The sequence below is a fragment of the Vanacampus margaritifer genome, chromosome 4, assembly GCF_051991255.1.
Source record: "Vanacampus margaritifer isolate UIUO_Vmar chromosome 4, RoL_Vmar_1.0, whole genome shotgun sequence".
Taxonomy (NCBI): domain Eukaryota; kingdom Metazoa; phylum Chordata; class Actinopteri; order Syngnathiformes; family Syngnathidae; genus Vanacampus; species Vanacampus margaritifer.
Genome location: NC_135435.1, coordinates 7,254,162 through 7,355,625, shown reverse-complemented (window position 1 = coordinate 7,355,625; position 101,464 = coordinate 7,254,162). Strand labels below are relative to the sequence as shown.

General features: G+C 39.6%; 9 protein-coding genes and 1 long non-coding RNA gene across 27 annotated transcripts; 8 read left to right on the top strand and 2 right to left on the bottom strand.

The window, feature by feature from the left end:
• The first annotated feature begins 14,274 nt into the window (after positions 1-14,274).
• bdnf (brain-derived neurotrophic factor) lies at positions 14,275-30,180 on the top strand. Of its 7 annotated transcripts, none has more exons than XM_077564701.1 (2): positions 14,275-14,452; positions 28,743-30,180. In XM_077564701.1, exons 1-2 carry the CDS (start codon positions 14,306-14,308, stop codon positions 29,580-29,582), a joined length of 987 nt encoding a protein of 328 aa, XP_077420827.1. In that variant the 5' UTR covers positions 14,275-14,305; the 3' UTR covers positions 29,583-30,180. The 7 variants fall into 7 exon arrangements, with proteins under 7 accessions (XP_077420827.1, XP_077420830.1, XP_077420828.1 ...); XM_077564704.1 differs by lacking the exon at positions 14,275-14,452 and adding an exon at positions 14,707-15,010; XM_077564702.1 differs by lacking the exon at positions 14,275-14,452 and adding an exon at positions 15,060-15,220.
• A 1,857-nt stretch (positions 30,181-32,037) lies between these two features.
• On the top strand, positions 32,038-37,865 carry lin7c (lin-7 homolog C (C. elegans)). 3 transcript variants are annotated; one of them, XM_077564405.1, is made up of 5 exons: positions 32,038-32,176; positions 34,450-34,568; positions 34,994-35,065; positions 35,133-35,342; positions 35,464-37,865. In XM_077564405.1, exons 1-5 carry the CDS (start codon positions 32,068-32,070, stop codon positions 35,629-35,631), a joined length of 678 nt encoding a protein of 225 aa, XP_077420531.1. In that variant the 5' UTR covers positions 32,038-32,067; the 3' UTR covers positions 35,632-37,865. The 3 variants fall into 3 exon arrangements, with proteins under 3 accessions (XP_077420531.1, XP_077420533.1, XP_077420532.1); XM_077564407.1 differs by lacking the exon at positions 32,038-32,176 and adding an exon at positions 33,035-33,241; XM_077564406.1 differs by lacking the exon at positions 32,038-32,176 and adding an exon at positions 33,255-33,377.
• Positions 37,866-38,912: 1,047 nt separating this feature from the next.
• Positions 38,913-42,492, top strand: LOC144050451 (large ribosomal subunit protein P2-like). Its single transcript, XM_077563695.1, has 5 exons — positions 38,913-39,046; positions 39,547-39,670; positions 41,180-41,228; positions 41,926-42,024; positions 42,221-42,492. The coding sequence occupies exons 2-5, from the start codon at positions 39,548-39,550 to the stop codon at positions 42,298-42,300; spliced, it is 351 nt and encodes a 116-aa protein (XP_077419821.1). The 5' UTR covers positions 38,913-39,046; position 39,547; the 3' UTR covers positions 42,301-42,492.
• Positions 42,493-47,040: 4,548 nt separating this feature from the next.
• fth1a (ferritin, heavy polypeptide 1a) lies at positions 47,041-49,315 on the top strand. Its single transcript, XM_077563503.1, has 5 exons — positions 47,041-47,317; positions 47,642-47,747; positions 48,205-48,351; positions 48,670-48,795; positions 48,903-49,315. The coding sequence occupies exons 2-5, from the start codon at positions 47,646-47,648 to the stop codon at positions 49,059-49,061; spliced, it is 534 nt and encodes a 177-aa protein (XP_077419629.1). The 5' UTR covers positions 47,041-47,317; positions 47,642-47,645; the 3' UTR covers positions 49,062-49,315.
• Positions 49,316-49,632: 317 nt separating this feature from the next.
• mcee (methylmalonyl CoA epimerase) lies at positions 49,633-52,637 on the bottom strand. Its single transcript, XM_077563504.1, has 3 exons — positions 52,542-52,637; positions 51,615-51,955; positions 49,633-51,034 (listed from the first exon to the last, which is right to left on the bottom strand). The coding sequence occupies exons 1-3, from the start codon at positions 52,567-52,569 to the stop codon at positions 50,882-50,884; spliced, it is 522 nt and encodes a 173-aa protein (XP_077419630.1). The 5' UTR covers positions 52,570-52,637; the 3' UTR covers positions 49,633-50,881.
• On the top strand, positions 52,600-58,874 carry mphosph10 (M-phase phosphoprotein 10 (U3 small nucleolar ribonucleoprotein)). Its single transcript, XM_077563502.1, has 11 exons — positions 52,600-52,761; positions 53,356-54,025; positions 54,109-54,290; positions 54,376-54,541; positions 54,926-55,067; positions 56,372-56,439; positions 56,544-56,681; positions 56,771-56,881; positions 57,949-58,056; positions 58,137-58,367; positions 58,612-58,874. The coding sequence occupies exons 1-11, from the start codon at positions 52,676-52,678 to the stop codon at positions 58,756-58,758; spliced, it is 2,049 nt and encodes a 682-aa protein (XP_077419628.1). The 5' UTR covers positions 52,600-52,675; the 3' UTR covers positions 58,759-58,874.
• A 3,165-nt stretch (positions 58,875-62,039) lies between these two features.
• On the top strand, positions 62,040-68,730 carry ist1 (IST1 factor associated with ESCRT-III). Of its 4 annotated transcripts, none has more exons than XM_077563817.1 (10): positions 62,040-62,176; positions 64,647-64,750; positions 64,831-65,011; positions 65,091-65,178; positions 65,258-65,341; positions 65,442-65,552; positions 65,633-65,824; positions 66,479-66,580; positions 67,031-67,070; positions 67,245-68,730. In XM_077563817.1, the coding sequence occupies exons 2-10, from the start codon at positions 64,663-64,665 to the stop codon at positions 67,403-67,405; spliced, it is 1,047 nt and encodes a 348-aa protein (XP_077419943.1). In that variant the 5' UTR covers positions 62,040-62,176; positions 64,647-64,662; the 3' UTR covers positions 67,406-68,730. The 4 variants fall into 4 exon arrangements, with proteins under 4 accessions (XP_077419943.1, XP_077419947.1, XP_077419946.1 ...); XM_077563820.1 differs by having other exon boundaries at positions 62,118-62,176; positions 64,661-64,750; XM_077563818.1 differs by lacking the exon at positions 62,040-62,176 and adding an exon at positions 62,188-62,644.
• An 85-nt stretch (positions 68,731-68,815) lies between these two features.
• Positions 68,816-88,818, bottom strand: pkd1l3 (polycystic kidney disease 1-like 3). Of its 3 annotated transcripts, none has more exons than XM_077564796.1 (23): positions 88,501-88,818; positions 88,337-88,429; positions 88,009-88,034; positions 87,910-87,931; positions 87,767-87,828; positions 87,627-87,689; positions 84,166-84,324; positions 83,777-83,889; positions 83,575-83,698; positions 83,366-83,485; positions 81,776-81,995; positions 78,809-78,990; positions 78,324-78,554; positions 78,087-78,188; positions 76,183-76,361; positions 75,019-75,165; positions 74,736-74,938; positions 72,365-72,552; positions 72,141-72,273; positions 71,873-72,068; positions 71,558-71,774; positions 70,598-70,682; positions 68,816-69,820 (listed from the first exon to the last, which is right to left on the bottom strand). In XM_077564796.1, the coding sequence occupies exons 1-23, from the start codon at positions 88,814-88,816 to the stop codon at positions 69,768-69,770; spliced, it is 3,234 nt and encodes a 1,077-aa protein (XP_077420922.1). In that variant the 5' UTR covers positions 88,817-88,818; the 3' UTR covers positions 68,816-69,767. The 3 variants fall into 3 exon arrangements, with proteins under 3 accessions (XP_077420922.1, XP_077420924.1, XP_077420923.1); XM_077564798.1 differs by having other exon boundaries at positions 88,337-88,388; positions 88,501-88,599; XM_077564797.1 differs by lacking the exons at positions 83,575-83,698; positions 83,777-83,889.
• An 880-nt stretch (positions 88,819-89,698) lies between these two features.
• On the top strand, positions 89,699-95,000 carry hp (haptoglobin). 5 transcript variants are annotated; one of them, XM_077564804.1, is made up of 6 exons: positions 89,807-89,821; positions 90,019-90,107; positions 91,867-91,986; positions 92,553-92,668; positions 92,774-93,057; positions 94,305-95,000. In XM_077564804.1, exons 5-6 carry the CDS (start codon positions 92,806-92,808, stop codon positions 94,929-94,931), a joined length of 879 nt encoding a protein of 292 aa, XP_077420930.1. In that variant the 5' UTR covers positions 89,807-89,821; positions 90,019-90,107; positions 91,867-91,986; positions 92,553-92,668; positions 92,774-92,805; the 3' UTR covers positions 94,932-95,000. The 5 variants fall into 5 exon arrangements, with proteins under 5 accessions (XP_077420925.1, XP_077420926.1, XP_077420930.1 ...); XM_077564802.1 differs by having other exon boundaries at positions 91,867-92,668; XM_077564803.1 differs by lacking the exon at positions 89,807-89,821 and having other exon boundaries at positions 92,553-92,619; positions 92,738-93,057.
• On the top strand, positions 90,114-90,983 carry LOC144051045 (uncharacterized). Its single transcript, XR_013293985.1, has 2 exons — positions 90,114-90,316; positions 90,604-90,983. It is a non-coding gene; the product is annotated as an uncharacterized LOC144051045 (long non-coding RNA).
• Positions 95,001-101,464: the final 6,464 nt, after the last annotated feature.

Below are 101,464 nucleotides of genomic sequence, written 5' to 3'. Positions count from 1 at the left end.
AAAGTGTGAGCCATCAGGCCCACTCACCTTGTCTTCCCCCACTTTGGAGTGACGCTCCCACGGAGGCATGTGTAATGAGATACACGGACTGAAGAGCACAGACCTTATATAGCAGGGGTTACATACATACAAAATGAACATTGAATATTTTGACGTTTTGCCCCATTTCAGGCTTCAAACATATAAAGTTGTATTTATTTATTTTGCAAAGAATCAACACCAAGTTGTGACAATCGAGAAGTGGACTGAAATATATACAATATTTTAAACTTTTTTTTTTTACACATAACTGAAAAGTGGGAGACACGGTGGCTGACCGGTTAGCACGTCCGCCTCCCACTGCAGAGGATGTGAGATCGAGTCCGGGCTTCGGCCTTTCTGGGTGGAGTTTGCATGTTCTCCCCTTCCTTACGTGGGTTTTCTCCGGGTACTCAGTTCTCCTCCCACAATCCAAAGACATGCATAGCAGGTTAATTGAACACTCCAAATTGTCCATAGGTGTGGATGGTTGTTTGTCTCTGTGTGCCCTGTGATTGGCTGGCAACCAGTCTGTGGTGTACCCCGCCTACTGCCCAAAACCAGCTGGGATAGGCTCCAGCGCCCCCCACGACCCTTGTGAGTACAAGTGGTTAAGAAAATGGATGGCTGGATAAGTGAAAAGTAGGGCGTGCAAAAAGATTCACCTCCTTTTCTCTCAATCCACCCAACTGACTTCATAAGTTTCCTTTTAAATGACTGATGATTTTTATTAATAGAGTCTAAGAATATGTAATCTAATCTCAGTAAAAATAAAATCGGCTCTGTGATGGTCTCAGAGGTCTGTTAAAAGAATATTGGGGAGCAAACAGCATCATGAAGACTAAGGAACACGCCAGCCAGGTCCAGGATAAAGTTGTGGAGAATTTTAAAGCATGATTAAGATACTAAATATTTCACAAGCTTTAAACATTTTACAGAGCAGTGTTCGATCAATCTTATTGAAATGTAGAGCGTATAAAATCACTGCAAACCCACCAAAATCCGGCCATCCCTCTAAAGTTCAGATACAGAAAACTTGAAGGATGCAAGTGTCACTTTGACATTGTCTGATTTTATTAAACACACTAAAACCACACAATCAAGCAATTATTAATTAATTATTTTAGCAATGATTTATTTTTTCTTTTAATTATTATTAACATCTGTTAAAGGTGAAAAGGCAAACCGTTTGGGATTTTTCATGATTTTGGGGTGGTACGCAGCCCTACAACGTACTAGCTTCACACCTGCCCCACATTCAGAACCAAAGCAAGAGTAATTGGTAATAATGACAAATTTTCAAGCAGTGTTGGTCTTAGTCAATCATTATTATATGATCACGTATTTGACCTTAACAGACAGTGGAAAGTGAAGTAAATAATTTGTGCTTCTGAAACTGAAATAGGTCACAAATGGCCCCCATGCCATAATTTGGACACCAATTTTTCAAACCGAGCGATGAGAGCTTATGAAGGGCACTCGCAACCCTGGCCATGTTGGGGTACTTGAACGTTGGGGTACTGGCACATTGGGAAACCTCATAGAAATGTTTTTGGAAGGCCTTATGTGTGTGCATGAAAATAAGATCTCTATAAAAAGCCAAAAATGGTGTGCAATTCCTAAACTAAATTCAAAATAGCGAACTTCCTGTTAGGGTTAGCATATCGGCCTCTATGAAAGAAGACTGGCAAGAAGAAAGCCCATTTCTCAAAGAAAACCATAGAAATAACTGTTTGAGGTTTGCCACAAACTAACTAGGCCCTAGGGACAACAAGCATGTGGAAAAAGGTGCTCTGGTCAGATGAGACCCAAATTGAACTTTTTGTGCGAAATGCAAAAAGTGATGTTTGGCATAAAAGTAACACTGAAAACACCATTTCCACTGTCTAGCATGGTGGCGTCAACATCATTGTCTGGGGTAGGGATAAACAGATAATCGGCCAGGTTGATAATTGGCCAGGATTGGCATCAATATTGGGCAATTTGACAAATGTCGGTATCGGCCTTTAAAAAAATAAAGTCTGACGACAATAAAAGGTCAGTCTAAAACCATTTTAATGTCAGAGAACTATTTATTTACATTTCAGTTAACTTTATAACATATTAATGCTGCTGACTTTGTGAACCTTTTGTTTTTGTTTGACATTAAAACAAAGAAATGTGAACGTTTAAGATTTCAGGTATTTTAAAGGTGCATTGTGCCGTTTAACCCCTGGGCGTTATTATAGTTTGATTAAATTATTGTAATTTTTGCCAAAATCTGGTGTGATAACTTAGTCATTTATGAATATTTTTTTCACTTTCAACCGCTCAAAATGTTCACTGGCATCAGACCTATCTATTCATATATAGTTTTAAAAAAAAAAGATTTTTTTAATGCCCTTTATGGACAATAATAGCAGTATTATGCTAACAGCAAAATTAACTATGCTGTATAAAGGAAAAAATAAAGGTCTAATTTGAATATTTCATATGACATATTTAGAGGCTTGAATAAGTCCATAAGTCATAAGAATATAATTTTTTATGCCCAGTTTTTCACAATGGCATTTTTCTGAATAGCACAAAACTCTTGTAATTTTGATTAAATTCTTGTAATTTTTGCCAAAATCTGGTGAGATAACTTAGTCATTTATGAATAATTTTTTTCACTTTCAACCGCTCAAAATGTTCAGTGGCATCAGACCTATCTATACATATATAGTTTTTATTTTATTTTATTTTTTTAATGCCCCCTATGGACAATAATAGCAGTATTATGCTAATAGCAAGACTAACTATGCTGTATATATATATATATATATATATAAAATAAAATACTAATTTGAATATTTCATATGACATAGTTAGAGGCTCAAACAAGGTCATAAGTCATAACAATAGAATTTTTTTATGCATGCCCAGTTTTTCACAATGGCATTTTTCTGAATAGCACAAAACTCTTGTAATTTTGCCAAAATCAGGCATTTCCTTTGAAGTGAGATAACTTAGTCATTTATGAATAGTTTTTTTTTCACTTTCAACCGCTCAAAATGTTCAGTGGCATCAGACCTATCTATACATATATAGTTTTTATTTTATTTTATTTTTTTAATGCCCCCTATGGACAACAATAGCAGTATTATGCTAATAGCAAGACTAACTATGGTGTATATATATATAAAATAAAATAATAATTTATATATTTCATATGACATAGTTAGAGGCTCAAACAAGTCCATAAGTCATAACAATAGAATTTTTTTATGCATGCATTTTGTATTCCTTTATTAGCCTTTGGCGCCACCTAGTGGATTTTTGTGTTAACACTCTAAACACACAAATTCCTCTATTTTCATGTTTATGACTCGTCAAAGAAGCGATTGCATCAGTAATCACGGAAAATGCAATTTAACACATCAGGTTTACAGCATATCAAAAACTGTGATTTATAATGGGAGTCAATGAGCCAAAATCAGGCATTATTACAACAACTTCGTGTGAATCTCTCCCTCCTGTTTGGTAATAATTATAAATTACAGCATGGCGCCATTTTGAACTTCTACTTTTTTAAACAATCCTGGTAAAATGTCAGGTCCCTAGTGTATTTTTTTCAAATGCTTTTTCTTTGATGAAAAACAGAAAAAAGCCAGAAAATGGACAAATAACGCCCAGGGGTTAAAAAGGTAATGTGTGAGTGAGTGTGCGGACCCACGCACACCACAGTTTCTTTGGGGAGGGGCGGAGTTTTTCTTACCTCATATTATAAAGTCATGCCTTCCTTTGTCAACTGTGGCTGTCGTTTTAAGACCGTGTACGTACTCGCACGTGAACCATTACCAAGTCTGACACAGATGCTGCAGTTGCGCTTTGGGCCAGAGGTGGCAGTTGCGAGTAAAAAAAGTGACAAACTACACAGAGAAATTTTGGGAAAAAAATATTTACTAAGAACTATCGAGAGCTATGGTATTTACTTGTTTAAGTTTTCCATTTAAACTTTTAAAGACGTACTGATAACTTTGGGAGCTCCCTGAACATTTTGCTAGAATTTTAAACAGATGTCTATTGTCTAAGATAAAAAAATAATACTAATTTTTTTAAAAATCTACATTTTGAAAAGTCTGGAAAAATGTTCAATAAACATGCTTTAAGACATTACAACAAGTTCAAGATTGGCATTTGTATTTGAAGAAATTTTGGCGCCAATATTACCCAAACCCTCCACTTTTCACTGAAAATGAATATGGTATCCAAATATCGGTTATCTGCCTCTTTGACTGCTAATAATTGGTATCGGCCCTGAAAAGAACATATTGCTCTATCTCTAGTCTGGGGCTGTTTTGTTTTTTTTCAACAGGAATACTATGGACGATGATTAGAGTTGATATGAATATAGATGGCGCCAAATACAGGACTATTTTGGATGAAAATCTGTTGGAGTCTGCAAAGGGCTTGAGACTGGGATGGATGGATGGATGGATGGATGGATGGAAATCGTGTAAAAGATCGTGTTCAACCTTTCATGTTCTGTGGACACGGGTGTCCTCTCAGTACTTTACGTAGAAATGTAAAAGCTTGTCAGACTAGATGAAAGGCAGATGACCTCAGTTGAAGAGTGATGAGATTCACTCAGAATTTCTTTGCTCATCGCGTCTTCAGTCAGTTCAGTCAGAAGTTGACTTTAATGTTATAGTGAGTGTTTGTGTTATTGTGTTTGACCGATAGCCTAGTTAGGACCGGCGTAACGAATAAATGTGCATTAGTTCTTCTTGTTCTTCTTTTTTCTTTTAGCTTTCGGCAAGGGCGATGTGTCTTGTTCATTAAACATCTTGTGTGCACCGAGCGTGCAACAGGTTCTTCTGAAAGTGTGAACACTGTCTGCTTCCCTCAAGAAAAAAAAACTGTTGTGAAACTGCAGCCAGTCCTAAAAATGTTGTATGTGTTTATGAGGCTGTATAAATAATTGATGACTCACGTTATACCCACAGTAATGCAGAAATTTAAGCTGTTATCTGGATCGGGGTGTGTCGGGTGCCTTGTGTGACCCGTGTTTATGTTTTCTGGTGATTTATTTCACCCGCGTGTTAGCGATGCAGGTGACACTTGTTGGAAGTGTGCGCAACACGCTTAACAGCCTGAAGCGACAGTGAACTGCGTTCTGCCTGTCTGACCGCCCATTTGACAGGGCTCTTAGCTTAAAAAGATGGAAGGAACTTGAGACTCATTTTGGGGCATAAGGCCCGGGGGCAGCGTTATCTGCTTGCATCAAGTTTATTTTGTTTAAGAAAAGAAAGAATAGCGCTGTGTAAGGAGGAGGGGGTGTAACAGGAGTCATTTAACAGTGTGTAAAAAGGCCTGAAAGGATTTTGATCCGGCGATATTCTCTGTCCTGGTCAGGGCAGACAAAAGCAGGCAGCAAACCACCGGAGAGCAAAGCATGTCGTCTGAATGGTGTCTTCTTTGCCGTGTTGGACATCCAACGGCTTTGTGCGCATGAATTTGGCTGCCTGACGCCACAAAGGAGGCAGTTTGTTCACTTCTGCTTTTATTCGCGGCCGCCCTTTGATGTATAGAAAAACTTTGGCCGGGATATCCCTCGCACAAGAAATCCCACTCCTTTGTATTTGCCTTAACAGTCCCCGCCCCATTTACTTGAAAGCTTTCATTTCCTTTATTTCAACTGTGTCCCTCCTATCTGTCTGTCAACTGTAGCTGGCAATGTCATTTTGACTTTTGTTTTTTGTAGTGGAGGGCTGGGGTTATTGTTGATGTGTAAAGTTTGCAGCTTCTTGACACTGCAGGCTAAACTTGAACTCTTTCAGTTAAAAAAAATGTTTTTGTGACTTTTAGGACTAAACGAATCAACACTTTAACTTGTTTTTCAAGAACAGAAGTACTTTTGATTGCATTTTTGCATTATCAATGACCAAATATAACTAAACTACCCGATACTAAAATGCAGACTTCAGCCAATGCTGAATTGTTAAACAAAGCGACACCACCTTTGTAAACACAATATTCTGATTAACTCGTTCTCTCCCAGCCATTTTCACTGAAGCAACCACCTTCGCTCACGTTTTACTGGATTTTGACTGTTTTTGCAAGTCCCACTGAGTATTGTGTTCTATTGCTATCAAAACATGAAACATACCAAAAGAAAGATTAGAGTCTCTTCTTTCACCAGGTAAAAAAAAAGTACATTTGTATCTGTTTCTGTTTTATAGCATTTATCATTAGAATGTAGTTAAGTTTCATCATTATTCACATTCCTGTCAAAAACACTGGGAAAAAAGAGCTTGTTGCAGCATGGCCCTGGTTGATCTCGTATACTCTGCTGATGCCTGCTGGCCATTTTTTGTAATAACTACTATTGCTTTAAGACTTCTTTATGTCAGAAGATGCATCAAAGCCTTCTGTATTCTCTAGCTTAAACAACTTTTTTTTTTAAACATACTGTATAAATAAGTTTTTGGGAGTGAAGGACAAAGTATTAAAAAACGCATTTACACGTTTTTGGGTTTAAATGAGTTTTAATATTGCGTTTGTGGATTATGAAATAAGCGTCAAAATCCACTCATTTTTATCCATTTCAGGGGGCGGCCATTTTGCCACTTGCTGTCGACTGAAAATGACATCAGTTGCTCAGGGCTCAGGTAAAGACCATTCATAGTTCAGCATGCAAACATCACATGACCAAACTCAGGAAACAGGTGAGCCTTGATTTGTCGTGCCAGTCAAGCTCTGGGTAACTTTGTTATTTTCAGTCAACAGCAAGTGACAAAATGGCTGCCCCCTGAGATGGATTATAATGGCTGGATTTTACTGCTTTATTCATATTACACAAACACAATATTAATTAGAAGTCCGTGTTTAGACTAGTGGGGGAACATACAACATATTTTTTTAAAGAAAATTCTTGAGTTGACATCCTGTTTAAACATTCAAAGAGCCATGTCAGCTGTCTACCACAGAAACAAACCCAAAAAAATAACAAAGGGAGCTAGAACGGTAATGCTTTTGACATGATGGCACTGCATATATTGTTTTATTATTTCACCTGTATGTATATAAAAAAAAATCTAGTGTGTTACATTTATAAAATCAATGAACACTATTGTGCATGTAACAAAAGCATGTTGAACATGTGGTTGAAGCATCTTACTTTCAAATGACATGACATTAAAGACAAACTTAAATCATCCACCTCCACTAAAATGTTATTTTATTCAGTTTTTTCCGCCATCATCTTGTCAAATGTGCGTGGACATGCGTAGACATCACTTTCACACACGACTGTAAGCAGTCATCCGGAAGGTGTTAGCGATGTTTGTTTTTATTGTAGTTCATGTAGCACGTACAGTAGCTTTAAACATTATTTATTCTGATTCTTCTTTTTCTAGTTCCTCTTCTTCTTGGATTGATCCATGGTTTGATTGAATTTCCTCACAAATTGACTTTTTGGGGCCTGTTTAGCTGAGCTCAAAGCTGATACAGGGAGTTACGTTGTACACGACCTATGTCGTTTCAACTTCTTTTTCATTAATTTCCCACAGTAATCACGCCATTTTAAATTGTGTTGTTGTTACCTCCAGCAACGGGTGTCCATCTAGCAGGTCAGCTCGCCATCAGGCGCGTCACATTTGCGTGTTTAAGTTTCCATTAGCTCCGCTTTGCCAGCCGTCAGCAATGAACGTCCAGGCGGAAACACGAAATATTGGTTCCGGTATCTTCTGGATCGCGCTAATTAATGTTTTGGGAAATTACTGTACAAAGTATTTTGACGTAAATATCGGCTCTAACGATGAAATCCGGCTTAAGTTGAAATTCGCGTTACAGCGTTAGCGTAGGAACGGAACTTGTCCGTAACTCGAGTACTTACAGGAAGTCATGAATTTGTTGTAAGAAAGGCAAAAGGTGGATACACGTTCCTTGTCCCTTCAACCATCACATGGAAGAGCATTTAACTGTTCTGCCTGTGATAGATAGATATGCTACTGCAAATTACACATAAATAAACAAATAAACACATTGAATTAATACCTATGTGACAGTATGTGTAAACATTTAACATTATACCTAGTATTTTATATTTTAGCCTCATCATATTTCTCCAATCACATGAAGATATCATTCAATAGCTTCCATACCTGTATTTTCAGTTACATTCAATTGTATCTGGCTATTTGCGTGTCTGTATGCAATTTAACATACTAACAGGATAGTAATGAAACTAGGAAGGGCCGAATCATGGAAAGTGGACATCTTTGTCAACAGATGTTCCACGTATGTGCTGCATTAAAGGTCAATGAATCACACTTGCAACATGTAATATTTTGCTCTTTATAAAGAGGATGCCGTGTATGCAAAATTTCAAGTCTCTTCCACTGGCACCCAGCAGTGGCTTTGACCATGCAACATGCAAATACCCGTATTCAAATTTCCACGTCAATATGCGTTCAAGAAAAAAAGAAAAAACTAGTCTAGGAGCACCATGCTACACGATGAATACATCCATTCACATGCGCCATTAAAGTGTCACCATCCTGAGCTGAGTTATGGTTTAAGGTGGATTCGGATTGGTCTTTCTGAGTCTGTCGTCACCTGCAAAATCAGTCCGGGCAAAGACAATCTTGGGATCTCGTCGTGTTTGGCAGCCCTTCATTCTGGTGACAGGCTGGGATTACTTATGTGAGCAGGGCAGCCATAAAGCAACTGGCAGACAAGCAGCATCTTCCACTTCAGCAGAAGCGGCGGGTTAGACTGAGGTCAAAGCAGCCTCCACTTGAAAAAAACAAACCCAAGCAAGCCCATTTTCGTTCCGAGTGCCCCTTTATAATTACCATGACGTAAAAGGTTATGTTTTTTGTCTTTCCTAATGTCTCTTAGTGGCCTCTGATTTCAAATATTTTGAAATGATGCCTAACATTCCACTGCCACACATAATCAACACACAATGTTACCCTGGAATTTCAAAATGAAAACCCTCCCAAATCTGCATAAATGCCACAGAATCTGCTTCAGGTTCTATTCCACTTTGCTTACACAGCAAAAGTGGTTTTCATTCATTCCGATTTAAGAGCTCAGTGCACTAATATGGCACACCCAAAGCTCCAGATTTCCCTCTGAAGGTGGTAAATACAGTTTACATACTCTCCTGGTGTTCCGCTGGCAGCCGAAAGATAGATGATAACGCCGCAAATCCATGTGGAAACCGTCTCTTTGGTTCTATTTCAGCCTGCGGAGACGCCGGGGCAAGCCAAACAAGCATCTATCCTGACACCGTCCGTCACACTGTACACAGAAGCGCCAAATTAGCACAAATGCAGCACTTGGCACCAGCTTGAAGTATGGTGGCAGCAGGGCGATCATTTACAGGCTGCATTACTTCCACACGACCTGAGCTCTGAGTCACTGGCCGAGCCTGGTAATTAATTTCCACCCTTTTCAGAGATACTTTACAGCAATGTGAAGCACATTAGCAACAGGCTTTCACTGTGATTTGGGCCCAACGACTTTGAAAGCAATTAAGACCTCGTATTTGTTTTCTATTAGAGGCTTGGGTAGTTTGTTAATCAGAGCGTTTGGTGTTTTCTTCTTCCTCTTTGTGGGTCCCAGACTTCAAACTCCTAGAGCGCAAGTGTCAAACTAAAGGCCCGGGGGCCAAATCCGGCCCACCACATCAATTTTAAAGCAACTAAAGTGTGTCTATAGGTAGTTTTACTTTTATATTAGTTGTATGTCTTTGGCACTCAAGTTCCCTCCACGGGGCCTTGCAAATCAACCCCTCTGAAATGAACTAAACCTGGAAGCGAAAAGATCTGAGAATTGTTTCTATGAGAAAAAAGCTGAGTCCATGTTGATCATTTTGGATAAGTGGTTCACATAATGGATGGATGTTGTAGATGTTGGATGATGGTTGTGAACAGTTGTATTTTACTGCAGCCCCAACCTGCGCTAGTTACTTACGCCGTCATTGTGTGGTACGGCACAAATCTCCGACGTTAGTGGCTAGTAGCTAGCTAGCTGTTAGCATTAGCAACTACAGTAATTTCTGGACTACAAGGTGCACCTGACTGTAAACCGCGCTAGCTAAATTTGGGGAATACTCGAGTTTGTTACACATATAAGGCGCAACCGACTGTTAGCCGCAAGTGTTTTAATGTTACCACACCGGTTCCCGCTACTTTTATTTCCGTAATGAGGGCGCAAATTGGCTCACTTGGTTTGTTTTGCTCTGCCTGACGCTTTTGTGCTTCCTTTATAGTGCGCCCCCTTATGATCTGATGGATAAGCCGCACCTTTGTATTAGCCGAAGGGTCGAATGCAAGTGAAAAAAATTACGGATTTTAGTCCAGAAATTACTGTAGTGCCTGGCTGGTACCTGTAAATGAGTTTGACAGCTGGTACCTGGCTTGCTCTCTTTACTTCTTTTTAAATATTCTGGACCAAGGTTACTTTGTAATTAACTCTCCATGTTTAAAAGAAGGGAATGTACCTTAAATTGCACTTTGATGTCTTTTCATTAATAAAAAAAAAAAATAGAACTTTGTCTTCATTTATCTTATTAAACACTTTTGTCCATTAAATAAATAAATAAACTCAAAATCTCAATATTTGATTTTAGGAACACAACTTTAAGCCATTAATACCTTGTTATTTTACGCAATAAGAGTGTATCTGCCTCATATTGTATTTAAAGTTATGTTCCTACATCCTAAACAGCCATATTAGACATTTTGAGTTGATTTTGTTGTTTTGTAATTTAATAGGGGAAAAGCGTTTTACAAATTTAATGAAGACAAAGTACTATTTATCTTTTTTTTTTTTTTTTGATGATCCGAAAAATGATCCCATCCATGACTCAAATCCGTGATCTGATCCGAACCGTGATTTTTGTGATCCGTTGCACCACTAATGCATTCATCTATTAGTCCGGTGTTTTGTTTTTTTTTGAGCGGGGGGGCTATATTTGGTTTGCCCCGGGGCAGTAGGTAAAGGTGGCCCTGGCAGAAGTTTTCTATTCAAGGAAAAAATAAAGCTATTAAATTAGCTAAATATATGTTACAAGCTTTGATGAAGAAAGTAGAAGCAAAAGTAGACAAATGTCCTTCATCACAATTAACTATGGAAAATTCTGCAAATGTTTTTGGTTTTGTTTTTCAAACGACCTCTACTTCACGAAAATTCACCTATCGCGGGTAGGGCGTGGAACGTATCGCACGTGAAAAGTGAGGGAATGCAATAAACACACACATATAGATAAATCGCTGCCATTTATAACAGAATGCCCTAAAATAAGAGCACATAAGATGCACTTGTTCTCAATACTCAAAACATTATAGCAGTCGTTACACGTGCAGCCGAAACGTAAACGTTGTCACTGTGGCGAAGGATAAAAAAGTGCTGATTAACACAAAATTTTAGGCTTGCACTCGACATTTTCGTAATGATTCTGGAGACCAGAAGAGGTCCAAAAGCAATTAGTAGATGAAACCAAGTAAGTTTGATGACTTGCCGTGTTAATGTGGTGCTTCAACAATACCTTTCTGACGATTAATTTCGTAACATTCATGGGAGGCGGAGCTGGGATTGCTTCTCAAGTGTGAAGTGGTAAAATGAGCCCACTATTAAATAGTGATAATACTTGAAGATCTGAAACACAGTACCTTTCTTTAGAGAGTACAAAAATATACAGTTGCACACATTAATCTCCATATCTATCCAAGTGCACTGATAGTTTGTCTTCAAGTATATAAGCAGCAAATTCTATTTCACATCAACACTTCAAAGTTGAAAGAGCGAGCATCTCGGCTGGCCACAGAGCAACGGAACACTAGGCAGGGCGTGTGAGTGTTTAATCCGTGACCTCAGGCCAAGCCATAAGATATATGGTGGTGAAGAGCGGCGGCGAAGGCTCAGCTAGTGGGAAAAGGGACGAGCATGAGTCAGGCGGCGAGCCTGCGAGGAGCTGTGGGAGCAGAGGAAGTGTTAACAACATCACAAGTAGGAGCCATTCAAGTTACCACGTCAGGAAGCAGAGAGGACTGAGAGGAGGAGGAGGGGGAAGAGGAGGAGGGTGGGGGTGATGGTGGGAGCGCTCGGAGGTGATGGGACACATACATCCTTATCATTAAATCATGTGCGGCCAACAAGGTGAATTGTTCATCCTCAGCATGCAGTCTCCAGCGACTTGATGTGTTACCTCTCCCACTCTTTACGTCACTAGTTTAATAACCTGTTGCCAGCCGTGTGTACAGCATCTACATTTAGCGCACTGTAGTAAAGAATAAACTTTAAATGAGCAATGCGCTTAATCGACTTGTTGCTTGTCTCAACTCAAACTTTATTCAAATGTGCAAACCTTTCCATACTTAGTGGCAAAAAGGTGCATAGGTCGATTTTGAGCATAAATGTTGTTAAAGGATGATTATGTGACTGTTTGTTGTGATAGCTGGCCAGGATTGGACTAATACAAAAAAATCGGCCCTGGCATTTTGACTTAGGCCCACCGGCCCGACTCCTGCCTAACATGTAGTTCTGCCACTGATAATGTTTCAGTTTGCTATCCATATTCGAACTGGACTAACGGACTGCTCCCTCTAATTTTTGGGCCAGGATCTTGAGGTAAAAAGTAGGAAAATAATAGTTTAAAAGCACTGGTTCAGCCCACTGGGCATGTGCCCGGAATGACAGATGGCCAGTCCAGCCCTGTAGCTGGCCTTATTTCAAGGTATAGGTACTGGTATCAAACAAAATCTGATTTCCTCACTAGTCAGACTCGTCATACAAAGGGAAATTCTAGCATACATAAACCAAGTTGCCAGAAATGCATTTTTCCTTGGCCCATTCTTTGCATATGTGACAACAAACCCCAAAATGTCTGAGACATGTTGCCCTAAACTACCATGTTAGCTAATACTAGCTCTACTTGATGCCTGAATCTCTCCTCTAACGAGTCCACATGAATTGCTGCTAGAATTTGTTTATGGACAATGCTTGTTTCAAAATATATATAGTTAAAGTACTTGACTTTGGGTTGTGCAAAATAGTTAAGAGGCGCTCATTTCAACTCACAATGTGTTATTCTCTTCTCAGACAGGACACAATCCCTGACCATATATAGGAAGAAAACTAGAAATAGAAAACGTTTTAGTTGCACCCTCTTGTGGGGAAGATAATAATTGCAATGTGACAACCAGCCTCTCGATCAGGATCGGACGATGTTTTGCATTTTATGCATAATCGGCTGTAATACTTAATTTGTCCGATCGGTCAATTATGTCATTGATCAACTCTGCAAAATAAGGCATTAAATCTAATAATTAATGTTTATCAGTGTTTAATGAAAAATTTGTATGTTTTTTTTTTTCCATGTATTTCCAATTGCCGTCAATTGTACGTTGTTTTTTGCTATTCGTGGACCGGACCCTATCCTCCGCAAATGGCAACAGTGGAGTCAAAGTAAAAGTATAAAAAGATTTTAAAATAGAATTTAAAATATTGCTCCATCTTCTGATCTAATCGGTGAGCGGTTATTTTTTTTATTTTATTTTTTAAGTCTGTGATCGATGATAAAACTGAAAATCCTGATCGTTTAAAGCCTATAGTACTTGGTATCGGTATTGGTGAGTACTCAATAATTGAGTATCAGTGTGGAAAAAAAGTGGTATCAAACATGTATAAAAATGAATAAGACTACCATTTAGTTTTACTTGAATCCCTTGTTAATTTTGAATCATCATCTTTTAAATAACGCCACATCAATATAATGTACTTTCCTTTTTTTTATTTAATGATACATTTGTGCTTACGTTCCTTAATTGGTTGCCCAAAAATTATGCAGAGAAAAACGAGTTTCTCATCATATCCTGAGCATCATCTTCATCACATGATGATTTGAAGATGTGTGTGGTCCTCGTCAAAGCAGCTATGCTCGGTAATGACATCCTGCTTTGATTCACAGCTTTCTTGTTTGTGACACAAGTGTCCAATGAGTTGTCACATTGCCGCTATTGTCTCTTCCAGACGCCTACAGATTCCAGTATACAGCCGTCCACCACCCATGCATTGTCCACCACCCATGCATTGTGATTTCCTCCGACTAGGATGCCCCCCACCCCCGAAAAAGAAAAGTCATTTAAACCACACAAATGACACAGACACTTTAAGAAAGTTTTGCATGCTGGCATCGACTCAGGCGAATCTCACCTATTACTCATGTTGCTTAGTACATTTGGGGCATGGCTTGCAAGCACATCGCCTCGTCACTGCATAACAATCAGATGGCTCGGTGTTGGCACCGCAACTGATGGAATTTTACTCAAAACAGATTTCGCCTTTGAACTTACCCATAATCCTCATCCAAAAGTATCGTTCCGGGGTTTCAAACTCTCAGAGTGGAACTCTTCTGCAGGGGAATTGGGGGAAATTCGATCATATCTGTGTGAGAGGCAACGTAAGTATGATTTGACTGTGAGCAAGCAACAAGTTATTTGCGGGAATGTTGACGTTAATTGTGAAAGCGCAATAGGCCTATAGGGGCATTTGTCCGACAAGTCGAGCTCACTGCTCGATTGCGTTTGACAGCTGCGAGCCAGCCAAGAAGCCCCCCAGTCAATAACTAGTCCCCGTCATAAAGTTGCCTGCTTGCTGGGGCTTATTTCAATCACGTAAGAGCCCCTATGATGGCGTTGTCCGGGCGAGTGTGTTACGTCTGTGTGTGCAAGCTTCTCTCTGACAAGTCGCTCTTGTTGATTATTTGTCTTTTCCCGTAGAGCCACCAAGGTTGTTGTGTGTGTGTTTTTTTTTTTTTTTTTGCCTATGAGAGTTTAAGCACGGCGATATTGCGAAGGGTTATTAGATTCATAAGTCAGCGAAGTGGTGGGCGATCTACTGAGCACAGCAGAACTTCTCATATGATGACTTCAAACAAGACACATTACCTACCAGCATCTGTTGGAGTGAGTGGATATTAAGACACTTCTATCTCCAGGACAGCGTAGGGGGGAAAATGGTAAGTAAGCGTTTGGAAACACAGCATTCGAAGGGTAAATAGTCGCGTTTGGTGTTTCACGCTGCATTGCCGCCAGGGCTTGGATGACTTGGACTTGACAAAGTCGCTACAGTACAGCGAGACTCGATTGTGTGTTGAAGACTCATGTTGACAAAGCTTGTGTGGGGGGAAAAAAAGATTGTGTGGCGTTTTGGGGCTACGCCGAGGCAGGTAAGGCAACCATGGAATACATGGCAACGGCTGTGTGCGCGCGCGCGTATACTGAGACTTCCAGGAGGGTCGTGCATGCTGCCAGCGAGGGGCTTTATTATACATGCATGTATGTTCTTTTACAGCAACACGTGCCACTTAAGTGAGACACTTGGAGCTCGGCTCAGTAGGCAATCGTTTAAGGCGGATTGAAACAGGGCGATCGGACCGGCTTTTGTTTTTTTGTTGTTGTTTTTTTTTCATTAATAAGAACCGCTATCTGGAAGGAAATGTCCACCCGAGATGTGATCAAATATTAACATGGTCGGTTTTGCAAGAGAAGGAAAATACACGTGACGAGCATCAGTAGCAGATGTTTTTTCCCCTCCCTTAAGTGGGGACTCAACAAAAGTATCCAGATAATTCAGTGGCCCCTCATACTGTAGTTCCCCCGGCTGTGTGATGCTTTCAGCACATTGGACAGAGGCACCGGAGCCGTGCATGGACTAAACTCGCACAACACGGTGGACGCCAACTCTCTTTCCCCCCCTTTGCCAAACCTGGGATTGTTTTTCCAACTTTTGGTAAGATTATTCTCAGGGAGCCTGTTGTCTTTTAAACAAGATTAAGAGTGGGGGAAATGCAAACTGGAAAGCTAGGAGTGAGGGGAAAAGAAAAGCGCATGTGCTTTTGTAGAGCTTTGTCAAAGTTGAAACGTTAGGCTGTCTGGTGGGTTTTTTTTTCCTGTTTTTTTTTTTGCACGGCACATTGTCAGTACCTTTAAGCCCCCACACACTGCGTTTAAACTTTGGGACATGCAAGCGTTGGTCGCTGAGATCTAACCACTCACATAGTGGTTGTCAACCCTTGTAAAGGTAAGAGCCCAAGCCATTATTTTCATATCACTCTTTTGTTCCTGTCGTCTTTGTGGGCTTTTGTTCCACAAACTTGAGCTTTTTTAAACACAGCATGCAGCTCGCATCCTCGCATCCTCGCCTGTCGGCATTAGTCACCGAAATAACTCCATCTGATCAAATGTCTGCTCTTTAGTAACGACACGGAATTTATCGGGCAATAATAACAAAGGCTCGCATGTAAGCGTTAAGTCTTGGGAAATGTCTCTTTTGAGACGTTATAATTTATTTCAAACAGGCTTTTTCTTTTTGAAGCTTTGGAGTCTCCGAAGCTGCCTTTCTGCAACACAATGTGCGTAATGGTTGCGTTATGCCTAATCATGCTCCCAATATGGGAACTAAGACGCTGCAGTGATCCCGTCATCCTGCTCCATAACCGGAGGACTGATCCTGGGTGTGTGTACAACAATAATGCAGTAGTCGTGACAACACATGTGCGGGACACAAAAGCTGCCATCTTCCTTTTTATTTATCCATGCTTGCGCTGCTACATTCATGTTTTGTCTTGATGTCTGTGGATTCTGTTATCGGTCCAAATATAGCCCTACGCTTTACCCCCTCCTTCCCCCCCCCCCCGGCCCCCACCCCTCCCGTCATCGCCATCAAATCACTTGTGTTTTTACTACGACCGCTCCACGGTTTCATTCATAAGGTGCTTTTCGCTTCACCTGCTCCCTCTACTATCCCCCTCGTTTTTTTTTTTTTTTTTTTTTTGGGGGGGGGGGGGGGGTGCATGCCACAACCACAGGCTGTACAAGGAATAACACTCTAAAAATATATCAACGTGATCACACCCTCTCGTAGAAGTTCTTTCAATTTTTGGGGAAAATAATTTCTTTCGTGTGAAATTATAATACGTATGGGCGTGGCTCGTCCACGTCACTGACAAATGATGGAGAGATAACATGTCTCCTATGCACTTGTGCGGTCTTGGAAGCACGAATTTTTTTTCTTGCTTCAAAAATAGGAAATTCGTATAACCGGACACTTGAGGCTGACAGATTTATACGATCGCCACTTTCAAGTGCTTCAATCTCTCGCGAAAATCGCTCAAGAAGCACTGGATATTGTCTTATTTCCACTCCCCATCTTCATCTCACTCCCTCTCTCCATTTCGTCTTTTTTTCCCTCCTCCTCCTCCGGTCAAAGATTTAAGATGTTCTGATCCAAGACGAGGCGAGGAGAGAAAAGCCCCAACGCCCACAGTCAGTTCTGTTTTAATCAACGCTCATCTTTCACGTGGCACGTCTTCCAATAAATAGTCCGAAAACGAAATTGTCCTCATAATTTTGTTTGAATGGCGGAACTTGTCCGCAGACGTCCTCGCTCGTTTTATTCACCGGTGCAACGTGCGCCCATCATATTCTGTTTATTAATCCTCATTTTTGCATGAGCAGAAAAGCGTGCATTATTTATGACGTTCGAAATACGTCGCAAATAAATGTCACGTCACGGAAGTCACGTTTCAGGTTTATTAATAAACAAACGTTGCTTGAAAAAAATATTAGGCTAGTACACGAAGCTGTGAGAGGATTTAACTGTTATTTAGAGTAACAAATTATGAAGATTTCAATCTCATTTTTGCCATCATTTGACTCGTATTTTTTGCATGTTTTGTGCATTTCTATGTTTTAATTGCATTAGGACAAATTTTAAGCAAAATGCGTGCCTTTCTAGACATGTTGCAATATACATAAATATATATATTTTTTTCCGACTGAGATGTGGGATTATGTGTGGGTGTGGGCGTGTTGGGTGGAGGAGGAGGGATGAGCGGAGGCGGGTTAGGAGGGGTCTGTGGGGTGGCACGACACACTTTGTATGTATGAAGGTTTTTTTATAGCACTTTTCTGCAATGTACGTCAGCGGATCAGTCCATAAATGGGGCTGCGTGCGTGTGTGTGCGGGCGTGCGTCTACTTGCGCACGCGGACGCACGCGTTATCTTTACTGAGAATCTCCTCTCTCTCTCTCTCTCTCTCGCTCTCTCTCTCCCTCTCTCTCTCTCTCGCTGCAGAGTTGTGGTGGGCGTCAAAATTCACATCAAATTGTTTCACTTGGTTTTATCATTTAACGAAAAAAAGGCAAACATTAATGTTTTAGTTTTTCTATAGCTGGCTTGTGCGTGTTTGTGGCGGCCTTTGTCTTATTTCGATTAATTCGTGTGTTTTGAATCAATTATTTTTTATTTTGCAATATTTATAATGACAAAAGCACGCCACCCCCCCTCCCTCCCTTTTTTCCACTCCACATTGCGTCCTTTCCGGTCCGTTTCTCATTTATTAATTATAAAAAACTGTCGGCTCACTCGTGCACATGATATAAATAAGAAATGGGCTATCGATTATTTTGGGCTATAGATGGCGGAAATATCCACAGCAGCGGGCGGACGTCACGATATATTTAGAGCAAGCTATCATCTTAATCATGATGGCAATGAAGGCTCCATCGCCCCGCCACCGCTGCCGCTTAGTCACCACCGTCATCACCTTCATCACCATCACCTTCATCCAATTAACAGGCTTGTTTAAACAAGTTCCGTTCGGAGGAGATGCTTTGGATGAGGTTCTGTACATGGCACGGGTACAAGTTTTAATTTATTTATTAATATTTAAAAATCGCGTTGGGGGGAGCAGTCGTTCTATACGTGTCGGACAGCACCGATTTCTCTCTACGATATTTTTAAATCACTGAGGAGACAGGCAACTTATAAGCGGTTTCTAGAGTTGCAATTCCATGATTGTAATTATGTTTCGCTTTGAATGTTTTGTATAGTGAATTTCATTGTCTGCACGTTCCTTTAGCAGGGAACGCGAAGGTTAACCTATTGGTGCTGAGCTTTTGTGGAGGGGGTGGGGTGGGGGGGCATATTTTAAGCAAAGACAGAGACAGAGAGCCTTAATAGGTTTCAGTGTGAATTGCAGTCAGTGTCATTAAAGGCACAAGGAAGTAGTATAAATGACTGTTGCCTCTTGCTCATCATTATAATAAAGTTTTTTCATCACAGGCGAGATGAAATGAATTACCTCCTCATCCAAGTGTCTCATTCCATGAAAGAACCCGAATTTACCTGTTTAAAAGGCGTCCCAAGTGGTTTGCAGCCCACCCTCGCTGTTTGACGTCATCTAACCTTATACAAAGTGTTTTCTCAGTTCGGTATACTCCTACATTGATCCAAGTGCCCTCATCTCCTTTCTTCATCCCCAGTGAAAATGACAATTTCTCAAATGTCATTTCCCCCTTGCCCAGCATGTTACGCAGTTCCTGTCTTGCACAAGGAGGCAGGCTGAGTGAATGAAGCCATCAGCAGTGCAGACTGTCATGTCTCTCTTTGCATTTGGCAGCATCAACTGTAAAAGAAAAGACGTTAAGCAAGAGAGAAGTGTAAATGCAAATCACATGTTTGTAACATGGCTCGATTAAAACCTGAGACACGCACACACCCCTGCACCCCCTCCCCAAAAGACAAAAGATGTTCATCCATACGCCTCAGACAGTTTGAAGTCATTGTTCCTGAGAAATCTTAAACCTGCAGAAATCGAACACCACGGTGCAGATGAAATAGTGGCTTAGTTTTCAGAAGGACTCCGGGTTGCTTTAACACAGGCCTCAAACATCCCACTGAGCTTGGAGCTCTTTGTTGCCTCCATTTATCACTTATTATTTTGAATTCATTCAGAAAACTAGTCCCCAAAGCCTCTGACGCCGCTTGCAAGCCAAGACTCCACTTGCTACACCGGCTTCAGTTTTGCTGCATTTGCACAAATGAGAGAAAGACTGTGTTGTTGTTTTTGCTACTAATGAGATTGCAAGTGATTTATTTATGAATTACTTGTGTGGAACATTGTGCATATTTTTTTATATACTCGCTGGAGTCAAGTCCCTCAGTGATTGCTCATGGTGCAAGTCTTTGTCATCCAGAGTTCGCCCTCATCTTTGGGCCTTGGGGAGGGCTATATCCATCTTGGCACATCCCCGGGTGTGTTGGAGGTGGAGCTGACTCATTAGGCAGGTGTGAGCATCCACTCCTATGTTGCTGCATGCCAAACAGGAGCTCCCCAGCACACATTGTAAGCCAATGCTGGCAGAATTATGATGGTCATGGAGCAAACAAATCCCTATCATTCTTGTATTGGACCAGTCACACAGGATAATGAGATGCTGTTTCCTCATTACAGCTATCCATCAGTTTGAAAATATTCAACATCGACTCAAAGAGCCAACATTGTTAACATATGTCAGCTAGCGTTAGGCTATACTGTAGTCCGTTTGCTGAGGTGACTTTAAAAAAAACAAAAAAAACAAGGCTCTTTGTTTTCGATTCCAACTGGTGATACAGTGGGGAAAATACTTTAAAAAAATGGAATGTCCACGCAAATATGACTAAGAATAATATTGCTCATAAATAAATATAACGTTGATTTTCGCACGTCTCCCGTTGGGTCACGACTTGCACGCTGACGCACAGCCCTCAAGAAATATGCCACCATGTTTGGTGGGCAAAACACGGAAGCACGGAGGTTTCGCGCGTGCGCGTGCTCTATATATACTATAGAAAATATATATAGTCAGACATGGCGGTGTGGGTGTGATGTGTACGGAATGCGCGAGAACAAAAAAAGACACGATGCGCAGTGAGGGCGCACTAATAGTTCCGCCTCGGGGCTGTTTAAACACGAGTCGGAGGCGAGCAAGTGAGCCAGCCAGCCGCTGGTCACATGTTGCAGCGTCATCGTGTAGTAAAGTTGGTCGACTTCCACACGGGCTCCCCATTCCAAGCTGCACAGCTCTCTTGTCTTGTCTTCATCCCGCCACTGGCTTGCTCCTCCTCCTCCTCCTCCTCCTCTTCTTCCTCAGCTGCTGCTGCTGCTGCTGCTGCGGCGGCATGCAGGCGACAACTCGGCTTTCACACATCTCCACCGGAGCCGTCCAGCCATGGGAGTGCATGACCTCATCCATGCAATTTCCACCATCAATAATTTAATGTATTTGCTCCAAACCTGAAGAGATATCCTGAAGCTTGTCAGGAGGGCACGGAGAGGAAAAGTATCACTAAAGTCTAAATTACTCAGGGAGTTGGCCAGGACAGCCCAGATGACTCTGTCCTGTTGAATGGTCTGTTTTACGACTGGGCAGCACAAGGTATGTTTCTCTCGCAACTTTTGTGTACCTTTTTGTTGGGATGCTACTTGTATATAGCTATATATAGCCTATATAGGCTATGTTTAAAAAAGAAAAAGTTGGTTGTTTGTGGCTCTAAAATAGCCCATCAAGTCTCGCTATCCTGTGGACAGGCAGCGTCGCGGCCCCATAGGGGATATGTGTAATCTTATCCTGCCCTTCATTAATAAAAAACGGACTTATTATGTTGATTGGGTTTCCAAAGGAGAGCAAGGGCTTGCTGGGTGTAATTTAACACAAATATAATACACTTGTTTCGACACTATACAGTACAGTAATAACTAAATGGGTTAGTTCTGCATCTTAAATGGTGACAATTCAGCGCGCTTCTGTATAATAACAATCGCATGTGAACATCTTATACACAAGTTTTAGGAGTTTCAGAAACACAACTGTTTCCCCCAACACATTACTTTTTATTAACCAATGTAAAAAGAAAAAATAGAACGGACGAAACAAACAACTTCCGCGGGAAAAAAAAGACTTAGAGGGACTCATCACTCATTAAGACTTTATGGGAAACCCGAGACCAAAGATACACCGGCCACTTTGGTCCACTTCTTGGTGTTGTGTTTGCATTGGGTGTCTTCAAATTACTGATCTATCTATCTATCTATCTATCTATCTATCTATCTATCTATCTATCTATCTATCTATCTATCTATCTATCTATCTATCTATCTATCTATCTATCTATCTATCTATCTATCTATCTATCTATCTATCTATCTATCTATCTATCTATATCTGGCAGGGTAAAGCTAACATTTGCCAATATTTAACGGTCTTGGGCGCCATCTAGCGTCCATAGTTGTAAACTGCAGTGGCCCAATTTCGAAATGTGTGCAGTAATCTCCCTGTGATTTTGTAATTTATGGATCCAAATGAACACTTTGGATCGAATTTGAAGCAGATCTGACATTGGTTAGCATGTGACTGTTTTTTTTTTTTTAGTTGAAGATGGCGAATAATTCTCCAAATCAATACAGATTGTTATATGCTGTGTGGGAGGGAAGTGACTGCTTTGGCCAGCACAGCTCGGACAGCAGCTGTTTGAATGCTTGGCTTCAATGTGGAAGTGGATAAGGGTTGGCTCTGAGGCTAGGTGTAGCCTAATCCCTGGTTGGTGCTCAGTATATTGCTAAATATGCTCTGAAATTGTGTCAGATGAAAAATAACATCTCCAGGCAGCAATCTTTTTCTACATTTGTCAGCCATTACCATTGACAGTTTGATTTGCTTTTTACTGCACTGTATTATGGAGCACAAGGGGTGTCCTGAATCTAATATCATGTGCGCATGTTTGTTTTCCCACTGTTATTATAGCTGAACATTTGGCATTGAGTTCTGTGCGCGTTGGACGTGACCAAACATGCTGCTTGGTAAACACTTCAACTTGGCAAGGGTGTTGAGGAGTTGAACAAAGTGTGCAAAACACAAGCAAGGCATGACAGATAACAAATGTTGCTATACAGTTCAATCCAATGTTAATCTCTCATATTGAAGTTTTCCTAGGGGGGTAGATGTTGCCATAAAGTATACTGCAGCTACATTAGCGTCTGGTTAATAATCACAAGGAATGCTGATCCATTCATGTGCTTTAGAAACTTTTCATCATCTGTCATACGAGGTATTTAGCGCTGTAATCCTCACCTGGCGTAAAGAATAAATGTTAGACTAGAAGTTGCATACGGCAGCCTTACAGGCCGTGCCTTAAAAGCATATACGAGCAGGTGGTCATTTGGTGCGTGTGTACGTCCGAGAGGCCACACGCTCACCTGCTTGCATTGTTCTGTGTGCATAAAAGCGTGTTTGAGCAGCGGTTATTGAGGCCTTTGTGTCCCTCCGCTCCATGTCATCTGTCTGGATGGAAGGAAGGAAATGATGATGCCTCTGGTAACAATTGATGCCCAAGACATCATTGTTGGACAAAAATCAATATTAAAAAAAAATGTTACAACAAACAAAAATCAAAATATTGTGATCCAATATAACATACAGCATTGACTCCTCTAGAACATTTGGATCTTTTCTTGATGGGTTTTGTTTAATGTTCATTTGGTTGAACACACAAACACACGTTTTTATTAGTGGTGTGCCAAAAAATCGATTCTCATAAAAGTCGCGATTCTTATTTAGTACGGTTCAGAATCGATTTTAAATGTCCCAAAATTGATTCTATTTAAATTATTTTGTACTGTCTTGCCCCTGTTTGTGCGTGCCTTTGATTTGACCACTTAGGGCAGTGGTGTCCAAACTTGGTCCTCGAGGGCCGGTAGTCCTGCAGGTTTTTGAGGTTTCCCTGCTCCAACGCACCTGTTCCAATCAACAAGGTCGTTATCATGCTTATGCAGAGCTTGCTGATGAGCTTCAGCTGTGTTGGAGGAGAGAAATATCCAAAACCTGCGGGACTACCGGCCCCCGAGGACCGAGTTTGGACACCACTGACTTAGGGGCAGTGTGGCGTCATGATACACTGCTAAATTGTAGCCACATTAGAGAGTAAAAGGAAGAAGTCACAATCAAGTTATGCCAATAAAAGTTGTTTTGTTTTTTTCAGCGTAGGAGCATCGCTGGTGAGTAATATTAAGATGCTTTTCTGTATACCTTCCTCAAGCATTTCGTATGAATAGCCGTTCTTTTGAGTGATAAAAGTTCCGCAAGTAGCGCGCTAATTAGCGTTAGCGAGTCAATGGCACTTTCCATTGTGCGTTAGCCTTGAGCTAGCTACGTTCGGGAAACAAGCTAAACAAGTCACTGCTTTAATCGTCCACTCTATATGGTCAGTGAGAACGGAACAGGATGAAACATACCAGCATTGGACTATTTTTTGAGGGAGTGTTCGCTGTTTGCTAAACTGCAGTCATTCTGCTTAGGGAGGGCAGAATATACTGTAAAAGCGATAACTACATAGAGTAGCAGTTGAGGTCCATACATTATTTTTGTGGGGGGAAAAAAGCACTTTCCATACAATTCAAAACTTAATAAATGTATTTTAAAAAATAAAATAAAAATATATTTTAATGTCTCCATTTGTCATTCTGTCTTGCAAACCAGACTGGTGCATATCATCATGATTTTTTGCACATCTATAAATTGAAGCAGAAATAATTGTCAATCAAATCATTTTGAATCAAAAATCGTTTGAGTCGAATCGTGAGACAGTCAAAGATTCCCACCCCTAATTTTTATGCACTGTGAAAATCCTGCAGTGCACGTAACATCTTCCTTGTATAATTCTCAGCCAGTCCCACAGCAATTAAATGATTCATTGGCTTTATTGCATTTTAACAGGATGTTGATTGAGAACATAAGCCATATTGATCGTCCTGATGGAAACAGGAAATCACAGAGATATAAATACAATCATTTGTTGTTCCCGGTGTGAGGATACCTGGGGGAATAATTGCATGCAATTGCACACTGTTGAGTGGCATTACCCCCAGCAACCTCCTCCTCTCCATTCTCTCCCCTGTGGAGACCTGGAAGAGACGTCATCTGTGGTTGTTATGCTGCGAAATGACGCTGCCGCTCTCTCCACCCCCTGCTGCTGCAATATTACCCCTGTGGTCGCTTACGGAAGATGCAGCACTTTGTCTGCACCATTTCCAGCATGAAGTTTGACGCCTAACAGTAATCAGCCCTCTCCCTTCATTTCCTTGATGTGGAAGTGGAACCATTTGTGTGCAGTGCTGATAATAATATCAGCCTAAATGCATCCTACACGAAAAGCTCGTGACTGGCATCCATCCCGTAAAGCGGCTTGATTTTCTGTGCTGGGAAGGCCCACGTACATCTTCTGATTGGAATCCAAACAACAACAAGGGGTTAATCTGTGCGGTTTAGTATATAATTACATTTCATGAGTATGGATTTGCACTTCACGCAATTATTTGTCCTTATTGTTGTTTTAATTGGCGAGAGGGAAAAATCCCCCCACCCCCACCCCCAATCTCCTTACGAGCCGGCCCCTCCCTATACATCTTCCTTCCTGCACACACACATTGTGGAGGAGCGCGTCCCTGAGCTTGGGGAATGAGTGGCTCATTAAGAAGAAGGATGTGATATTTTGAATAGACTGGGAGACTCCCAGCACATCTATTTTTAGAGCAGATATCTCTATGGCAGTCATTGGTGTTGTTTAATTGCAGCCCCAGACACCAATTAAGAAGGAAACAAATGCGTTTAAGGCGGGGCTTGCTCCTTCTTTACGGTAAAGGTTCTTGATGTCCACTCTTGAGAGAAGGCTGGAGTGTGCGTGTTTGTTCACTATGTTTTCCTGTATAAGCTTGGGACATTTAGTGCACTCACACAGCCAGGCCATTTGGAATGCAGTTTATTCTATCTTCTTAATAAAAGGATAATTCTCTGCTAAGATCATTGGAGTGCGCACAGTGACGGTCAGAGTGACACCTAGCAGGGTTTAATCATCATGTCAGTGTAAAGATTGGCACCTTCCAGGGTAGCGAAGATGACACATTTTTGAGTCATTCGTGTCCTGCTGGGTTCAAGCCTGGAGAGATCTGGAGTCATCCACCTGCTCTCAGCAAAGTTCTCCTCACTTATGATCAGAATTTTCTTTCCGGCTAAATGCGTCACTCCCGAGTTTTCAGTGTTTCCGCGTTGGATGACCCTTCATCAAGCACACAAAACAGACAAAGCCATTTTCTTTTTGGTCAACACATGATAACTACCTATGACAAATTCATCCTTAATCCCTATGAGGCCTGAACCATGAAATATATGAGAGAAAATCTAGTTTCTTTGTAAATAGAGTATTTATTGGTCTTTTTGAACAAACAAACAAACAAAAAATTCAAAATCAACATGACTTTTGAATTATGTCATACATCCGGTCCAGAGGTGGCAAATCCAGGTCCAGAAAGGTAAAACTCTGCCATAGTTTGGCTTTAGCCCCAGGTCCTAGCTAGCTAGCTCCCTAGCAAGTATCATTATACTCATGAATTAGAGGGCTCAAAATGACTTATTTAATATGACATGTTTGGCTTTATAGGATTAAAATTTAAAAATCATTTGTAGTTTTAGACACAGAACACGCACTACAAGTGTGTTAGTTCAGCATAAACAGCTTCAACTGCTAACAAAAATGTGTGGGGGGGGGTGGGGAGTGGCAAGTACTGTATTTTATTTGTCCTCATTGCAGTGTGTGGATTTCAATATCTCAGCAGCACGAATAAGTAGGGGGAACACTTCCAGCATGAATCAAACCGCTTTAAAAAATAAAATAAATAAAAAGTCAGTCTAGCAAAAGCTGCTTATTTTTGTTTGTCGGGCCGAGTGTTATTTTGTAGGCCTGAAATAAGACAAAAGACAGCTTCTGGATTTGTAACTACATTTAAAGGGGAAGTCAACTCCAACCCCCCACCCCCCCTAAAAAAAATTGTTTTAATCTTGGCAATAATATGTTCTATGCAGCCCCACTGGTCTAAACACAGTATTCTGATTAATATTGCATTTGTGGAATATGAGTTAAGCAGCAAAATCTACCCATTTTTATCTCATTTAGGGACGGCCATTTTGTCAACTTACTGTCGACTTAAATGACATCAGAGTCGCTCAGGCTCAGGCCTGTTTTCTGAAGCCGAGCCATGATTGGTTGTCACTAACCTCGCCAGTCAGATTGATAATTGTGATTCACTCGATCGAGGGAGTTCTTCCCATTATCAATCTGGTACTTCACTATGAAGACTCGTTCGGTAAAGGCGGTCCTTGCTGTACAATACTTTGAGCTGATTGGACGATGTGGCATCTTTGCACATTTTGTTTTGACCAATTAAGGCAACGGAGGAAAATCTCATCTTCCGTCTCGTCTTAGGGAGAAGGGACACGAACATCTTGACCAGATAAAAATGCACAAAACTCCTCTCGCTGTTCATATTCAACAAGGAAACAGCGAGTAATTCTGCGAGAACATAATTAATTGCAGCATCCATTCGGCTGTTGAGTTTGTTTGTTTCCCCCCGCCATCTTCGCTTATTGGTTTCGTCCTGCCTAAACAACTCGGGATTGGTCCGATCGGAAAAAGATCAGCTGCAAACGTATCAGCAGGAGCGATACAAGATGTATTCTCCGGAGTTTGTGAACTCACAAATACCACGAGAATTTATCTTGCTGGAAAAGTTAGGTCGTCTGTGATGTCATTTTAAAGTGGAAGTCAACCACATTTCTTGACAATAATATGTTATATGTGACCTCACTAGTTTAAACATGACATTCTGATTAATATTCCATTTGTGGAATATGAGTTATGAAGCAAAATCCAGCCGGGTTTTTTTATCCATCGTAGGTGGCGGCCATTTTGCCACCTGCTGTCGACGGAAGATGACATCAATGTTGCTCAGGGCTCAGGCAACGACTAATCACAGCTCACCTGTTTTCTGAAACTGCGCTCTGAGATGGATAAAAACAGCTGGATTTTGCTGCGTAACTCATATTCCACTAACGCAATATTAACCAGAATACCGTATTAAAACTAGTGGGCATGCATAGAAGATATTATTGTCAAAACAATTTTTGGGGGGTTGACTTCCCCTTTTAAGTCAACAGCAAGTGGCAAAATGGCCGCCCCCTGAGATGGATAAAAATGGATGTATTTTGTTACTTAAGTGTCAGGTTCAGATGTAGACATTTATCAAATAAAGAGAGAGAAAGCATCTGGTTTAAATACGTACAGGACACCGTCGCCCTTAACTTTAAACGGGCACTTATTTACCAAAAATCCGCCAATGAAAATATAAGTGTCCTACCAGTGTTGCCTTCTCTCTTCCTGGCTTGCTTCAACCTTTAGTCCCCAGAAACAGGGCCGAGGTCCAGTCCCCAAAAGGGACAGCTGCCGTGGCCACGGTCTTTCTTGGTCGTCGGCTCTGCCTCTGGGCACCTCCGGTATGTCCGGTGTATGTCATATTCCACAAATACAATATTAATCATAATGCTGTGACTGCTTAGACTAGTGGGCGCACATACAACATATTGTAAAAAAAATTTAAAAAATAAATACTTCAGTTGACTTCCCCTCTCAATAAGGTTGTTGTTTTTGGGTAATGCCGTTTACAAAGAAAGCAACAGGTTTTAGAAATGCTACATTTGCGCCTGTGATTGCCTCAGAGAATTCTAAATAGTAGCGTACAAATACAACACATAAAGAGCTTGTCTGCAGTCATCGCTATCTTTGGTATAACGGCACTCTGTGATGTTGAGAAGCTTGGGTGAATTGATGCCAACAAATTCGAGCCTCGCACATGAAAGGAAGGATCCCAGTTTACAAATGTGAGGATACCACTGCCAGAACACTGCTGATATGATTCCAAACATTTTATCAAGCTCCAAATATCAGGGGAGGCGTACGTGGTGCATTATGACTCACAACTTCATTCCACTAACTGTCCGGGTGTCCCCCTTCTTCCCTCTTGTCTTTCTTTGTCCCTCCAGTTCCACCAGGTTAGAAGAGTGATGAGCATCCTGTTCCTTACTATGGTTATTTCATACTTCAGTTGCATGAGAGCTGCGCCCCTGAGAGACGCCCCGGGCATGCAGGGCCATCGGACGGAAGGCTACCTGGGCGTCGCCGCGACGGTCGCAAGAGGCCGGGGGACTCCACAGAGTGGTGGCGGGCCAGGCCAGCGTGGGATGTCCTCGCTCACAGACACCTTTGAGCAGGTGATAGAGGAGCTGCTGGAGGTGGAGGGGGAGGCAGAGGCGGCCCAGATGGGACAGGGGGCAGATAGGAGCCAGGGCGGTGGGGGTGTGGCTTCAGCAGCCGCCGCGGCCGCCGAAAACAAGGATGTCGACATGTACGACTCGCGGGTGATGATCAGCAACCAAGTGCCTTTGGAGCCGCCGTTGCTCTTTCTCCTGGAGGAATACAAAAACTATCTGGATGCTGCTAATATGTCCATGAGGGTGCGGCGACACTCCGACCCGTCGCGACGTGGAGAGCTCAGCGTTTGTGACAGTATTAGCCAGTGGGTGACAGCGGTGGATAAAAAGACGGCGATAGACATGTCGGGGCAGACGGTGACCGTCATGGAAAAGGTTCCCGTCCCCAATGGCCAACTGAAGCAATACTTTTACGAGACCAAATGCAACCCCATGGGGTACACCAAGGACGGCTGCAGAGGAATAGACAAGCGGCATTATAATTCCCAATGCAGGACAACCCAGTCCTACGTGCGAGCTCTCACCATGGATAGCAAAAAGAAGATTGGCTGGCGGTTTATAAGGATAGACACTTCCTGTGTATGCACATTGACCATTAAAAGAGGGAGATAGTGTATAAAATGTATAGATTTTATTGAAGAGTTTAAAAAAAGAGAGAATACAGAGAAAATATCTATTTGTATATATACATAACAGGGTAAATTATTCCGTCAAATGAAAATTTTATGGACTGCATGTAAAAAAAAAGATGAAGTTTATACAGTAAAAGTGATATAACAGTCTATTTATTGAACATATTCATGACCTTGTAAACGATTAAAAAAAATCTGATCAGTCATTTGCTCCCACTTTAAATTACTATATCACATTCCTCAAGACATTGTGATTTGTTTATGTTGCCAAGATTGACCAAATGAAGTGGAAAAAAACAAGCAAGGAATGAGAGGACAGTTCCATCTTCAAAAGCTTGCATGCTGCTTCAATTGTGAATTGAGAAATTCTCCACTTACAAAAAAAATGATAAGAGGCTGACCAAAAAAACGTTCCGTCTACATACTCAGCGGAAAACAACTTTCCTCTCAAGTAATTTATCTGTTTACTGTTCTAAACTTCTCAAGGTATAATGTTGGGATTACAATGTCAAGGTGCTGTTGTCAAAGCTTTGCTGTTTATTTTTTTATTCCCACCAGAGAAAGATATATATTAGGAAAAAAAAGTATATATATATATATATATATATATATATATATATATATATATATATATATATATATATATATATATATATATATATATATATATATATATATTGAGACATGTTTCTGGGTTAATATTATTCATTTTGTATGTTGTGAAGTTGTTTGCAATATTAAACTGAAATATTTGAAGAAATAAAAATGACTATAGGCAACTGAAAAACAAAACCAATGTTGATAAAGTTTCAACCCTCCACTTTTAGTTGTATGCACAAATACTGAAACGCATAAAACACATCAATCAGCTGCCTAATTTACCCAATATGTTACCCAATAACCAATGATTCTAACTATATTGAGGGTACAGTATTTCAAGTCAGGTCTCACTATGCATACAAATGTACTGATGAAACATATCAGGATGAAATGTGTCCTTGCAGCTTTAAGGGTTATTCAGTGTTTGGGAGAGAAATAGGTGAAATACAAAACAGCAGTCACAAATCAACAAATGTTCACAGGCGCCGTCTTTATTGTCACTCGACCTACACCATAATCCCACAATCAGAGAAATAATCTTCACTTTCACGAGAAAAGCGTCTGCCCGTCAAGTTTGGACTTGTGCGAGTAGGCTCTGGCTGCTCTTGACACATACTTCACCCACCCCATACATCTGTGCACATTCAGTTCAATATTCCTGAATCCCATCCTGCTGTCTTCCAATAAAAGATCATTCATCGGGGCATTCATGGAGTTGTACAGTCACAAAGATCTAAGGAAACCGACTTGTCTGCTTTCAGAGGTGAAAGGTTGCCACAGTTTATTCCTTTCAGCAACTTATGAAACTTCTTTCAACGTCTTTCATACATTCAAACTGACACTTTGTTCACAATTTAAACAAGTGGATGCTTATACAATAAGCAAAAGTAACCCAATTGTACATATTAGGTCAGTTGTTTAAAGGTAAGTGGAATCCCTCAAGAAGTTTGGAACTTGCCTTGAAGCTGTTGAAGAAAATTTGGATTTGCACCATGAACCAACATGAAATCTGTTTTCCATTTAAATCAGAGGAAGGATCCACGCCGCCACTCAAAAGGTAATGATGACCAATGTATGTATATTTTGATAATAATCCTTTTAAAATAAATGTCCAACAACAGGTACAATCATAGAACACACTGTAAATTATATTGCTGTAGCAGCAGTTTTGCAGCTGTTTGAAATGAATCATGCAGCTTTATTAGTTAATGTAATCACTATACAATGCAAAACTTTAATGATGCAAATCCCTCAGGGACAGTTCAGATTCATCAGCTAAAGCCTTGAAAGCGTCAGATCTCCTACAGACAGGATGTGGTCCAATAATCCCTTGAACAAAAGCACAGAGAGGCTCAGTGCAGCTTTTAAATGAATATGTCAAAATTTACCATGATAGTTTGCTGGTATGTGGGAAAAATATTTCACTTTTAAGTAAAACAGACCAAGGCAGGTTTGCAATCCAATAACAGGCAGTTCTGTTCAATATTAAAAGCAATTTAAAACTTATAATTCAGCAGGTAACTTGAAGGGGATACCATCCCAGTCTTGAGCACAGATCACATCATATTGATCAATCCATGATGTTGTTGTGGCCGCTGGCCAATAGAGGGCACTAAGGAGCCGCCCTGGCCCCACCACTCAAGAAGAACGTCGGGGAAAATAAATAAAATATCTTGAAATACAGATTATGTACATATATTTATAGATGAGTAAGATAAATATGAACATAGTAATGATGAAAGTAGTTTTGTTCAAGATTCCTACGCCTAAAACTAAATGGGCCATGAAGTACTTGGGCGAATGAATCAGTGGCATGGGAACCAGTGGTTGGCTGTGCTGGATGGAAATATCCAAAGTTCCTGTGAATGAGGTATGAAGAATTGTCCTGCTCTGCAGCAGAACTCCTCAGAGTGATGTTGAAAAAGGGTTTCAAGATTTTCGTCTCATTTAACCTCTGCAATTTACATACTGAAGGTAAGTTTGCTAACATTGTTTCCTAACTTCCTCGCGCTGTTTCCGGTTGCTTGTGCTTCTGCCCTTGTGCCCCTCAGTTGCGCGTTCACGTCGATGGGTGCGAGTGTGTAGTGTATGTTGAAATATTTGTCTCAAAAATATCCACACATATAAATTTGTGATTTTCACATGTTTTTGAGATCCACAAATACATCCGTGATTTTCACGTTTTTCAGATACACAAACATTTTCGCGATGTTTACGGGTGTTTCAGATCCACAAACATATTCGTCATTTTCACGTGTTTTTCAGATCCACAAACATTTTCTTGATTTTCACATGTGTTTTTCAGATCCACAAACATTTTCTTGATTTTCACATGTGTTTTTCAGATCCACAAATATATCCCCGATTTTCACATGTTTTTTTAAAAAAAAAAATTGTGTGCATTTTCCATGACTTCTGCTTGCGAGTTGTTGAAAGGGCGTTTGGGGATCGTCACGCACGCGCATTTATTTTTGAGACAAACATCACGCTATTTAGAGATATTCACACACACAAGATCTCATATATTTGCGTTCTGTGTCTGTATTTTAATGTCGGTCACGATGGTAGTGGGCTCCTTGGAGTATTGTTATAAGTGGTGATCATCAATGTAAAATAGTTTGAGAACTACTAATACTGTACTTTTGCAACCGATGATTGGGGCGTTCATAAAGTGGTAATTCACATTTAGTAGGTAAAGAGGTATTAAAAATTGATCAATTAATCCTAATATTATCTGAACTGCAAAATAAACATAGTTATTGTCACTTACTCTGTTGTATCCTTTATTATTAAATGCGATTTTTGGAATAGAAACTCTTTTTTCCCGTGTCATCTGAACGCACCATGACACAGGCCACTAGCCTAGCCTGCTAATTTAGCTAATCTGATTTATCGTCTCGGTTGAGAGCACGTAACGTCAGCAAGGATTACTCATTTTAGTTTCCCAGAGCTGCAATTCAACGTAATATCCGCGTGACATCAAACAGCGTCTCGGTAGGAAAATGGCGTCACTTGGGGAGCCCGTACGTCTGGAGAGAGGTAAAGTTAATTGGCTAGCTAGTGTAGCTTCGAAATGTGTCGATGGCAACATCTCACCGAAAACTAGCGTTAGCCGAGTACACACGCTATCGCTTAAAACCACGTCGAGGTAGACATTGTAGTACTGCACTTCGCAGTAGGTGTAATGTTTGCAATTAAGTCTATCTGTTTTGGTAGCCGAGAATGTTGCTTCAGTTTTAAATTAAACACCATCCGTCATATTACATCGTATCGTAGCTAATTAGCGAACGCCGGGTAAATGCCGGCTCCGTTAATGTGTAATGACAAGTTTTTACATTCATGCTGCTGCGGTAATATAATAACAACAAAAATGATGGTTAAGTGGATTCCAACATGGAGACTGTAAGATCCCAGTGGCTTGCTAGCCATGAAAAACCGACATTAGCCGTTAGCAGTGCCTGTAGTGCAATCGCTAAAGCTGCTCCATACGTTATCATTTGAAAGATATTTGATACAATTCAGCCAAAGCAAAAGCATATTAAATTCGCTTAGGGGAAAAGCAAAACAAATAATGAGTACAGTAATGAATATTTTGATAGGCATTTCGTTTTCTGTTTATCAGATTTTTTTATGGTTTGGGGAGTAATCCTATTTTTGGGTTGTAGTTTGTTTGTTTTTTAAATGCTTTTTTGGTATATGTTTCCCTGTTTTTATGTTTCGCCCCCTTTTTTATTTTACATTTGTTAGAATTTTTATTTGGAATATATTATTTCCTGAGATTAGAGAGCATCCAAAGTTATGTATGCATTTCTTTAGTGAGAGCTCGTAATCAAACATGATCTTACGATAGTGTATTGCAGTCACTTTGGGGAGCTGCCACCATCTATTCTTTGTTTTTTGTTTTTCAAAGTAATTTTTTTTTTGGGGGGGGGGGGGGTCCTATTTTACACGTTGTTTTTCCCCATGAAGTACGAATTATAGTATTCTGGAAAACAGAAAACAATTTACTCAGGAAAATAGAATAAATTATTATGATAAATCAAAAATAATAGTCAGAAATATATATGGGGGAAAAATCTCTCTGATAAGCAAACAATAAAAAAAAAACTAACAAAAATAAATTACTCAGGAAAACATAAGTTTTTTTTCTTCCTTCTTCTTCAAAGAAATGCAACTTCCGTACTGTCGGACTTAGTTTTCTCAAAGCCTTTTTTTTTTCATTGGTAATGTGCTTTGTTTGTTGATAGATATTAACCGTGCCATTGAACTGCTTGACAAGCTCCAAAGGACAGGGGAGGTTCCTCCTCAGAAGCTGCAGGCCCTGCAGCGGGTCTTACAGAGTGAATTCTGCAATGCTGTCAGAGAAGTAAGAGACACTTGCACTGTGATGGTTTTGAATAATTCAGTTGTTTGGGTTTAGTTTGCCTTGTTCTTCCTCGTGTTGATTACAGCGGAACCACCTCCGTCGAACATAATCTGTTTCGTGACACTAGTTAAAGTGAACAAATGTTAATTAGTTATTAGCTCAAACTGTTGCCATCATAAAACCTTTATTAATCATACAGGCAATGTTTTAAGTCGCTTTGTACAGTGTAAACATTCATTGAAGGCACCTTTCACAAAATGTGTCTTGTGTGACATCGCGCATGATGATGATTTGGAGTTTTGTTTATACCTTTAGTCATATTTTCCCAGAAACTTTTTGTTTGAACACCAACTTTTGTCATTTTTCATTGGAGGTTCCACTTTATGTAGTGCAGGTTTTGACCTTTGGCTAATTTGTCTCCACAGGTTTATGAGCATGTGTACGAGACAGTGGACATTAACAGCAGTCCTGAAGTCAGAGCAAATGCTACAGCAAAGGTACAATCATACGGTCACTGTGTTACAATATATTTCAAGTATTAAAAAGGACACTTTAATTGTATAGGCGACCGTGGCAGCTTTTGCAGCAAGTGAGGGACACTCGCACCCACGTGTGGTGGAACTTCCCAAAACAGAAGAAGGCCTGGGCTTCAACATAATGGGCGGGAAGGAGCAAAACTCTCCAATTTACATCTCACGGATCATCCCAGGAGGCATCGCCGACCGACACGGTGGCTTGAAGAGAGGTGATCAGCTTCTCTCTGTCAACGGCGTGGTGAGTTCTCTTTTTAAAAGTCTCCATCCCTTTTCTCAGCTTTGCCATGCATTTTGTCACATTTGTTGCAATAGAACAACTGTTAGTGCAGTCAGACTTGTGATATGTTGTGCCCCTACAGAGTGTGGAAGGTGAGCACCACGAGAAAGCTGTGGAACTACTTAAAGCAGCTCAGGGCACCGTGAAGCTGGTAGTGAGGTACACCCCCAAAGTCCTCGAAGAGATGGAGTCGCGTTTTGAGAAAATGAGGTCGGCAAAGCGTCGGCAGCAGAACAACTATCCCCAGTAGGGTTGTGTCATGTCGACGCCAGTTCTTATGGCTCTCCTCCTTCAGCCTTCAGGCCATCTGTTCTGCTCTCTTTCTTATATCCCAACTCAAAAACATTCTAACCAACACACACATAAAGTTTTAAGTTGATCCACACTAAAGTATATATGTTGGTCTTAGTTTCTGCCCTTTTCAGCAGCGTTTAAACATGTTTGTGTTCTGGACAACCACAGCCATGGCATCGGTGCACATTGCCACTCGCCAGCCATCTCCGTAACCGGGGCAACAGATTCAGGCTTGTGTTTTCTATTACAATGATCATGTAATTGAAAACCTGCCTGGATAGAATCACATCCATTTAAAATGTCTGACTTTGTCCTTAGATAAGGCTTTAGAAACATTTTGTTCCCACCAGGTGAGTTGTCCAGTGTTGGAGCTAATCGTGCAAAAGCGGTGGAAACACTTATTGGCCTCACCGTTTAAAGTTTTGCTATTTTGGAGACAACGTGTTCATTTAGGAAAGTTTTTGCTTCAGTTCACAATTGTCAGCATAGCTAACTCACGTGCATTATTTTGGGAATTGGCAGTTTGAATGGTACTTACTAGTACAAAACTCCTTTAACGAGGAAGGTTTGCGACTTCACTGGGTGTGTTTTTTCCTCTTTTGTTTCCACTGATTGTTCGTTATAGTTCTTAAAATATAAATGTGCAAACTGAAAGAAGCAGATATTTATCTGTAAAGACTAGGAAAAGGTTTTATAGCGTGGATTAGCAGTCTTGAGGTTTGGTGTGTCATGCTGCAACAAACTCCTCAAAAGTTTATTTTCAAGCATAAACAATTTGACTTTGATCATGCAACAAATATAACACACTGCAACATCTTCAGAATATTAGCATATTTATTTACACTTATTTATTATCACACCGTACTATAAGCATCTTAGCTTCACAACACAAAGTTCCACAGAGAATTCTTTATGGTTTTGACCTTTCGTGTTTTCGCCATCCAATGAATAATCCATGTCTGTAATACACTCGTGTACAAATGCAGCACCTGTAGTTTTTGTATAATTCTCAGATAATTCCTCCATGACCTGTCATGTTAGTAACTATTGATTGTTTCCATTAAGAAGTCTTAGTGCTACCATGATGACTTACAGTAGTGTACCCTTTTAACCAAACAGCTGTTTTTCTTCTTTACGAGTGGAATACCAAACACAAGCTAATTATTCCGAAGCACTGCCTTGTTTTTCCAGTGAAGGAAAATGATTGTAACAAGTTAGATGATGTTGCTTGTTATTTTGATTTCCCCATGTAGTGCAAATAACCATGGCGCTTATTTGGAAATCGGTTCAAATAAATACAAAAGTCTGACTGGCGGCTACACAAAATCAAAATGTACACACAAATCTATGCAAAGTATTTTTTAAAAATAGGGGATATTGTCCTCGATTGCTGCAAAACAGTTTGTAGAATGTCAATCTAGAATGTGTCCACGGCTGTGCAAAGTTGAATATGAATAACAAAACTTTTTGAGAATTTCAGGGGCTTCACCTCTACAAATCTTTGTGTTTTTGTTGTTGTTTTTTTTTGTTTTTTAAAGCTCCAGTCTCCTTGTTCTGTTTTGGTGGCTGACCATTTCATGCACATATTATAGTTGGTGGAATATTGAAATAGTTAAGCTTGTATCTTTTTATCCCACAGCAGCAGCATGTTAGATTTCCTGCTCACGTGCATTTTAACACACTGAATGTCACTGACTGTCATCTGACGTTATTGAAAAATGTTGTGAGTCAAATCAACTCTAGCCATTTTGCAGAATCTTCCTATTGGGACAGTCAATAGAGTATTTTTTTATAATGGCTTTCTTTTGATATTTTTCTCAATTTTTGTAAGTGTTTTTGCTAAGAAGAAAAAATCTTGGGGCAATGTGAGTGTGTCTGTGTTGAGTACGTAGCAAGGCTGTATTCGGACAGCAAATTGGATGTCAGTACTTGCAGACAAACTGGCTTAGGTCAACGCTCCCTTCTGAATCTCAACTGGTCTTTGTGCGCTCTCAAATTCCAAAAGCAAACTTGCAACATAGGGGAAGCTTTTGATAATGTTTTGAAATATTTTAGTTGTGCTTGTTAAGGTTATTTACTGTACCTGTAGATTGTGTAATGGTTGTGTTCTTTTTATTTACGATGTTGTGTTCATGTAGAATGTAAACTAGTAATAAAAGTGAAAGCTAAATAAATGACTGATTTAATTGAGATTTTTCCATTAGATTTTCTCACAATCCCGGTTGTTTGACACTTCTTTTGAACTGTCATGACAAGTGTTATTTAACGCTAAAATCAAGAGCCACATACATTTTTGCACAGCAGAGACCTGCAAAATTTCATGTGCGTACGTTGATTTATTTGGAGGACTTCAAGTAAATGAGAAAGCATTATTAAAGCCACATCATTAGGGATAGGATATTTCTGTGTGTTAACGTTTTAATTATCAGTTTACTAAGTGGGTAATTAAAACCAAATTTAGAATTCACTCCCACTCCGACCACATCCTCGCCCCCATTTTGAAGGAAATGATTGCATCTTACCATGCCACCTGTGCTTTTTATGTTTATCTTCCTAGGATGACCAGTCAGGTAAGCTATAATTAAAAATAGGAATGCCATTAAACTTATTTGTATAATTGACAAATACATGTTATGTGAACTCAAAAGCCATAGCTTTTTTTCTTCCTTAAAATTTGTTTTTATTTTTCAATAAAAAAGGACAGAAGAAGGAAAGAAAGTACAAAATAATGAACAAATATAAACCTAACTTTCCGACGCCATCTATCAAATACTTCCCAGCTCAAATGAAAATCAGAAACATAAAGAAGACGCCTACTATGCATAAGCTTTTGTACATTCCTTTTTAATGCACGTTCTCATTTTTCTATTTTTTTTGTTGTATTTTATTTTAATTGTATACTGGTTCCTCATAGAATTGTGTAGTGTGCTATAACAAAAGCCTTAATTTTTCTATATATTGTCTTTGATGCAGATGTGTAAGTTTGAAACAGTTGTTCAATATTGATTTAAAAAAAAAAACGGAACAAAAAAAGGTAAGCTATAATTTATTTGTGGTGATTATAAACATTCGCATCTGTACATAACCTCATCCAACCAAATGCTCCTGCCAACCCTTCACCACTCCAGGCAAAACTGTCTAGACCTGCCACAGGATATGTTTAATTCAATTAAAAATCAACACAGCCTTACATAGATGAATCATACACATGGATAATACTCATACACATGGATAATACAGCAGGTGGCGCTTAACCTGTTGCTAAACAAAACGAAGAAGAAATGAGTGAGCATCCGTTTTGGTTGTCTAACGTCACTTCCTTTCCGTTTTGCTAACCTACCAGTGGACACGCGTTCGCCTTTTTTGCTCAAGTGAGTGGACTTTTAAAGACATTTTATTGCTTTTATAAGTGGTCAAATGAACCACGCGGTACAGTTAATAAGCGGTTAAGAAAATACAGGTTGTTTACAACGAGTTTTGATTAAATGAATGTTTAAAACGTGTTCAGGGCGGTACCGAAGAGAACCGCCACATGGTAGCCCACTGCTAGAAACATGCATCGCCTGTGAGAGTGACGAATTTCGATAAGTTATCCAGTTTGTGAGTGATGGGAAAATAGTCGACTGCACGACTATTTAAGTAGGTAGTCAAGGAGGTAGACTAAATATTGGTTTGGCTTTGCTATGTTGTGGGAAATTACAAACATCGTCGGTTGCTATTAACTTACCATTCAAACAACCTCCCGAAAGTGCTTAACAGCCAATCACTATTTTAAAGCTCGTTCCTGTGATTATAACCTAAAGCATAAATAAGAGTACTTAAAAGACTAATTACATTACATGTTACAGTGACCCTAAAATGTGTTTTACAGAATGCGTTACGTTGCTGCTTACCTGCTTTCTGCCCTTGGTGGCAATGAAAATCCAGATGCTAAACACATCAAGAAGATCCTGGAAAGTGTCGGCATTGAGGCTGATGATACCCGTTTGGAAAAGGTACCTGTTTGGGTCCTTAACTCTTTCACTGCCAGACGTTTTCAGAAACGGGTTGTCCCCACTGCCAGCCGATTTAAGCATTTTGAGTGATCTTTCAAGGTCCACAGAAAATGTTGTGTTTGGACTATGGAAACACACATACTACCAAATGAAAGATTGGACTCTCGGCTTTCATCAGAAAAAAAAAAGTTTGTTTCTACCTTATTCCGTTCTTCAGTAATCAACAATAGAAAATGGTTACTTTCACCAAAATTCTCTCTTTTGAAACAAAAAACGGAGAAAAAGAGCTTTTTGTGAAACGATGTTATTTCATGCACTCTAGTGAATTGTACACTTCTTTTTGTCCATGAATGATGCCACAAACACCTAAATAGTGCTTTACTTCTGTAAAACGCTTTCACCAACAATGAAAAAGTGTTTTTTGATTGCAAAATACGTTTATTTCCATTCAACAGTGTAACAATTTGACAAAACAATTTCGCAAACTATTTACAAATGTGTGCAACTGTGGTACTACTTACAATTATGTGGATGTTTCAAATACAGTTTTTCCTTTTGTAACGCTCTCCTGCGTGCAAGGAGACGCCAGGACTCGCACAACAGTTTACTTTCACTTTCACATTGGTCCGTTTTGCGTGCAAACGTTACACTTTCTTGACGGCCTTTTTTTCCGGGGAATAAAAAGCAAGTAGCAGACTGTACACACTTCCTCCGATGAATATGCATTGGACTCGGGGCACTCTCCGTCGTCCGATCGAACGTCCGCATGTGCGTGCTCGGTTGCGTTCCGCGTTACGACACCGTCATAGCCGCCGCGTCAGCGGTTCCAATTTCGCCGTCAAGCTCGGATTCACCTTCATCATCATCGAGGATGATCACCGTCGTCATCAATGTACTATTTTAGCGTTGGTCGATGCCTTTCGTCTTGTAAGTGTAGAGCTGCTTGCAAACGCTCGCCATTGCCCGTTCCCTCCTCCATCTAGCTCCATCTAACGTCTTCTACTGCCGCGTCAATGCTTCTCAACCACGGAGTCACCACCCTCATCTTCATCATCGATGATGATCATGTCATCAACAATGTGCTTTTTTAGCGATGCTTTTGGTCTTTGAAAAAAACGGCTCTGGCGTTAGCTCCTCGCGACCGGCCGCCATTTTTCCTTTGTTTTCCATTCTGATCTCCTGCTCAACGCTCTAGCTCCGCCTCTACTGACGCCCACCCGATCTTGTCAAAAGAGAGTCATCGCTGCCCTCTAGGGGCCAAAAATAGTCATTAGGCTCAAAAAACCTGCTTAAAACTTTCAGGAGAGCTCCGCAAGCCTTCCCAGCACCCGTTTCAAAAAAAAAAAAAAATCATTGGATGACGTCTTTTGACGTCATTGGCAGTGAAGCGTAGGTTTTTACTTGACGTCTTTAAACGTCAGTGGCAGTGAAAGAGTTAAGAATTCCCTTTGTATTTATGCTACATGTTTTTACTTGAGTGGCACTCACGAATGTCATTGACTTTGACAGGTCCTCTCTCAGCTCAAAGGCAAGAAAGTGAATGATGTGATTGCTGCAGGTGAGTGACAATATTTCATATCATTGTGGCATTTCGATACTTGTACAATATACATCGATAGCGGGAAAAACATTGTGATATACAAACCCAATTCCAATGAAGTTGAGATGTTTTGTTAAACGTAAATAAAAACACAATACAATGATTTGCTAACCATGTTCAACCTATATTTAATTTAACACATTACAAAGACAATATAGTTAATATTCAAACTTATTAACTTTGTTTTTAGCAATTAATCATCAACTTGGAATTTAATGACTGCAACACATTCCAAAAAAGCTGGGGCAGGTGGCAAAAAACGACTGAGAAAGTTGAGAAACGCTCAGCAAACGCCTGTTTAGAACATCTTACAGGTGAACAGGCTAATTGGGAGCCGGTGGGTGCCATGATTGGTGTAAAAGGAGCTTCTCTGAATTGCACAGTCATTCACAAGCAAAGATGCGGCGAGGTTCACCTCTTTGCGGATGCTGATTCAACCATTTGAATCATCCAAAAACGCCCCCCAGACACTCTCTAACGGCTGCGATGTTACAACAGTGATTTTTTTTTTGTTCTACCTTCAACTAAAAGTGTTTTGACTGTTTGTTTGTTTTTTTTGCCTACTTCATCTCACGAGGATGATGGCCAACCTCTGCAAAAGTCACCCCCATCCTCAGTTTTAACAAATGGTGCAATTCTTGTCTTGTCTCTTCAGGTGTGGGCAAACTGGCCAGCATGCCAGCGGGCGGTGCTGTAGCAGTCGCCACCTCTGCAGTTTCTAGTTCAGGAGGAGGAGCCGCTGCCCCTGCTGCAGGTGAGCGCCAAAGATTGCCACCTTGTGTGGCTCTTGACACTTAGAGCTTTGGCTTTGTCATTTCATCTTCGCCATCTACCCAGTTCACTTAAGTTTTATGTGGTTCGCATAATCACAGCATAAATCAAAATGTAGTTTCTAAAATTATAACCTAAAATAAATTTGAGAAGACTCACCAATTTCTTTGCTTTTTCAGCTCAAGAAAAGAAGAAGGAAGAGAAGAAGGAAGAGTCTGAAGAATCCGATGACGACATGGGATTCGGTCTTTTTGACTAAGCGCTCTGTATGGAATAAAAAAAAATGTTTTAAAAAATCCTCTTGTTTTTATTCAGTTGTGTATAAATTGCATCACAAAAAGATGCCTGTGTCAAAAGTGTGGGTTAAAATTGTAATAGTGTTCCCTCTTTTTCCGCTGGGTTTAGGTTCCAAAAAAATACCCGCAGTAAATAAAATCCACAAAGTAGTTAGCTTTGTTTTAAGGCTCTAAAATCCCCCAACACACAGTTTTTACACTTATCTCATCGAGGCATTTACATTTACTCACATTTCTCTCATTTTAAACATTCTCAATGTTCAAACCTTCAAAAATGCATACAAAATAGCACCCCAAAAAAATCAGCGAGGCTGCGAAAAATGAACCGCGTTATAGCAAAGGAACACTACTCTAAGTGTGCAAACTACAGACAGTGAAACTGCTGCAGAGTAGTTAAGAATCTTAGGGCAATTTAATCGTTTGGAAGCACAATTTAACGGTTCATTCTTTAATTCTTCTGTGGTCTAATTGTGGGATAATTCTGGGCGTCTTCTGAAATGTGTGGTCAATGTGTGCGTACTTATTGGCTGACGACCATGTACCCTACCAATCTAGTCTGCTGGCATAGGCTCCAGCATCCCCACGACCCTACTGTAATGAGGAATAGATATGGATAGAATACATGTATTGTATTGTAAATGTTCAAGAAAAATGTCACAGGAGGCAGGAAGTTCAAGGTCCTTTTCACTTGTAAAAATCTCCAGCTAATTAAAAAAGATTTGATCTTTTTAATTTTCGTGACATGATAGTGCTATTTATAGTAGTATGACATCTTTGGGATAATTTAAGTATCTGATTGCGTAAAACATGATTGGAGATTCATAATGACTTCATTATGTACATGTTATACTTCTGTCCAGAAGGTGGTAGTAAGACATCCTTGAATTTTTAAAATAGTGTGGCAAACATTCATTTCAAGAGTCTACATTTGCAACTAAACGCGACAGATCAAAAGACATCAGGGTTTTATTTTGGGGTGTTGGTTCACTTCCTGAAGACTACTGACGTGTCTTCAAATAAACCATTGACGTCTACACAGCAAACAACCCCCTCGTGCGAGTTCACTTTGTCGCCCTTTTAAAAAAAACTGGTCGAGTTTGAAATGTGGCGCAACGGTAGCGCGTCTGACTCCCGATCAGAAGATTGTGTGTTCAAATCACGACAGGGTCATTGGTATTTTGTAGGCTCCTTAAGATTATATTTGCAGAACAGCTTGCTGAAGAACAGAAATATGTAAATTAAACTCAAACATATGACCTTTAGTATAAAATGCCACACTAGTTTTTCTGTAGATTTCTATGTCCTATTTTGTGAGACCATGAATATGTCAACTCTGAGTCCTGATTTTTGATTGGCTAAGAAAACCACTTTGTCTTCTTGGCTGTCCAAAGTTCCTCAATATTCTTGTCAGCTATTTAGGCCCTATTAGCATATCTAGGGAGATTTTAAAATTCCTAAAATATCTTAAACTAACTAAGATGATCAGGGAAGAAGTCAGCGTCAGGAGTTACTGGATTTAGACAAAAAGACAAAAACTGGTAGTAAACGTGCAACTGATAATTTGAGAGTTTACGCTGGAAATGTTGGGGGTGTTCTTTTTTCTCCAATTTATTTTATTTATTTAACACAATTTAAAAACAGTGCACTCCATACTCAAAGGGTCATCTCAAATTTGAACAAAAAAGATTCTAAATAGACAATGAAATATATCTAAACAAAAGAACAAAATAAATTGAATTAATGAAATAAAGAACAGAGAATAAGATGTACATACAGTAAAAGATTTAAGAAATGTAAAAATGTAACTTCAATATATATATATATATTTTTAAGAGGATACATTAGTACTAAGGTGGGTGGAGAAAGACAAGTTAAAAGAGGTGTTTATATGTTCCGATTCATCAACTGTATTAGAACGCTTACGATCATTCCATTCAAAAGATATTTTATATGAAGATCTTCAATCAGTCACTAGTTCCAAATCAAGGAGTGCACGTAAAATTTGGAAGACTTCCTGTAACTTGTAGGGGTGAAAGGAAAATGAGAATGTGGGTGCATTGGCTAAGGGGGCTTTGGAGAAAAGGTAAGTAGAAATGGATATTAGTCCATTAGAGAATGTTGTATGGTGCAAAATCATTCAAATGTGACAGGAAAGATGGAGGCAGAGAAAGAAAAGGAAGACATTTGTATAGGATTTAAAATAATATTAAAGTTAATTGTGTATAGATAGTGGGCAGAGAAAAGATTAAGCAATGCTGACAAGGGTAAAATTGGATAATTGTGGTTTCAATAACATTATAGGAAAACATGAAACGGGCTTATGTGAGGAGTGCCAGGAAGAGGAGTCGGTGGAACATCATGTTAATGCGGTGATGAAGATATGAGCCTGAGAGAAAGGTAATGAAGGAGACATTAAGGAAAACAGGGGTGAGGGATTTTAGTTTAGCAGGAGTATTGAGAATCGGTGATAGGAATCAACGTACGATATTGATTTGACATTTAAGAGACACGGTGCGTTGTAAGAGATTTATTTGAAGTTACAGCATGGATCAAAGAACAGAAGGAGGTGGTAATTATAGTGACTCTCAAGTGCAGGAAATTCTCCATATATATATATATATATATATAAATATATCGATTCAATATGCGGCCAAATCCATTTTTATACATCAATTTTGATGGAAATATTCAACAAAACATCTTACTTGAAGTTAGCTTTTAAACCCAGAGTGCCATCTAGAGGAGTAAAGAAATATCACTGGTGCTTCATAAAGCTTAATTTGTCTGTCTGTCTGATTAGCTGTTTAGCTAGCTAGCTAGTTGACCCATTTAAACCAAGAGTGTCATCTAGAGGAGTCAAACAATATCAATATAAGTGTTTCATGAAGTATTTTCAAAAATTTGTGGGGGGAAAGTCGCAATTATCGACTTCATATCATGATTAATCGGTATCTAATCAAATCGTGACCTATGAAACCTGGTTCCCAATTATCAGGACAACACACATTAACTTTGTTTATAGAAACTTATTATGTTTCCCAATAGGTATGAATGACAAGTAGTCATGTCCTTGTGGTGAGTCATAAACTGTTTCGTCATGCCAAATTGTACTGTGACCGTACTGGAAAAGTACACAGGTCTTGAGTCAGTAAGTTGTCTTCAGCAAAACCCTTATTTGTCAATTATGTACTTGGTCTAATCAGCTAATTTGGACTCTTTTCAATATGAAGATTTAGTAGCAGTTTACAGAAAGAGGAACATAATGGAGTTGGGGTTTCCCTTCACTGTTCTCTCTCTCTCTCTCTCTCTCTCTCTCTCTCTCTCTCTCTCTCTCTCTCTCTCTCTCTCTCTCTCTCTCTCTCTCTCTCTCTCTCTCGCTTGTACAGTGTTTTTCCTAATCAAAACAACCTCAGGATATGTATGGACCCTTGGCAGATTGTGGGGTCGGGGGGAGACACTTGAGTACTGCACATTTGTTTCTCAAGGTCAAGCTGAACAAGCCGATCGATTCAAGTACCTTAGAGTAGACGGAGACAACATTTTCTAGTGGCTTGATGTTGTTTTGCAAACCTTTCCCAAACCAATTATTACCAATTATGTCATTAAATCAACAAGGAACATAATGCAAAGTTGTAATTTACAATTATTAAACAACTTGACTTGAACATAAACAAATATTCTGATTTGTGGCCCCCAGCCTTTTTTTTTGTGACACTGGCCAGTTTCACCTAAAGCATGATCAAATTATAATTTTTCTGAATTCTGCTTTTGATATCCAAGCTGTTAGGTACTAGCTAACTTTGTGACTATGCTATCACAATAAGCTTAAGACAACGGAAACCACAGCATAATAAAACATAAATTTACAATTGTCTTATCTTCTATACTGCATTAACATGATGTTCCACCACCGTCTTATTGAATCCACAGTGATCCAATTTTGCCCTTGTCAGCATTGTTTTCTCTTTTTTTCTCTGTCCCCGATCTATACTGTTTGGTGAGAAAAGGGCTTAATGCCAATAAAATCCAAAATACTGTAGTTGTTTTTATATTTTCAGAAGTTAGAGTAGCTTGAACATAGATGTGCATCATGTCAATTTTGGTGTTGATTCAGAGGATGTTTGTCATCAAGCGATGTTTAACTTTTGTACTGTTACAGTACGTGCTCATAAATTTACATAACCCATGAACACAACTGTACATTATGTGTAACAGGTGGCAGCATTGTAGTCAAGTGGTTAGGTTAGCAAATCTGCTTCACAGTTTTGAGGCAATCTGGCCTCGGTGCTGCATAGATTTTGTGGTTTTACAGGGACGGCAGCAACATGGACGTAACCAGGCAGCAACGGCAGAGAATCACGATATCTATTGGATACGTTAATTTTTATTTTTTTGCTTTTATTGAAGTGAAGGAGCTCACTCATTTTCTCTACTTTTAGCAGTCCTTTTTCATGTATTTATTTTTTAAATATAAGTGGCTGTAATTCATTCTACTTGCATACTGAGCTTGAGTACTTCTGCCACCTCTGCAAATTTAAGAGCAAGCAGAAAATACATAAGCACATGTCATAAACTCGTAGTCGATAAAAATAAAAATAACAATCATACGATTTGGACAAACAACGTCACAGCGGCTCCTCGGTTCCACCCTTTATGAGGAGGGCCAATGAGAGTCCTTTTTCGCGCCTCCTCCGGATGACGCTAAAGCTGAAAAGCTCAGTCACATCAGTCACGTCTCGGTAGCGGACAGTGAAGGTTACCTGCTTCAACAGTGCTTGAACGGCAACCTTTCATCTGTCTTTATTTCATCACTAAGACCAAAAGAACAAGATTTGACCAACAAAAAAACTCAACAGCTGTGGTTAACTTTGCTGTCCAAATCACTTTCTCTGGCAAGCTAACCTGTTTGTTTTGCTAACTACGCACGTCATTTGAACATAGTTTCGATCTTTTTGCAAACAAAGGCCGCTCACACGTAAGGTAAGAACACTTCTACTTCATTTCTTGTAATGGGTGTGTGTTTATTCTCGACCGACGTCTTCGCCAAGGATGTTGTTTATATGTCGTCAAATGAGGCCGTTGCGCAGTCTAGGCCTTGCTGCTAGCTTGTTTATTGCCACATCGTGCGCCCCCTGTCGACGACGTTTTTCTTATTTATAATTAAAATGCAATACCATAGATTTTTTTTAGACAAGGAGAAATAAAAGGATGTTGATGGGGAATTAAAATTTCAGAGCTTTTGTGTTTCACTTTTTTTTTCTCTGTAGTTTTCCGACTCAAAGAATAGTTTCTTGCGTATTTCAGAACAATGAGTTCCCAAGTGAGACAGAACTTCCACCAGGACTGCGAGGCTGCAATCAACAGGCAAATCAACCTGGAGCTTTATGCCTCCTACGTCTACCTTTCAATGGTCAGTCTGTGTCCCTCATGGGAGATAATCAAATGTGATTGATTCAACTGGCGCAATTCCAGAGACTGAAGCTTTTTTATTTATTTTTTTTATTTTTTATGCACACCAGATATCTGCAAACACATCAAATGTGCAAACTTTGGCCTTATTCTTTGGTGGCAACGTAATTTAACAAAGGTTGAAGTGCATTTTAGATAAGGTTTGACTGTTTGCCGCCTGCCCTCAAAATACAAAGCCAGTGTCCCGCTGGCAAGAGTAGATTCCTTGTTGGACATATGCAAGACCACCTTTACAAATTTACTGTGCAACATGATGCAAAAAATAAAACTGGCTTTTGAAAGTCTTGTTGTTCTCTCCCCCCCCCCTATTTTGGTCGTGTTTAATATTGGCGGCAAACCACTTTACTGAAAGTTAATAAGTAGCTCAGACCTCCCCATTCTTCTATTCCTGTTCATAGGGTTACTACTTTGACCGGGATGACCAGGCTTTACACAACTTTGCCAAGTTCTTCCGTGGCCAGTCGCACGAGGAGCGCGAGCATGCTGAGAAGCTCATGAAACTTCAGAACCAGCGGGGTGGGAGGATCTTCCTTCAAGATGTCAGGGTATTGATTCATTTTTCATATTATTTCCCCCCTCATCACTTCTGGAGTGCGCTTAATTCAATGCTACGTTTATTTTATCACAAGGACCACGTGGGGGAGGGCAGCACAGGGTGAATGAAGATACTGAGGGTGTGGGTGTTTAGTGCTGCTTATCTTTTATCTAGACTCACAAACAAGCCCCCAAGACTGAAGTAAAACGTTAAACTGCAAACTCATGATTAACTTGACTGAAAATGTACTTGCTCTCTGCCTCAGGACAGCGGCCTCATGTTCAATATAAAATGCATCATTGTTGTCTTGTCCTGCTTTGTGATGCAGAAGCCGGAACGGGATGAGTGGGGCAGTGGCGTCGAGGCTCTTGAATGTGCCTTGCAGCTTGAAAAAAGCGTCAACCAGTCGCTTCTGGACTTGCACAAGCTGTGCTCCGATCACAATGACCCACATGTGAGTTTCAAATGCTGTTCCTAAAGATCTTAATATTGGAGTTGAATGTGGGCTGTTTGATGCACAGCAGAAACCTCTTTATATGTAACGATGATTTAATATTTCAGATGTGCGATTTCATTGAGACCCACTACCTGGACGAACAGGTGAAGTCCATCAAAGAGCTGGGAGACTGGGTGACCAACCTGCGCCGCATGGGTGCACCGCAGAATGGCATGGCAGAGTACTTGTTTGACAAACATACTTTGGGCAAGGAAAGCAGCTAATTCCCTCCCGACTGCTTCATTTGTCTTGCTTTGTTTGAAAATGTGAATCCATCTTGATACTAGTGGCCAGTATGTTAGTAATTTGGTAATGTATCCGCTCACGTTAAACTTGCTTCAATGAACTTGTGCTCGCAGAACAGTGAGTCATGACATGGCTTGCTGTACCCCACCTACCCATTGTGGTATTGGTATTCTTGACGAATGTTTATTACTCTGAGCTGTCGATCAGACCAAATAAACCACCTGAAAGATGATTTGTCACCTTTTTTTTGTGTTTCTTGTAAAGAAAAGGGGGGAAAAAACTTTTAACAGGGCTACCTAACCAACATGCCAGATGTGCAGTATTTCACTTAAACGAAAACGGTTGCTATTTTACATGTACTCACCATTTTTAGAATAGTCAGTTTCTAAACTATTAACATTGTGCTGCTTGTTGGGAAGCCATCAGTGTCATCACACTTAGAGGTGATATTTTAAATGCCTGGGAATTCCAACATGTCCTTAACCATGAATACACTTGGTTGCATACTTAATACTGCTCAATAGGGATGTGCCAAAAAATCAATTCTCATTTAGTACGAGTCAGGATTTATTTTACATGTCCCAAAATCAATTTTATTTTAATTATTTTATGTCTTGCCTTTGTGTGTGCCTTTTTATTTGGAGCGCTGTTCATGTTGTACCTGGTTTCGCTACTGAGGGGCAGTGTGGTTCAACGCGGTCTAATACATTTAAGTTGTAGCCACATTAGAGAGTAGAAGGAAAAAGTCATGATCAAATTATTCCTATAAAAGTTTTTTTTCAGCATGGAGCCATTCTTTTGAGTGATAAAAGTGCCATGAGTAGCGTGCTAATTAGCATTAGAGAGTCAGACTGGAGTAGATCACTACAATTCCTTGTACGTCTATAGATTGAAGCAAAAATGATTGTCAATCAAATCATTTTGAATAAAAAAAAAATTTCATCAAAAATCAATTCTGAATCGAATCGCAGGCCCAAATATCAAATCGTGAGACATTCAAAGAGTCCCACCCCTACTGCTCAAAATATAGGGAACCCGTACTGTAAATCACGATGAAATATGAACAATTACTCTAATAAGTTGAACTATTAACCTAAACCAGGGATAGGGAAGTTTGGTCCAAAAGAGCCGCAGTCCTGCATGTTTTCGGTGTCTGGTGTCTCCTGCCTCCAACCCAGGTGTTTCAAATCATCAGCTCATTACGTACTGCAGGAGCCTCTCAGCTGTGTTTGAGGAGGGAGACATCAAAAGCATGCACGACTGCAGCTCTCTAGGACCGAACTTACCTACCTTTGGCCTAAATGTTACCAATGCAAATCCAATTAATTAACCTTTGGTCTGGATTCAGAATCTGACTTAAAACTAAATTGATATCACAGGCTGCACACACATAGGCCACAATTTAAAATGACCATTTTACATGGTGCTCTACTATTAAAACCAACACCCTTCATTTAATATATACGTTCGTAATATAAATTCTGGTTACATTAGACAGTAAGTAGACTAGTATTTTAGCTATGTCCATCCTTCTGTACAGCTCAACATTTACATGTACACATAAATTCCAGACACATTGTAATGCTGCAAGAGCCACAAACTTTGACAAGTTGTGTAAATTAATAGCAATGCACAATTCTGAATATCAAGGAACTTTTAAGGCCATCATCTATACACACAACAGGATGTTAATTCCGCTCATAACTTTTGTGCAGTTTCAAAACACACGGAAATTTCATGGCCAATGCAAGCTTGTGCTATTTCCTGAAGGATCAACATAAAACGTGCTCGACTTTCTTCACGCTTCCTCAAGTTCCACTAATACACCATCACAGTCTTTGGGATGAAGAAACATCACTGGTTTCCCATGCGCTCCTACTCGTGGCTCTGCCGCAAGAGTTCTGATGTTCTTTGCTTTCAGGTCTTTGATTGCAGCGTTGATGTCGTCAACCTGCAACATATGGAAACATTTCAAAATCATCTTCAAAATTGATAGTGTGATATTATTCAGTTAATTAACAATGTACACTTTTAAGTGGTTTAATAAAAAGTTCTAAACTGGCATAAATTTTTTGAGAATGCACAAAAATTGACAAAAAGCATGGTATCAGGATTGCTAATGAGTATTACTGAGGCAAATGTATACATACAGTAAAGTTCTTTCTTTGACAGGTTAGACATTTGCAGCAATAATAAAAAGTTAGAGATATTCAGCTTTAGGCTTAAAATTCAAAATTAACCTAAAATACAATACAGTATAAACTTTACCGGATAACACTGAACAGTTGGAAGTTTAGAGAATGTTAAATAAAGTTAATCTGTAAAAATTATCCTTCAGTTTAGGATAGTCCTGAAATTTAACCCTTAAGTCAAATATCCCTAACTTTTTCTGAGTAGTACATCGTGAACACCATCATAACCATGTCTAATATGAGTAAAATAAATGCAACAACCTGCTGTTGTGTACAGCATGACATGCTTTAAGCCTGTAAGAAGGTAGTATAACAAAGTACCCCTGTTCTTGTGCTCACCTCAATACAAATGTGGTGCATTCCGCCAGCTTTGTTCTTTTGCAAGAATCCAGAAATTGGGCTCTTCTCCCCAAGAGGATGGAGAAGCTCCAGCTTTGTGTTGCCGAGCTCCACAAACACCGTGTAGACGCCATGCTCTGGCAGAGGCACTTTTTCACTCACTGTGGCCCCGAGGACGTCTCGATACAGGGCTGTGGCTTTGTCCATATCTGGGACAGCAATGGCAATATGGTTCAGCTTGCCCAGGTTCCACAGTACCCCAGGGATGCCCTGATGCAGAGATGATGATGTCGAATGTGCTCTCAGGAGTGCGAGATGAGAATATCTTGAAAGACTGGATACTTAAAAAAACACACACACACACACCAGGACAAGAGGCTGAGATGAATATAGTATTGGTTTGTCCAATTTAAATTGTGGTTTGTTGATCAGCTCTTATTTTTTTCTGTTAAAAGGACATGTTGCATAAAGATTTATATAAAAAAATATATTATAATAATAATAAGCATTGATAAGTTAAACAACTTGTTTCAACATAAATCTTATCAAAGTAACCTAGCCAATATCTCTCTTAAAAACAAACAAACAACCCCTGTACGATTCATTTATGATGACTTCTCTTGACAGCAACTTCCTTAGTAAGTAATTAGCAGCAAACAAGTAACGATGATTAATTACCTGCTGAAAACATTGAATACTAGTTAAAGGTTTAAAGTGCCTTTTGTGGCCAACAAACAACTTCAACAATTTAAAATATATATATTTTGCATCGTTCACGGTTATCAGTACGTAATCATTTTGTCGCTCAAACCAGTTTGATGCAGAACACATCGCATGACTAACCGTTCACATCTAGCCTGATATTTAAGAAATAACAATGGTAAAACATTGCCTATATACATAATCATGTCATATATAAAAACCAACCTGCAACCTTCAGGAAAGCAGACGCCATGTTTGAACGCCAGCTACTGAACGGAACAAAAATAAATCAAAATGTTTCTCCCAGAGCCTATTTATGTGTGACACCGTCATCGATATTCTCACATGTGTGAGCAACGATGCCTAAAACAGACGAATGTGGTACATTGGAAGAGTGTTTGGATAAACTTAACGTCAACACACAGCATCCACATAACTTTCTGAGGCAAGTGTTATTCCTACGCATGGCTGTGCTTATATAAGAAAACTTGTTTCAGTGTTACATTTTGGTGGTCTAGCGAGCTAGCTAACTGTTAGCTTAAGCTAACTTTGCAAATGGCTTCATAGTGGCACTTGTGCTGAAGTGTTCATGAGTGGAATAATATAGTCGATTATAATACAATACAGTTACTAAAGAGCAGGTAGTTACTGATTACTGATGCGGTTATGTTGTGGCACAGTAGCCTATAAAAAAACAGATGTGATGAATTGAGCTACTTTCTGTGATATGCATTTATAATGCCAAAATAAAAACATGTCATTGTGAAATACCTATCAAATATCTTGCAATACCTAATACATATTATTGTGATATTTTGTTGCTTAATCACTTGTCATTGATAAGTTGTTGTTTTTGTATTTTGCAATGTGAAAGTTTGCATTAATTCATCTTCATGTCTACATTATTTCCTTATGTATTCCGGTGCAGTGCCCCAAAAAAAGTTTCTTACGTGAATTTTCATTTAGTGTACTGGCAGATTCACACAACAACTTTAAGTTGCTAATAACATGCAATGGCTCTGTGTTTTTATTGTTGCAGCCTTCAAGATGCCGTGGCAGCAGACTTTACATCTCTCACCAAAACCCTTTATGACCTCCACAAAGCCCAGGAGCCAGCAGAATATAAAGGCAGCCCGCTTTTTCAGCTGGTGGTGGAAAACTTTGATGAAGAGCAAATCTGGCAGGAGCTGGAGCTGCAGAACTCCGCTGTACTAAAACACTTGACAAATGCAGTTGATGAGGCTTTGTCTGATGAAACATTAGCAATACTGGAGGAGGAGGAGGATGAGGAGGAGGAAGAGATGGATGAAGGGACTGGGGATGAGGAAGAAGGAGATCCCGATGAAAATATGGATGAAGAAGCCGAAAAGAGGCCAGATGGTAGGTTGACGAAAATGGCTGTCTGTGAAGCAGAAGATTACACAGATGAGGACTCTGATTTAGATTTTGATGTGGATGCTCTGGAGAAGCGTGAGAAACAAAAGAGGACGCCTGCAGAGAAACAATCCAAAATGAAGGGCATTCCCTCGGAAGTTGATGATAAATTCTTCAAATTGTCAGAAATGGAGTCTTTTCTTGATGACATGGACAAGCAAGAAGGGAAGGAGGACGATGAAAATGATGTGGATTATTTTCAGGACCTGCCCTCAGATGAGGACGAAAATTTTGACCTTGAAATGATCTTGAGCAGAAAGCTAAAGAAAAACACTGTACGTACGGTATTGTGACATCTGTGCATTATGATTTAGGATCTCATGCAATATTATTTTTTAATTATTATTTATATCAACAGGAGAAGAGCTCCAGAGACCTGAAGTACAAGGACTATTTTAGTGCTGCTGAAGAGGCTACCGCTGATGCAGACGAGCAGTTGGCTAGTGAGGATGGCACCGCGCAAGAGGAGGAAGATGGAGAAGAAGTAGATGATGATGATGATGATGATGATGATGATCCTGGCAACAACTTTGACACAGAGTAAGACTGATGATTGTATTGGGGTTTAAAATTTCAAGCGTCTAAACGGTTTGTCACAACATATTCCTTATCTGCCTTTTACAAGGAATGGAGACATGAGCCAAGCAAAAGCCTCTCATAGAAAGGTGACCTTCAACCTTTCTGGAGATGAAGACAGTGAAGGGGAGGACCTTGAGGATATTTTCGGAGGAAAAAGCCCTATCTCAAAAAAATCTCAATCCAAGTCATCGCATGAGAAAATTCAAGAAAAGGTAATTGTAGTACTTAACTTAAGGGGGGGTTAATGCATTAAATAACATAGTTGTAGTCAGACTGCTGCCTTGAGTTCAAGAATTACGCTTTTGAAGCTGCTCGAATACACATTTTACTTTATGGTAACTCTCACAGCATATCATCCCAAAAATATCACAACACTATTTATATGTTTCGTGTTAATTGTACCTTCTGCCCATCTAATGATAGATAAACATTGATGATTATTCATAGTAAATAATAATATTCTGGGCAATAAAGTGAAATTGGATTATTTCCCGCAGCACCATGGTTACCATGACCAACAGAACGAGTCAGGCAATATCGCTAACCATTCATCACATTGGATAAATGTATTTAACTGCTTCACTTGCTGTGTGCAGATGTCACAGAAGATCGAGGAGTTGGAGAAAGCCTCTCTTGCTGAAAAACCGTGGCAGCTGTCTGGAGAGGTGACAGCGCAAACCCGCCCGGAGAACAGCATGCTTGAGGAACATTTGGACTTTGAGCAGGGATCTAGGAAGGGTAGGTAACACATGGATGTGTGGGTTGAATCGTAAGAGCTGCATCTACTGTGTACTAGGGATGTAATGATAGCGGCAATATTGTGAAATCGCAATATTTAAAAGCAGCACATCTGTTAAAAAAAGTCAGGTTGATTTCCATTTGTTCAGTTCTAGAACTCTCTGGTGGTTAATTTATTAGTACAATTTAATTTTCATACGGCATGTTTTGGCCCTTCTATGTTTAAAAAATATATGTACAAAAGCACAATATTGTTTTATTTTATTTTATTAGTATGAGCTTTTTGTCTTTCTTTCTTTTTTTCTTCTCTTTTTTTTACAATATGTTGACCTTTTTTAATATCACCATCTTCCCACAATAGCGTGATAACTATCTTACCGTGAGGTTCATATAATGATATCGTTACATCCCCAGGTAGAGATGCACCAAAATGAAAATTCATGGCTGAAACTGTGGGCCAAAAATGAGTAAACTAAAGTAAACACTAAATAAAGTCGCACTTATGCCTTGTGGCGTAAAGAAGCTGCATGCTAAACTAGCGATTCATTCCCATGACAGCTGCCTCTTCTTTGCTTTCATTTATTTTTCTTCTTTCGTCTGGTGGTTGGCAAACACTTTCAGTACATTACTGTCACTTTTTTCTAGTGTCCTTTAAACGTCGGTAATGTATAACTGCTTCTCCGTGCCCTTTCATTTCTACCTTTTGTCGGTTGGTAATTACTTTTGGTGCATTACCGCCACTAGCCAGAAGGTGTCGCGGCAGCTGTCAAAATAAAGTCAACACATTAGAGAAACGGGACTGTAATTTAGTCACAGGAGCAGCCAAACTATTAAAAAAAAAAAGTGTGATTTATATTCTGAAAAATATTGCACATGAAAAGATGGGATTTAATAAAAATAAAAAATTTGCATCATGCGCTGCAATGTGAACGTATAGCCTAAGTGCAAGCTCTGTTTCCTTGATGCACACGCTTTCATGGCCTCTGGAGGGGTAGTCATCAATGGCCAGGCAGTCTTCTCCTTCCGGGTCAATGGTTGGGGGAAATCTGTTTCCAAGCTTATTTCCCTGTGTCAAGGCAACACCTTCTCTCAGTTCACTGGAACGTCTGCACTTATTTGCTTCCTCATAACATTCTGTTCGGCCATGTTGTTTTGGTGACAAACGTCTCTCTGATGCTTTTGTAAACTAGGACCCCACATCCTGATGCAAAAAGAAGAAAAAACTGCCAAACAAAGTCACTCTGTGCTGATAAATCATTTTCAAAAGCATCCCTCTGACTGTATGATTTGATCTGTTCTCTCAGCTCCTGCTATCACAGAGGAAACCACACTGCATCTTGAAGACATCATTACACAGAGAATTAAAGACCAGGTTTGTGTATACATTACAATCAGTTGTTTTGCAATGTTCTACCATTGAAGTTGTTCTTGCTTATGAAATGCAGTCCTTTTTTACTTTTTTTTTCTTTCTCCCAGGCATTTGACGATGTGGTCCGAAAGGAGAAGCCCAAAGAGGAGGTGTTTGAATACAAGAAGAGACTAACGTTGGACCACGAAAAGAGCAAGCAGAGTCTAGCAGAAATTTATGAGCAGGAATACCTCAAGCAGACACAGGTTCGACTTTTGTTTCATTTTCACACTTTTGATAATACACATTTGTTTTTCGTTTTTTTTCATTTCTGAAATCTTCATAATGATTTCAGGCAAAGACAGAGGAAGAGGAAAACCCAGCCCATGTAGAAATACAAAAACTGATGGATGCACTCTTCTTAAAACTGGATGCACTCTCCAATTTCCACTTCACACCTAAACCAGTAAGTTTGTTAACTTTCTACATGACAGACAAAAAAGCTGAACTAATTTTGTGATATAGGAACTAAATGACAATGGCTGTTAATGAATGTTATGTCCGGGACTTATGCTGCATTCGAGAATGGTCGGAAGTCACACTTTTCTGAGTTCAAACCAGGAAGTGTGTACGGGAACTTCCACTTGCAAAGTCGGGGAGGGGGGGGGGGGGATTATCTCGACTTCACCTACAGACTAAAATGTGGCGTCACGCTGCAATGGCGACCCCTTTGGAAACACAGATCGTGAATGGTAAAACACAATTTACTCGAGTATAAAACTAGATCGCTTTCTTCATTCATAAATACTCAACATAACTTCACGTAACACAACATACGTGACAGTATGCCGCTATCTCCCTGCATGAAATTATACGATGAACTACTGAACTTTATGGAATGCTTATGAAATAAGATACAAACAATAAAAGAAGCAAGAAGTTTGCTGGAGGTCAAAATGTGTTTTGAGGACCAAAATATAAAGCAATTTATCACCATCTGCCATTTTGGTTGTTTACTTTTGCCTCGAATGCTTTTAGGTCGGAATTGGGAGAAAAAAAATTCGGATATATCCGACTTCCGACCATCCTTGAATGCAGCGTTAGTCAGCCATATTAAAACATGAGACAGGAGAATTAAAGGGTTCAAATGTTCACAATTACAAACACAATTGACAACATACATACAACAACACTAAAAGGTATATAGCTACTAGGCCCGCTGCACATCAGGCGAGGTGGCTGAACGTAACTGAAGTGGACCATCACGAAAAAATTACAGTTGCCGCCTCTTCACCTCACGCCAAGTGATAGAGCACCGCACATAAAACCTGTATCGGGTTTTGAGACTTGGCATAGAGTATACAGTGCTGTCCTGCTTTATTATTTTTCTTTCAACCACAAAAGTATGGCATGCTTGTCATGGAAGAAGCACAATACAGAAAAAGGGTAGCAATACATGAGAAAATTATGCTACAAAGACTTTTCTGCGGTTTCAGACGTGTCGCTCAGTTCATATTTCTTTTGTCCCTCCAGTCTGTGCCTGAGGTGAAGGTGGTTTCTAACCTGCCGTCTATCACAATGGAAGAAGTGGCCCCAGTCACTGCCAGCGATGCTACACTGCTTGCACCAGAGGAAATCAAGGTTTGGAATACTTGCTCATTTGTAAGCCAAAATTAAGCAGCTGGTGCAAAATGTCTAAAAATACCTTCTTCCAACCAAAGGAGAAAAACAAAGCTGGTGATATTGTGGGTGACTCTGAGAAGACGCCAACAGACAAGAAGCGCGAGAGACGACTTAAGAAGAAGGTGAAACATTTCAAAATCAAGGAGAAAGAAAAGAAAAATAAGCTGAAAGAAGCCAGTAAAGCTGGTGAGAACAAAAAGCCAACAAAAGCTCAAGCAAGAGAAGACCTGAAGAAACTCACTAAAGGAGGCAAAGCTTCTATACTCAAGGTGGGTGTCCTTTGTACTACTTAACTGTAATACTTTATAAAAGTGCCACAAATGATAATCTGCTACAAAAAATGACTAGAAAAATCGCCAGCACACGTTCAAGTCTATTGTATACCTTTACTGTGTAATCCAGATAAACTTGTTTATATGATGTATTTGTGTTTGGTAATTATGACAATGAATTATTTGACAATACTGAATAGATGTAACAAATATGAATAATATTTGTGGCTCTTGTTTCTAGGATGAGGGAAAGGATAAAGCACTGCGCTCTTCTCAAGCCTTCTTCTCTCAGCTGCAGGATCAAGTCAAAAGTCAGATCAAAAGTGCAAAGTCGCAGCCTACAAAAAAGAAACGTAAAGAGGTTTCTGCCAGCAAACTTAAGTTATAGTGACTGTTGCTTTTTTGCAGATGCTTATATTGTACAGAGCCTCGTTTTTTTTTTTTAACCGAATCTTTGACTTTTGAAGACACATTTGTTTTAATTAAAATGAAACCATATTGAAATGCTTTGTTTTTCTTTGTAATATAGTGCCTGCACTGGGTGATTATGGAAGAAGCTCAAAACCAGTACTGAAATAGTACTTTAGTTAAAATAAAATACAAAATCAGTAAAAAGCGGGGGAATAATATCTCACATCTAAACACATGCATTAATTGAAAAAGTTACTTTATGGATAATAATCAGAATTATTTTGATAAAATAAAAATAAAAAGTTTTGAGTATTGTGAAGTCTTAGGGTGCCAAAAGATTTGTTGTGTATTGTTTAAGCCTTGGGCAGTATGAAATCTCAATAATCAATATGTCACATCTAAACACATGGATTAATTCAAAAAGTTACTTTATGGATAATAATCAGAATAATTTTGATAAAAGAAAAAGGTTTTAGTATTGTGAAGTCTTAGGTTGCCAAAAGATTTGTTGTGCATTGTTTAAGCCTTGGGCAGTATGAAATCTCATTGAACATTTAATGTTTGACATCCCAAACACTAAGAATGGAGGATGGATGCTGAGTGATTTGATTATGTAGGCCTATTGTAAGTAACACAAGTGATCAGATGGAACATTTAGTGTAATTAAGTAAAATAGCAAAGTGATTACACCCCTATCTGTTTCTTTATATATTTCAGCATTTATATAGATTGTTAGAAAGCCCACATTGCTTATAAAAAATGTCAGACTCCTGAGCAGTCTTTGAACGAGCTCCAGTGACGTCATTGTTCTCTTTATGATCATCTCCTCTTTGTAGATGAACCATAAAGGTTAAGTGTATTGCAAACTTTTAAGATAATCTAAAAGTACAAACATTTGCCTGTTACATGGCACAAGTCATCCAAGAGCAATCACGAAGCTTGCGATCGCTTGCTAGTTTGAGAATTGAGACCCAAGCGGTCATATACATCGTGTTATACAACAGTACTTAACTCTAGTTATAAGTCCACATTTACATGTAGATTAAATGGATAAGTGCTTTTTCGGTTGCCAAGATGCATCGAGCAGGTACATATTGCCCGGGTGGTGAATGGAGGCGATCCAGGAAGCAGGTTCAAAACTTCTTTACAAAAAAGCAAATAGTGGTTGTTACGTTAGATGGCTGCGAACGTGGCAAAGTACACATCCAGCCTCAAATATAGGATGTAACCTGACGGCTCAAATAAGAATGTGTGATACGGTTAAATGGCTTGATCGATTTAAGTGAAGACAGGATTTGTATACTGGTCCTTTCGTGGAAGAGTGTGGAGGCTGAACCTTCACAGCAGGAAAAAAAAAAAGTAACGGCCCAAAGTAGTGCGGTAAACACACCGCCGTCAAAACGAGCTGCGTTGGCCTCCCTCAAAATAAAAGAGAAACAAGTAATTCGGGAACTTCTTGCACTCACTAAAGTTCTGAAGTTGAGTTAGAAAAGTCAATACTGCACTAATGACTGCCATCACCCTGATTTAAAAAATCTTTCTTATCCTAAAACCAGTCCAGTTCTATAGAACACTACACCACCCAAGGCCTTCAATCAATAGTAATAATAATGCAACAGATTTATATAGCGCTTGTCTAGACACTCAAAGACACTTAACAGAGGAATGGATACATTATTGATGCGCTCACCCATTCACACTGTGGTGGCGGTAAGCTACTTAAGTGGCCACAGCTGCCCTGGGGCAGTCTGACGGAAGCGTGGCTGCTAGTGTGTGCCTGCGGCCCCTCTGACCACCAACAAACATTCGCACCTTCCAGTGCCTTGGCCAAGGACACAATGACACATGACTTGGGGAGAGCGGGGATCGAGCAGTCGACCTTCTGGTTACTGAACGACCGTCTCAAGTTTAAAAAAAAATAAATAAAAAAATATTTTTAAAAATTTAGGAGTAGGGTACTTTCATTCACATCTTTCAAATTAAAATGCTTCAGACATTGCAATTTTGACCACTACCCCCGATTAAAAAGATAAAATAAAAATAAGAATAAAAAATTCGTATTTTTTCTCCCATGAGTACAGTACAGTAGTCCATTTCTTCTTAAAAGCACTTTCATTGAGATCTGATGCATTTAGAAATAAATCTGAAATTCACCAATTTGACTGTAATCCCCGATTTTAGAAACACTGAGGTGCGCCTTTTGTTATCCCAGCACCTGTCCAGTTCAAGGAGATGCAATACGACCTAAAAACAACAACAACCTTGACAAAAATACTTTATTACAAATCTGATGATATATTTCAAAATAAAACGCCTGTGAAATATAAAATTTGACCAAGGCTCCTGATTTTTTAAAAAACAAACTAAAAACTTGATAACCCAGGACCATTTCTGGGGGACACTTGACCACCCCAGTACGCTAATAAATGTTCTTTCATACATTTTGCATTTCAAGATGATAGGCCTCTAAAATGTTCACCTTGGACTATTATCGCCCCAAAAAAACAAAAACAAGTTCAGTATGCTACTCACAAGTAGAAGTACGGTAAGATCAGGCATGGCTCTCTCCTGATGGATGTATACTAAGGAGGGACTGAGGAAATAATTCATAAATATATTTTATAATATTAAATAAAATCCTGGAGGGTCTAAACTGGGGCAATACAGATTTCTGATAGAACACCCTAGGCTTGGTGTAGTGCCGTCTTACAAGTTGTGTTAAACATAGAATGCAATGATTTGCAAATCAAGTCCAACCTGTTTAATTGTATTCTACAAATACATACATTTATGTTGAAACTGATCAACTTGATAGTTTTTTTGGTGTGTTTTTTGTGTGCAAATAAACATTAACTAAGTATTTGCAACACGTTCCACAAAAGCTATCGTTTTCAATAGCCATTTTGGCACAGTAAAAAAAAAATCTGCTAAAAATAGTTCATAGTGCTCTAGAAAAATATCAGTCACTCTGTCAAAACAATGTTTCCATAGTTTTGCAAATGTTGTGACTGATTTTTAAAAAGCTAAATTGGCTAATGATAATAAATGAAAAATACACTTTACATGTATGCTTGTTAATGGGATTTTTTTTTATATACCATACGCTGGCACAAGCAAGATTTCTTTCTTGGAGCCGACAAAGTCAAATTGCTTAGATAAGATCATAGGTGGGGAATATCTTATTTTCCCAAACCTTTTACGTCATCGTTAAGATCAATTATCAGCATGAGTCACTTCGCATAGTTCATTGGGTCCGATGGCACCTGCGATTGTGTTCCAGCGCCCTCCCCAAATAAAAAAAAAACCATGACGTCACAACAGATGATTACGGAAGTGAACGAGGCGACGGAGCACAGACACAAACATTGAGTTCCGTACTCGACTGCTACTGACAGGTACGTTATTGACAAAGAATTATCGGCGACTAACTGAACCGCTAACAGTTTTCGGACGTATTAGTGTTGTGAAAACCACCACGTTGTGTCTCAGACATTTTGTTGCTTCCACTTTAGCACTGAGCGAGCGCTAGCTCGGCTAGCCAGATGCCAGACAAGAGTGATCAACCATTTTTTGCTTAGAGCCAACTTTGGTAGCATCCACGCGTGTTTTACTGTAGGTTTAGAAAAGTCAGGTATGCTTTCAAAATGTGAGCAATGTCGTATCGGGTTGTAGGAACACGACGCCGTTTGGGCACCGTACGGGCTAATGTTTATGCTAAGTGTTGGAGTACTGTGCAAATTGGCTTTTTCCTTTCAGTGAGAGTATTTTCAGTTTGCGGTTGTATTTGGAGTTATGTGTTGGCTTAGTCACACTCACATGATTGAGTGACTCACGGAAGTGGAGGGACGTGGGTGAGGACGATGGTAAATGTGTGTTTTTAAAATCAGATATGTGTGTGTTTCTATTTTTAAAGTTCCAGCATTATCAGACAAATACATCAAAGCAAGCATAATTATCCTGTGACAAATATTATTTCTAGCAAATTTTAGCTCTACAATTTCTTGCAAAGTCAGTGGGGGAAAAATTTGAGGTGTGACAAGTTAACCTGTGTTGAATCCGAGTTTCATACTTTCTTAGCTTTCTTGATCGTTATCCTACTTTCAAGAAGCTTGCTAAACACAGAAACAGACAACAATACAAATTTTGACTCCTAATTTATTACTTAGGGTGGACAGTGTTAGAGTGTCCGTCTTGCAACCCTGAGGTTGGGTTCAATCCCAGGCGACCATGTTGACATTTTCTTGAGCAAGTTACTGAACGCCCAGTTGCTCCTGATGCTGCGTCATCAGTAGGTGAATGAGTAGTCAAAAAGTAAAGCGCTTTGAGGGCCTTGTATGGCGGAAAAGCGCTATATAAATGAAGTACCATTTAATTTAATAGTAGCATACGGTGTGGGAATCAATCAGTAAATCTAAAAAATCATTGTAATTTGAAAACTACAGTGAATGTTAAAATTGAAAATATAAATGTAAGTAAATGCCTCCTTTTAGTAAATTAATATAAAATACAGCAAGTGAGTCTATATATTTGCTAATATTGCTGTACATAATTCCTCTAATAGGTGCCATGCAAAAAATAATAATTGTGGAGGCTAGAGATGTTCAAGACCACTTTTTTTGTTTTTCAAACCAAACCGATACCAATACGAGTGCTCACCTCTTGAGTAGTTGCCTATATTGATACCACTAGTACTTTTGATACATACAATTTTCGCAAAAAAAGACAGATAATTTTTATAGAAAGACCTTTATATCCCAATATGGCACTTTCTTTTCAATTGCATGAAATTAATGGTAACTTTATATTCTTCTAATTTCTAGTTCCTGATGGTAAAACGACCACAAGGGCGTTGCGGGGACCGATACCTTGACATATGGGCCGAATAGCAATGCCTGTTATCTCGAGGCTTTTGTAGTTGATGTCGGAAGCGATGGAAAATATAAACCATTGTGGCGGGTCTGAGTATCAGAAGAAACCTGCTAAGCTGTTGAGTCCCCCCCAAAAAAGTCAGTTTACTTAAAATTTGGCAGAAGCATAGAAAAATATATAATAAACAATATGGATTTGAAAAACAGGCCTTACTTGCCTGAATTTTTTGAGGTGGGTTGGTCGACTCTAAATTTAGGCTGTGTGGTCTGAGTCTTTTAAGGCGTGTAATTGATCTTTGTAAGACATCAGTTCTACGTCATAAGGATAATGCTAAGGTAGAAAACACAAACAAGTAGGGGTGGGAATCTTTGAATGTCTTACGATTCAATTCCGATTTTTTGGGTTTGCGATTCGATTCAGAATTGATTTTCGATTAAGAACGATTTTTGATTCAAAATGATTTGATTGACAATTTTTGCTTCAATCTATAGATGTGCAAGGAATTGTAATGATCTACTCCAGTCGGACTCGCTAATGCTAATTAGCGCGCTACTCGCGGAACTTTTATCACTCAAAATAAAGGCTCCACACTGCAAAAAAGCAACTTTTATTGGAATAACTTGATTGTGACTTTTCCTTCTACTCTCTAATGTGGCTACAACTTAACAGTGTATTAGACAGCGTTGAACCACACTGTCCCTATGTGGCCAAATCGGGTACAACATGGACAGCGCTCCAAATAAAGGCACATGCAGACAAAGGCAAGACAGTATAAAATAATTTAAATAAAATGGATTTGGGGACATTTAAAATTGATTCTGAGTCATACTTAATGAGAATCGCGATTCTTATGAGAATAGATTTTTTGGGCACACTCCTTTATGTTTAGTTATGCTGCCGATCAGAATGCGCGAATGAGCATTTTTGCTAACCATTCAACGGAGGATACACGCGTACTGATATAGTCGTATGGCCTTTTAATTTTTTTAACCAAAGAGACGACCCCGCAGACATGGTGCCAGGAGGCTTCAAATCTGAGAGGTTAAGGGTCAACCTCCGGCTTGTCATCAACCGACTCAAGCTCCTTGAGAAAAAGAAGAGTGAGTCCTGACACAATATAACCACACAAATGCTTTGACTCACATTCTGCTCGTCTTTCCTTCAACAATTTCAAATGAAGCCGAGCTCGCTCAAAAGGCTCGGAAGGAGATTTCGGAATACCTGTCATCAGGAAAAGATGAGCGGGCGCGAATCCGCGTGGAGCACATCATCCGAGAAGACTACATGGTTGAAGCCATGGAGATCCTGGAGCTTTACTGCGACTTGCTTCTGACACGCTTCGGCCTCATTCAGTCTATGAAGTAAGATGTGGAAACATAAGGCATCAAAATGCCTTATGTTTAATCAACTTTTCCAATAATTGCTGGGTTGCCATTTCAGGGAGTTGGATCCAGGATTACAAGAGGCAGTGTCTACTCTTATCTGGGCAGCTCCTCGGCTTCAGTCAGAGGTGGTTGAATTAAAAATGGTAAGCACTCATTAAAAGAAACGCACCAATATTAGCTTGTCTTCTTCAGTCTTGACATTTTGACTTGTAAATCTTCCAGGTGTCAGAACAGCTGTGTGTAAAATATAGCAAGGAGTATGGCAAGCTGTGCAGGACAAACCAGATTGGAACAGTCAACGAAAGGGTTGGCATTTTTTTTCTCTCTCCTATCACTGCCTCGATTCCGTTCAGCCAAGAAATATGCCCGCACTTCAAGTCTGATCAAATGTTTGCTATGTTTGCAGCTGATGCACAAACTGAGTGTGGAGGCTCCCCCCAAGATTTTGGTGGAGCGCTACCTGATTGAGATAGCCAAGAACTACAATGTGCCGTATGAACCCGACGCCATGGTCCGGGTAAGAATAGAAGAAGGCACAGTAATCATGATGTTGTCATGTTGTTCAGTTACCGGCACAGCATTTTTTTCACTTGGCAGCCTGAAGTGGGTTCCCATGAAGACCTGATTGACATGAACAATGACAAGAAGTTTGGTGGCGGAAGAGGAGGAGGAGGTGGAGGAGGAGGAGGTTTCACTGCTCCTGCCATGCCAATGCCAATGCCAATGCCCATGCCCATGCCCATGCCCATGCCCATGCAGGCACCATTCAATTATCCAACTCCCAAAGGAGTAAGCTTACTATTTTCAAAAACATAGCTCTGAATTATTTTGATTTCAATGTAAAAGACTAAAGGCGATGCAGTAGTGGCATGTAATAGGGGTGGGAATCTATGGGCACCTCACGATTCGATTCCGATTCACAGGCCCTCGATTCCGATGCATTACTACATTGGCTGACATTTATAGTCCATGTAAAACACTGGTACCTTCTTAAAACAATTGTAGAACTCAAGGAAGAATAAAAAATTATATTTCACATGGACTTTTATTAAAGTGGCCTGGTTTACATTAGTTTGTCAACACAAATTTAAAAACGTGCCAATGACAATATTTGCTGTAAGAAATGTCTAACTTCTCATAGATACATTTACAAAAACATATTTAAAATTATTACTCTGATTTAGCGTATCCTATATTTTATTAACTGAAAGTACAATATTACAACAAAACTTAAAAAATCGATTTTTAATATACTCTGAATTGATTCCGATTTTTTATTTTATTTTTTAAATATGACGATTGATGCATAAAAAAAAAGATTCTTTCCCACCCCTAGTATGTAAACTCATGAGCACAACTGTATCTCCATTCACCTCCAGTTGGCAGGTGAGTGAGTGCAAGTGTCATAATGTTTAGACAAATCCTGTTCATGTTTTCCTCCAGGAACCGTTCAATCCAGCCGTTGGAGCTTACAACAGTTTCCCGCACGGCGTGGGAGGAGGGCAGCCCCCTCAGCTGCCCACTTCTCCCCCCACATACGAGTCTGTAAGTCACCCAACTCCTCCCATCCATGACCCCTCCCTGCTCCCCACAGATGGACAGACGGACAGGACAGGGCAGGGCAGGGCAGGGCATCACTCAGGGAAGAGTTATTCACTTAGCTTTTGCTATTAACTCTGCACGCACTTGAGCCCCTTTCCCTGAGTTGCCATTTTTATTTTATTTTATTTTGCTTTGTGTGCACAAAAGTAGGAAGCACGAATGGCTTGTACGTATTGTAAGCACTAACAACTCAGTAGTCCCACTAACTGACCTGGGATTAGATTGGACTGAGCAGAGTGCTGCAGCGGACACTCAAGGTGGTGGTTTCCTCATTGAGCCCCACAAGCATTTTACTTTTGTTTCTTTTCTGTAAACACTAACAAACGTAACATATGTATACTCTTAACATGATACTCTAAGATGTTGTCACAAACAACCCTTCTTCTGTTTCAGATTGATGATATAAAAAACTCTCTTCCTTCCCAGTCCATAGGTAAGACCTACCAATTATTGTTTATATTTATAGTGTCATTACATTTGAATGTCATGGAAAACTTCACTTGACTCTGGCCATGTCGCTACATTAGACTTTTCATGTGTCCCAGATTGATCGCATTCACTTTTTGTTTGTTCAAAATATTAAGAGCCTGCGTATGTTCCGCTGCAGGTCCCTCATCACGAATATATGACAACAACGCTCTCCCAGAACTTCCTTCGGTCCCAGACACACTCCCGGCAAACTCCTTGGGCGGGAATACCACCACTTCGGATGACATCGACTTTGACGACCTAACGCGACGCTTTGAGGAGCTGAAGAAGAAGACTTAAGTGTGTTGACAAACAGGCAGGCTGACGTTTGTCGCCTGGCTGCAGATAAGAAACGAAAGTAGAACATGCTTAAGGCTCTGAATTTGTAAACGTATATAAAAGATACTTTTACCTTACTCTTTATCTTACCTCGTATAGATTTATAATGAACATCAGTGGGGTTAGGACAAAGTAGAGATTTTTTTTTTCTAACTCCAGCAAGATGACTCTCAGTTGGGACTTTGTTACTGTTTTTTTTTTTTTTGTGTGAATCTAACTACATAAGTCATTATCACTTCATCTTATCTTGGCCTCACTCATAAATGTACCCCTTTTATTTGTGCGATATGCTTTATAATCATCCTTCTTCTATCGTTCGCCATCCAGTCTACCAACTATCCTTGCAGTCATTGTTGGCATGTAATTGCGATGCTGTCATCTTTGCCACTGATTCATTCAGCCGGATCTCGGACCAGTTAAACAAGTCTGACTGCCCAGCCCGGCCTGTCTACTGCTTTGTTTGTGTGACGAAGTTTCAGTTCCTGTAATTGCAAAAAAGAAAAGAAAAAAAAGTACCAGGACATTTGAAGCCTTCTTCTTTGTTCCTTGCTTTGGTTCTGTTACCCACATTGAGTGTGCAGTTCATAATACATTCATCAGTTGAATGCATATTTTATACACTAAATGAGTGGTAATTGGGAGTGGTTTGATTTTTGACAAGTCTTATATATATATATATATATATATATATATATATATATATATATATATATATATATATATACATATACATACACACACACATCCAATAAAGTACCCTTCCGTTTACCAAATATCTGCAGTTATCAAATGGCATGACCCCACAACTTGATTTTACATGTGCATTTTGACCCCACGGAGATGTAGATTAGATTGTTCTCTATGTGTCACGTGTCTTGCACTGTATGTGCGTAGCTGCACTTGCCTTATTTGTGCATCTCTCACCAGAGGCCTTGCCAGTCTGTACTCGGATTGCACATTATGCACTTGCTATCCATGAAGACTGGATATGTTTCCTGTATTTTGTTTTGTCATGTTAATCATGAACTATTTGGCTAAAGTTTATGTGATAGCATCAAAAGTGTTACATACCGTGTGTCCACCAACCGAGCCACTCCCATTATTGCTAATAGATGTTTGCCTGGAATAAATGATTCTGCAGATTCGGAAAGGATGTGACAAAACTGAGGAGGTTGTTGAACCTAATGACACTGCAGAACTCCACTATTGTTTTTTATGTTGAACAATTGTGTTTTCCCATCAGTATAATAAAATTGCAATTCAGTAAAAGTTTTTGGAATGCAGAATGTTTTGTGTTTTCCATCGTATTATAATAGATTTGACTGTATTAACGGTCACAGACAGTGATTTAAATAAGAGTTGTTTATTCAATTCCACACTTGGGAGACCAAGGTTCATTATTAACTTGTAGTCTACATATACACTTTATAACAAAATTCTACACACTGCATTAACGGTACTGAAAACCACAAATTGAAAATATTAAATGTCTTCAGTACATAAACACATTTTCAAATCATCTTCACACTTTCCATTGATGGATGCTAATTGAAACACGATTAAATGGGTTGTTGCTAGTGATAGGACAATGAAGCCTCATGAAACACTTGTGATGTTTTTTCCTCTAGTTGGTGCTCTTGGTTAAAAGATACATTTATTACATTTCCACTGCATCTTTAAACCAAGAGTTACATTTAGAGGAGTCAGAAAATATCAAGTGCTTCATGAAGCTTCATTTGTCCATCACTAGTTGTTACATAATGTAAGTCGATTCTAACTTTAGAAGAGTACTGTTTGAAAAAACAAGTACACAAATAAATAGGGAATTTTAAAATTATATGTGTTGCCACACTTTCCTCAAAGATAATTTGAAGGGACAGACTTGTTTTTAATTCAGTTACCATGGTAGCGTTCACCACCTTTTCTATTTAATCCCATATTTGTAAGGTAAACTCAGGACAGCATTAAACAATGTCGCCAGAATTTTACGACTCAAGTTTGTGGAGGACATATGCACTCTTTGTGACGCTTTGCACACAAAAAGTCATTATGCTTACTGCATTTTAATGATCAATTTTTGCTCTGAAGTGTTTGTAAGAGCCAGCCTGCTCAATACGATAATATACAACAACATTTAATGTAAGCGGCCTTTACATAAACCCTTCAAGGGAAGGACAGGGAACTTAAATAACATTAATTTGATATGAAGTAGTTATTCTGAATCATCACTGCCAGATAGCTGCAGGTTGTAGAAGCATATACAAGAATAGAATCTGGACTTTTCATCTAATGAGTGTGACTCATGGGTATTATTACTGTACCCTCAGAATTCCCCCCCCCCCCCCATGGAAAACCGCCGGCATTTTTCTTCTTGTTCTGTAAAATTAAAAAGAGGCACCAGTTAGTCTCCTGGAACTTTAATGTTACAAATATGTATACAAAAACTGTAACACATACCGATACGTTTAGATTCATGGTTACATAAGAGCACTGTTCCAAAATGGAACGATAGGATACCTTTATTTTCATGAATTATGAATGAGAAGTCTGTCACTAGTGAAATAGAACACACATTCCAAATTTACTCTTCTTGGTTACTAAGAACACAGTACTCAATTCAACTGTGATAAAAATGAGTTGACTTCCCTTTAAAATGTCGGTGTTCAACTTTAAACACAAATCTAGGTCAGAAAGAATACTAAAATAAATGTGTTCAAAATTTTAATCAATAGCTATGTATTGTGGTGATCCACTAGGGGGAGACATTCGCCAGGGAGAGGGAGTTTTTCATGTTTCTGCGTTCAAAGGAAGCTCATGGTAAACATTTTGGGGTTGAAAAGAAGTAGCTTGCTGCTTGCTATGTACAGTTTTCGTATCATTATCTTCTCGTTAACAATCATAATATATGTGTATAAGTTGTACAACACACTTTTTGAAGAGAACATTCAACTATTCAAATCAGATGACCATAATGCACTAAATGGCAGCATCCATTTTTACTGATCTTTTTGAATTTCCACTCTTTTTTTTTTTTTTTTAGACAATCATTGAAAGTGTGACTAATTTGGAATCCATCTGCTGTTGGACAACTCTTAAAACATATTTACCACTTTCCAGGCAACAGGAGCTAAAGACAGCATTTTGACCACTTACCTGACAGCACTTGTTGAATTTCTTCAGTTTCCTCCACAGCTACAGGTTTAAGCAACAGGGCGAAAAAGACAGCAACTCCAATCACCTTTAAAATAGATTTTAAAAGAAAATCTCATGACCTATAAAGTGAAAAAATATGTAATTGCATTTGAAGCACTTAAGGCATAACAACAGCTACAGTAGATCAGTCAGTGAGTCAGATAGATAAACGGACAGACAGACAGACAGGGAGATGAGACACGTATTTCTGCTTTCTCATTTGTTTGTAACTCTTTTGTCAAAATGCCCAAACACTCTGGACTTTATCAGCATTGAGAAACTTGGGGTTTCACTTATTGAGATATCACAGAGTGACCAAGTTCATAATGGCTCGTTCTCTTTCACATGTGCATTTTGGGAAATAGGCACCTCAGAAAAGTTGTACTAAACTCAAGTAAAAAGCTAAATTACAAAGTACCTTGATAAGTCCCTTTTTACATTTTTTTCAATACTACTGCTACTACTACTACTACTACTACTAATAATAATAATAATATTGGTGATGATAATAATAATAATAATAACAATAATCGTACAGTACATCTGGAGCATATGACAGTGCTTAATTCCTTCCATTTTGTTATGACACAATGAAAATAATTCCCATTCTATTTGTGTACAAATGTCCTAAAAATAAAAACAAAAACAATGAAATCACTTGCATTGTATATAAGCATTCACAGCCTTGGCTCAATAGTTTGTTGATGCACATTTGGCCGCTATTACAGCCTCAAGTCTTTGATTTTTATAGTTTGATATTTTTCTAAAGTATGGAAAAAGTCAAGTGCTGTAAATACTCTATTAAAATGTGGGGCGCAATAAAAATAAAGAACATACTTTAAGTATACAGGATCGTTTTGAATGAGTACCTCTACCAAGGATGAATGTGTTTTATGATGGACAGGTTTCATCAGGACCCACCTTGAGAGGCTGTAATATAAAAATGCTCTGGAAGAGAGAGAGGCCCAGAGACATGATCCACTTGATGGACTTTGCTTTGCCATAGTAAAAACCATAGAGTAAGGTGAAAAAAGTGGACACGCCGCTGAGGGAAATTAACAGTAACCATCCGAGGAGCACACACCACCAAGGCAACCAGCAGCCGGACGACGCCTTCTTCTTTTTCACTGGAGGTGGGCTGGGCCACAAAAAAGGAAATAAGAGTACAACATATTCTCATCAAATGGACCCAGTATGTGCTCATATCCGCAGTGTGAGAGGTGAAAAAAAGCTGACCAGCAGGCTAAATGACTGCTGAAGACCATATCGGCCTTGCGGACCAGCAGGTTGGTGAGGTCTAGTGCTTGTGTGTAGTTTTGTGGACTCGGGAAGTTCTTTCCATCCAACTTTTCCAGGCACATGAGCAGACGACCAAGGGCAGCCAAGAGGAACTTGCTGCAATACACCCAATGCAGGTCGCTCTCACTTTCCCCTTGGCACACAGACCCCAAGAAGAATTTTAGAGCATCTCTACTGTATTTCTCTTGCATGAAAATTGGGGTACCTTGCATTAGATGGATGAATTCGTGCACTCTGCTCAAGGCTGAAAAGAGATCAGCAGTGGACTCCAATCTGTACATTTGTGCCATTTTGTTCCGTTGACTTCTGCTCACCAGAGAGACGACTTCCTCGGTTTCCTGCATGAGAAGGGCCAACAACCAATTGCATGCGCAGCTGACAAAAACGGATCATGAATCATTAAGCCATGTATAGTAGAACAAAGTTCACCTTCAGAATGGTTGCCATGGTAACCAAGCGGGGTCTCAATGTCTCCTCCGAGCTGCTTTTTTCAGTCTTTGAAACAATGCGAGGTTTGATGCTTCGGAATATGGTGATGATGAGGATGTTAATTGGGAACATGAGAAGACCACTTTCGACCCCCACCATGATGTCCTGCCACGTAATGTGCAGTGAGCCTGGGCAGGGAATAGGGTTCATGTGCAGAATTGTAGTGGTACACTGAACTCACAGTTTCCCACACGCAACCCACTTTTATAGAAACAATCCACTCAAATCTTGTTCTGGGTGACAGGTGAACTGGCCTGTCTGTAAATGTCATAAAAAGATTTATGGTGCTTTCCTTTTAAAGCATAATTATAAAATAATGATTGGATGCACTTAAAAAAATACTTTTGACTTATTTTTTAAAGAGTAACTCAACTCTTGCTCCACCCCTCACTATTCACAATTTGAAATCTACGATCAAAAGGGAGGTGTTGCCGAGAGGACCGTTGGGTTGCGAATGGGGAGAGGGTTGGGCGTGACCTGGCTGTAATTGACAGCAGCAACTGCTAAGAAGGTGTTTAAAGGGACATTCAGTGATCCCTAACGCCATCTAGTGGCAAACTAATAATTCATTCATTTTAAAAACAGTTTATGTCAATAGTATGCAAAAAAATATGTTGTAGCCTATTGTATTGACATATTTTTTAAATATATAATCGTAGGTCTAGTAATCACTAATTATATCACATTGATGTCGTCACTAACTCCCAACTCTCGGGCCCGTCGCTTGTCACTTTCTGCTTTGCTCTCGCAAGCTTTTACTAGCCATTTTATTTTACTAGCTTCTCCTGCTAGCCACTCTCGTTAGCCACTCGGGCCGATGGCTCAGACTAATCCCGCTAGCTGCTCTTATTAGCTGCTCCGGCTAATTCCAGCTCGATCGGTCTTTCGGCGTCGCTTGCCGGGCTTGACAACGGCTGCCGAGTCGCCATCGCTCGCCGAGATGCTCGTTTGCTCACGCAAAATAAAAATTGGTGGTAGACTTGCGAAATGTGCTGTCTCTGAGCCACTGTAGAGTGTGCGTGCTCCTGTGTACTTCGAATGCTATTCTTTGACCACTAGATAGCGCTAGAGATCATTAAATGGCCCTTAAAAGAGCCGTGTACGAGATTGAGCCGGTGGGTGGCGGGGGCGACTAGCCGATTACGTCATCATCCACAAGTGACAAAGTCGGTCGGTCACTTTTCGTGTAATGAGGGGACAAATTGAGTTTATCCCAGTGTGTAAGCTTAGGATGGCAGCAAACACACAGTTTTTGCCCCAAATTCAAGCTTTCAACAAACATGCACTAAAATGTCAACATCATGACCAGGACATGTAGACACCAGTTTATACAGTTTATCAGCAAAAAAAGTTGATTTAGTGTTGAGTACACCTTTAACCACTTTAGAATCACTGTGGTAAGTCTCCATTTGCGCCCTCTGCTGGTGAGTTGTTCCAATTCAGATGCTGTTTGTAAAGCAAACATCAGCCTGCACTTGTGTTTGTCTTTTCTCATTCTCATGCCAGGATCAACAGCACTTTAAAGTTAACATTTTGAACTGAGTTTATCCTTAATCACACTCATTAGACTGACATGACTCTTTTACCCAGTGATCCCGCAAAATAGCTGCGCAGCAGCAGTATTAATAAGTCGCCATTTAACTCATCCAGGTTTTGCGCATTATTCAGATTATTAATGTGATATTGTTTTCATCCTATAAATGTGTCGACTACTGTTAGGCCTGGACTGGCCATCGGGCGTACCGGGACATTTCCCGGTTGGCCGACGGTCCTGGGGGCAGATGGTGTCGGCCGGTTGACCGGGAAAGTGTTTTCTTTTTTTAAGTGATGTATATATATATTTTTAAACATAATGCTACTATTAAAAACATGGAACAGCTGCAACTTATGCAAGCAATAGTGGCTGACATACTGTAGTCAACGTCATGCTTTATTTTGTTTTGTATAGGCAACTTGGCTTTTAGCAAGCCAACAGATCCCAGCTCATTCACAACTGGAATGTATAGCTACAGCGATGTACACTTCAATTACAGTTGGGGTTAGGATGACAGTAAAACATTTCTTTGGGGAACGCATACATAAATTATGAGCCGGTTGTACAACACTAGTTATAAGGGCCGGTCTCAGCCAAATATGCCAGGGTCGATTTTTTTGTCCCTGTCTAACCCTGACGCGTCAAATGAAGAGGTCAAATTTCGTGTATGTGTGTGTACATGACAAATAAAGGTTTATTCTATTCTAAGCATTGGCACTCACACGCTGAATAAATTGATGTAATTGAAGCACAATCTTGATTCAAAAACAAATTTACCAATGGAGAAGACTACTGGAGAATCCTCATCCTCTGGAATGTTCCAAAAGGCAATATTGATGGCCATGGTGCAGAGGAGCAGGCTCATACAGCAAGAAACCCGTTGAACCCGAGTAAAAGGGCTTCGCGATGGTGGATTCACAATGGACACCCAAATATGCTCATCCCTAAAACCAGTTGATGTTCTGCTCTGGAATATATTCCTGATAATAAAGAGACAAAGTATGTCATTACTCAGTTTCCCCATTACGTGCTCATACGCTTTCAAGACATTTGGCCTTACCTGAAGCAGGAAACCTCATTGTTCTTTGCAGCATTGAATATTTTCTTAGTCATACCATCTCCACGGTCGCTGCTTATCCAACAGTCACCAAAGAAGTGCCAAACACGTTCAGTTTGGAGATCCTGTATGATCACCCTGTTTATGTACCTGAACACAAAAGCAATCCGTTAAATCAGCAAATACATGCATGGACTCCAGCGAGGCTGTTTCTGCTTCCGCCATGTAGACCATACACCTCCCCTGTGCTGAATTTAAAGGCGATGAGAAGAGTTGCTTCCATTGGCCAGGAAGCAAGCTGTGTTCACACCCACAACAGCGGAAATTCCACGTGTTTGCAAAAATATGGGGAGAGACTTGTCTCAAAAAAATTCACACAAATAAATTAGTGATTTTCACGTGTCTTTCAGATCCACAAATATCTAATTTTGTGTGTGCATTTTCCATGACTTTTGCTTGCGAGTTGTCAAAAGTACGTTTGTGGATCGTTGCACATGCGCATTTATATTTGAGACAAACATCACGCTGTTTCGAGATATTCACATACACACACACACACACGCACGCACGCACGCACGCACGCACGCACGCACGCACGCACACACACGCACGCACGCACGCACGCACGCACACACACACACACACACACACACACACACACACACACACACACACACACACACTTGTTCCCATTCAATGGAGACAGTAACACTGCCTCCCCAGGGACGGCGGAGGAAAGTGCCTTAGACACATATAAATATGTGAGCGCTTGTGTTTGTGTGTGAATATCTCGAAACAGCGTGATGTCTGTCTCAAAAATAAATGAGCGTGCGCAACGATCCACAAACCCACTTTCGACAACTCGCAAGCAAAAGCCATGGAAAATGCACACACAACATTTAAAAAGACATGTGAAAACCACTTATATATTTGTGGATCTGAAAAACAGGTGAAAATCAAGAAAATATTTGTGGATCTAAAAGGCACGTGAAAATGACAAATTTGTTTGTGGATCTGAAAAACACATGTGAAAATCAAAAATTTATTTGTGTGAATATTTTTGAGACAAATCTCTCCTCATACAAAAATCCTAAAAGAAAGACAACCACATCCTTGCTCAGAGCATTTTATGCTAGATTTACACCAGGCCCTGTATGTCTCACGTACCATGATGGATGACCTCCAGAGTTGTCGTGCTGGAGCCGAATGTTTTGAACGTTGCCCAATGGGAAGGGTGTGGCCAGCATAAACAAGTCGACAGCTCCCCTCTCAAACACAGGCTTGTCGGGATCCGTGAGATGGTGTGCGTCACTTTGTCCTTCTGAGCCAATCAGCGTCATTGTAACCTAGAGACACACACAATTAATGTTGTGTTCACACATCAGCAGACCTAAAGTTAGCATGCTCGACACCAAAATGTAGCCTACGTCACATAACCAGCAAATTTAATTAAAGAGACAGTATATTAGGGATGTAACGATATCCAAACATCACAATGTGATAAATATCACGCTATGAACCCCGCGATACACACAAAAAAGCTCATATTGGGAAAAAAAGCACAATATTGTATTTTTGGACATAATAACAGCAGTGACAAGAGAATTTGGCTTGGTCATGTCATTGTCATGTGCGCTAATTGGCTCAGCGGTGCAAACTATCATGGTCTATCTCAGTGGTGTTCAAACTATGGCCATTTGTGGCCCACCATCCATTTTCTAGCGGCCCCCAGCATATACAAAAAATTACTTTTGACACAGCCTGCTTTTCTAGATATGCAAAAAAAAAAAAACGATTCAAGTCTAAAACACAATTATTTCTCTTTGTAATTTAATTGATTAAAGTCAGATATTTCAGTTCCAGAAGCAAAAATGTTTTCCTACGTGTTCCGCTGTCTGTTTCAAGGTCCAATTTGTGAACATATCACATTAATGATTAACTGAGATCCTCAAGTAAACACTGCTTTAAAATTGTCATTTTATTACCAATTACTCTTCCTTTGATTCTGAATGTGAAGATTGGTTCAGGGCTGGGGCGGATCGATTCTTGTGGGATACAGGGGTGTGGGCCACCCCAAAATAAAAACTAAATCCCAAAATGTCCTGTTTAAAAAGAACTAAAAACCAGCTATAGTACATTATTAATTGAATTATTAGTTTTAGCGTGTTTAAAACTCATTCAAATTCAAAAACATATTAATACGTTTTTTAAATACTTTGTCCTTTATTTAGATATTTTTATGTTTTTGTATGCTAGAGCATACAGAAGGCTTTGATAAAGCTTCAGACATGAATAAGTCGCTTAAAGCAATGCTAGTTATTACAAAAAATGGCCAGCAGGTGGCATACTTTTTTTTCCTGATAAAAGAAGAGACTATAATCTTTCTTTTGGTAGGTTCCATGATTTTATAGCAATAGAACAGAATATTCCAATAAATCTAATGAAACAGCCAGGAGCAAAGGGGGTTGCTTCAGGGAAAATTGCTGGGAGTGAATGAGTTAATAAAGTCGACAATTTCAAAATGGCTCTGGCATCCTTTGATTATTTTGTATGCGGCCCTCAAAAGAAAAAGTTTATGTGGTTCACAATGTTGTGTTTGACTGGGAGATGTTAAAAAATATTAGCTGGTATGACTGATTTATAGAAGTGGCAGCCGCCAAAACTTTCATAATTAAAATTAAACTGCACTAATAAACTAACCACCAGAGGATGCTAGAACTGCACAAATGGAATACAACCTTGCCTTTTTAACAGATGTGCTGCTTTAAATATTGTGACATAACAATGACGATATTGTGGCAATTTTAATATCGTGATTTCACGATGTTGCCGCTATCATTACATCCCTACTGTCTATTCATCTTGAAGTGATGTGACAAGTTAAATTGTGAGGTGTACAAAGCAAAATTCTCTGCTCACATTCAGCCAAATGCGAAAGTAACTAAAGAATTTTCAAAGGAAACAAAATGGAATTTGCTTCTCTGTTCTCTACCCAATGGAGGATCAGTTTTTGTGATTGTGTTCAATTAAAGAACACCTATTAGTGTGTCATTTCCTGTATAAAGACTTACATTGGCAGTCGTCCCTGCATTCTTGCGCTGTCCAGTTTGGACACTGATCAAGTAGTTGTACTGCGCACATGGGTGATTGTCCTCCAGCAGCGTCATCTTCCTCTGACATTTGATCATCGCAATGGGCATGCAAATGGGTTGGAAAGAAGAAATGGTTAGCATATCGACATGACAGGCTAGTGGGTGAGTATCTTTGGATGCTTTTGATAGTTACAAAAACAGATTTCTTTGACTCACTCTGGAGAGTGATCTGCGGTCAGCATAGCACGCCCACAAGAGAGTGACCAAGTAAAGGCCAAAGAAAGCACAAAGCAGTGAAAGCACCACATAGTTTTGAGACACGGTGCTAAACAACTCAGCGGTGCGTGTTATGTCCACATAGTTCGGCATCACAAAGAAGGAACCCCCAAAAAGAGTGAGGTGGTTGCAGAGACAATGAGTTTGTCTGGGAGTGCTTTGCTTCCCAACCTGGAGAAAAAACAACATCGTATTAAATTTCAGAGCTCTCCCTAACCCAATTTACAAATATGTGTTGACTGATATTTAAGTACAACATCAAGGAATACAGTGAATAACAAGAAAAACAACAACAAACTGAGCTCAGCTGACACCAGGAAAATCATTCAAACAAAGACATCATTTGAATGTTCCCCCTTCTTGGATCTGTGTAAACAGAGTACAGGGAATGTTGTTTTGGAAAGATGTACCTGGTAGACACTCACCTGACAGCCATCAGTGCTCCATGTCTGTCGGTCTATGCTCCAGTACATGCACTTGGTCATAAAAGTGCTGATGCTCAGTGTAATGCCTGGCTCCCATGTGGAGTTAAAGAGTTCACTGCTAATGTGCCATTCCCCGGGACTCTGCTGTAACATCTCTGGGGTTATGATCCATTGATAGCCTTCTTTGATTAAAAAAAAGAAAGAAAAAGTTTGACTAACATAGAACTGAGAACAGAGCTTCATAAAAAACGCTTCAGTGAGAGCTGACGATCACGGCTTGATGAAGCCAACAGCACCACATCATCTGCAAAAAGCAGAGATGAAATACTGTGGTCATCAGATTCCCCAATGCCTTAGCCAGGCTTGGGGAGTAACGGAATACATGTACCGCCGTTACGTAATCAGATTGTAAAAAAAAAGAAAAAGTAACTGTATTCCATTACAGTTACAGGAAAAAAACATGTAATCAGATTACAGGTGCATTTATTAAAATGGGGATTACTTCGAGGAATTACAATTTCTACGATGAGAGAGAGTGCAAAAGAGGGCGAGAGAGAGAGAGAGACTGAGCGAGAGAGTGAGAGAGAGACAGAGCGAGAGAGAACAGAGCGAGAGAGAACAGAGCGAGAGAGAGCGCGTGCACGCCCGTGCGAGTGGGACCGTTGCTACATGTCGGGGAGGTGGGAACGAATGAACTGACTAGTCGCGTCATCCACACGCGGGCAGTTTGAAAAAGCTTCACGGACGGGAGGAGGGAATGGCGACCGGTATTCACTGGAACTTACTCGGAGCGAAAGTTTGAGCTGAGAGTCCAGCGCGCTGTAGCTTCTTGCTAGCTAGCCCGCTAGCCTACAACCATAATGTGAGTAACACCTTCCAAACAAATCTTCCTCCCACCAATTCACTATTTAAACATCATACACTACATATACACGGCTAAACTTGTTACTGGCATAAAAGTTCATTTTGCAGTTGATGTCACACATCGTCATCCTCATTGGATGTCTATCTATCTATCTATCTATCTATCTATCTATCTATCTATCTATCTATCTATCTATCTATCTATCTATCTATCTATCTATCTATCTATCTATCTATCCATCCATCCATCCATCCATCCATGGAGTGTGGTTGCTTTTAGTGACAGTTCGAAAACAGCATATGGCCTTCAATCAATCAATCAATCGCCTACATGCTTTTTAATTACACTAGGAATTTTGCTATTTGTAGGCTGCCCGGGTCCCTATCACCCGCAAATAGCAGGGGCACATGTATAGAATATATACTGTGGTGATATTTATTTTTATTTTGTCTTCATGAACATACTCAATATTGGAGTAATCCAAAAGCAATCCAGTTACATTACTTTAATATTATGGCACTTGGATTACGTTACTAACTACATTTTTTAGCAGGTAAATTGTAACTGTAATGGATTACATTTTAAAAGTAACCCTCCCAACCCTGGCATTAGCTATATATGAGTTCTGTCCATAAAGATTATGAACAGAATTGTCAAAGAAAATTGACTACAGGGATCGAACAGGCTATACGAGGGCATCCGGTACCCCATTCTTGGCGCACCCCCTACAAGATCTCCTGGAGGACATGGCTGAATGCTTTCTCTTACTCCACAAAACACATTAGGCAAACTCCCAAGCACCCTTGAGGACCCTGCCAAGGGTGTAGAGCTGGTCCACTGCTCCGCGGCAGGGACGAAAATCACACTGCTCTTCCTGAATCTGAGATTCAATTTAAAGGGAAAGTCAATCTTAGTCTAAACATGACATTCTGATTAATATTACATTTGTGGAATATGAGTTAAGCAACAAAATCCAGCATTTTTTTAAATCCATCTCAGGGAACGGCCATTTTCCACTTGCTGTCGACTTAAGATGACATCACAGTTGCTCAGGGCTCAGGCAACAACCAATCACAGCTCACCTGTTTTCTGAAGCTGAGCTGTGATTGGTTGTTACCTGAGACCTGAGCAACTGTGATGTTATTTTTACTTCTGATATTGCTCAAAACTGTTGGGTTTTTCTGCTTAACTCATATTCCACTAACGCAATATTAACTAGAATACCATATTTAGATTAGTGGGACTGCATGGAACATATTGTCAATATTTTTTTTTTTGGGGGGGAGCATGTCAATTAGCACAGCCCAAAACATTCAGAGCCTTTAGTAACTTTGGGTTGATCTCATCCTCCTCTGGGGCCCTGCTGCAGAGGAGCTTCTTAACCACCTCTGGCCTCAATCACAGACATAGGAGAGCCCACCTCAGAGACCTCAGACTTTGCTTCCTAATGGGAAGGCGTGTCGGTGGATTTGAGCAGCCACCCATCCCCACTATACCAAATGTTGGGGGCACGCTGCTTTCCCTTCCTTAGATGTTGAACGGTAGACCAGAATTTCTTGAAGGCCGTCCGAAAGTCATTCTCCATAGCCTCACCAAACTCCTCCCACGCCCGAGTTTTTGCCTAGGTGACCACTAAAGATGTGTTCCGCTTGGCGAGCCAGTACCATCAACTGCCTCCAGATTCCTACAGGTCTAAAAGGCTTCAGAAGGACTCCCTCTCAAGCTTTACACCATCCCTAAACACTGGTGTCCAACAACAGGTCCTGGGGTTTCTGCCATGATGGGCACCAACCACTTAGCGGCCACATCCCATTGGTCACCTCAACATTGGAGGTATAGAACGTTCTCACTCGGACCCAATGTTTAATTCACTAATGAAATAAAGTAGCTCACAGAAAGCAGGGTTCAAAATGGGAGAAGTACTTCATTTTGCACGTTTTACAATTGACTATGATCTAAAAAACAACCTATTGATACATCATAAAAAATGTCATCCTTGTGACAATTCCATTTATTTCCTACTCAAGGAAAGTTCCTGCCCTTAATTTTACAACATATTATAAACAACAATGCAATCACAACAAGCCCAAAGTAATGGTTACCTGTTTGATTTAGGATGGTCATGTTTGCAAAGTAGCTCGAATTCGGAGGTGACACTTGAGACAGTGTAAGAATCAAGGACATGTTCCCACTGGGCTCCACTCTGACACAGATGGACATCGTAGGGTCTGAGACATTGACCACGGTCACTACCTTTGCATTTTCTTCAAGTATGACTGTGTGGTTAATCATTGTTGGAGTGACTGGGCGGGGCATAAATATCTGTGGAGAAACAATGTGGTATCATTACCTCTGCCAAGGAGATTGTGTTTTCATTGTAGTTTATATTGTGTTAGATTATGTTAAAAATAACAAATATTCATATTTGGATCATTTTACTTTGGCAGTTTTCGAAAACGGTGAAAATCATGTGAAATGCAATCACATGCCTTTCACTCGAAAGTGTGATAAGGCCCTAGCATACACACGGCCTTAATAAGGACAAGTGGCATCGATAATGGATAAATAAAATATGTATTTTAATGTTTGAGAATTTTCATTATACAGTAGTTAGTTTTTATTTAGTTTGGAGTTGTTTTTTATTTTATTTTATTTGATTAGTTTTAATTAGTTTTCAGGGAGGCTCTGTTAGTTTTTTATAAGTTTCAGTTTTTAAAAAAATGCTTAGTTTTAGAGAGTTTTAGTAGTTTTCTTTTTTTTCTAATGTTATGCATTACTATTACCATGGTAAAATGAAAAAAGTAACACACTTTTTAGTTAGCATTGTGTTTCAGCTGAATTAAATTAAAAAGAAGGCAAGGCGAGCCATTGGTGCCAAAAGGCAAAACAAATTGTCACCTAGGAGCGATGTCATCTGAAGGTGCTTTTCTATTGGCTGCTGCTAGATGACGTCACTTCTGTGCAACACACTTTGAAACGTCCTTTTTTTGGTTAATATTGATGAAATCAATATAGTTAAATCACATTTAAAATCAACCCCAAAAGCATATGTATTCAGTTAATTACCAAAGACTAAAACTAAAGACATTTTCACTATAATTTTTGTTTTAGTTTTGGAAGTGTAAAATGTAGTTTCAGTTAGGTTTCAATTTTTAAAGCATTTTCATTTTTATTTTATTTCGTTAACGAAAATGTTTTTTATTTTTTCATTTTAGTTGTAGTTATTTTGTTAGTTACAGTAAGTTGACTAAAATAACCATATTATGAAGGGATGGGATGATGTGTGTATGTGTGATACACAAATTGTATAATATACTGCTCAAAATAATTAAAAAGAACAAAGTGGTCCCTTAATTGTTTTGAACAGTGTATATATGTATTGCTAAAAAAAAATCACACTTTGTTCCTTTATTATTTTTTTTTTTTAGCAGTGTATATTTATCTTATCCATTTCACATGGTATCTCTCAATACATTCAATGTTTTTAAATGTGTTTGTATTTTAAAGTGTTTATAAAAAATCTAAAAGTGACATATATTTATTGTTCATGTATTTCAATTTTGACCTTGAATTCTCAATACAATTATTAGCATTACAGTATGAAATGTCATTGCCGTTTTTCTTCTATGCCATCTCAAAAATTCTGTTGTGCATACTTCAGTGCTACAAACTCTGTCCTATCACAGTTATACCTCAATCATCTCTGTGAGATTGGCCAACTCAATATCTGACTCTCCATCACTCAGAAAAATGCTGCAAACTGTTCCAGAGATGTGATCAGTTGGATGGGGATTCACTGAGAATGTAGCCATCTAACAAGCAAAACACCTGTTAAAAGAGTGTCGCTTACGACAACAAAAGTGGAAAAACATCCCAATGGCACGCGCGCACACACACGCACCTGAGCAATGATCCTTTCATTTTGTCCAATGTGACTTTGAAGAATGGAATATGGGGGCATTATGACGAACTCACCAATTTCCACTGAGCCCAGAATGGCATTACTGAGATCTTCAGGGTTGTGACTGAGTGAATTTTTTGGGGGATTTGACCATTTTGCTTGTCAACAAATGTCAAGTTCTATGAAGAAAGTCAGAACCAACCTGCTCTGATAGATGGTACCCGTTAAGTACTTGATGACAATGCTCTGTGATGTTGCTGAACCCAGCAGCACTGAAATGGTCCGAAAGATCTCAAACATATCCTCAAATAGGGACTGGGGGAGGTAGTGACACATTACTATTTTGCAGCAGTAATAGTAGTTAAGTCAGTGGTTCTTAATCTGGGTTCCATCGAACCCCAGGGTGAGTCAATCTCAAGGGTTGGGCGCAGGTCAAGACACACAACTGACTCAAGTGATCAATCAATAAAGAAGGGTTCCGTGAATGCGCATTGGAAACTTCAGATTCAGTACCTCCAACAAGGATAAGAACCACTGAGTTAAGTATTATGACAGTTGCTCCAAAAGCTTTTATGTGTTCTTTAAACTTACAGTAGGGTTAGGGTTGGTCTGGATGTCACATTTGTTCATGGAGATGTCAAGGATGCTAATGCTGCAGTCAATGATTTGACTGATTATGCCCATGTTTTCAAGGGCAAATTCAGGTGTCAGATTTTGAGTGCCTTTCAACAAATACAGAATGAATTTGTGCTGTAACAGATGAGAAGAGAAGTATGTCATTGAATCATTAGCGGTAGTGAGTAGTGAATAATAATGTTCTTCTTGGCATAAGAAGTATTTTTAAATGTTATATTTAAGACAGAGTAGGGATTCAATCATAGAAAAGTGTATATAATCAGAGCATGCAGGAGCGCTGCTATGTTGGATTTTTTTTTTCTTATAAAAAATGTTTGGTGCTATTCAGTGGAGGGATCAACATCTGCAAAGCACTTCCAAAAAAGAAAAAACTGAGGCATCCAAAGGCAATACAGGTAAAAGACCTTTATTCAAACATGGCCAGTTGATTTAAAAAAATGGCTACGTGTTTTGGCCTTTGTAGGTCTTCGTTAAGGCAAGTTGAAATGGACTGTCATAGAACTGTTTTATTATGCACTCTAAAAACAGTTGGATCAAAAGTAACCCAATTATGGCTTAAAAAAATGGACCGATCCACTTCATGGGTCAATTTGACCCAACTTTCTGGACCAATATTCATTTCTTGACTCAAAGTTGGGTCAAATTGACCCAAGTAGAGGATCGGTCCATTTTTGACCCATAGTTGGGTTATTTTTGACCCAACTGTTTTTAGAGTGTGGACTGGACACACAATCAGCTGGTACTAAACATCCAATAAGCAAGCAGCAATTAACAATACTCTAAAAGTCATTGTCAAGGCACAATCTGTGACCCCTGCACGATCTGTGACACGCCATCTTGGATCGCTAACTACGGCAACCACATAGGTCAAAGCACGTTAACACACGCAAAATGAAACAGACATTGCGAAAGGTACTGGACAGGTGCACGTTTGTTTTTGTTTATTTATTTATTTTTATTTAAGCAAAGCAGTTCTGTACCCAAGCATATCTTGTGCGAATAAAAAAAGATTTTCACACACTTTAGAACAATGTGTGGCCATTATCATAGTGTAACACGTTGTTTGTAATGTGTATTTTTATTTTATTTACTTGCAATTGACATATTTGTTTTGTGAATAATTACTTTTGGTTTTGTATTTATTTTAGTTTTACATGCTGAAGTGTTTTGTGTACTGCACATGTAATGAGCAGAGAGAGGTGTAACCGAGCGAGCCTCGTTCGAGAAGATAGTTAAATAAGAGAGACGTGCTTGAATCCTGTCCTGTCGTGTCTAGTTAATTTAGCAGGAAGATGCCAGAAAACATCAACTCGGAACTATTTGTAGCCCGCTTTTACCTAGCCTCCGGAAACGACAACAACATCTTAGGGTTACAATAGCATAGGGGTTGCGACTGGGTGAGGGGTGGGGGTCATTTAAAACACACACACCACAGACCTACTGTAAAGTATAACAATGCAGACTCACAAGAAATATAATAAGGGTCAAGAGTAAAATGTTCATCTTTAAAATGTATAGGATCATAGTTACTTTAACAGTCATCAAGAATCAGATTTTTTTTTTCATGTATCATTTTACGAACGCGCAATATCACGGTATATGAAGGTATTTTGTTCTAGTGTTGTTGCCGTAGTTAGCGATCCAAGATGGTCGATCTTCCGCACATGCGCGTCACAGATAGCGCCTTGACAGTCACTACTAAAAAAAGAAACACAATTAATATACAATTATTTACAATATCATTTTACAAAAGAGATCTTAAAGAAAAGGAATGAAGTCCAATTCACCATTCAGACCAGGAAACTTAGTGGCTCTTAAAGTGTAAATCCAAAAGGACTCCCTCTGTAGAACTCTTTTGAATCTATCACTTCCCCTTATAGACTCAGGTATATGTTCTATACCATAGACTTTTAGAGTTTTATTACAATGATTGGAATATTTATAATGCAGTGCCATAGGGTATAGAGCATTGCCAGTTCTTATAGCTCGTTTGTGCTCAGCAAGTCTAGATTTAAATTTGCGCTTAGTTCTACCAATGTAGAAACGGCCACATTCAAGCTTGTAGACCACATAGGTAGTCCTAGTAAGTGCTACAGTTAATACATGAATTTATAATGTATTTTTGATTTAATGTATTTGTAAAAAGAAAAGAAAAGAAAAATAAAATAGTGGTCTTTACGGTATTACAGAGTGCACAGTTGTCGTATCTAAAGTTGCCTCTTTTTGTACTGAGCCAAGTCTTTTTTTTTTGTAAAGGGGAAGATAGCTCTTGATTATTTTATTGCTAAGGGTGTGGGCCTTCCGGAAGCTAATTACAAGCTGTCACATGTAAGGACATTCCAATTTTGTTGAACTATGTTTAATTTGATTTGCTTCGTGTGAGTTGTTACAAAGTACACTTTATTTCTACTTTCGTCATTCTTTTGTTTTGAAATTAATAAATCATTTAGATTTTAACTCTTAGCTTTCTGATGAGTCGTAGAAATAATTTATTTTTGTATCCTCTACTTATGAATCTTTGTCCCATAACTTGAAAATGATGGCCAAAATGGGTGTCATCGTCACAAATCCTCCTCAGCTGCTGAAATTGATTATGAGGGATGTTTTTTATTTATTTATTTATTTTATTTTTATTTAGCAGCCATGGAGGGTAATTATTAGCTCTCAACTTTCTCAAGATTGTATTGCGGTGAGTAGATTGTAGTATGAAGATCTTCTTTGTCATCTTACCCTAACCTTTAAATTGAGAAATGTGATTTCTGTCACAGAAATGTGTTTGTATTATTTAAATAGCCTCGGAATTTAATCAATTCCTCTTTTGACCCAGACCAAAATAGCAGCACATCATTATATAGTGTCCCCACCATACTATTTCATCAAAGAACATATTTGAATTAGGAAAAAACAATTTTTTCATTCAAAAAAGACAAATTAGGATAATTGGGTGCAAAGCAAGATCCCATTGCTGTAACTTTCTGTGGTTTGGTTGAGAAACAGAAAAACATTTCTATATAAAGTCCCCTTTGTTGGTTCCATGTTGTTTGGGAGATCTCCTTTCTAAAAATTGTGCAAGGGCCATAGTCCCTCCTCATGTACTCTCTCAGAGAGAGTCAAAATCCTCAGTAACCAAATATCCAGGGCCAATGTTCTTTATTTCCTACAATTTATTTAAGACTTGTGCACTTTCCTGGATGAAGGATGGTAAAGTACATCCAAAGCTTTTAATGTGAAAATCTATGTTTTGACAATGGCTCAGTAAGAGACACTAATTAACTAACTTGTAGTGCCTCAGTTTTTTTCTTTTTTGGAAGTGTATATATTACTTGTCTCATGATCTTTAAAGTGCCGTTTTTGGAGGTTTCCAAGAGTTAAGCACCATCTGTTCATCCAAGTGTACAGTACATTTAGTAACCCACCCTACTTTCATCTGTTGGCTCTCCGGCCTCTGTTTCCATTCGCATGAGTTCATTGGCAGCTTCCTTTGGCAAATAAACCATAAATGTCAGCCCAATGTACACAAGACAACTAGATATTTCTGTTGAAATTTAACACATACCAAAAGGAGGTCTACAATGTTATAAATATGGGGAGCCATTGGGTGTTCACTCCTTTTGAACCCTGGTTTGACAGTGTCACACAACAGCGATAAACAGTTTTAATTTTACTTTTCAGTCTGACTTTTTGAGTAGTCTCACTTACGTGATTTGGATGTCAACGTTTTCTGTAATCATAAGCAAAAGCAGCCCATTATTACAATTCTGACTCTGCTTCCTACTGTTAACAAAATGTACGTCTCACCTGTGTGTTTTGTGACAATGGCAAACCTTTCCAGATTTCCAGAAAAAAAAATGACAGTAAGTGTTTGGATTTGTAAGTTCACACAAATAGATAGAGGTGCCAAATCCAGGTCCCGAAAGTAAAAACCCTGTCACAGTTTGGCTTTGGCCCAGGTGCTTGCTCCCTAGCTAGCTCCCATTCGTTCGTCGTTTACCTGCTAGGGAGCTAGCTAGCTAGCATCAATGGCTAAAGCCAAACTGTGGCAGGGTTTTTACTTTCTCGACCTGGATTTGCCACCTTGGCAAATAGATTATGTCTATGAGTGCAACCAAAAGAATGTGACACCTACTGTAGGTGCAGATGAAGCCTCGTTTGCGGTTGCAGTCGGACGATACAACAAGCTGAAAAGGATTCTGCTTCACATATGTGCAGCTGGAAGCATCTTCATAACAGGCAACAACATCTCTCAAAATGTCAGTGACCAACAGAAGAACAAAAATGCACCATACTCACCCAACGAGGAATCCAGGCTGTCCTTGCAAACCCCACTCCCCAGCCACCAGGTGAGGTTACTGCCACTTCTCTGTTTGGTGATGTCGTTCAGAAAGATCTTGACGGCATCATTCGACTCTTTCAGTAAGTCTCCTCCTCGCTGTGCACAGCTGCTCCTTGCTTGGCTCCAGGATTTAGACTCTCCATAAATCTCATAACAAACGTTTTTGAAAGCATATTCACACAGTGAGGGTCTTCCATCAGGTTGACAGAGTTCACTTGTTTCAGATAAATATCTAGCAGCAACACACCAAAAGACAGCCACTCTGATCAACATGTTTGCTTTATTTAACTCGGGGACATTGCAATGCAGAAAGAGAGGTTGGAACAGCAACTGGTCAAGGTTATTTCTGTCATCACATGTAAAGCAGAGAGCTTTCTCCAGGAAAACTCTGCATGTCTTCTCAACACATTAGGAAAATCACTGCAGACACTCAAACAAGATGCAAAATGAAAGTAATATCATGGGTTTGACTAGTTCAGGGGTTTGCAACCTGCAGCTCTGGAGCCACACGGGGCTCTTTAGTCCCTCTCCTGTGGCTCCCTGTGGATCTAAAAAAAAAAGAAAAAAGTATAAATTTATATTATTTTATGACTTTATTTTTCTTTTTTAGATAAAATATTATTCAAATTAATTAATGATTTAGATCAAATTTGACAATTCAAAAAATGTTGGAGTTTTTCAGTGGTCATAAAAAGAGAGACGAAAGGTAGATGACAAAGTTTTTAAAATTGCCTAAAACCATTACCATTGCCAGCTGGACGCAATGTCAAATGATAGTGAATGATTTCAGTGGACATAAAAACAGAATTGGCCTCACTGTTTCCATACTATTGGAAAGGAGACGGGAGAGTGAGATCACTAAAATAAAGTAAATATACTTTTTTTTTATTTATTATTATCTGGAGAGGAACACCAATTTGTATAAAAAGTGAGTTAATAAATAAAAGTTTTGACGATCTTGGTATACCATACAAAAAAAAAAAACACTTGTGAAATGGATTCCCGCTAAGTACGTCATAGCTGCATGGGTATGCAGAGTGTAAATAAAAATGTCACTGATTTAAGCCGAATGTTCTGTCCCCAGAGGCCAAACAACTGTTTGTTCTGTTCTGATTCAGAGAGTGATTTCGCAACTATTTATTTCTGATTCCAGGAATCCCAGTGTCATAGTTTAGTGCTGCTAATCCAGGTTGCATATAAAGCCTACCACTTGTCACACAAATGAGACAAGTGACCATCGACATCACTGAAGAAGGTTGATATTTTCAACAAAATGCAGTAAGACAAAATTTATTCAACTGAATATCAATTAATTTAGACGCACTTCCTGATTTGTATTCATATGAATCAGTTAATGAATAAAAATGTGTTTCGTAGCAAAAAAACATATTTCCCTTTGGATGCTTATAATCTTGATCTTCATTATTCTTTTGTTTACTTTAAGACGGTATTAAATGTTTGTTCATTATTTGAAGGTTTTCTCTGGCTGCGCTCTTCTCTGCTGTGTGTGTCTATCTGGCAGCTGTGACACACACTGAGCAAAGGATAAAACTGTCTCAGTCAGGTAACACACACACTCCCTGAGTATATTGTAAACTTGCAAAAAAATGCATAAATATGCCAATCTAAAGTCGAATCAAGTTTAAGCTTGAGGTAAACAATAACATCTGACCTGCAAGTGGTCCTGTTCAGAAAGTCATTGTCAGAATGATTAGAATTTAACATTTAGAACCCAAAAAAATCCTAACTTAATTAAAATAAGTGACAAATAAGGTGACAAAAGTTATGTCAATCTTCAATAGTTAGTTGGGAATCCCTTTGCCTTAATCATTGCCTCGATGCGCCTTGGCATTGCCTGGGGGTCCTGGAAGCCCAGGCTTTCTTGGTGCTTGCTGTCAGCTCTTTGTTTTTGGGTCTGGTGGCCCTCATTCTCCTCTTGATAGTATTGTATTGTGGCCCTCGTTTTCCTTTTGTAACCCCCCCCCCCTCTCCCCCCCAGGCAATGCCACGGCGCATCGAAGCAGTGGTTAAGGCAAAGGGAATCGAACCAACTATTGAAGATTGACATATCATTTTGAAATTACCATCCATCCATCTTTTTCTCCTCCATGCAAAAAACTGGAAAGTATGCATGGTGATTTCTTCACATTATTCTAATCTTATGACATCCTGTTTTCATGGGTTTTATGAGCTGGAAGCCCAAATAATGTAAACGATAAACAAATAAATACTTGAAATCATTTAAATTGTAGGCCCTGAAACTGTAATCTTTGAAAGTTTGATTTTTTTAATGGAATTACGGAAATTATTCAATTTTTTGAGTATTTTTCAAATTTTTTGATAAACACCTATATATAACAGCAATTAGCGCCCTGGTCTCTATTTTTTGCACATAGAGATAGAAAGATAAATAAAATAACTTCCTATATATGCAAATATAGCAATGTACTTTTATATTTACATTGCGTGTTTCCACCTCAAAACACTTTACACTTGACTATTCATTCACCTTCCTGATGATGCAGCATCAGAGCAACTGGGAGTTCAGTATCTTGCTCAGCGATACTTCGGAGTCACATACACATAGTCACACTGACCTGGGATCAAACCCACACTTTTAGGTTTACGAGACAACCACTCTACCACTGATCCACGCCACCCTGACAACAACTTGATGCATTGCTATTGAAATAAAACGCTCTTAATTCACGGCTCCTGTCGATAGCGCCCTGGACAATTGTAAAGGTCAATTTAACACTCAAGGTAGTGCTATTCAGGTTACATCCACCTCAACACATGGACATTCTGACAGTGTAACTTTTTATCCTAACAGTGTTAAAATAACACTATTTACTGCATATTTGATCAAACACTGGAAATTTAACACTGACCGATTTGCTGTGTACTTTCCTAAATCATCTTGCGGGCTGTGGGCCATACATTTGACAGCCCTGGTGTAGAGCTTTCTACTTGCACTCGCAGCAGTGAAGTCACCGGATGTCTGTATCATTTGCATGGAGAAAACTCTCGGGAAGCACATGCTGACGCAACCAAAACAAATACAACTCGTGATTTTCATGGCGTGGGCCTTGTGCCAAGAGCTCACCTCGTGCCCAGCCTCGGCTGCACGCTGCAGCACGTACCCAATGTTGACCAATGTTGATCGCGGGTGTGGAGCACTGTGCTAAGTGCAGTGTGAAAATGCCCTAACAGTTTGGAGGCCACACATAGGCGGCTGGCGGACCACATGTCAAGGTTGTAGATGAAGTAAAAGTTGTTACAAGGTTGCTTTAAGTCAGGCTTTTCCAATCCTGGTCCTCGAGGGCGTTGGAGAACGGAAACATCTAACACCTGCAGGTGTCCGGTGTTGGTACCAGATGTGATCGTGCTGCCAGATCGTATCGGGGTCGCCTAACAAGCACTTCACGCTACAGGATTGGCTGGTAATTATCCAGTTTATGTCAAACATGGGAAAGAAAATATTAAAGATGCAATTTAAATAGCAAAATGTACGGACTGAAATTGTAAAAACGTAAATAAACCTAAGAATATAAAAGCAAGATATATTAAATAAATAATAAAATAGATTGAATAAATCATAAATACACAAATTAATTGCCTGAGATGTGACAAATATTGTCAGTTTAGATTGCTAATATGTTCCTACTGTATTATCATTAAAACAGTTTTTGTGATGTGTTGTGATTTGTGAACAGCTAAAAAAAGAAACCAAACCAAAGTGAACATGTCTGAATCGTGCATTTCCTTAGCGCTGCTATACTGACGCCTATTTTATTATTTCTTCAATCTTAAAGTATCCTGCTTTTCTATTCTTAGGTTTATTTACATTTTTACAATTTCAGTCCATACATTGTGTTATTTAAATGACATCTTTAATATTTTCTTTCCAATGTTTTAACATCAATCAGATTTTTTTTCCATACAACTTTATTGAACAATTGCAAAGGGATCATTTAAGGCCAATCCTGTAACGTGACTTCATCGGCAGGTGACCCCGATCACATCTGGTACTGACACCGGCCCTTGAGGACCAGGATCGGGGAAGCCTGCTTTAGGTGAACCTACTGCAAGATCATTAGTTAAGAGAAGCTCTAAAGTCCTCAGGTTGTTATCAATTAGTATTTAACAACATTTCTCAACTTGGTGATTGTTTGTGATTTGTTATTGTTTCAGACCTAAATGCTGCACGTTGCATTGCTTATTTCCCAGCTTCCAAGTTACTGACTGTGAGATCTAAACGGATGGTTGGCGGCACCCTGGCTCCTCATGTGCCGTGGCAAGCAATGGTCTACCTGAATGACAGTTTTCTGGACGGAGGCTTTGCTGGTGGCGCGCTCATATCCAACCTCTGGGTTTTGACAGCAGGCAGAAATCTGTTTGCCAAAAAGAGTCGGCAGGACATTCGTGGAAAAGATCCCGTCATTCCCAAGGTTTATCTGGGAATTTCACATCGAGCAGAGGCCACAGCGGCCAATGAGGTTGCTGTTGAGAGGGTGAGCATAAAAAATATTTATAGTACAGTAAGTTAGACAAAACTACTTAGGATTTTCAGTTTCATAGATTTGCGAAAAAATACACTGTGGGAAATTTGGAGCAATTTATACTGAACAATTTGACAAAAACATCACCACTGAACAAAGGCTGTCCATTTAATATTGGCTTCAAAACACACTCAATTTCATATGTTATTGGTTTGGTACAAATGTGTATCATTCAAAGGAAAATTCAATTTACATTTAGAGAATACTTTAAAGAGTTGATGAATGACGAAATGAGAACAAAGGAAGAATAGAAGAGGCAATTGTGGGGGATCAGGAAGCAACAATGATTAGTAAGGGAGAAGTTACAAAGGCACTAAAGATGAAAAATGGAAGGGTAGTTGGTCCTGATACCTGTAGTGGTATGGAAGCATCAAACATAAGTGGCTGTTTAGTTTTTGAGCAGGTTGTTTAATAGAATAATGTAGGGTGAGAAGATACCTGAAAAATGGAGGAAAAGTGTTCTAGTGCCCATCCAGAGAGGAACCGTGGAGCTGCATGAGGAAGTTTGGAGTGGAGTATATTAGAACAGTACAGGACATGTATAAGGGTAGCAGAACAGTGGTGAGGTGTGTTGTAGGTGTGGCAGAGGAATTTAAGGTGGAGATTGGACTGCATCGGGGATCACATTACTGTCTGCAATGAAATCAGGGAGTAGATGCAGGAACATTTAGAAAGATGGATCCATGCATTGGAAAACAAAGGAATTAAGATTAGCAGAAGACAGAAAATACGTGTGAATTGGTGGAGGAGGAAGAGACAAGACAGCATGAAAAAGAGCAGTAGGTGGCGGAAATTAAGATGTGAGGTTTTCTCTAAGAGTGATCAGGTTGGATAGGATTAAAAATGAGCTCATCAGAGGTACAGTCAAAGCCAAGATAGGGGAAAAAGTTAAAGAGCGCAGACTTCGATAGTTTGGACAGGTCCAGAGGAAGGATAGGGAGTTACGGTACATCGGTACAAGGATGAGGAGGATGGAGTTCCCAGGGAGGGAGACCTAAGAGAACGTTGATAGATGTAGCGAGGGAAGACATGTGTGAAGTTGTTTTTCGAGAGGACGATGCAGAAGATTGGCTTTGATGGAAATGGATGATATTCTGTGGTGCCCGTAACACGAAAAGCCCAATGGAAAAAAGAGATCTATGAGTGGGGGAAAGAAACACTCATCCATGAAAAAGCTAATTTACCGTTCTTCTGTGCAGGTTATTCTCCACCCAAGTTTCCAAAACCAATCTGACTGGGATAATGATTTAGCATTGATCCAGCTGAAGAAGGCAGTGGTTATGGGACCCAAAGTGACCCCCATCCCTCTGCCAGAGATAGACCAGGATCCGCCTGCCAGCCCAGAGGCTACAGGGGTCATCACCGGATGGGGCTACGGTATTCACCTGACAGCCGCTGCCTCACTCAAACACCTGGTGCTCCCTCTGGTGCCCCACACCATTTGTAAGGCAGAATACGAGAATAGACAGTACATGCCAACTGTGGATGAAAACATGCTGTGCACAGGACCAACCAAGTATGGAGAAAATGTGTGTTTAGGGGATGCGGGGGGTGCTCTGGCTGTCAAAGATCCCCAAAGTGGAGATGTTTTTGCAGCGGGGATCCTCTCTTATGATAATTCCTGTGGGCAGCACAAGTATGGTGTCTATATGGCGCTTTCCAAATTTTTGCCCTGGATAAAGCGGGTCATGAGGGGAGATACACAAAAATCATCTGCTCTGCGCAATTGTGCTATGGATGAGATATATGCACGTGATGAAAATCCAGTATCCAGTAAAATTTGGAGATTTGTAAGCAGACAGCAAGTTGTTTTTAGTATTTCTTGAACTGTTATAGATGTTTTGAAACAACGTGAATAAGCAAATTTGAAATAAATGATGATTTTGTAGACTCAACCCTCTCATAATTCAAAGTCATCCCTTGAAGTACAGAATCAAATTTGAAAACGTGATTAACATAACGGGAAATGTTGGGTTCATAAGAGTTGCTTCGAGATGTTTTTACACCAAACTGCAGAACAAGAAGTACTTTATTTTTCAATCTGTGTTCTTTAAGTCAAAAGAAATACCCCATGGAAGATGACATGTGCCTGATTAGCCTATAAAATTAAATCAAATCAGAAGACAAGAAATTGATTAGAACACTAGAACAAGTAAAACCAAACTGGCACCAGTTTTCGGGACACCCTTCTGTCATTGTCAATCAACGTTCTAATTTTTTTGAAAACTATTGATATTTCCATTTTGATTACAAACAACAAATTGGCCTTGAGTTGGCAAGTATCAAAAGTATACAAGTATACAAAGAATGGCACAAAGATTGATTATTATATTTTGGCACAATTTAGATAAACATTAACCCCGAAAGAACCAACCAAACAACAACTTAAAAAAAAAAAGGCTACATAGTATTACAAAGTCGTTGGCTTACACCAAAGGTCACACATCAACAAATGACAACTTTGCCACGTAGTTAATAAATGGTGTCCATGTCTTATGGTATATATTTTTTTAAACCTCTTCGACAATATCTTAAATTCTCATTCTGTAAGCACATCAGGACGTCTCTCACCCACTGAATAAAGCAGGGTGGTCGTACATCCTTCCATTTCAACAGGATCAACCTTCTAGCCATTAGAGATGAGAAAGCGACTGCATTCATTTGGTAGAAGCTAAAACCATGCTGGCTTGGAATGACGTAATATATTGGTATTATGGAGTTAGGGTCAATAGTTCTATTACAGACATAGGAGAAAACGTTAAAGATTGCATCCCAAAACTTGCTCAGGTCATCACAGGACCAAAACATGTGACTCATAGTAGCAGGTGACTGTTTGCATCTCGGACATCCATCATCAGTGGTATTATATATTTTAGCCAGTTTGGCTTTTGTCAAATAGGACCGACGAAAGATTTTGAACTGTATCAAGCAGTGGCGGATGCAAATAGATGTTGAGTGAATCCGGCGGATACCAAGGCCCCATACATCCTCCAAAATCTGCAAATTCAAATCAAATTCCCATGCTTCTTTGAGAGCCGATAAACTGTCAAGTTTTATTTTTATGAAATAGTTTATATGTTTGAGATATTTGACCTCTGACAGTGGGTCCACACTGCAAACAATCTTCAAGAGGGCAGGCAGGTGTTAAACCAGGGTACGTAGTAAATAGTTAAGTTACAAAACTACAAATCTGCAAATACCTGAAAAAGTGAGTTTTGGGGATGTCAAATTCTTAATTAACATCTCTAATGCATACCTGTCAACCTCTGCCGATAACTGCCCTTATAAATGATTATGATTCCCCTTACAAACCCCAAAAAAACCTTACAAACACCGTACGACGCATGTTTACTCGCGGTAACCAGACAGTGTAATAGAAATAACAAAGGTAATTTGCATACAAAGTCTTTTATTCAATTTAAAAAGTTTACAATGCAATAAACTGTGCCTTCAGTGCTTCCTATTGTAAGCCAATGTGCATGATTTAGCAGACTTTATCTGCTCTAATGAGGGTCTCACTTGTGAGCAACAGTTGTCACAGTTCAATTTCATCTGTAATAAAGAAGTAAGAGTGTCTGTTCCCATTGTCTTTCTGTACTCTGTATGAATTTTCCTCACATGGCTGAAAACCCGCTCGCTATCAGCATTACTGTGAGGAAGGCTGAGTAAAATTAGATACATGTTTCTCATCAGTGGAAAGCGATCCAGCCCCAAACCAGTTTTCATTTTGAACACATGAGGCCAAAATGTCTCTGGACGAATTGGTTGTCCATCCTGACTTTTCTGAGGGAGAAGATCATCAGGTATTAGTTGATAGTCTTCCCATTCATCTTTTAATTGTTCCTGATCAAAGTCTGGTGTAAACCTGTTTGCAAGCTTAACAATACTTGTGTAATCCAACATCTCTCTCTTTCTTGGGTCCAACACCACCAAGTCACTCAGTATTGTATTCTCAAATGGAAATTTTTGTATCATTTTAGTTACAACAGCCTTGTAGAAGGAGCGAACAGAGGGAAAAAAAGTTGCTTGCATGGCTGGTGTGATGCTTTGCCTGATTTCATCCTCCTCATTGGTGTCTTGGAAGAGGGCCCTGGTGCCCAAGCCAACAGCAAGCCTGCTATCTTCATGCTGCAGGCATCTGTTTGTATAATCAACTGCCAGCAGGCTATCAGCAGATTTGACATGTTCCATTTGCACAAATTTCACCAAGAGTTACTTTAAGAGTCTTTCCATATCTGGTAGCAAATCTCCAATCATACATGCCTCTGTTTGGAACACAATATTGAATTGATTTATTTGAGGCAGGATGAAGCTGAGGAAGTGGAGTGTGAGGAGAGTAACAGGGTCTTGAAGTCGATCATGGATGCTTTTCACTTTACCTGCCCTTTCAACATCCGCATGGCTAGCGAAGTAGCTTTTGAGTGCTTCGTACTGAGACAATGTTCTTTCAACCACTTTTTGCAGAGACAACCATCGTGTCGGACAATGCTTTAGGATTTTTTCTTGCTCGGAATTTGTAAAGTCCTGAAACTCTTTAAAATCCTCAATTCGTTTGGAACTATTTTTAAAAAAATAAAATATATCCACCAGCAAGTCATCTATGTTTACTGGCAATGTCTTCAGTCCATCTTTGACACACAGATTGCCAAGATGACAAATGCATCCAACACTAAAAACAGCCCCATTTTTTTCTTTTATCCTAGACATGACAGAGTTTTTCTTTCCAACCATGGTGTTGCAATTGTCGCTTGCAAATCCCACAACGTTACTCCATGGAATGTCATTTTCTTGTAAAATGTTGTCAATAACGGCAAAGATTGATGCTGCTGTGCCTGATGCCAACTCTGGTAAATCGAGGAGTCTGGTATTTGTGTTCTCCCCATCAAAGAAGTGAGCTAACACAACAAGTCGCTTTTTGGTAGTACGATCATTGCTTTCATCAATCATGAGGGTAAATGGGTGAGTTCTGCAGTACTGAATGACGTCTTGGGTGTAGCCACGTGCAAGGCTCTCCTTAACAATCATCGTAGCCTTGGTCCTCCGACATGCAAACTCCTGCAAAAATATAATATTAAAATATAAAATTTAAATTTTTGACACGGTGCCATAAATGCTGATTCATTGTAGATATGAATGATAATAATAATAATAATAATAAATTACCTTAGCTGTTTGTGCATCCGGAAACATAACTTTCACCAAATCCGAGAAGTGGTCCGCAGCTGTGAAAGCAATGTTGTGCTCAGCAAGAAAATGGCAGAAGAGAATTTCCGCATTTGTCGTTTTGTGGGATGCTGCAGGATTTTGCGGTAGAGACGAAATGCTTGGTTAATGGGACATGTGAATTGTTTTTTTTCACATTCTCCACGTGTCCGGCAGTTTTAAAGTGGCTCTTCAGATCGTAAAATCCACTCGCAGCAACTTTCACGTCTTTATTGCAAGGGACACAGAATGAGAATTGAGTGCCTCTTAACGATGCTTTAATCCAGCCAGCATATTCACCTTGAAGTAACTCCCATTCTTTCTGGTGTCGACCCGATCCTTGAGTTCTTCGTTTCTTCCTAGGTGGCTCCTCCATGCTTGCTTCCACGATATTTACTCTATGTATATCTACACATGCGCATGTCAGCGCATTTTTTTTTCCCCGTACAAAAGTCGGTGTACGGCGTACATGATTTGAAATGGTAAAAAAACGTATAAAATACGTATAAAACGTACAAGTTGACAGGTATGCTAATGAGAGAAATGAACCTTCCACAAACAGGTCGGAAAAATGCACAACGCCCCTGGTAAACCACAATTTAAAACCCGAGTCATTCAAAGCTATCTGAAAAAGGGGGTTTAATATGACAAGAGAGCAGGTAAATAGCTGCCTAAAATCAAATTGTCAACGGCACTGAAACCAAATATTTAGCTTACTTTGGACCACGGGTTTTTTTAATTTAACATTATAGTCAATTGGTAAAGCCGAGCACATAATTGCAATCGGGGAGATACAAGGATCCGAACTTAGTTCTAAAGAACACCAAAGAGGGCCATGACCTTCCTTAAATACAGGTAGACAATTTCACAATGTTTGTGGACCAATAGTAATACATAAAATTAGGCAGAGACAGCCCTCCCTCTGATTTAGAACACTGCAACAAAGATTTTCGAATTCTAAGGATTTGCTTGTTCCAAATAAAGGAAGACACTGCTTCATCTACTTTTCTAAAAAATATTTTGGGTAGGAAAATGGGGACCATTTGAAAAAGGTATATAAATCTCAGTTCAGTGGCCTAGTGGAAGAGTGTCCGCCCTGAGACTGGGAGGTTGTGGGTTCAATCCCTGGACAGGTCGTAGCAAAGACTGTAAAAATGGGACCCATTGCTGCCTTGCTTGACACTCAGCATTAAAAGAGTTGGAATTGGGGGTTAGATCACCAAATGATTCCCGAGAGCGGCCCCTGCTGCTGTTCACCGCTTCCTCAGGGGATGGGTCAAATGCGTAGAATGAATTTCGCCCCATTTGGGTGGGTGCGACAATCAGTGGTACCTTAACTTCTTGGCAAAACCATCATTTTAACTGTGTTGACCCGCCCTGCTAGAGAAATAGGTAGCAACAACCAGCGTACAAAGTCTAACTTAATTTTCTCTAGGAGAGGGGCAAAGTTACGTTTGAAAAGATCCTTAAAAGCAGCTGAAATTTGAATGCGAGAGAATGAAGAGTACTCAACTTTAAATGCAATATTGAATAATCTACTTCTTTAGCCAATAGATTTAGAGGAAACAAAATACTTTTGCCAAGATTCAGCTTGTATCCAGAAAAACACCCAAACAACCTGAAGACCTCCAAGGCTGCTGGGACAGATTTCACCAGGTTTGTAAGATACAAAAGGAGATCATCCGCATAAAGGGATACCTTATGAATAATACCTCCGCAAGTGATCCCCCTGACCTTTGAATCTGCCCTCAATGATTATGATTACATGCAGTCAATATTTGGGTTAACGTCATAATTCCGGTTTCTGAAACAATCAAAGTAACACGTTTACATGCGTGGCGGAAAGAGTTACTCCCGTTTACATGCTCATTTGTGTTCGATTAGGCCGCGACGCGTGGACAATGTAATTACGTAAATAACGTAATTTCCACTTTTAACTTACAATACGTAATAAAAGACATATTAATGCCACTCACCACGCTAAATAAAGTAGTGGGTTTCCTCCTCGCTCCAGAAGTGTAGTTCATTGCAGCTAGCGTCATGTTTGTTGACAATGGCTTGAGTACTTCCGGTTGGTTACACACCAGAAGCACAAACTTATATACTTGTATTTACCCCATGTGCATATAGGCACACGCTGTGGTGTTTTCACCGTATAGACAAAAAATAATGTGAAAACGCAGTGAAGAAAACAATGTATTCAAGGAAGGTGTCACGATGGGGTGGAGGACCCAAATGCAGGGAGGCCGGAGAACCACGGCAGGGATGTATGTAATATTGAACACAATTTAACAAAAACACTAACGGGGATACTGGGTAAAACTCTAAATAAACAAAACCAACAAAGTTCTGAAAAGACTAAAAATAAAAGTAACAACATAACATAAGAGTGGTGACAGCGACAATGATCCAACAAAGATTGAACGAAACTAAATACAAGCCAACTGACGAGACAACGAGAGACCTGGACAAGACACAAATGGCTGGGAGAGCTGATTGGATGACACAAAGGAACAGGATGACGAGTACAGGTGCAAACAAAACAAGCAAGACAGGACAAAAAGCCAAAACAACAAACCCAAGCATGATATACACAAATCATAACAGTGCATACAAGTCGCGACTACATGGATCAAGATTCCTTGCGAATCAAATAAGCAAAGAAGAAGAAAAGAAGACGAAGAAGAAAATAGCAAGCATGCGTGTAGAGAGTTGAAATCAGCTGTCTGTAGAAATTTTTTAACAGACTGAATTAGGAAATTAAAGTGGATAAAAACAGAGACCAGAGACTCTATATATTTTTTTAATGTATTTGTTTATTTTCTCTAGATTAAATATTATAGTTTTTCAGCAGTTTCCATTTCTATGTCACTATTCTACATCCATCCACTAGAAGGTGCAGTGGCACTGGGGCCATAGAGTAGCATTTGAGCACAAAGGAAGAAGAAACATTCCTTCTTGAGGTGACGACAGCAGCTCAACGTGTGTCTCTGCTATTCTTGTCACAGCGTTTGCCGCACGTTGAGACACCGGCAGGAAGTATCCACTTGTCTTTCTTGCTTGCTGGGCAGACTAGGCAACAAAAGTGGGGGTCGTCCGGAAGTTAGCGCCTCCTATTGGACCGGTGCTGATCATCAATGAACTGCGGGATCCTGAT

Coding starts and splice junctions, on each gene's coding strand:
- mcee (XM_077563504.1), bottom strand. CDS start 52,569: ATGGCGTCTGCTTTCCTGAAGGTTGCAG. Junction 51,956..52,541: donor TGCTTTCCTGAAGGTTGCAG/GTTGGTTTTTAT, acceptor TGTTTTTTTAAG/TATCCAGTCTTTCAAGATAT. Junction 51,035..51,614: donor TGCACCACATTTGTATTGAG/GTGAGCACAAGA, acceptor CATATGTTGCAG/GTTGACGACATCAACGCTGC.
- hp (XM_077564799.1), top strand. Junction 90,108..92,737: donor GATAAAACTGTCTCAGTCAG/GTAACACACACA, acceptor TTATTGTTTCAG/ACCTAAATGCTGCACGTTGC. Junction 93,058..94,304: donor ATGAGGTTGCTGTTGAGAGG/GTGAGCATAAAA, acceptor TCTTCTGTGCAG/GTTATTCTCCACCCAAGTTT.
- LOC144050451 (XM_077563695.1), top strand. CDS start 39,548: ATGCGTTACGTTGCTGCTTACCTGCTTTCTGCCCTTGGTGGCAATGAA. Junction 39,671..41,179: donor ATGATACCCGTTTGGAAAAG/GTACCTGTTTGG, acceptor TGACTTTGACAG/GTCCTCTCTCAGCTCAAAGG. Junction 41,229..41,925: donor GAATGATGTGATTGCTGCAG/GTGAGTGACAAT, acceptor TTGTCTCTTCAG/GTGTGGGCAAACTGGCCAGC.
- fth1a (XM_077563503.1), top strand. CDS start 47,646: ATGAGTTCCCAAGTGAGACAGAACTTCCACCAGGACTGCGAGGCTGCA. Junction 48,352..48,669: donor TCTTCCTTCAAGATGTCAGG/GTATTGATTCAT, acceptor TTTGTGATGCAG/AAGCCGGAACGGGATGAGTG. Junction 48,796..48,902: donor CCGATCACAATGACCCACAT/GTGAGTTTCAAA, acceptor TTAATATTTCAG/ATGTGCGATTTCATTGAGAC.
- mphosph10 (XM_077563502.1), top strand. CDS start 52,676: ATGCCTAAAACAGACGAATGTGGTACATTGGAAGAGTGTTTGGATAAA. Junction 56,440..56,543: donor CACAGAGAATTAAAGACCAG/GTTTGTGTATAC, acceptor TCTTTCTCCCAG/GCATTTGACGATGTGGTCCG. Junction 58,057..58,136: donor TTGCACCAGAGGAAATCAAG/GTTTGGAATACT, acceptor TTCCAACCAAAG/GAGAAAAACAAAGCTGGTGA.
- ist1 (XM_077563817.1), top strand. CDS start 64,663: ATGGTGCCAGGAGGCTTCAAATCTGAGAGGTTAAGGGTCAACCTCCGG. Junction 65,553..65,632: donor AACCCGACGCCATGGTCCGG/GTAAGAATAGAA, acceptor TTCACTTGGCAG/CCTGAAGTGGGTTCCCATGA. Junction 66,581..67,030: donor CTCCCCCCACATACGAGTCT/GTAAGTCACCCA, acceptor CTTCTGTTTCAG/ATTGATGATATAAAAAACTC.
- pkd1l3 (XM_077564796.1), bottom strand. CDS start 88,816: ATGTTGATCAGAGTGGCTGTCTTTTGGTGTGTTGCTGCTAGATATTTA. Junction 81,996..83,365: donor ATCTCACAGAGATGATTGAG/GTATAACTGTGA, acceptor GTTTCTCCACAG/ATATTTATGCCCCGCCCAGT. Junction 78,991..81,775: donor GACCATCCTAAATCAAACAG/GTAACCATTACT, acceptor TTTTAATCAAAG/AAGGCTATCAATGGATCATA.
- lin7c (XM_077564405.1), top strand. CDS start 32,068: ATGAGGTATGAAGAATTGTCCTGCTCTGCAGCAGAACTCCTCAGAGTG. Junction 32,177..34,449: donor CTGCAATTTACATACTGAAG/GTAAGTTTGCTA, acceptor GTTTGTTGATAG/ATATTAACCGTGCCATTGAA. Junction 35,343..35,463: donor TTCTCTCTGTCAACGGCGTG/GTGAGTTCTCTT, acceptor GTGCCCCTACAG/AGTGTGGAAGGTGAGCACCA.
- bdnf (XM_077564701.1), top strand. CDS start 14,306: ATGGAATTTTACTCAAAACAGATTTCGCCTTTGAACTTACCCATAATC. Junction 14,453..28,742: donor ATATCTGTGTGAGAGGCAAC/GTAAGTATGATT, acceptor TTGTCCCTCCAG/TTCCACCAGGTTAGAAGAGT.